Source organism: Neovison vison, chromosome 7 (genome assembly GCF_020171115.1).
Source record: "Neovison vison isolate M4711 chromosome 7, ASM_NN_V1, whole genome shotgun sequence".
Taxonomy (NCBI): domain Eukaryota; kingdom Metazoa; phylum Chordata; class Mammalia; order Carnivora; family Mustelidae; genus Neogale; species Neogale vison.
Genome location: NC_058097.1, coordinates 18358528 through 18500909, shown reverse-complemented (window position 1 = coordinate 18500909; position 142382 = coordinate 18358528). Strand labels below are relative to the sequence as shown.

The 142382-nt window shown below is 44.2% G+C and overlaps 4 protein-coding genes across 5 annotated transcripts in view; 3 read left to right on the top strand and 1 right to left on the bottom strand.

The window, feature by feature from the left end:
- The window catches only part of CES3 (carboxylesterase 3), a 12242-nt gene extending 1643 nt beyond the window's left edge, over positions 1–10599 (top strand). The window contains exons 3-13 of the mRNA XM_044255999.1: positions 76–214; positions 385–518; positions 953–1106; positions 1211–1315; positions 1944–2045; positions 2419–2556; positions 7556–7636; positions 8679–8826; positions 9466–9615; positions 9767–9845; positions 9950–10599. Coding sequence (XP_044111934.1) covers positions 76–214; positions 385–518; positions 953–1106; positions 1211–1315; positions 1944–2045; positions 2419–2556; positions 7556–7636; positions 8679–8826; positions 9466–9615; positions 9767–9845; positions 9950–10145 — 1426 coding nt within the window. The 3' untranslated portion in view covers positions 10146–10599. The remainder of the gene's footprint in view (positions 1–75; positions 215–384; positions 519–952; positions 1107–1210; positions 1316–1943; positions 2046–2418; positions 2557–7555; positions 7637–8678; positions 8827–9465; positions 9616–9766; positions 9846–9949) is intronic.
- Positions 10600–39050: 28451 nt separating this feature from the next.
- Positions 39051–102649, top strand: CBFB (core-binding factor subunit beta). Of its 2 annotated transcripts, none has more exons than XM_044255997.1 (6): positions 39051–39367; positions 39594–39680; positions 44724–44840; positions 72477–72593; positions 84983–85078; positions 100384–102649. In XM_044255997.1, exons 1-6 carry the CDS (start codon positions 39290–39292, stop codon positions 100450–100452), a joined length of 564 nt encoding a protein of 187 aa, XP_044111932.1. In that variant the 5' UTR covers positions 39051–39289; the 3' UTR covers positions 100453–102649. The 2 variants fall into 2 exon arrangements, with proteins under 2 accessions (XP_044111932.1, XP_044111933.1); XM_044255998.1 differs by having other exon boundaries at positions 84983–85109.
- A 6430-nt stretch (positions 102650–109079) lies between these two features.
- Positions 109080–138404, top strand: PHAF1 (phagosome assembly factor 1). Its single transcript, XM_044255995.1, has 16 exons — positions 109080–109365; positions 114985–115067; positions 119770–119853; positions 123626–123669; positions 127021–127100; positions 127372–127466; positions 128103–128200; positions 128287–128399; positions 132296–132429; positions 132868–132951; positions 134270–134352; positions 134733–134776; positions 135246–135289; positions 135440–135498; positions 136088–136160; positions 136900–138404. Exons 1-16 carry the CDS (start codon positions 109302–109304, stop codon positions 136984–136986), a joined length of 1269 nt encoding a protein of 422 aa, XP_044111930.1. The 5' UTR covers positions 109080–109301; the 3' UTR covers positions 136987–138404.
- Positions 138405–138499: 95 nt separating this feature from the next.
- On the bottom strand, positions 138500–140406 carry B3GNT9 (UDP-GlcNAc:betaGal beta-1,3-N-acetylglucosaminyltransferase 9). The gene has a single exon (XM_044255996.1). It carries the CDS (start codon positions 140404–140406, stop codon positions 139192–139194), a length of 1215 nt encoding a protein of 404 aa, XP_044111931.1. The 3' UTR covers positions 138500–139191.
- Between the last annotated feature and the right edge of the window lie 1976 nt (positions 140407–142382).

The following is a 142382-nucleotide window of genomic DNA, read 5'->3' as shown; positions in this document are numbered from 1 at the left end:
TGGTGGGTGGCAGGGGTCTAGATGTTGGGGCTGGTGGGCTGACGCCCTGGCCCTCGGGCTCATCCCTGGCTGCAGGTGCCTGCAAGATCTGGAGAGAGCAGAAAATGCCAGATTTGTGTTGAATGGAAAGCACCGGCTCTTCCCTGTTTCAGAGGACTGCCTCATCCTCAACATCTACAGCCCAGCTGAGGCCACCGCAGGGGCCGGCCGGCCGGTGTGCAGCCCTTAGGGCCCTGTCTGCACCTGCAGCTCCGCCTGGCCTGTCCTCTCCCCAGCCCTGTTCTCATACTGCCACAGGGGTCCCAAGAACACCCTGGGTTGATGGGAGGGCAGCTGCTGTCTGTCCTAGGAGCTGGGGGTCACTGCCCCATGGTCTCTCTGCAGGTCATGGTGTGGTTCCATGGAGGCTCTCTGGTAGCTGGCGCTGCCACCTCCCATGACGGGTCAGCCCTAGCTGCCTACGGAGATGTGGTAGTGGTCACTGTCCAGTACCGTCTGGGCTTCCTCGGCTTCCTCAGGTGAGGTGGCCAACCCCGGGGAGCGCCTTGCTGGCACTGGGCAGAGGCCAGCTTGGGAGGCCCGTCAGAGAACTGGGATGGGGTGCAGAACTTGAATGCAGATTTCTCATGCAAGTGGGGTGGCTGGAGACCAAGGGTTCCTCCCCCATGCCCAGAGTTATACAGAGAACTTGGTCCTTTGGACAGGAAGTGTGGACTCCTGACCTGGCACCAGGATCCCAGCAAGGGATGGGGGCAAGGAGGACTGAGCTCTGGCAGGCTGCCCAGTTGGGCACACCCACACCACAGGCAGGGCAGGGGGCTCCTGAGCCTGCCTCCTACCCAGGCCAGACTTGGGGCAAGGGGAGGGTCTGCCGTCCTGGGGGGTTGGTTAAAGGCTGACGACAAGCCAGCCAGCCTACCTTAATGACTGCTCCCAACCCCCGGCTCCCTAGCACTGGGGATGAGCATGCACCTGGCAACTGGGGCTTCCTAGATGTCGTGGCTGCTCTGCAGTGGGTGCGGGGGAACATCTCCCCCTTTGGAGGTGACCCCAACTCTGTCACCATCTCAGGCACCTCTGCTGGCTCCTGCATCGTCTCTGCCCTGGTGAGTCTCCACAGGGGGCCAGCAGCCATATCTCCCGTGGCCCCAGACCTCCCAGGGTCTCTGCCCACCCCTGACAGCCCCCATGTCCTCCACACGGCACCCAGGTCCTGTCCCCGCTGGCCGCAGGACTGTTCCACAGAGCCATCGCACAAAGTGGAGTCATCACCACCCCAAATTTACTGGATTCTAACCCAAGGGTCCTGGCTCAGGTCTGCATTTCTTTCATTCTCTCTCACCCAACATGGGCCAGCCCCAACCTGCCCTGTGCTTGTCCTGAAGTTCCAGAGGGTGTCACTGGTAGGGAGATCCCTACCTCTGTTGGCGGAGAGGGACCCACGGGGATGAACGAAGCACAATGTCCATGGAGGCTCAGAAAATCACCAGTGCCTCCCTTCCCGCTGACACCCCCCCCAGCCCGGCACCCCTGTTGTCCCCTCCCTGCCACACTAGCCCTGCTGGAATCCCTCCTCTCTGAACCCTGTCTCATTTCCTTACTCACTCTGCACAGCATGACTGAGCCCACTAGCTCTGAGAATAGAGTTAACTAGATAATGATACTGTTCTCAGAGGGGTAAGGGGACTCGGCTACCCACACAGATAATGACAGTGTGATGCAATGGGAGACACACGGTGTGCCTGGGGACCACCCAAGCTGGTGGGCAAGGAAGCCTTGGGTTCCTTGGGTTGGTGGCAGGTCTCTGGCCAGTCCCGAGGCCCCATCTCTGACATCACTGCCCGTCTTTCCTACTGATACACCCTTTGTGTACAGAGAGGCAGAGGTCTGGAAGGTGAGGGTTGATGGGGGAGGGAGAGGCAAAGCTCTTGTCTGTCCCCAAGGGCTTCGCAGACTCCCTGGGCTGCCGCTCCTCCTCCTCGGCTGAAATGTTGCAGTGCCTCCGGCAGATGCCAAAGGAAGAGCAGATCCTTAACATAAAGATGGTATGCCTACCTCTCAGGGGGCGGTGGCAAGCAATGGGACAGAGGGGTCTGTCCAGCTCTTGTGGGAGCCGAGAAACTGTCATCAGTCTGGGGTGAGGCTCAGGGCAGCTTCCCCTGATGGGAAGGCTCCCCTGGCTGTGGAGGGCCCAGCCAGGTCTGGGAGCATGAATGGAGGGCCACCTCTTCTAGAAAAGAGGTCTGCTTGGAAGCATCCTTTGCTTGGGCTCCCTATTCCTCCTGGTCCTCCAACCCTGGTGACCTCTATCTCCTCTAAGGCTCAGCCACCCAGGCATGCAGCCGGATGAGCCCCAGATGCCATCTTTTTAGGGCATGGGCCTGATTGGGAAGACCTGTGCCTTGCTTTCTCCTGCAGAACATGACAGCGTTCTACACCATTGATGGAACCTTCTTTCCCAAGAGGCCCATGGAACTCTTGAGGGAAAGACACTTCCACTCTGTGCCCTTCCTCGTGGGGTTCAACAATCATGAGTTTGGCTGGCTCATCCCCAGGGTGAGTGTCATTTGGCTCTTGTGCTTTCAAGTCCCTGCCCCAGCCAGTCCTCTGCTGCCCCAACACCATCACCGCAGCCTGTGAGCTGACACTCCCATTTGATAGGTGAGAAAGGAAAGCTCAGGGAGGTTTATGGTACTTGCTTAAGATTACCCAGATTAATTTTCCAAAAGCAAATGCTTGGGGACCAGGCTCTTGCACAAAGTAGCCTTCTGGGCAGCACTGATTCGCAGCATATTCTTGCCTTGGTGTCTGGTTTATATATCAAACTCTATGAGACTGGTTAGTATGTCTCTGTGCCTGGGAGTCTGATTACCTGAGACTTTCAGGTTCCAGATAACAATAAACAAGTGGGGGACATCATGGCCCAAGTGCCTTCCAGTCCCTTCCAGGTGAACAGAACTCCCCACACAAAGTGTTAACATGATGCTTTCCTTCTGTGCTTCTTTCCTATCATTCTCTTTCTTCTACCCATCTTTACATTGATGGACTTTAATGACTGCAAAACTTACAAAGGGAGGGTCTCATCGTAACATTCCTTAATTTCCAAACTTGGGCACTTTTTAGTTTTTATGACCAAAGCGAATAAAGCAGTGAACATCTGCATGTCCGTAGCTTTTGTCCTTTGATTTCTTCCTTTGGAATTCCTCTTCAGGAAGGACATTTGGGTGTTTGGTGGATGACAGGCTCATGCAATCTTGACACTCAAGGACAAAACTTATAGAAGTTTCCAGGTCAGGTGTGTGTGTGTGTAATGGCAGACGAGTGTTTGGGGGAAACAGTGCCCTGGACCCTGGCAGGCAGCCTTGGCCCCACACTGTCAACTTAGAGCCATGAATTGAATGGTGAGAAAGAGCCAAGCCCGCTGGCTCCCAAGGCTCCAGGCAAGCCTCCCTGGTACAGAACCCTGTGCCTGGGACTTTGCAGCCACAGATGCTTCTCAGGAATTGGGTGGCTCAGGGCACTGCTCACCTTCTCACTGGGGCAGGCATTCTCTTCACTCTCCTTGTTATCCCTCTGGGCACAACTGTATATTTCTCAGCCAACTGGATGTTTACTGGATGTCCATGGTGGAAACTTTAGCCATGGAAAGTAATCGAGACCCTTTATGGAGCCCTCACCATCTCTTAGGCATGGCTACTGGCACAGCACTTGGCGAAGTTGCTACACCAGTTTCAACTGCGGCCGGCAACTTGAGTCCCCAGGTTTTGTTGCAACTTTACCAGCATTTGCAGACTATAATTTTAAAAATATAAACTTTATTGTTTATTTCCATACCATAGAATTTACCCTTTTAAAAAGTATATAATTCAGTGGGCTTTGTATATCCACAAAATTGTGCCACCATCACCACTATCTTATTCCAGAACCTTTACATCACCCTAAAATGCAGCCCATACCTGCTGGCTGTCACTTCCCACCCCACCTCCCCCAGCCCCTGGCAACCACTAATGTACTTTTTGTCAAATCTGTGGATCTGCCTATTTTAGACATTTCCAGCAATCTCTACACAGGAAGTGGGGCTCAGACTCACAGACCCTAGATCAAGAGTCACGTGCTCCACCAACTGAGCCAGCCAGGTGCCCCCTAGACATTTCAAATAAATAGAATTCTACAATATGTGGGGTTTTTGGTCTGACCTTTTTCATCTAATAGGCTGTTTCCAAGTTCTTCCATGTCGTAGCATGTATCAGCACTTCCTCCTTTTTTACAACTGATCGGTGTCTAGTATGGATATAGTGCGATTTGTTTAGCCATTCATCAGTTCATAGGCATATGAACTGATGGTTTCATAGGTGGTTTCCACCCTTTTGGCTATTATGGGTAATCCTACCCTGAACATTAATGTACCTGTATATGTTTTAATTTCTCTTGGTTATTTACCTAGGAGGGGAACTTCTGGGTCCTAGAGGAACTCTGTTCAATTCTTTGAGGACCTGTCTGTTTTCCAAAGTGGCTGCTCCGTTTCCCATTCCAATACTCATTAGCTCTCATTATAGTCATCCTACTGGGGTGAAGTGGTATCTCATGGTGTTTTTGATTTGCATTTCCCAGATTACTTAGGATGTTGAGCATCTTTTTATGTGATAATTGGCCATTTTTATATCTTTTTTGGAGAAATGTCTTTTAAAATCTTTTGCCCATTTAAAAACTGCATGGCCTTTTTATTGTTGAGCCAAAGAGTTTTCCATGTATTCTAGATACAAGTCCCTTATCAGATATATGATTTGCAAATCTAGTTTTCCCATTCCATGGGTTGTCTTTTCACTTTGTTATGGTATCATTTACAACACAAAAAACTTTCATTTCGGTGACATCTGATTTATTTTCTTTTGTGCTTGTGCTTTTGGAGTAATATCTAGAAGTGATTGCTTAATCCAAAGTCATTGAGATTTACCTCTATGTTTTTCTCAAAGAATTTTATAGTCTTAGCTCTTATATTTAGGTCTGTGATTCATCTGAAGTTAATTCTGTATATGGTTTAAGTTAGGGATTCTTCTGCTTGAAGTTATCCAACTGTTCCTGAATCATTTGTTTAGAAAAACTTTTCTTTCCTTATTGAAATGTCTTGGTGCCCTTACTGAAAATCATTGATCATAAATGTAAAGGCTTACTTCTGGACTCTCAATTCTATTTCATTAATTTATATGTCTATCCTTATGCCAATACCACACTATCCTGATTACTACAGTTTTGTACTAAGTTTTGAAATGGGGAAGTGTGAGCCCTCCAACTTTCTTCTTCTTTTTCCAGATGCCTGCATTACTTTGCTAGAGTTACAACAGAGGACTACAATGTGGGGCAGGGTGGGGCACTTAAAGAACAGAAATTAATTGTCTCACAATTTGAGAGGCTAGAAGTCTGAAATCAAGGCGTTAGCAGGATTGGTTCCTCCAGAGTACTGTAAGAGAATCCATGCCTCTTCACTAGTTTCTGGTAGCTTCAGGCATCCCTAGCTCTTCGCTTATGGATGGCATTCTCCCTCTGTCTTCACATAGTCCTCCCTTTGTACCATCCATCTCTGTGTCTGAATTGCCCCTTTTTACGAGGACACTAGTCATATTGGACTAGGACCCAGCCTAACGATTACCTTTGTAATCATCTTGACTACCTCTCTAAAGTCCCCATCTCTAAATAAGGTGTGCAATACTGCACATATCTCTTTGTGGAGACCCAAATCAGTCCCTAACAATTGTTCTGGTTATTCTGGGTCGCTTGCATTTCCATATGAATTCTGACCAGCTTGTCGAGTTCTGCCCCCCCCCAAAAAAATGGCTGAGATTTTGATAGGGATCATGCTGAATCTATAGTTAAGTTTAGGAAGCATTGCCATCGTAACAAGATGATGTCTTCCAACCCATGAACATAGGCTGTCTTCCCATTTACATAGGTCCTCTTCAATTTCCCTCAATTATATTTTTGAGTTTTTAACATACAGGTCTTGCACTTTATTTTTTTTTAAAGATTTTTTATTTATTTATTTGACAGAGAGAGATCACAAGCAGGCAGAGAGGCAGGCAGAGAGAGAGGAAGGGAAGCAGGCTCCCTGCTGAGCAGAGAGCCTGATGCGGGGCTCGATCCCAGGACCCTGGGATCATGACCTGAGCCGAAGGCAGAAGCTTAACCCACTGAGCCACCCAGGCACCCTGGTCTTGCACTTTATTAATGAAGTGGATTTCCAAGTATTTTATTTTTGATGGTATCGTAAATGAAATAGTTTTCTATATATCATCTTCAGATTGTTCATTGCTGGTGTGTAGAAACACAACTGATTTGTCTGTTGTTTTTTTTTTTGTTTTTTAAAGATTTTATTTATTTATTTGACAGAGAGAGATCACAAGCAGGCAGAGAGGCAGGCAGAGAGAGAGGAGGAAGCAGGCTCCCTGCTGAGCAGAGAGCCCGATGCAGGCCTCAATCCCAGGACCCTGAGATCATGCCCTGAGCCGAAGGCAGCGGCTTAACCCACTGAGCCACCCAGGCGCCCTGTCTGTTGTTCTTGTAGACCATCATTTTTAAGACATTTGCACCTTTAGCTACTGTGGCCTTTAGTTTGGTCTTTTACTTTTTAGTGCAATTAATATCCCCTTTTGGGTATACAGTCTTTGTGTTTACTCATCTGTGGGTTTTCTGTTCCTATTTTCACAAAGATTAGCGAAGAGCCTTGTAGCCATGAAACTAACTTCAATAATTAATGTTTCCGTAGTGTTTACTGTATGTCAGTGTCCTTATATTTGCAACCTCGGTGTTCATAATCCTATGAGGCAGGTTATTGTCATTTCTTTTTCACAGATTAAGAAACCGAGACAGGGGCGCCTGGGTGGCTCAGTGGGTTAAAGCCTCTGCTTTCAGCTCATGTCATGATCCCAAGGTCCTGGGATCGAGCCCCACATCGGGCTCTCTGCTCAGCAGGGAGCCTGCTTCCTCCTCTGTCTCTGCCTGCCTCTCTGCCTACTTGTGATCTCTGTCTGTCAAATAAATAAATAAAATCTTTTTTTTTTTTAAGATTTTATTTATTTATTTCACAGAGAGAGATCACAAGTAGGCAGAGAGGCAGGCAGAGAGAGAGAGAGAGAGGGAAGCAGGCTCCCTGCTGAGCAGAGAGCCCGATGCGGGACTCGATCCAAGGACCCTGAGATCATGACCTGAGCCGAAGGCAGCGGCTTAACCCACTGAGCCACCCAGGTGCCCCAATAAATAAAATCTTTAAAAAAAAAAAAAAGAAACTGAGACAGAGAGCTTAAGTAATAGACCTAGGTCACGCACCTAGAAAGTAGCAGAGCTGGGATTTGAACCCAGAGACGATGCTTTTAAAACTGTAACATATAAAGACAACATTTCACTTTAAAGACAGCATTTTAACTTCCCCTGTGGGCCCTCATACGACACCTGGTCAGACTTGGCTCTGTTCACAGGGTCGTGAACACCTGTCTGCTCCTGGTTGTGAGTGGAGGGTGGGCAGTGGTAAGACTGTGATGAGAGGACCCTGATGTCCCCACAGGGCTGGGGTTTCCTGGATAAGATGGAACAGTTGAGCAAAGAAGAAATATTGGCCCTACTGAGACCCTACTTGGCCGATTTGGTGAGTCAAAAGGGAGAAAGAGGTATCCTATCCAGAATAGTTGGGCACCCTCCTCTTCCTCCTACCCTCCATCCCCTACAGCTACTCCCACACTGCCAAACCCTTTGGTTCAGCTGCTGAATTTTAGTTCCACCTAGAAATCCCCTTGGACATGAGTCAATGTGGTTCTCAAAGAAAGATGATCATCATCAACATCCTCATAGACTACCCCCTAATGAGCCCATACTGTGTGCCAGAGACTGTCCTGTGCTGAGCCCTAGGACACGCATTCATCTCCTTCGGTCCTCATTATAACCCTGTGAAATAGAAATTTTCATTATTCCCATTTTGCAGAAGAGGAAACTGAGGCTCCAGGTCTCAAAAAAAGTAAAGGGCAGAGTCAGAGCTTCTGCCAGCTCTGTCTGATCCCAGAGCTTCTGCTGTTAAGACCATTCTGTCAGATGTGGAGCCACTTGGACCTGAAGTCCAGTCACAACCCTGGCTACTTGTCCACAGTTAGCCTTTGAGCCCATTTCTTCATCTGTAAACGAGGATAAACTTCCCACCTAAGGAAACTGGATGCTGTATTTGAAAAGTCTGCCAGGAAACTAGTATTCAGAAGGTGCTCAATCTATGCATATTTCCCTCCCTTCTTCGGAACCCTCAGAGTCCTCCCCATTCATATCACCTCATCCCTGTTCTCTGGAGCTCTGGGGGAGCCCCCATGATTTGTTCTTTCACTAACTTCCTGGTTAAGTTCAGTCAGGCAGTCCCTGAACACCAGAACCCTTAGCCAGGAACTTCACATGAGCTGCCAGGCAGCTCTGCCAAGCAGGTTACGACTTTCAACCTATTGGAGATCACACAGCCAAGATGGCACTTTGGCTCCAGATCTGACCTGATTCTGCCTAGACACTATCTAGAACCCCCAAGGGAGGCAGGGGCGCCCAGCACATGAGTCCTGGGATATGAAAGAGGCCATGCTGGAGGGTTTGGAGCTTCTTGGGAGGGTCTGCTGGGGCCGTGGGACCAGAGCAAGCCTGAGCTTGGACTTCTGTCCTAGGGTGTGCCCCCTGAGGTGATACCCAACATTATAGACGAATACCTAGGCAACATTTCCGACGCAGAAGCCAAACGCAATGCTTTCCAGGAGTTTCTAGCTGACATGATCATCATCTTACCTGCCATGAATTTCTCTAGAAGCCTCCAAGGTGAGCCTATCCTGTTCACCTGCCACACCCTTCCCATTTTGGTCCAGGAGCTGGGTTATCACAGGCTACATGGCCCACACCCTGCTGCTGCCCCCATACCCCGCTTCCTCCCCAGGACACAGACATGATTCTGGCAGGTCACTCTGCAGGCCAGTAAACCAAGGCTCAGAGAGGTGCTGTGACTCGTCAAAGGTCACCCAGCAGGGCTCATCACCAACTCTCAGGGATTCACCTGATTCATGAGTGAATTTTCCCCACATTCAGCCCTTCTCCTGGGAGAGAAGTCTTGCTTCCTCCAAGCCTGGTGGCTAGTCCCTGACACAGCACTAGAACAGCTCCTAGCTCTTATCTTCGTGACCTTGAGCAAGACACCTGGCGCCTCTGTGCCTTAGCTTCCTCATCGGTAAAACGGCGACAGTAACAGTCTAATTGGTATGTTGCCAGGAGGGTGAAATGAATGACGACAACAGAAAGCGCATGGCGTGGTGAGTGACAACCAGCAAGTACTCAGCACGTGCTTAGTGAAGTTGTCACCATTAGAACCATTACCGGATTGGTGTTTCTACGAGCCAGGCCTGCCAAAGGCAGGACCCCATCGGGTTGAGGGTACCTAACCCTGAGGCAGCCCTCTCTCCACAGATTCTGGAGTCCCCATCTTTTTCTATGAGTTCCAGCATCGACCCAGTTCTTTCGCGAAGATCAAGCCAGAGTGGGTGAGGGCTGACCATGGGGCTGAGCTAGCCTTCATGTTCGGGGGTCCTTTCCTCATGGACGAGAGCTCCCTGCTGGGTGAGGACACAGAGACGGGAGATCCTTGGGCTACAGGCTCCAACGGGCTAGGCTGGGGCTTGTAGGCACACACGTCTCCAGTCCGCACTGGGGACCCTTGGGTCCTCTCCAGGACCCACCTGACCCTGATCCTGGTCTGTTCCTCCCATAGCCTTTCCAGAAGCTACAGAGGAGGAGCAGCAGCTGAGCCTCACCATGATGGCTCAGTGGACCCAGTTTGCCAGGACAGGGTGAGTGATGGGCAGGCACACCTGACTTTGGGCCTAGATGACTCGCATCTTCCCCCAGTGGATAGTGTGGGAGGCCTTAGCCTTCATTCATTCCTCTCTCCCAGGGACCCTAATGGTGAGGGGCTGCCTCTGTGGCCCTCCTACAACAAGCTGGGGCAATACCTGGAAATCAGCCCGACACCACGAGTTGGCCACAAGCTGAGAGAAGCCCGAATGCATTTCTGGACGGAGACACTTCCTGCCAAGATCCAGCAGTGGCAGCAGACACAGAAGGGCAGGAAGGCCCTGGGGGAGCTCTGAGGGGTGGCACAGTCCCAGCAACGCAGCTTCTTCCTCCTTCTACTAAGAAACTTTAGCTTAAACCAAGCTGATGTCCAGACATGTCCCTGAAAGAATCAGCCCCTCCACGACTAGCATTGTGCTCTGTTGAAATGTCACCTGCTGCCTTCTGCAAGGGCCTTTGTACAGACTCTTCCATCTTCCTGAAGTGCCTTTCCCCCTTACTTCATGGTTAGTCACAGCTTATTCTTCAAGCCGGGGATCCCCCTCCTCCAAGAAGCTTTCCCTGCCTTCTTTGGACCTAAGTCTGTGTCCATTACAGTATAGTCCACCCCAGATAGCACTGTCTGTGTCTCTTTCACTTCTATGGGGATGGCAGTCAGCCTGACCCTGCTCTGTGTCTCCCACACAAGGGACAGGCAGGACCTGGAATCAGGGATGTTTGATGAACGAGTAAAAGAGAGTATGAGAATGGCGGCTGCTGGATGTGAAACCAGGCTCTTCAGCCACCGAAGCTATGCTCAGGGGCGCCTGGGTGGCTCAGTGGGTTAAGCCTCTGCCTTCGGCTCAGGTCATGATCTCAGGGTCCTGGGATCGAGCCCCGCATTGGGCTCTCTGCTCAGCAGGGAGCCTGCTTCCTCTTCTCTCTCTGCCTCCCTCTCTGCCTACTTGTGATCTCTCTCTCTGTGTGTCAAATAAATAAATAAAATCTTAAAAAAAAAAAAAAAAAAGCTATGCTCAGTCCTGCACAGATATCCTCCTTGGCCAGGAGGGTGGATGGACAAGGCAGTCCTGGGGTATAGGGGAGTCCTGAGACCTCAGGGGATCCAGCCTAGAACAGATCTTACCCCCCTAAGCAGCAATCACCCCCAAAGCCTGACTCAGGTTGAGGGAAGTTACCTTCTCTGTGCTGTGCACAGCTGTCTCCTGCACAAGACAAAACAGAATCCAGCTAGGCCAGAGCCTGTCTCTCAGGATATGAGATGTGAGTTTCCCAGCCCTAGCACTTCGACCCTTAGCTGGGCTCCTCCCTCCCCTCCCAGATGGGGGAGACCAACTTCTAGCGGAGCTTAGCACAGTCCCCACAGCACCTACAAGGACACAGGAGAACAGGTTGGAGGAAGGTGTCTGGCCTAGTGCATCAGTCAGGCCATTGTCACAGAGAAAAGAAAAGACCTACCCACTCAGGCTATAACAGGTGAAAAGGAACCAGAGGTTTTTGAGTGAGGACAAACATATCTTTTTTTGAGGACCATTGCCCCATTCCCTTGAAACATCTGGATTTTAATACATACCACAAAAACTTTCCCTGTCCCCACTAGCTCATCCTGCGGGTTCAAGCCCACATATATGCTTCCTCAGTCAAAATTCCTGACTGCATGGGGCACCTGGGTGGCTCAGTGGGTTAAGCCTCTGCCTTCAGCTCAGGTCATGCTCTCAGGGCCCTGGGATCGAGCCCCGAGTCAGGGTCTCTGCTCAGCTGGGAGCCTGCTTCTTCCTCTCTCTCTCTCTGCCTGCCTCTCTGCCTACTTGTGATCTCTGTCTGTCAAATAAATAAATAAGAAAAAAAAAGTTCCTGACTGCTGAGAGTTACATGAAAAGCACTTGCAGTTGGGACCAATGCTGTTCAGAGAAGTCCATTTTGGGCAGGAAGGAAAGACACAAAGCCAGATGGGCCCTGAGTCATGCCACTCCCCTGCTCAAAAGCTTCCTGTGATTCCTTGCCACCCTTAGGGCAAGTCCAAGTTCTTCACCTGGCATCCAAGGCCTCCTGTTCCCATCCCCTTCTCATCCCCTGGGAAGTTTGTACCCACAAGCCAGTAGAGAGCCTGACAAATAAACAAGCCCCAGTCACCACATTGCCACTGGGGACACAGAGGACAGTAGCAGGAGCAAGGCATAGTCCAGCCCTGACTTGGGTGACCTGGGAAGGAAGAAGGACACCTAAGCCAAGATCTGGAGGACAAGCAGAGATTTCTCCAGGGTGCAGGCAGCAGCAAGGCCTCGAGGGATGAACAGCAGCGGGAAAGGGTGTTCCTGGCAGAGGGAACAGCAGGCACAAAGGCCTGGAGGCTGAAATGTACTAAGGAAACAGTTCTAAAGGCTGGAGAGGTCAGCAAAGACCAGTCTCTGAGGGGCCTTGTGGGCTACAGTGAGGGTGTGTGCTTGAGAGAAGTGAAGGACCTTGGAAAGGCTTTAAGCAGAAGGTGACGTGAACTGGTTGGGCGTGGTGGTGAAAGTGGGCATAGGGAGAACAACGAGGGGACCAGTGTAGGCTTCCAGCTAGGTGGAAAGGCCCTGCTGGCTCTAGATTTAGAGCAGACAGATAGATCTGCTGACTGATGGACACAGAGGTGAGGGGCTGCCTGGAGGCGAGCAGACCCAGGCTGGGAATCAAGGGTCCAGATTTGACCACGCTGAACAGGGAGTCTGTTTCTCCATTTCTTCTGTCCCTCCCCACTCCCAGTTGTGTTCTCTCCCTCTCTCTCAAATCAATCAATCAATTAATTAATTATTTTAAAAAGAGAAAAGAACTGGCCAAGTTGCTGTACAGCTGAGTGGAGTAGTGTATATGTGACAGGCGCCCATGCCTGGCAGATAGACACACACAGTCTTATCTGCCTTCTCTACCACCCTCTCCCTCTCCCTGTCCTCCGTTCTCCGGCTTGTCCCTTGCTTTGAGGGACACAAGTTTAGTGCATTAAGGTAAACCAACCTTGTCAGATCCTGGGTGAAAGAAACAAGCAGCTCTGTCACCTCCCTCAAATGGGGCTCCTTACTCCTATTGATGTGGCCACACACAACCTGCAGGGTAAGCTGGTAGAGGGAGGTTATGAGGAGGGGAATGTGGTCCAGAAAAAGGGTAATGAAACAGACCAGACGGAGCTATAGTAACCCCTCCTTCCTTGGTCCTGCCTTCCCTGTCCTCCCATCCCTAGTCTCTTGAACCCCATGCTGATGGTGAACTCTCCACTTACGTTTTTTGTTTGGTGGGTTGTTATTCTGCCATTTGCTTGTTTGTTTAAATAGTCTCCACACCCAGCATGGAGCCCAACATGGGGCTTGAACTCACAACCCTGAGATCAAGACTGGAGATGAGATTACGAGTTGGTCACCGAACCCAGGTACCCCCTCCATTACTGTTGTTAAAGAAAATATGGAAATACAGAAAAGTAAAAGAAAAAAAGCAAGATCACTAATAACTGCAACTCAGACACCATTTTGACATTAATATTTCCTGTTACTTTAGACATCTTTGGAGTGTTTTGGTGTGCACTCTCTATGGCCAATATGTAATTTCAAATTCTGCCCTTTTCAAGTTGTTAAACCACATCAGCCTTTTCCCAAGTACTAATGACAACAACTGACATAATGGGTTTTCCCTGTTTTTTTTTTTTAAAGATTTTATTTATTTATTTGACACAGAGAGATCACAAGTAGATGGAGAGGCAGGCAGAGAGAGAGAGAGGGAAGCAGGCTCCCTGCCGAGCAGAGAGCCCAATGCGGGACTCGATCCCAGGACTCTGAGACCATGACCTGAGCCGAAGGCAGCGGCTTAACCCACTGAGCCACCCAGGCGCCCGGTTTTCCCTGTTTTAAGTGCTTTCCCTACATTAGCCCATTTAACCCTCACTACAACTGTATGAGTTAAGTACTACTATTATGCTGCTTTTACAGATAGAGTAACCAAGGTTCAGAGAAGGCAAGCGATTTTCCCAAGGTCACACAGCTTAAGATTGGCAGTGCTGGAATTCAAACCCAGCAGCCTGGCTCAGAACCACCACATTAAGCCATCCACTGCTATCGAGTCTTTTACAGAACACACCATTACTGACCGTGTAACCAAAATTATATAATGTAGATATAACACCCCTTCCTCACCCATCCCTTCTGGTCATGTTGAGGGGAGACTGTTGCCAACAAGGCTACAGGATACTCATCACATATAGAATTTTTTTAAGATTTTATTTTTATTTATTTGAGAGAGAGACAGCATGAACATGTGGCAGGACAGAGGGGAAGTGAGAAGCAGACTCCCCACTGAGCAAGGAGCCCGACGAAGGGCTTGATCCCAGGACTCTGAGATCATGACCTGAGCCAAAGGCAGATGCTTAGCCCACCAAGCGACCCAGGTGCCCATAAACAATTTTTTACGTATTTTGGACTGTCTCCCGGACCAAATTTCTTGGTCAAAGGATGGGGGAGTTTTAAGGTTCTTGCTCCATGTTGCTTAATGATATTAGTAAAGTCTGTTATTAACATGCCTGCCATCAGAGTATGAAGACATCTACTTTGCCAACAGTAAGGGTGTAACCCTTGATGTGTTAACCAAGACCCCAGGATGCAGTAGATACAAAAGTCCCTAAGCCACATCAAAAATGAGAATTTTGTAGAAAATTGTCTGAGAACCATTTCCACACCCCTTAGGCCCCTTAGCCTTTCATGGCTTGAAAAAGAGAGTTCGGAGGCAGATTTAAGGGAGAGATTTTTTCTGGAAAGAGCTGTTACCTCACTGTGAGTCCTCATTCTACTTTCTTCCCCTCAAGCTGTGGAGCTCTTTTACCTGAGACCAGGCGGCTATTTGTCTGGTCCGACAATAATTGTTGCTTCCAGCACTCCCTATGGTACATATGACAGTGGTTCATAAAGACCCTTGTTTTAGGCGCGCCTGGGTGGCTCAGAAGGTTAGGCCTCTGCCTTTAGCTCAGGTGTGGTCCTAGGGTCCTGGGATTGAGCCCCGCATCAGGCTCTCGGCTCAGCAGGGAGCCTGCTTCTTCCTGCCTCTCTGCCTACTTGTGATCTCTCTCCCTGCCAAATAAATAAATAAATAAAATCTTAAAAAAAAAAAAAAAAAGACCCTTGTTTTGATGAGTTTCTGATTCTTTTTCCGAATCGAAGAACTAAAAGGGAAATCACTGAGTCAAAGCATGCGACTGCTGCACCTTGGGCCAGTGATTTCCCCGAGGCGTTGTGGCCATTTACCCTCCACCAACAAACAGTACCTGGGAATGTCCTTCTCACTGTATCTTTGCCAGAGCTGAGTGCCATCAATTTTTAATGTGTTGGGTGGAAGTTGTAACTTCTGGTTTTATTTATTTATTTTTTAAGATTTGATTTATTTCAGAGGGAGAGAGAACGCATGAGCAGGAAGGGGGCAGAGGGAGAAGGAGAGGCAGACTTCCCACTGAGCAGAGAGCCCAATGTAGGGCTCAATCCCAGGACCCAGCAATCACGACCTGAGCCGATGGCAGATGCTTAACCCACTGAGCCACCCTGGTACCCTTTAACTACTCGTTTTAATTAACACTTTATGTCTACTCAAAAGGTGGAATATTTTCATAAATGCTTACCCATTGTCTCTGGATAGCAAGGCTGCAATGAAGACCACTCCAAGTCATCTCCTGTTCAGGGGTGTAGAGTGCTCTGCTGTATGCTTAGGTATCCCCAGAGACTGGAGTGAGGACAACAAAACAATACCACTTAGAGCAGGAGAGCCTCACTGTGTGACCTCAAGGAAGTTTTAGAACCCCCTTGAACTTCACCTTTATATAGTGCAATAATAACAACATTTACCCTCTACATATTTTTTTAAAAGATTTTATTTATTTATTTGACAGACAGAGATCCCAAGTAGTCAGAGAGGCAGGCAGAGAGAGAAGGAAGCAGGCTCCTCGCTGAGCAGAGAGTCCGATGCAGGACTGGATCCCAGGACCCCGGGATCATGACCTGAGCTGAAGGCAGAGGCTTTAACCTACTGAGCCACCCAGGCGCCCCATCCCTCTACATATTTTAGGAGGATGAGGTGAGATAGTCCATGTAAAGTGTTTGGCACAGTGCAGAGCATCAGAAACTCATGGTTGTTGGCTAGTTAATCGTGAGTGGACCCAAGCTTTGGGGCAAATCCAGATTATGTGGCCGGCCTCCGCCTCCTTTTTCAGTTCTATGAGACCTCAGGCTGGTCATTGCCCCACACTGGGCTTCTGAGCTGCCCCCAGCTCTCCCCAGGGCCAATGAGAAGCTCACATGGCAGGACCACATGAAAAGGCTTTGTAAACTGCAAAGGACAGGACACATGGGAGGTTTGAGATGGCCCTTTGCCCCCACTGACCTGCCTATGTGCCTGCAGGCTCACTGTTAAACCACCCCGTTGTGCCCAGATATTGCTTCTGTCAGCCGTGCGGAGACCTGGAGACGGGCACAGAGAAGTACTTTTGGCCAGCTGCAGCTGGAGGGACTAGGGTGCACTCCATCTTGTCAACTCCAAAAGCTATTACCGAAGCCAGGTGTTTGTAAATCTACTTTCTGAACGCAACCCTGAGATTTTCACTCAGAGTGTGGGTTGGTTTTTGTTTTTTGTGTTTTTTTAGATTTTATTTATTTATTTGACAGAAAGAGACACAGCGTGAGAGGGAACACAAGCAGGGGGAGCAGGATCGGGAAAAGGCTTCCCACCAAGCAGGAAGCCTGATGCGGGGCTCAATCCCAGGACCCTGGGATCAGGACCTGAGCTGAAGGCAGACGCTTAACAACTGAGCCACCCAGGTGCCCCAGAAACCTGGGTTTTAACATGATTTCCCCCACATGATTCTGATACACAGCCAAGTTCAGTAATACTTGGATCATATTTGCTTTCTGTCATTTGCAGAGTGAGCCGCAGGGGATCAGAACATAGAATAATTCAGTCTTGATAAAGGAGAGGAAGAAAGGACAAGGGTGCTTCAGGAAAGGGCAACAGATGTGAGGCCCAAGTGATGTTTGGCAACAAAATGGGGGGTAGGATGAGAGCCCAGAAAGTGCCCATTGGCAGAGTTTAAATTCAACTTGGTCTAGTTCATATTTATTCCAAGAGCTGGTTAAGAAGTAGATCTACTTGTAGTGTGTCCATGTCCATGTGCCTGTGTGTAATATGTGAATGTATGCTACATACAGATACACTGGAACCTTTATATAACTGTTCTTACATGCATATGTATATATGCATATGCATATAGCTCTTGTATTTCCACATGTCTCATTGTAAATGAACTGAACTCGTAGGTACCTACCCACACATAGATTTGTATGTACATATGAGTATTAATGCGAATAGACATACAAACGAGATTGCTTATATGTGTGTGATTTCTTCCCAGAAGTATGTTATATTAGCAATAAGAAAGAGGTATGGTGGGGCGCCTGGGTGGCTCAGTGGGTTAAGCCGCTGCCTTCGGCTCAGGTCATGATCTCAGGGTCCTGGGATCAAGCCCCACATCAGACTCTCTGCTCAGCAGGGAGCATGCTTCCCTTCCTCTCTCTCTGCCTGCCTCTCTGCCTACTTGTGATCTCTCTCTCTCTCTCTGTCAAATAAATAAATAAATAAATCTTTTTTAAAAAAAAAAAAAAGAAAGAGGTATGGTAATATCAATATCAGGTAAGCAAAATCAAAATGATACAATGTTATTGACATTAAGTGATATATTAAATGACAAAAAATATTTTTAAAAAAATTTTTATTTATTTATTTGACAGACAGAGATTACAAGTAGGCAGAGAGGCGGAAGCAGGCTCCCTGCTGAGCAGAGAGCCCGATGTGGGGCTCGATCCCAGGACCCTGGGATCATGACCTGAGCCGAAGGCAGAGGCTTTAACCCACTGAGCCACCCAGGCGCCCTGACAATAAATAATTTTTTAAAATAATTTTTATAATAGATATGAACCTTTATGCATCTACCAACATAGTGTTGAATTCGTAAATCAAATAATAAGAGAGAAAAATACTGAGAGAAACACAGAAAAGGTACAAATACACAATTGTGAAAAGCTTCAGGCTGCAGCTGGGCCATGGGAGATGGGCCAGTGTCTTTTCAGGGACCAGAGTGACCCTTCTCCTCTCTTCCTAGGTACCCTGCACACCAAGGTAACCATGAAGTGGTTACCAAATATGGGACCCTCCAAGAAAAATAGATGCACATGGGAAGACACCCGTCAGTGTCTTAGAAGTCACCTTCTCCAGAGCTCCTGTGGGTGCCTGCAGGTTGGCTGCCCTAGGGCCCCCAGAATCCTGGGAAGAAATCAGAAATGCCACCACCTATGCCCCTAATAATAGGTGGTGGTGGTAATAGCCGAAGGACTACTGCCTGGGAGGTGGGCAAACCTTAAGGAGGCTGGTGGACCTATGTATGCCTCTGAGGCAGGTTTTGAACAACTCACTAAAAAGAGTACACTGTGCGGCCATAAGCAGGCCAGGGGCCCATTCTGGGCCTCAGTTTCCAAACCTGTATAATGAAGTCATTGGCCTAGCTGGTGTTTAAGGCACTGATAATTCTGTTCTTTTCTCTCTTATGGGAAAGCTCCAGGTGAGGAGGAGGTGCTTACTGATCTGCCCCCAGGACCTTCTGGGGTGCTGAGTTCCTGACAAGCAATTCGTTTGTTCTTGCTTTCTTTCCTTTTTCTTGTTTCCTTTTCTCTCTCTCTCTCTCTATTTCTCTTCTCTCTCTCTTTCTCTCTCTCTCACACACACACATGATACTCACTTGGGGCTTGAGCCCAAGGACAAGCCCACATGGCACATCCAGCCCTTCGCTGTGAGAGGACCTCCAGGATGGGGAGCTCACAGGCTTAGGTTCAGTTTTAATGTTCCAGAATCTTAATGCAGCCTCTGGCAAGGCTCAAACCCTGAGTCACATGAGCATGTTGAGAGAGAGAATGGCTGCCCTCTGAAGCCCTGGCTTGGAAATTTACCCAGAACAAAATGTATTTATTATTTACTCAGATCCTTGAGTAACCCACCATCCAGCATTTTTCATGGCAATCATTAACAGTTAGATAAAGCACTGGGTTTAGAAAAACGTTTATTGTAAGAACCTGTGTGTCAGTTGATATGAAAAAAACTAAAACAATTGGAGCGCCTGGATGGCTCAGTGGGTTGAATATCCCACTCTTGATTTTGTCTCAGGTCAAGATCTCGGGGTTGGGAGATCAAGCCCTGCACTAGACTCCATGCTGGGCTCTGTGCTGGCTGTGGAACCTGCTTGACATTTTCTCTCTCTGGCTACCTCTGCCCCTCCCCCATCCTGCATATGCACAGGTGCTCCCTCTCTCACTCTCTCTAGAAGAAAGGCAGGGTCCCTGGGTGGCTTAGTCAGTTAAGTGACCAACTCCTGGTTTCAGTTTCAGCTCAGGTCATGATCTCAGGATCGTGAGATCAGAGCCCCCAAGGGCTCTGTACTCAGTGTGGAGTCTGCCTTGAGATTCTCTCTCTCTCTCTCTCTCTCTCCCTCTGCCCTTTCCCCTGCTCATGTGCATACTCTCTCTCTCTAATAAATAAATCTTAAAAAAAAAGAAAAGAAAAGGGAGCCTGGGTGGCTCAGTGGGTTGGGCTTCTGCCTTCGGCTCAGGTTGTGATCTCAGGGTCCTGGGATCAAGGCCCACATCAGGCTCTCTGCTCAGCAGGGAGCCTGCTTCCCCCTCCGTCTCTGCCTACTTGTGATCTCTCTCTCTCTCTCTCTGTCAAATAAATTAATAAAAAAATCTTAAAAAAAAAAAAGAATTAAAAAAAAAAAAAGACAACCACCACCCTGGGTGTCTGATTGTTGAGAACAGGGCATCCACTGTTAGAACACAAACGGCTGTTACTAGAATGCTGGGGTGTTAGTCATTAGAACAATATCCACTACTGAGAGAAGCCCAGTCATTCTGAACACTCTGAGAATCCCATGGATCAGGTGACAGAACATGGGATAGCCTTTACGAGGGCCCTAAGGATCAGGGGTTTAGAGACTGGAGTATCCATTACACCAAAGTCCGGGTGTCAGTTGTTGGAACACTGGCCATGAGATGTCAGACAATAGATGTTTGAAACACAGAGTCTCAGGTATAAGACTTTGTGGATGGCTTAGAACAGACTACAGGGTAGTAGTTAAGAAGGGAAAAAGACGGGACGCCTGGGTGGCGCAGTTGGTTGGACGACTGCCTTCGGCTCAGGGCGTGATCCTGGAGTCCCGGGATCGAGTCCCACATCAGGCTCCCAGCTCCATGGGGAGTCTGCTTTGCTCTCTGACCTTCTCCTCGCTCATGCTCTCTCTCACTGTCTCTCTCTCTCAAATAAATAAATAAAAAAAATCTTTAAAAAAAAAAAAAAAGAAGGGAAAAAGACCAGTGACTAGTTTGGATAGTGACTAGTTCGGGGCCAGAACAACAAGGGAACCAGCAGAGAATGGAGCAGAATAAGCAGACAGGGTCTCTTGTAGCCAGTCAAATGGGCCCAGCCCCAACTTCTGAGAACAGCCATTCTCAGGGCTGGCCCAGCAGGGAGAAAAGGTGAGGTGGTCCAAGACCCAAGCTCTACAAATGTCCACATGGGTGCCATCCCTGCCCCTGGGGAGTGCATGATTGCCTGGGGAGAAAAACAACCAAATGAAACTCCAACCCAGTACTATAGACAACATGGATAGAGCTTTGGGGAAGCACAGAGGGGAAGTGCCTAGCAGAGGGGGCACCACTTGAGCAGAGCCTTAAGCATGAGTAGGATTTTGCAACGCACAGGACAAAACATTTGGCAGAGGGGACAGAAGCAAAGGGGCTTAGAGGTGAGAGGCAAGGGTCCATGTGTATCTGGAGGAAAGGGTGGCCAGAAGAAGACTAGAGGGTGAAGGTCTGGGACAGTACAGATGAATCTGGATCTTATCCTGAGCACAGCGGGGCCCAGGAAGGTTTTAAGGAGGGGAGGGAAATGGTCAGGTTTTTGTTTTCTCTCAATCCTGTGTAAAGGATGAGTTGGAAAGAATGTAAAGAGGCTAGGGCAGTGTCCTTGCCAGAGGTGGTAATGGCCTTTACAGGGCACCGGCTCTGGAAGAGAGGAGGAGGGCTATTTAAGAGCTGTTTGGGAGGCAGAGCAGAGACTGAGGGGAGGAAGGGGACATGAAAGACAGGGAGGTGCTCAGGGTACCCAGGTTTCTGGCTTGACAACACCAACAGGGTCTCCAATAGGAGCAGGGAGCCTCTCCCCGCACAGACTCATGGGGGTAGGCTCCAGGCAGAGGGTAGACCTTGGGGAGGCCAAGCCGCCTCCCACCCCTGGACCCTAACGCTAGTGAAAGCCACTCGAACACAGGCAGATACGCAGATACACACACACACACAGACCCTAAATTTTGCATTTGGCTCTATTTCCTTAACTGTTGAACCTGGATTTGCAATCATTCTCCCCTCTATGGCCATCCCATTGGGCCCAAACTCATACGGTGTCCGCAGGGATCTTCAGGAGGCCTGGGGCCGACCGCCTCCATGTATCTCAACACTCGAAAACAATACACGTGGCTGAGCTTCCGGGAGGACGGTCTGTACCTGAACTTGTACGCTCCAGTGCACGCGCGCGGGGACGCTCTGCTGCGGGCGAGGGTTCATCTCCATGCGCGCCGCCCCTCTCAGGCCTCGGCTCTCCCCGCCCAGGTTGATGGTCCGGTGCCCAGGTGATGGTCCAGTGCCCAGGAGGCGCCTTCCTCGTGGGCTCCGCTTCCGCATACTGTGCCTATGAACAGGGCGCCCGCGAGAAAGCGGTGCTGGTGCTGCTGCAGCCGAGGCTCGACCTCCTGGGCTTCCTGAGGCTCCTTCCTGGGGCCGGGGACCAGCACGAGGAACCAGGGACCCGGCCTCCTCCGAGCTCTGGCTCAGGGAGGAGGAGGTGCGGGCCGGATGGAAGGATAGGGGAGGGGCCCTGGGGGCGCGGCTGTGAAGCGTGCGTGCTGGGGCGGTGCCTAACTTCACAGGCTGCTCTGATGGAGAGGGACCTAACTCTCAGGAAAGAGGTATGGTCCCAAGACCCGGTGTCTCAGGGACGCGCCCAGGCTACTAGGCGAGGCGAGGCGGGGCCAGGCAGAACCAGGCAGGATCCCCTGAGCAACCAGACGGTCGGGGCTCCGGACCCTGATTATCCCAGAGGAGATGATGAGATGAAACAGAGGCAGGAAGAATGGAATGTGGAAGGTCGCTGCAGAGGGATGCAGGAGGCCAGATGGGCAGGATGGGGCAACTGGGTAGATGGGTGGGCAGAGCTGATAGGAAAGGCCCCTAGGGCTGGGTGGATAGTGTGGGTGGATAGGGCTGGGTGAGGGACACCACCGCTCCATTGACCAACAGTAAGGTAGTTCCTAATCTAGAATGTTCCCCGTTATGAAAGCCTTTTGGTATAGAAGCAATAGTGGAAGGAGCAGGGTGGGATGTTAGCATCCCACGTTCTCTTCCAAATGTCACATCCTATTCTGGCCCCCAGACATTCCACAGATGAGGAAAAGGTGCTGAGTTGCCAAATGATGAAATACTGGGCCAAGTTTGCCCATACAGTCTGAGTCTGGTCCCCTGACACGTCTGGGCAGTCCTCCTGCTCAGTGCTGGACCCACTGACCAGCTGCTTAGGTATTTGTCCCTGTGTGGCCCAAAGGAAATGCATGATCCCAGGTCTTAAATGTCCCTAGAATGTGTTTTTCTCTGACCACACTCTTCATTCACTCATGTATTCATAATGCTCTGGTTTTTGCCCAGCCCTATACTGGGAGCTGGAATTCAAGAATCTTGCAGACATGACACACATCCTCCAGCTGCTTGTTAATGTTATAACAAAAACAGTAAGTTGCTGTACTGGGGGGAGCAGAAGGTGCTTTGAGAGCATGGAGGAGGTGTGCTCCCCTTCCTATCCATCTCCCATATGACACTCAAGGGATCTTTCTGAAATATCATCAGACCAAGTCACTCACCTGCTTAAAACTCTTCATGGCTTCCCTCTGCCCACATACTAAAGTCCCAAACCATTAGCCTCTTGGCATGAAAATCTTCAAAATCTTTCCTATGACATCTCTCCACATCCATCCCCTTCACACACCCCCATGTTTTTCTATAATCTTATAATTGTGCTTTCTCCAAAAGCCCTGATCTTTCATACCTCCAACACTTTGCACATACTGTTGCCTTTGTCTGGAAGCCCTTTGCCACCACATACTCTTTTTTTTTTCCTTAAAGGTCTAAATATCATCTCTGTAAAGACTTCTTGGACCCTAACTTCCAAAGGGAAGGTGAATCAGGGAAGGGTAAGAGAAGGAGGCATGGTGAAGACAAGTGAGACTGCACCAGCATTGCAGACCTGAGAAACAGAGGCATTTCTGAGGGTGGTTATGCAGGGAGGGAGTCTGAGAGATTGTGCCACGACCCAAGCCTTGGGGAGACTGGCCATGGACTCATCTGAAACAAGCAACGTGTCTTCCCCAACGTAAGCCCTGCAGAGGCTCCCTCCTACCTCCAGGCCAGAGCTAGAGCCTTAGCCTGTTGTTTGGGGCCCTGTACTTCCCTCTTCAGTCTGACATCCCATGATGCCCCAGGTCTCACTGATGCCATCAGGTTAGGCCAGATCCTTTTACTGCTATGCTGTGCCCCGCTACCCAGCCTCAGGGCAAACCCTACTCTCCCTTCTCCAAATCCTCCCCACCCTTCGAGGTCGACTTGAAGCCACTTCCTTTGGGAAATCCACCCAGACTGCCACTTTCCCTAGCATTGAACTCAGCTTGTCATTTACCGTTCATCCTGCTCAGCCTTGTGCCTGTTCATATCACATTGGCCTGAGGCCTTGGGCAGGTTTCTTATTACGTGAAGTGAAGCTTTGACAGCTTAGGATCTTCTCTCCCTCCCCTACTCATCTCCCCTCCAAAACAACCCCCAAAGCCTGGACACAGGATTGGTCCTCAATAAAAACCTGTTGACTTGGGGCACCTGGGTGGCTCAGTGGGTTAAGCCTCTGCTTTCAGCTCAGGTCATGATTTCAGGGTTCTGGGATCGAGTCCCGTATTGGGCTCTCTGCTCAGCAGGGAGCCTGCTTCACCCTCTCTATCTGCCTGCCTCTCTGCCTACTTGTGATTGATCTCTCTCTCTGTGTGTCAAATAAATAAATAAAATCTTTAAAAAAAAAAAACTAAAAAAAAAAAAAACCCAGCCAAACAAAATACCTGTTGACTTGACCTGACCTTCTCCATCTGTAAAATGGTTGTGTGAAGCAGATGGCATCTTGATTTGAGTCCTCAGAGGAAGGGTACACTGCTGCCTGCTCCTCCTTGGGCTGAGTCTGCTTTGCTACAGTCAGTGACAGGGACTATGGCAATTTGCCTGGGTTGCAAAACATCCAGCTTTTTCATTGTCTCAAGTGTGCCCCTCAAGGACATCCATACTCCATGCTCACTTGTCCATGGATTTAGATTTTTGTGCTGCAGCCAGACTCCTCACTCTGGCCTCTGCTACAACTGGATCTGGGCATACCCCAACCTGTACCACAAGTTTTATTGGTTTAGTTTAGTTTTTTGTTGGTTTTTGTTGGCAAATATATATATCATAAAATTTGCCCTTTTGGGGCACCTGGGTGGCTCAGTGGGTTGAGCCGCTGCCTTTGGCTCAGGTCATGATCTCGGGGTCCTGGGATCAAGTCCCGCATCAGGCTCTCTGCTCAGCAGGGAGCCTGCTTCCTCCTCTCTCTCTCTCTGCCTGCCTCTCTGTCTACTTGTGATCTCTCTCTGTAAAATAAATAAATAAAATCTTTAAAAAAAATTTGCCCTTTTAGTCATATTTAAATGCCCAATTCAATGGTATTAAGTACATTCATGTCGTTAGGTAACCACTACCACCATCCATCTCCAGAATTTTTTCATCATCTCAAACTGAAACCCTACATCTATTAAACACTGACTCCCTATTTCCTCTCATTCCCAAATCTTGGTACCCACTATTTTACTTTCTATCCTGTGAATGTGACTATCCAGGTACCTCACAGAAGTGAAATCATACAATATCGGTCCTATTGTGTCTGGCTTATTTTGCTGAACATACTGTCTTCAGAATGCATCCAAGTTGTAGTGTGCATCAGAATTTCATACCTTTTTTTTTAAAGATTTTTATTTATTTATTGGATAGAGAGATCACAAGTAGGCAGAGAGGCAGCCAGAGAGAGAGGAGGAAGCAGGCTCCCCGCTGTGCAGAGAGCCTGATGCGGGGCTCGATCCCAGTACCCTGGGATCATGACCTGAGCCGAAGGCAGAGGCCCAACCCACTGAGCCACCCAGGCGCCCCAGAATTTCATACCTTTTTAAGACTGAATAATATTCCATGCTATGTACACACCATATTTTGTCTCTCCATTTATCTGTTGATGGACCTTTGGTTTGTCTCCACCTTTTGGCCCTTGTGAGTAATGCTGCTATGAACAATGCTGCTATGTAGTTTCCCACAGGTTTTATGCCCCAAACTACAGTGTTGCTTAGTCTCTATTCCTAGGGCCTCCGCAGATCCAGAGACAACTAGAAGCTGCAGAGAGTGGTGGGGGGCAGGGACCCCCAATCTTCCATGCCCCAGCATCTAAGCCCCGAAAGCAAAGGAATGGTTGGAAGAGGGAGACAACACCCCTTATTTATCTTCACAACAACCCTGTCTCAGATTTTATTACCCCTATTTTACAAGGGTAACATTTTATTACCCCTATTTTACAGATAAGGAAACTGAGACACAAGACATAAAAGGCCTCGATCAAGGTCATGACCTAGTAGTGGCAGAGTGGGAATTTGATACAGAGTGGGAATTTGTCTGACCCATCCTGTCGCTTCCATCCATACCTGGAGCAATCCCTGAGGGAGGATGGCCCCTAGAGGAGATGTGGCAGCCTACTCTCAGGAGACACATAGGCAGCAAGACATCCCCGCCCACCTCTAACCAGGGTACAGTCAACCAAACAGCCATTCAGTGGGACTCTGAGTGAGAGCTAGGAGCTCAGCCCCCTGGAAGGTGGTCCTGGGCCACCTGTGCACAACTCAGCAGGGACTAGCTGGGCTTGATTTACTTCTCAGCAGGGACTAGCTGGGCGTGATACCCTGACCTGGAGGTCCAAAGGTCTGACTGCAGGTTAGTCCAGGCCTGCTCCTGAGGGTCCCTCTGTTCCCTCCTTGGGCTCTCTTGCATGTCTGGGGAGAAATGTGCTCCAAAGAGCCACCTGCCCAGAGGCTGTTATCTCCCAAATCGGAGGGTGTGCCCCTGAGGAGGAACTAGGATTCAGTCAGGGCTCAGGCAGGCTGCAGCAGATGCCAGGCTCATAAAGGACTCCCAGGGATACCCTAGGACCTTCTCTCAGATTTGGAGCCTGGAGGAATTCCAGTGGGCAGCCAGGATGGTGAGCTGGCCCCCTGCCTCCCACAGTCCCTGCCCCACACCCACCCTGTCCTCTCAGGAAGACGCCCCTCTTCTTGTCTGCTCCTCCTGAGGTGGCACCACTGGATGAGGGAGGCGGGGAAGGCTGCCTCCCGGCCTGCGTCCACCTGGGCTCCCTGGCTGCACCCGAGTCTCCGACGGCCACCCAGAGTTGTTCCTAAAGTCTCTGCCAGGCCCCATCCCGCAGGGAACGGTGCACAGATCTCTGTGAAGGCCCCAGGACACTTGGGTGGCTTTTCCCTGGGTTTACCGTGGCGTGCCAGGGCCGCCGCGAGGACGAAGGCACAGCGGCGCAAAGCCCGCGTCGGAACAGCGCGCACACGCGGCTCCCGCCCGCCCCGCGGCTCAGCTCGGGCTGAGCCTCACGCCCCGCTCCGGAAGCGGCGCCCCTTCCTCCCCTCCGACACCCGCCTGCCACCTCCACCCGGCCAAGCAGCAATTACTCGCGAAGACGGCGGAGGGAGGGCCAATTAGTGCGGGAGACGCGGCGGATCCGCGGTGCCCTAGCTGACCGCAGCGCCCGCAGCGCCACCGCCCCCGCCTCCGCTCTCGGGGCCCGGCAGACAGCGCCGGCGGCCTGGGAGCCCGGTGGGACCCGCCGTCGCCTCCCGCCAGCGGCAGTGATAGATCCAGTCGCCTGGCTCCGGGCCAGAGCCCAAGCGGATGCGAGGGCGGCGTGAGGACTGGGTCGGGAGTCGGGGGCGGCAGCGGAGGGGGGTCTCCCTCCCCCGAAGGGCTCCTGAGCCTGTGACGGCCCGAGCTTAGGCGCCAGCCAGCAGTCTCCCGGCGGGCGGGCGGCGGGCGGCAGGCGGCGCGGTGGAGCGGAGCGGCCCCCGGTCTCTGGCAGCCGTGGACCGGGTGAGTTCTGCCCAAGCCCCTTGCGGTCTCGTGGTTCTCCTGGCTTCTGGCTCTCCAAGGCCCCGCTAGGGCTGCCCGCGCGCAGAGCAGGTCCCTCCTGGTGCCACCATGCTGGCTCGTGACCTCGCGGCCGGGAGGTGGGCAGGAATTTGAGTGGGCAGCGCAGGGCCACAAGCGTTGAATGAATCATGGACTTCCTTTCCTGGGTCCCGTGCCGTGACTGGCCACCTATGGGCTCTAGAAGACCCAAAAGGGATCAATCCTGCCTTCCAGGAGCCCACAAGCTGCCAGGGGAGGTGCTCCAAGGGCCTGGCCGGGATCCCAAGTTTATAGAAGCTCTGAGGTCCAGGGAGGCATCAGGTGAAGGAAAGACGGCCTGGAAGAGGAGCAGTACGGTCAGGTGCCACCACTTCAAGGCTTCGTCTTTCCCTACTGAGCCCTTTCCAGCCCAAGCTGGACTGGGGTCCTGCAGTGAGGGGCAAAGTAAGCTTATGCCCAAGATATACTAGATGAGGCTGAAGTTTCTAGGAGAGAAGATGCGGCAGGGAGGGTTCAGGAGAAAGGTTCACAATTCTTCTGTTTCCCCCATCAGTGCCACAGGGGGCTGTGTTAAAGGTGCTGAGGCTCCTGACCAGTGCTGGATGCAGTGGCATGGGGAGGGCAATGCAGAACCAAACAATGAGTCCTTCGTGGGAGACAGCAAGCAAGTTCGTAAAACAGTTGCACAGGACTAGGTGACAGTTGAGGGAAGGGGAGGTAGAAGTTGAGAGAGACTCCTAGATGTCCTGTTGTTTTAAGGAGTTTTAGACAAAAGTGGAGGCCAGGTCTGATGACTCCCTCTCCCCTATTCACTGGAGGGCCCCTAGGGCACTCTGGCTGAGAGGTCTCCCACCCAGCCCAGCCTGGGGCCGGCTTTCGCTCACCCCCAGGGCCTGGGGGACCTCAGCCCCTACCCACCAGATCCATGAAAACCCCAAGAGGATGTGCTGTCCATGGTGGGGACATAGGCAGGGCCCACTATTGCTGGGGAAACCTCTTCTCTCCCCAACTCCTCCATGGAAAGCTGATCAGGACAGGACTCAAGCCTCCTACTACTTACTCTCTAAAATCACACTGGTAACTCCATGGCCACAAGGAGATGGGTTTGGGCCCATTGGTCTGTGGGACAAATGGGGAGGGGAGGAAGACTCACTTGAAGCCTGAAAGAACTCAAGATCAGATGGTGTCACAGAGCAGAGTTCAACATGCCTCTTTTTCGACGAATTTGGAAACTGAATATTCCTGTTTTTGCCTATTCTTCTATGTGTGTCCCCAGGCAAGCCACTTGCCTCTCTGGGCCCAGTTCTCCTCATCCGTACATCTGGGAACAATCCCAGGAGGACCATATTCCAGCCTCAGTCCCCTCCAGCTGTAGCCCAGGACTCATCCCTTCCCAGCTTTTGGCCACAGATGCTGGTGGAAAAGCATGCCAGTGACCTCACCAAGGAGCCACTGCATTATGGACCTACTGCTAAGGAGCAAGAACCCTTTTGAGGGGGAGCCTGGAGGTGGAGGAAAAGCCTTTCAGGAAATTAGCAGCAGCACTGGCAGAAAAATTCATCAAAAGCTGATGGAGGCTCCTATGGCTAATTTATGTCTCTTGACTAAGGAACAACTCTTCTGGCCTGGAGGAAGGACTATAGCCTCCAGATCCTTCCAGAGACTCCAGACCCAAGACTCTGAACCTCTAGCTCTGTTGCTGGGCATCTCCACATCTGCCAGGAACACCACCATCAATTTGCTACTCCCGGAACATGGAACTCTGCTGTGCCAGGAAAGGCCACCGATGGGCAGGGATCTTGAGTTTTAATACAACTCTTCCTCTGCTGTGTGACCTCAGACATTCAAGTGGCCTTTCTAATCCTTCCTTCCAGGAGAAATCCTAACTACCTAGGCTTTAGGCAACCAATACATCTACAATACTCAGCATATATGGGAAAAGAATAATTTTTTTCAAAGAGAGAGGATGCAAACATACCCAAACAACTCTTGGTAGTGGGAGTCTAATGTGAGAAGACTGGAAACAGTCAGGAACCCCTTGTCAGGAGGAGGCACAGGCCTCCCTCCCTCTCACAGAGCCCAGGTAGGGCAAACAGAAGAGCTATTGCAATATGCACCTCCAGGGGGCACCACTTACCTGGTTTACCGCGTGAATGAGAGCCTGGCTGGAACCTCGGTTCCAGCTCTGCCTATTCTGGGCTTGCCACCCACACACCCTTACACCACACATGCCTTTCACTGGGACATTGCTTGCTTACCACCTAACCAAAGCATCCACACTGGGCAGTCTTTGCAGCCCAGTGGACTCCCCCAGCCCATCCTCGGCTGCCTTCAGCTCCCAGAGCTGGTGCCGCTAAGTCATTTGATGCTAAAAGAAGCAGGATCCTTTGAAAGATCTTTGCACATAGCAGCCCCAGAGCCTCAGGAAATCCCCTTCCAGGGCCACACCTTGATTCTGTCATTGCCCTTCCCCTGGCTCAGCTACAAAAGGAGGCAAGGCCCAGGCAGCTACCCTCTGCTATGGGAGAGCATGTGCTCCTTTTCTAGAGTTCCTTTTCTGGCCCCTTCTTAGCTCATTTTACGGTATTTTATTTTTTTAAATTTATTTATTATTTTTTTAAGATTTTATTTATTTATTTGACAGACAGAGATCACAAGTAGGCAGAGAGGCAGGCAGAGAGAGGAGGAAGCAGGCTCCCTGCTGAGCAGAGAGCCCGATGTGGGGCTGGATCCCAGGACCCTGGGATCACGACCTGAGCTGAAAGCAGAGGCTTTAACCCACTGAGCCACCCAGGCGCCCCTCATTTTATGGTATTTTAAATTGGCCTTGTATGAACTCAAATTGTTACCCTGAACTTTCCTTGACTGCCAACATTTATAGTTGGCTTTGTATCAAAGTATGGAGTTGGAAAATCTTAGAATTCCAAAACCAGAAGGGACCTTTAAGATTGCCATATCCACCGTTCTTTGAGAGCTTGTAACTTTGTGCCAGGCACTAACCCAGGTATCATCTAGTGTTTTTGCCTGCCTAGTACATCCGTTCATGCAATGTTACCCTCTCGACAGCAGCTCAATGTCCACAGGTCAGGGATGAACAGGTCACCCAAAGTATTAAAGTCTATTAAAATCAAACCAAGATTTTTGTGGGAATATCAGGAAAGAACAATTTTCACCATTGGAGGATAAGTCAGCATGTGAATAAAACTAAAACAGAGAAACAGAACCAAGAGACCAAGAGAGACAGAGACACAGGCAGACAGATTTCTGGAGCCAGTGCTTGAACACCTAGATCCAGCCATGTCTGAAGTCACTTATACACCCAGAGTTTTCAGCTAACTGAGCTAATACCTTCCCTTTTCTATGTAAGCCAGTTTTTAAAAAAAGATTTATTTGTTTATTTTAGTGGGGAGGAGCAGAGGGAGAGGGAAGAAAACCCCAAGCAGGCTCTGTGCTAAGTGCAGAGCCTCATGTGGGGACTCAGTCCCACAACCTTGAGATCACAACCTGAGCCGAAACCAAGAGTCGGACGCTTAACTGACTGTGCCACCAAGAAACCCCTGCGTAAGGCAACTCTAACTGAGTTTATGTCACTTAAAACCAAACAGTCCTGACAGACACAGGTAGATGCCTTTGTCCTTAATTTATAGATTAAAAAACTGAGTAGCCAGCTAGCTCTGGGATTTTAGACAAGCCATGAAAGGTCTCTGACATCAAGTTACTCTAACAAAGAATAAAGAGACTGAATTTCTTTAACTTCAGGACACCTTTGCTCTTCTGGGATCTCTCTCTGTGCGTCTATCTGGCCGTTTGCCTTTAAATAAGGTAGTCACTTGTCCTGAGTCCCAATTTTCTGAGTTGCAAAATAGGACAGTAATTCCTTTCCTCCTTACTGGGAAGGAATTTAGGAAAGTCCAATGACAGAGTGTTTGGAAATTTACTTTTACTAAAGCAAATGTTACACAGTGTCCATATTTTACAAGTGAGGAATCTCAACTCATACCAGACAACCACTGATGTCCACAAATGGTTCATGTCTCTTCCAAAACAGGTTTTTTTTTAAAGATTTTATTTATTCATTTGACAGACAGAGATCACAAGTATGCAGAGAGGCAGGCAGAGAGAGAGAGGAGGAAGCAGGCTCCCCGCTGAGCAGAGAGCCCGACGCGGGGCTCGATTTCAGGACCCTGAGATTATGACCTGAGCCGAAAGCCGAGGCTTTAACCCACTGAGCCACCCAGGCGCCCCTCCAAAACAGTTTTTAAAAGGTTTTTTAAACTAAAACTTAACAAGAGATCCTGCTTGGCTGGCTCAGTCAATGGAGTATGTGACTCTTGATCTCATGGTAATAAGTTTGAACCCCACACTGGGTGTAGAGATTACTTAAAGATAAAATCTTTAAGCATCTGGGTGACTCGGTCCATTAAGCATCTTCCTTCAGCTCAGATCATGATCCCAGAGTCCTGGGATCAAACCCCACATCGGACTTCCTGCTCAGTGGGGAGTCTGGTTCTCCCTCTACCCATCCCACCTGCTTGTGCTTTCTCCCTCTCACATAAATAAATAAAATCTTGGGCGCCTGGGTGGCTCAGTGGGTTAAGCCGCTGCCTTCGGCTCAGGTCATGATCTCAGGGTCCTGGGATCGAGTCCCGCATCGGGCTCTCTGCTCAGCAGGGAGCCTGCTTCCCCCTCTCTCTCTCTGCCTGCCTCTCCATCTACTTGTGATTTCTCTCTGTCAAATAAATAAATAAAATCTTTAAAAAAAAATAAAAATAAAAAAAAATAAAATCTTTAAAAACATAAAATAAAATCTTTAAATAACTAAATAAAACTTTGCAAGACCTTAAAACACATTTATAAAGTGACTTCCCCACAGCGCCTCATCGTCCAGACTCTAAGTCAGGTCGCACCCAGATATACTAAGGGAGATGGCACTGGGTGAAGCTCTGTTGGGAATAACTCTTTGTCACTGTCACAGGGTCAAATTCTCTAGGAAGTTTTGCTTGCAAGGTGTTTATTAAGGAGTGCCTTTGGGATCAAAACATGTTGATGAGAGAGGAAAAAGCAAAATTGGGTAGAGGAAGAAGTGAAGTTATACACCGCCCAACAACAGCTTCAGGTGACTCCCCAGGGAGCCTGAGAGTTCATATGGCCCATCAGCTTTGCTCTGCTGGGCCTTTATACACCCATCACTGGGGCGCCTGGGTGGCTCAGTGGGTTAAAGGCTCTGCCTTCGGCTCAGGTAGTGATCTCAGGGTCCTGGGATTGAGCCCTGCATCTGGCTCTCTGCTCAGCGGGGAAGCTGCTTCCTCCTCCCTCTCTTTCTCTCTGCCTGCCTCTCTGCCCATTTGTGATCTCTGTCTGTCAAATAAATAAACAAAAGCTTTAAAAAAATGTATACACCCATCAACAGTCATTGGATATAAGGTGCCTAGAAAGGAAGAATGACTTGCAGGTAGCTCTCTGTAGCTCAGGGAATCTCAGAAAGGGCTGAGAGCAATCCCAGCTGCTCAGGTAATAAGGTCCTCACTGAAGAGGGATCTAGGCGGCTCATCTCTGTGTCCATCTCAATCACTAACACTACCTAAGCTGCAAGGCTTAGGTACTTCTGGAAGTTCCCCTGGGGTAGGAGGAGCAAGCTTCCCTAACATCAGGTGGGCTAGGGAAGCTATCAGGTGCCTTTGAGGAGATTGGGTCCAGTCTCCATCAGGCATTGGTGTGTGGCAGTCATTCACCCAGTATAGTTCTCAGAGGCCTCTGACCCCATATTTTGTTGTTTTTTGTTTTTTAAGATTTTTTAATGTATTTATTTGAGGGAGAGAGAGTGAGCATGAGAGAGACAGAGAACACAAGCAGGGGTAGGGACAGAGGGAGGCCCAATGCGGGGCTCAAACCCAGGACCCTGGGATCATGTCCCGAGGGCAGACACTTAACACACTGACCCACCCAGGTACCCCTGACTCTACATTTAATGAAAGAGTATTAAAATTAAAAAAAGAGTATTAATTTGCCTGGCTGAGAAAGGGAGGAAAAAACAAGCTAAACAGAGGAAGCTAGCTAGGACTAGAACAGTCTGAAGCCAAACGAACACATTGCCCATTTACCCAGAAGTATCATCTAGAAGATGAGAATTATTGTCTGCTTTATTTGTCCCTCTTGTGTTCCTAGAGGGAAGGCAGGCTGGTGAGGAGGCTGTGGGCTAGTAATTCTGTCTATTTGCAAGACACTATTACAGCATGATGGAAAACCCTGCTTGCCAGGATGGTTTGGAGCTTGGGAAATTTGGGGAATAATCCAAGAACAGGACACGGTGTCGGTGTCGAGACATCATCAGCACGGAGACAAAAGGAGAGAAGGTAAAAGAGAATGTATTTGGATTCAAGAGTCGATAATGAGCCAGAAGTGAATGTTGAATTATTCAACCTCCTTTATTGATCCATTGATCTCTATCTGCAGGTCTTGGTTTATTCTTGGTTGGCATTTCCTGTGTCTGAGACACTGAGAAGAGAAATGGGGGGAGGAAGGATTTTTAAGATTCAAGAAGAAAGAAAATTCACTGCCAAAGAGAAATTTGGCAACAGATATCAGAAACCTTAAAATGTCCGTACTTTATGACACAATGGTTCTACTTCTGGAAATTAACCCTAAAAACACTATCCAAAACTTTTAAGAAAAATCCTTAAGCACCATGATGTTCACAGAAGCCAATTTTATACCAGCGAATAATAGAAAACAACGTGAATAAAGGCCCAACATAGGAGATCAGCCAGGATGTCATTGGGATTTTTATATGATTACATGGGAAGATATCTATGCCATAAGGTTAGATGATAACAGTATCCAAAACTGTTCTTTTTTTTTGCTTTTTAAGATTTTATTTATTTATTTGACAGAGAGAGAGAAAGAACGAGAGAGGAAACACAAGCAGGAGGAGTGGGAGAGGGAGGAGAAGGCTTCCCCCTAAGCAGAGGGCCCTATGTGGGCTCAATCCCAGGACCCTGGGATCATGACCTGAGCTGAAGGCAGATGCTTAACGACTGAGCCACCCGGGTGCCCCCAAAACTGTTCCTGTAGAACATCATAACTATGTAAAGAAATGTAGATGGAGAAAGGCCAAAGAACATATGCTTAAATGTAGCAATGCTTGTTCTGGGGTGGTGAGACTCTCTTTCTATATTTCCTAAGTTTTCTACAAAAATATGCACAAGTTTTAAATAATTTTTAAAAAATGGAAGAGTGGGGCAAGAGACACCCATATGAAGGCTGCACAGTAGTAAAATGAACACAAATTAGTGGGGAGCCAAATCTTGCCAGGGTGCTGCTATGTCCTGTGTGTGCTGACCATCTCCCTGATTCGTCTATGTGTTGTATGGACCCAAATGATAGAGTGAGGGACGCTGTGGGTAGTGAGTCTATGGAGGACAATCAAAGGTCCCTGAACTTGTATTTAAAGAAAAAGTGTGAGTTTTCACAGAAGAGAAAGGGGAGGAAGTCATGCTAGACAGAAGGTACAGTAAGAGCAAAGGCACCGAGGCATGTGGAAATGGAAACAGGTCAGAACAGCTGGACTATGTGGCCAATGATGGGAGATGGAATTGGAAAGGAAAGGAAGTTGTGAATGCTGGGCTAGAGGGCCCTAGCCTTCCTGCAGAGACAAATCAGAGGCTTGGGGGAGGGGCTTAGGGGGATGGGCAGTGCGGTTAGATCTCACCCCTGCCATTCTCTAGTCCTCTAGTCTCCTCTGTTTCCCATCACCAGCCAGAAACTCAGAGAGCAGGGGAGGAGAAGGGGAGAAGTCCCAAATAGCCCTCAAAGACTGGTCAGCCAGGCCTCCTGACCCCAGTCTGGCCCTCTTCCCAGTATGCGAGGCTCGGTCCCCATCCCCAGGCATCCAGACAAACCCCTCCGCCTCCCATGACAAAGAGGCTCGCTTGGAGCCTGGGCAAGATTTGCAAACGTCAAACTTGTAATTACAAGGATGAAATCATCTGGTTCCTTTTAAGCAAACGGGTTTATTGATCCCAACACTGAAGAAATGCTATTCTAGGGAAACTTGCTCCTCTCGGTTTTCCTCTCCCTCTGGGATGGCTGGGCTGGTGGGGGAGGGTAGCAGGGGAGCCAAGAAGGGGGAGAACCTCCTGGGAGGGGAAATTCTTAAGGGTTTAGGGGTAAATTTTATAGTGTAGATAAATTATATATCAAAAAAAGAATTCCTTAGGGCCCAGGAAACTGCCTGGCGGCTTGGGCAGATGAGTCCCTCATCCTGGACTTGGGCCCTTCTCCATCCCCAAACTAGAAGCTAGGTAGAGCTGGGGTGTTAGGAGCTGTGGCAGCCACTGATTTCCCTTCTTTCCCCTCCCACCGTCAAGTCTCATCTGTGGTTCCAGATCCTATTTCAGCTTCAAGATGGCACAATATTTCCTCAGTAAGTGAAAGGAAACTCTTTCCTTAGAAAAAATGTACTAGAGGCTCAGGGGCCTGGGAAGACCTCACTCTCTGTATGAGGCGAGGCAGATGTGGGGAGCTGCCAATACCACACCTGGATAAAGCCATCCTTTCTGCTCACTTAAGGAGGCAGGATGTCTAGTCTAGGCTTTGACCTTCCAAGCCAACAAAGGACAAACAGATGGGCTCAGAGGACAGGAATGCACAATCATCGAGGTCAAGAAACACATCCTGCCACAAGGTCCACAATAGGATCCCTTCATTCAGCCTGTCGGGGACCCTTTGGGAACATGGTAGGGTGCTCCAGGAGGAATGACCTCCAGTTGCCACTGTCCACCAGCTCGCAGTTCAGCCAGAGAGAGGAGCAGTACTTTCAGCAGCTCCACCAGCGGATATCTTAGGGCAGAACAGTTAAGAGCACAGCCCGGGGATGGCCAGCCCTTCTGAACATCAGTTCCTTCATCTGTAAAATAAGGTCAATCATACCAAACTTGCAGGGTTATGGTGAGGAGTGAATGAAGATGATATACCCCAATGCCATTTTGTTATCTCTACTGAGTCAAGGTCTTGTCACTGTCCTATGATCACTTATTTATTGTTTCAAAGCCTCCATTTCCTCATCTGTCCAATTAGGACAAGAAAACTTGTCTTAGAAAGTGGTTCTCTGAATTAACTGAGATAAGGGACATAAAAGCATCCAGCTCACAGCTTCACAGGTGAGCCGAACGATTGAGGGTTCCCATCCCCTGCTCAGTGTTACTGAGCATTCTCTGCCCATCCATTCAAGATGGGTCAGGGAGTCCCGTAGGAGCAGCTATCCACCCAGGAAGATAGGAAAAAGAGGCCCTGGGTACGCTGAATCCTTAGGAAAGGAAGGATCCAAATGGCAGGGCTTCAGAGACAATTCAGCCCGGTTTGGGGTGTTTCTAGGCAAAGAACAGACAGCCACAGGCTTCCATCTATGGACTTACCCTACTAGAGCTGGCTCTTAGCAAACCCCTCCATGGGGTCATGGCTGGACCAATCCATACCCACCTGGACAGAAACACAGAATTAAACATACCTGACTGGGGTGATATTTTCCATTATTAATTTACTCTCATCTAATTTTTAAAATAAGTGGAAAAAACTTGCACAACAACAAAAAATGGCATACAGAGGTCAGCCGAGGAGATGGCCTCCTCCAGCCTGCGGCTGGTTTCCCAGTCGTCCTGGCTGGTTGGACGCCAGACAATGCCGAGTGGGTTATCCTGTGGCCTGGAGTTGCCAAAGGCTGTCTGTGGTGCTGCTGTTCTGGATCTGCCTGGCAGGCTTTCTCAGCCCTTTCCCTCAGGACATCATTCCCCACCCCCATGAGGCTGATGGTTCATGTACTCTGCTCCGTTCTGTACTCCCACCCCTCCGCCAAGATCAGCTACAAGTTCATGGCCCTACCTGGACACACCGAGGAGTAAGAGTGCTGCCTTGTGGATCATTCTTTAGAGGCAGAAATGGAAAATTTTATACTAATGTCTACCTTAAAGGAATATGAGGGTGTTGAATGGTGTGACATGGGATATACTCTCTGAGGCTGCCCATCCCAGTTCCCCCAAGTGCTGATGGGAAAGCATGTGACATAAGCTGGCCCATGTCATCATATCACCCTGCACGTGGTGATTTGGTAGAGGCAAGAGTATGTGACACAGACTGGGCCAATCCAAGTCCTTCCCAGAAATTTTGTCTTGGAGAAGTGGCTGCTCCCGTCCTTTGCCAGGAAATGGGACACCATTGAAGGGTGCTTGAGAAAGGCAAGCAGGTGAGAAGAAATGGAAAAACGGGGGAAAAACCAGGAGACTATCCCTCCCTCTGTGTGATTTATTTACTTAAAATAAAATGAAATCCTTTCTACCTTTAAGTTTGTTTGAATTGGGTTTCTGTCACTTGCAATTGAAAGAGAACTGAGGGACTATTTAGAGATAGATGGAGGCCCAATGGTAGTATTTGGTGACATCCACATCTGTACCTTTTCTATTTGTGCACACTCATATAGTCACACAGGTTTGATGTGGGCCCGGCAAGAATGCCCTTGGAGAGAGGTGATTCTATGTTTGCTATTCAGAAAGAGTATTTGTTAAAACCACCAGCTTACGGGTTTGACTTTGCTGAAAACTCCCTCCCTGACCTTGGGCAATTGATCCATCTCTGGATCTCAGGGTGACCAACCACCCCAGTTTGCAAGGAGCTGAGTGGTTTCCTAGGACATGGGACTTCCACTGTAAAACCAGGACAGTCTCTGGAAAACCCAACACTTGGTCACCCTAGCTCAGTTCCGCATGTGCAAAACTGAGATTGAACTAGGCAGGGGTAGGAAATTCTGCCAAATCCTGTGTTCAGGCCGGCGTTGTATCCTCATAGTCCTTTGCAATATGGCCAGCTACTGTCAGTCAGAATTGGCACCTATTTGCCACCCTTGCACTGAGTTTTTTACACGCTGGAATTTTAAGGATCAGAATTTATTGAGGATCAACTTTTAGTCAACCTCTGCCATAAATCCCATATCAAACTCTCTCCAGCTTGGGCCAAATGACTCCCCTAAAACTTGTGGATCTTTTTTAGGGTTTCATTGCACATTTGGGGAAATAGATGGACTGGCATTAGGTTTACATACAATTCAGCTTTTCTTCTTTGGAGACTTGTTTATTGAGTGCTCATTATGTGTTGGACTCTCACGCTAACCCTGAGAGCTTGTGACTGCATTTTGCAAATAGGCAGACTGAGGCTTAGCGTCCAGGGCTCGTTTCAGGCTCATGTAAACAGTGGAGTGAGATCCCAGACATGTACCCTCTGACTCCCAACAGCTCCGACCTTTCCACCACGATGTGGATTCAGTTAGATTCTGTGGTCTGTTACCACCTTTAGTCTTTGCTAGGAGCAGCCTACATCCCTCCCCGTCGGTTTTGGGACACAAAGTCCCCAAGGACCTAAGTTTCCTCAGGTTCAGGTGACAATCTGGGGTCACTCCGAGCAGCTGAGGAACCCCAAAGTTCCATACAGTCGACGGAAAGGACCCGCGCGGGCCGCTCCTCGTCTCTAAGGTCCGGGCAGATGCCCGCAGAGCGATTCTACACAGAGCAGCCCGCGGGCGGCTAAGGGACCTAGAGGGCCGCGCAGCGGGAGGAGCTCTGGTTCGCCGCAGCCTAGCCGCCCCGCAAGCGGGCGGGCGGCGCATGCGCGGCGCGGGTCGCAGAGTTGTGAATGGTGCGTTTTGTTTGCCGGAGTTTGGGGCGGGCGGGCGCGCGAGGAGGAGGGGTGGGGCCGACCGGGGCGGGGCGGACGGGCGGGCTTGCGAGGTGGGCGGCGAGAGGAAGTGGCGGCGGCGGCGGCCGGGGGGCGGCGAGTGCTGGGTTCGCGCGGGCGGTAGGCAACGGCTAAGGCGGCGGTGGCGTGGGCTGGGCTCGAGCGGGCGGCGGCATCTCAGACTCCCGGGAGCGGGAGCCCACGCGGGCGGGCGCCTGAAACAAAGGAAAGCCAGAGTCTGGGCGCCGCGGGTGGGCGGTCAGTCGGTCAGCGTGAAGCCGGCCAGCGGGTGCCGCGCAAGCCCGGAGCCCGGTCGGCCGGCGCTGCCTCAGGGCGGGAAGATGCCGCGCGTCGTGCCCGACCAGAGAAGCAAGTTCGAGAACGAGGAGTTCTTCAGGAAGCTGAGCCGCGAATGCGAGGTGAGGCAGGCGGGCGGCTTGGAGGCCGCAGCGCGCCCCGAGTGGGCCCGGGCGGAGAAAAGTTTGGGCGGCGCAGCCCCGGGCAGCCCGGCGGAGGGGCAATCTCGCCCGGGCAGCCGCCAGCCCGCAGACTCTGCTTGCCCTTATCTGCGCCGCGCGGGGCGGGCGGGCGCGCAGGCGGCGTCGCGGATTTGGCTCCTGATTTCGGGCCGTCTCTGCCTTGCAGATTAAGTACACGGGCTTCAGGGACCGGCCCCACGAGGAGCGCCAGGCGCGCTTCCAGAACGCCTGCCGCGACGGCCGCTCGGAAATCGTAAGTCGGCGGGGTAGGGGCGCGGGGGGCCCGGGGCGCGGGGACCGAGGCGCGCGCGGGTCACTTGTTGCGCGGGGAGCCGCCGCGGCCCAGGCCGGTTCCGGACCGCGCCGCGGACGCCGCGACTCCCGGAACTGAGCGGGCGCCGTCTCACTTCCTACTCGGGATTCAAAATGCGAAACCAGACACTGGCGGGCCGCGTCCTCGCGGGGAGACGCTTCCCTGTGGCTCTCTGCGAGCGGGTTGTGTTTCCCAGACGCGGCTCGGCAAACAGTTTGCCGCGAGGAGAACTCACACCCGAGCCCAACTAAACAGGGAGAGGTCTTTGTAAGGGCTGTGTCACTCGTTAAGGGGTAGCGTATTTGTCAGGGAGAAAACACCCATGCGGAAAAAGAACGGGGCTTCATTCAAAGATCTGATTCCTGGGCGAGAGTCAGTTTCTCAGGACGCTAGGTTTGTTGTTAAATCTGTTTGTGAAGCTGTTTAACCGCCAGTATAGCTGAGAAGCTTTATACCAGTCATCTATTGACCTAATAGAGACAAACAAGCCCTGAAGACTGGGCCATCTTATTTTCTTAGAATGTTAAGGCTCAGGAGAATCAGAAACCATCATCATCTTTTTTCAAACCTCAGAAACGTATCCCGTTTAGTGCCGCAGTTCCTGAAGAATCGCATGGGTTTGTGAAACCCACAGTTGATCTTGAGGCCGTGTTTTAGGTAGTGAATTCAGTGCGCTTCACCTTCACCAAACCTTACCTTAGGGGAAAAAAAAAGCTCAAGTGTCTCATCGTCTTTTTGGTTTGTCTTATTGGAGGTGCTAACGGGGGAGGGGGGGATGAAAAAGCCAAAGATAAGTAGGAAGAAGCTAAAGAAAAGAGATCTTACTAATTAAAAGACAGAAGAAGTCGAAGTGCTGTCTAATGGAATGCAGTTATCTATTCTGAACTGGGCCCATGGCATTTGCAGAGACTTGAAGCAGTGGTGGAGTTTGAATTTGGGTTAACAATAGGAGGACATATTGGAACATTTGCTCCCCCCCCCACACACCTCTTATGGAGAATATATTTTATTGAAAAACAATTCACATACCATAAAATTCTCCCTCTTCATCACCTAAATCAAATTTATTTTTATTTTTTTTTAAGATTTTATTTATTTGTCAGAGAGAGGGAGAGAGAGCGAGCACAGGCAGACAGAGAGGCAGGCAGAGGCAGAGGGAGAAGCAGGCTCCCTGCCGAGCAAGGAGCCCGATGTGGGACTCGATCCCAGGACGCTGGGATCATGACCTGAGCCGAAGGCAGCTGCTCAACCAACTGAGCCACCCAGGCGTCCCAAAATCAAATTAAGAATATTTTTCTATTTAAAATGAAGACTTTTTAGAACTGTATTACAGATCATGTGAAGATACTGGCTAAATCTATTAGGAGCTCTAGAATATTTGGTCATTAGTGCCTGTTATGTAAGTAAAACACTTCCAAGTTTCTTGATCATAGTTCATGATTAAAATGCCTAAGACAGGGCGCCTGGGTGGCTCAGTGGGTTAAGCCGCTGCCTTCGGCTCAGGTCATGATCTCGGGGTCCTGGAATCGAGTCCCACATCAGGCTCTCTGCTCAGCAGGGAGCCTGCTTCCCTCTATCTCCCTCTCTGCCTGCCTCTCCATCTGCTTGTGATCTCTCTCTGTCAAATAAATAAATGAAATCTTTAAAAAAAAAAAAATGCCTAAGACATGCTTTCGGTTTTGGCCTGAGTGATAGAAGAATCATTCATTGGTTGATCCAGTGATATATTATTCGTTGTCTGGGCTTCCTTTTGCAAAAGGTGGATGGTATACCTAACCAGTGGATTTCCTGGAGGTAATTGATGTAAGTGTGAAGGATGAGGTACAAAGTACTTCCTGATATTTAGAGCTGAGGGGGTTTTTTGGGGAGGACCTATAAAGTATAGTTATTAGGTTGTTTTCTGTCACATCGGGAACTTTACTGAGTATAATTGTGAATTGGGAGTATAATTTAACCCACAGTAGATCCGAATTGCTATATTATAATATTATTGTAATATTATAGTAGTATTATAGGTTGCTTGTATTTATCATAAGTTTCTTTCCAGGGATAAATCAGACAGACTTTTTAGGCCTTTCTCTCTTCCAGATATCTGATCCTATGAATTTTAATAAGTTCTTAATATCTGACAAGTATTAAAAGTTAAAGGAGGGTAGGTTGAATTCTGTGTAATATTCTCACTTAATATAGCATACATGTCTTAATTTGTTGAATAATGTAATTATTTGTAATTTGGGAAGGAATTTCACATTTCCTCCTTTTTCTAGGCCCCCCCCTTTAATTCAGTATCTTCACATTTAAATTACAGGATCCCTAGCTCCTAGAGGGTACAGACCACATTAACTCTGGTGTATACATTAATATACTCCCCTCTAAACAGGTACTCTGCATAACGTCTTTTGTATCATAGCTACTTGATTAATTATAGTTAATTAATCTAGAGGTTACTTAATATAATGCCTAAAATTTGTCTTTTTTTTTTTTTTTTTAAATTTGTCTTTTTAGTTAGGAACAGGCTGTGGTTTTCACTTATTTGGTTGTGGAAAATAGGTGTGGAGAAGGTATTATTTTGACGGCAACTGTATACAGTAAAAATATGTTGTGTAATTACCAAAATTGTTATCAATCTCCCCCCCTTTTTACTCTTTTAATTTTGAACATCTCCTTAGTGTATCATTGAGACTAAGGAATTTATTTTGTATTTAGATAGTTGTGATCATAACTATAAAACTTACCCAGACTCCTTATCATAGCATGAATAAAAGTGATTATGGGTAAGGGGTGGAATCTATTTGGTCTGTTTTATTCCTCATGTAAGTTTTATTGTGGTAAGAGTGTTGGGAGAAGTCTTCAACACTAATGGTAAATTAAAGAATTCAGGTATGGTGATGACTGTGACAACAGTAAAAACTATATATTTTTAGTCCTGAAGATGGAAGGATAAAGGTATGTTGAATTGGCTTAAAGTGTGTTATTTTGCAATTTGTGAAACCTGTAGAATAATCATTGGGACAAACTGGAAATCTTACATAAAGACAGTGATAACCAGTGTAAGCATTTTTGTGTTTTTGAACAGAGTTTTCCCAATTGTTATGTGTGTGTAGATATTCCATTAGAAAAAGAGTTCTGTGGTCAAATTTGTGAAATGCTATTGTAGAATGATCTGTTTTTACCACTTCTCCTCTCTCAGAGAGAGGGATCTTGATGAGATAATGGGCATGAAGTGATGAAGCAGGAAATCTCTTCTGAGGTTGGTCTTCAGACAGGAGGTGAGGTAATAAGATCTGTAGATTGTTTTTACTTGCACAGAGCTGATTTGGGGTACACAGGGAGTGGAAGGATTTGTTACTAGGTGAATACTAAAGAAACATGCCTTGAGGATTTTGACACAAGGCATTCATTCATGGGCTGAATCTCTTATCTGCCACTACTCTACACTGGAATTTATTTTATTATCTGAGGCTGAAAAAGTCAGCTCTCTTATCCAGCTCAGAACTATTTCTCTTATTTAGCAAATACAAATGCCACGTAAATGGCATTTACGTGGTACTATTATAAGCACTTTACAAATACTAATTAGTAGGGAAACTGATGTACAGCTAAGTAAATTGCTTCATCCTATAGCCTAGGCACTGTGCCTTCTAGAGTCTGCTTTTCATTTTAACTATTGTTGGTTCATTTCACTATACTTGGTTGTTTTTTAAACTTGGTATTAATGGGGAAAGATTTTTTTTTAAAGGTTAATGTTGTAATATTGATGTTTATTCAGTCCCCGTTCAGTCCCCGTTCATGTAAAATACCACAAGAAAGAGTATCCCTGTTGATTAGGTAAATGGCATCAAAGATTTCTTTAGAGATTTAGCAGTTAGGTTGGCAGTTGTACCTGCAATACCAATAATAGAAATAGGAAGAATACATTTTTAACTCTAAGGAATCTAAGCTGTTAATCATTGGGGGTACTAGTGGATGGTTCAATCAGCTGATGGCTTTAAACAAATTGCCCAAAATGTGAACCCCTTGCTTTCAGATGAAGACTCTTTGATTGGAAACAAAGTATGTTGTGGAACTTTAATTAGTAAAATAAAACAAACCAAAACCTCTCATTTCAACAAAGAAAGTTTACATTCAGATGATGAAAATGTTTCAGGGTTTTTTTGTTTTGTTTTGTTTTGTTTCCAAAATGCTTTTTTTTTTTTTTACTTCTTTCTGAATTTCCCTTTGGAAGAGGTACAGTGCTAATTCCATTTTTTACTTGGAGGAAATGTAGTTAAATTGCTTAGGGGCTACACAGAACACTTTATCAAAATGGCTTTAGATTGTTCTGTCTGTTGAACCATGCATCCAAATCTTATTATAAATATTAGATGAATACTCTTATATAGTCAGATCCAGTTCTCCTAAAGTTAAATTTCAGAAAACGCATATTTTTTAAATCCCCTAAGGTTTTAGAGAGATAACTACTGTCACATCACATTGCTAATGTATCATTTATCAAAAGACACAGTCTTGTGCGTTTTTAACATGGGCTTGAGAACGCAGTATTTCATTAAGCAAGGGAAATCAAGAGAAATTAAAATGTCCCATTTATACAACTTGAAGTTGTGGTGTGCTTTAAAATTCAAAATGTATAGATCTTTAGTGATTTTCACATTTAAAAATAGAAGTTTTTAAATTCAGAGATGATGTCTTCTGGTTAGACATTAGCAATGCGAGATCCTAACGTCAGCAAAAAATGACCTGAAAGAAAGTATTGATTCCATGTCTGATTTTATATTTAAGCAGCCAATGGCGAAGGTCCTCAAAATGGAATCAGATGTTTGTAACTTAATACTTAAGAAAAATGATGAGTGCATGTTTTTTTACTTTTAAGTATTCTCAGTGCTGCCTCGCTTAAGACAGAAACTGATGTAAAAATAAATGACTGCCTGCATAATTTATGTAATGTCCTGCTCCTGATCCTGTTTGTATTGATTTTTCTAAAAGGCTTTTGTGGCCACAGGAACCAATCTGTCTCTCCAGTTTTTTCCGGCCAGCTGGCAGGGAGAACAACGACAGACACCTAGCCGGGAGTATGTCGACTTAGAAAGAGAAGCAGGCAAGGTAGGAAACATTTCTTTGCAATTTGAAATACTGTGGATTGTTTTATTAGAGATCATTGGAAGATTTACAGCTTAATGAAGAGATCATAGGTCTGATTATACACACATATGGTCAGGTGTGTTTTCATATTATAAGGATGTAATACGATTTTTTAAATAACTGTCAATTTTTTTATGTCATTCCATTACTAATTTCATGTATGTAATATTCATCATAGAAACTTCTAGCTCTTAAAGAGTAGTGTGCTTTCTTACATGTAACATTTAAAACTTAACTTCTTTTGAAAGTATTGACAGGGTATATTTTGTTTCACTAACCAAAGTGACTACAGTGCTTTAAAAAATAAAATTAAGAGAAAAATGGGAAAAGGCTCTGTAGGCATAATTTAATAATATTTAGAAATAGCTCATGGGTAACTTTCTACTTCTGTTAATACTGCAAATTTAATTTTCATTAAAAAATAGTGTGAAACTTGAACTTTGGAAATAATTTTTTTGTTTTGAGGAAAAGCTGGGAAAACAAATTGATGCCTTAAAATTTTTATGTTGGAAGTTTAGATTGAACATATGAAATGTTTAAACTGAGAGCTCTATTAAACTCTAACTTAAATGTATTACATAATTTTGGTGAAATTTTAGTGAATAATGGATTGGTTCATCTTTTAATGTAGAAGTTGACTCTTATGGAAATAAAATACTTAAAGAAAAATATTTTTTGGCCTCATTTTATGCTCAGTATTTCTCCTATTTCCTTTGTGTTTCTATGCCTGTTTTTATCAACTTGCTCATTTACTCTTCTTAGTGTTGTGATGAATACTATAACTTCTCACTTTATTTGCAAAACATAATAAATAATACAAAGGTTTTTGTATGAGCCTGTATTAGGAAAAATATGCCTGGTTTTATATATATACACAATGAAGTTTTTTGTTTAAACTTTAGGACATAAGATGGGTTGTTTGTTTTTTTTCCTTAAGATTTACTTATTTTAGGGGCGCCTGGGTGGCTCATTTGTTAAGAGTCTGCCTTTGGCTTAGGTCATGATCCCAGGGTTCTGGGATCTAGGCCCGCATTGGGCTCCCTGCTCAGTGGGAAGCCTGCTTCTCCCTCTCCCACTCCCTTTCTCCTGTTCCCTCTGTTGTGTTCCCTCTCTTGCTGTGTCTCTCTCTGTCAAATAAATAAATAAAATATTTTTAAAAAAAGATTTATTTCTTTGTTATAGAGAGAGAGGGAGGGGGGAAATAATCAAGCAGACTACCTGCTGAGCAAGAGCCCAACCCAGAGCTCAATCTCACAACCCTGAGATCATGACCTGAGTCAGATACAAGAGTCTGGTGCTTAACTGACTGAGCCACCCATGCACCCCAGGGTTTGATCTTTGGTGGGTGACAAACCAACTAATCTTTGGAGAGGAAGAGGGAAAATAGATTATAGAATTTTCAAAGTGAGTAATAAGGGATTTGCTTTTTTATGTATTAGCTTGCTTGCTTGGAAGATTAAAAGCAAATGTTCCAGGTTTTACTATTTTATAATTCTTATATATAAGGAAGAAGTTGGGAAGTCATTGTGGGATTATGCTTTTTTTGTCTCTTTTGTGCATGTATGTGTAAGTGAATGAAGAAATTATTTTTCTCCTTGTTCAAAACACTTTCTTAATGTTTATTTAACATGGTGGCTCAGATACTACAGACATAAACCAAAAAGTTATTTTCTCAATTTTAATGCTAAGCTACTTTAACACTTCAAAGTGCACATCTCAGTGTTACCCAGGTCTTCCAGTATTCATTAACTAATAAATGGGTGTTAACTCTACTAGAAAGTATGTTTGCTTAAATTAATGTAATGATAACTTTACCAGACCGAAGACCAGATTACTCTTGGACTTAAGCCATTGACATGTTTTTAGTTACATGACCACCAATAACAAAAACTTTGTATGACTTATTTTAGTGTTTAGAGGGTATGTTTCCAAATACACCTGGAAAATTGATAGAATGGATATAAGTGAGTTATCAGGAAACTTACATTTTATTAATATTTGTTTTAGAAGTTTTTTTCTGTAGAAAGCCATATATCAAATATTTTTAGTTTTGCAGGCATGTGGTCTGTGTGGCAGCTGCTCAAGTCTGCTGTGAGAGTGGAAAAGGAGCCATAGACAATATGTAAACAAATGAGTGTGGCTGTGTTCCAAGAATAGTAACAGTGGCAAACTCAGTATCTTTGCCTCAGATTTAAATCTGCAAATGTTTATATGTAGATCCTATACTTTTTAAATATACTTTTTCAACACCTGTACTATATCAGTAGGATCCAGAGGAAAGGAAAACATGTTAAGGCACAAAAACAAATAGGAAACTGCTAGTATATTGCTCTTTTCCAGTGGGATAAAGGATACCAGTGAATTTAGCCAAAAGGTACTGACCCATATTTTCTCAACCATGGAACTCCAAGCTATGGAGTCTCGTATTTTTCTTAACTCCTTTTTTATGGTTCTCTTTCTGATAGTTATTAGCTTGTATTTTTGTCCCTCCAGGACTAGAAGCAAAGAATAATCAAAGGGATTTCTCCAAATGTTAGTTGTTTGCTTCTGCTTCATATTTTGGATCTCAGATCTGCATATTTTCTTCCACATGTTCTCAGCCTAGTCACTTTCTGAAGCAGCTTAGTTCCCTTCTTCATTCACACCCAACTTTGAGGAAACTACTGCTAAGGCTTTGGAGTTAGGCTCAAGTAAGTCCTGGCATCATTCACTATTATATAACTTTGTGCAAGTCACTTGACCTTTATGGTCCTCAATCAGAACATGAGGTTAATGCTTACTTCCCAGGGTTTCCCTAGTCATTAAATGAAATGGTGGATATAAAGTGCTTAGCCCAGTACCTGACACAGTTGCTGAAAAATGCATTCATTTGGAAGGTTCTTGTTGGATAACTGTTGTGTATACTGAGCATTGTCCTAGGCATTTGAGATGCATCAGTGAACTAAACAAAGATCCTTCCCTAGAGATTGTTTTATGGAAGGAGTGGAGGTTAGACAGTACTCAAAATGAATAAGAATAAGGGTGGTCAAGCACCAGAAATGTTTGTAATTTTAAATAGGTTGGTCTGGGTAAAGAAGGTCATGTACGAGCAGAGACCTGAAGGAGGTTCGGGAATGATGAGCCATGTAGGTATCAGTGGAAAGAAAGAGGGTGCAGTCACTGTGAAGGTCCTAGAGTGCGAGCATATTCTGTGTGTTTGATAAGCAGCAAGCAGCCCAGTGTGCCTGGAGTAGACTGAGCAAGGAGGCGGGTAACAGGAGATGAGATCAGGGAGATAACAAGGAGCCAGTTTATGTGACCTCACAATCACATGGATTTTTATGGTGAGTGAGATGGGGAGTAGTTTCAGGGTTTAGAGCAGTTGAACAATATGATCTGCCTTGGGTTTTTGAAAGGATCACTCTAGCTGCTGGGTTAATAATAGGCTGTAGGAGGGCAAGAGTGAAGTAGGGAGACGAGTTTGGCTGTTGCTGTGATCTTGGCGAGAGGCTAGGGTAGTAGCAGTGGAGCTGGTGAGAAGTGATCATAGTCTGGTTATATTTTGAGATAGAGCCGACAGGATTTGCTTATGGACTGGATGTGGGGTGTGAGAGTCAAGAATGACTCCAGCGTTTTTGGCAGGAGCAACTGGCAGTATGGGATTGCTGTCATCTGAGATAGGAAAGACTGTGGGTGGAGCAGTTTTGAGGAGCAGTTTAGGACGTGTGTGTTTGTGGTGGTGGCTTGTTAATGCACTTCTGTTTTCTCACTGCCCAGCCTTTACTTCGTAAGTCAGGGCATGGCTTTCGCATAAGTGATCCTTGGTCTGCTTATCCCAAAGGTTCAGTGGCCTGTTAAAAAGAATCAACTTTATTGAAGTATACTTTACATACACTAGAATGCACCCATTTTCATTGTATAAATTTGAGTTTTAACAAATGTACGCACGCATGTAAACACTACCCACAATCAAGGCACGGCCAGGAATTCCCTTGTGCCCTTTTACAGGAGTGTGGGAGTGGTTTGACTGGATGATTCTGGCTTAGGGCTGGGACTCTGCAGACTCTGAAGACTTGACTGGAGCTGAAGAATCCACTTCAAAGCTCACTCACGTGACTGTTCGTAGGTGGCTTCACTTACTCGTCATGTGTGCCTCTCCACAGTGAGAGAAACAGAATGAAGTCACCATGCTTTTTATGACCTGTTCTCCAGTCACTTGTGTCTTACTCTTTTCATTAGGAGGGAGTCACTAAATCTAGCCCACATTTGACAGGGAAGGAGGAGTATTTATTCACATACATGGGTGTGAATACCAGAGGCTGGGATCATCGGGGGTATCTTTGAGGCTGGCTACTGCAATATTCACTTAAATTTAGTGAATTCTGGAAATATTGGAATGCTGATAGGAGACAGAACCTGCATACTCTCTTTGGTTTGAAATACGGCTTTATGATCTAAGAAAGTTGACTCCGCAAAATCAGTCCTTTTATTTCATTCATTCTTCCTTTGTGTTTATAGGAATATATTTTTTTAAGGCATCTAATTTAGAAAAAAAAAAAAGATTTTATTTATTAATCTGACACAGAGAGAGAGCCCAAGGAGGCAGAGCAGCAGGCAGAGGGAGGAGGAGAAGCAGGCTCCCCGCTGAGCAGGGAGCCTGGCGGGGCTCGATCCCAGAACCCTGGGATCACGACCTGAGCTGAAGGCAGTTGCTTAACCGACTGAGCCACCCAGGAGCCCCAAGGCATCTAATTTTTTTTTTAAGGTTTTATTTATTTATTTGAGAGAGAGAGCGCGCACAGAGGGAGAGGAGAAGCAGATGCCTGCTGAGCAAGGAGCCCGAGATCATGACCTGAGCTGAACGCAGCTGCTTAACTGACTGAGCCACCCAGGCGCCCCTGTAAGAATATTTTCAAACCAGAGGTCTTCAGTAAGGAAGGCCTGTTAATGGTAACTGATCATAAATAGGTATTTTATGTAAGATCAAATCAGAGCACACAAGTTTATACCATCTTTCAAATATATTTGAAGGGCACCTGGGTTGCTCAGTGGGTTAAGCCTCTGCCTTCAGCTCAGGTTATGATCTCAGGGTCCTGGGATTGAGCCCCGTATCGGGCTCTCTGCTCAGCGGGGAGCCTGCTTCTCTCTCTCTCTACTTGCCTGTTTGCCTGTTTGTGATCTCTCTCTCTCTGTCAAATAAATAAATGAAATAAAAAAAATCCAAATATATTTGAAACTTTTGTACCCAGGTTTCTAGTGAGCTGTCTGCATTGGCTCTAACCATCTTTTTTAGAAGAGGTTTAAAATAAGGGGTGCCTGCCTGGGTGGCTCAGTCGTTAAGCGTCTGCCTTCAGCTCAGGTCATGATCCCAGTGTCCTGGGATCAAGCCCCATATCTGGCTCCATGCTCAGTGGGAAGCCTGCTTCTCCCTCTCTCACTCCCCCTGCTTGTGTTCCCTCTCTTGCTGTGTCTCTCTCTGTCAAATAAATAAAATTTTTTTTAAAAAAAAGTTCAAAATAACACAACGTAGCAGAGAGAGTTGTCAAAAGGCAATCATAGCTATTTTTTTTTTTAATCTGGAAATGGGAATCAGAATGTCTGTCCTATTCATATACCTCATGGTGAGGATTAAATGAAGTACTAGAATATGTGAAAATGCCTTTTAAATTGTAATACCCTGTCCAAAATTGGGCTTTTTGATCGTTTTGTAGGGTGAAATTATAGGTAACTTAATTATGGAGTTTAGTGCTGTGCTGTGCCTTAGGTCAGCTTCACTTGTAGCTAGTGTTGGAACACCACATGTTTCCCAAGTGGTCCATCCTGGTGTATTTTAAACCCCGACAGCCAAAATGTTTGTAGTTCTTCCTGAATCTAAACTGCTTTTCTCTCATTTTGCTTTGAGAAGACAAGGAAAGCAACCAGTTGGAATTTAAGTCATTCTTAGTTAAATTTTTGTAGGCCAAGCAACTTCCAGTTCTTTGATCTTTCCTCTTAGGACCCATTTCCAATTACTTTTTATTTCAAACAAATGCAAATGATTATGGTTCACCAGAAGTTATTAGTCTTGAATGGTCAGATTAATGGTTTTTGCATGTATTCTGTGTTTTGTAAAGCCTGGGTTAGGGTTTCAAATTAATTGTATGTGATTATAACATGATCCTAGTTTTTGAGTATAAAGATAAAGGATATAAAAAATATTTTATAAACTGAAAAAATGAACTTTACAGTGCTGTTTGTCATTTTTTTCTATAGAAATTGAATATAATGTCTAGTGTTATTACGTTGACCCCAGAGGGAGGTTAAACTTTTTAACAGTTGCATTTCTATTTTTAACTTCTGATTTTAATTGATAGTCAAATAACATTACTAGCAGACATTGAGAAGTAGTTATGAAGTATATGTTATTAGAGCAGATACTTTTTTTTTTTTTTTAAAGATTTTGTTTATTTATTTGACAGAGATCACAAATAGGCAGAGAGGCAGGCAGACAGAGAGGAGAAAGCAGGCTCCCTGCTGAGCAGAGAGCCCAACGTGGGGCTGGATCCCAGGACTCTGAGATCTTGACCTGAGCTGAAGGCAGAAGCTTTAACCCACTGAGCCACCCAGGCGCCTCTAGAGCAGATACTTTTAAGAAATTTTGATGTTGGGGCGCCTGGGTGGCTCAGTGGGTTAAGCCGCTGCCTTCGGCTCAGGTCATGATCTCAGGGTCCTGGGATGAGACCTGCATCGGGCTCTCTGCTCAGCAGGGAGCCTGCTTCCCTCTCTCTCTCTCTGCCTGCCTCTCCATCTACTTGTGATTTCTCTCTGTCAAATAAATAAATAAAATCTTTAAAAAAAAAAAAAAGAAATTTTGATGTTTTATTTTCTTCTCTGAACTTTTGTACTTAAAACCAAAATCTTTTATCATTCATTTTCATGAGCATAAGTAAAGCAAAATTTAACAGCATTTGATTAAATGAATGAGGATGGACGCTTGCTTTAAATGGTTTTTCCAAAGGTCTGTGATTCTGGTGCTTCTGGAGCATTTTGCTTACTTGCCTGCAGGATCTTTGTCCCAAAATAAATATTGTGTCTGTTTATATACCATCCACAATTTGGCAGGGTTTAGAGGACTCCTTGATGTTAGCTTTGAGAAATCCCTATTCAGGCTCAACCAGTTCCTTCTCCTCAGACAGCCTAGTCACTCCAAATAAAAGATAGCTGTGGTAAAGTTTTGGAATGTGATTCTCCCCCCCCAAAAAATCGAGACTTTACAACTAGTTTGTCAGATCTAGATTTTAAATCTCTCTATTCAACTAAAATACGAAGTATATTTTCTAGCGTTTATTTACTGACATTTTAATGCAGTGGAATAAGTAACGTGTTTTTTGTTTGCTTCTTTTAAAGTAGCCTTATTTATTTATTTATATTGTTTTATTTTTTCCATTATGATATGTATACTCTTTAATCACTATTGTCTATTTCACCCAAGCCCTGCCCCTCGTCTTTTTTTTTATTTTTAAGATTTTATTTATTTATTTGACAGACAGAAATCACAAGTAGGCAGAGAGGCAGGCAGAGAGAGAGGAGGGGAAGCAGGCTCCCCGCTGAGCAGAGAGCCCGATGTGGGGCTCGATCCTAGGACCCTGAGATCATGACCTGAGCCGAAGGCAGAGGCTTAACCCACTGAGCCACCCAGGTGCCCCTGCCCCCCTCGTCTTTGATAGCCATCAGTTTTTTCTCTGTAGTTAAGAGTCTACTTTGGTTTGTCTGGCTTTCTAAAATATACTTTAAGTATACATAATATTTTACTTCTTTTTTTTTTTTTTAAAGATTTTATTTATTTATTTGACAGAGAGAGAGATCACAAGCAGGCGGAGAGTCAGGCAGAGAGAGAGAGAGAGAAGCAGGCTCCCGCCAAGCAAAGAGCCCGATGCGGGGCTCGATCCCAGGACACTGAGATCATGACCTGAGCCGAAGGCAGCGGCTTAATCCACTGAGCCACCCAGGCGCCCCATATTTTACTTCTTTTTTAAAAAGACTTTATTTGAGGGAGAGAGAGAGAGATCATGAGATGGGGGAGGGTAGAGGGAGAAGCAGACTCTGCTGAGCGTGGAGCCTGACATGGGACTCAGTCTCATGACCTCAGGATCATGACCCTTGCCAAAGGCAGATGCTTAACGAACTGTGCTACCCAGTTACCCCTTGTTATATATATATGTACCTCAAGACCAACTGAAAAAACATCAGTAATGAGGGAAAATGGGAAGCACTGAAATTAAGATTAGCAGTCCTACCCCAAAATTAAAGTTGATGTAATATTTCAGCAGTCTTTATCCTTGAAGTCTTTGAATTAATCATTAAAAAAATACTGTGGTAAGAAGCAGAAGGAAATCTCTGCTCAGCAGGGAGCCTGCTTCCTCTTCTCTCTCTGCCTGCCTCTCTGCTTACTTGTGATCTCTCTCTCTCTCTCTGTCAAATAAATAAAAAAAATTAAAAAAAAAAAAAAGGAAGCAGAAGGAAGGAGGGGAAGAATTAAGGATTTTCCTCAGACGTATTATTTCTGTCTTCTTTAACTTGGAGTCTATAGTTCAGATAAGGCCAAAACTAAAATTTTACCTTTATGCTAAAAGGTAAATCCAAGCAAATAGTATAATTCAAGAGAAGGGAACTCATGATCTTCAGATACCTTGGAGGTACATTTACGTATAAGCAAATCAGTGTAACTCTAACTGGAAGGTACTGACTTTTAAACTATCTTGTTTATGTGTGAAGTCAGTCAGCTCTCCCTCTTGGATTTAAAAATATTGAAATAAAACTTTTTCTTTAAAAATACAAGTGTAATGGGGCACCTGGGTGGCTCAGTGGGTTAAGCTTCTGCCTTCAGCTCAGGTCATGATCTCAGGGTCCTGGGATCAAGCCCTGCATCGGGCTCTTTGCTCAGCAGGGAGCCTGCTTCCCCCTCTCTCTCTGTCTGCCTCTCTGCCTACTTGTGATCTCTCTCTCTCTGTCAAATAAATAAATAAAATCTTAAAAAAATATATACAAGTGTAAGGCTGACAGTTCTAAACTTTATAATTCAGTTATTAAGATACTGTAGTAGGTGGCTCAGCCAGTTAAAGCATCTGTCTTTGGCTCCGGTCATGATCCCAGGACCATGGAATTTTGGGGAGTGCAAAAGGATGGTTTTATTAAAACATGGGGACAGGATCTATGGGAAGAAAGAGCTGCACCAGGGTCATGAGGAGTGGCCAATTATATACTTTTACCTTAGGAGGGGATTAGGGATAGTGTCTAAGTTTCTTAGGAATTTTTGGAAGCAAGCTTTCCAGGACTTTGAGGGGGCTAGCTACTGTTAGGAAAAGGTCATTTATATGATCTCACTGATACATGGAGTTTAAGAGACAAGGCAGAGGATTATAGGGGAAGAGAGGAAAAAAGTGAAACAAGATGAAACCAGAAAGGGAGACAAACCATAAAAGACTCTTAGGAAACAAACTGAGGGTTGCTGAAGGGTGGGGGAGTGGGGGTGGGCTTTGGGGAAGGGTATGTATTGTGATGAGCACTGAACTGAATCACAGATCAGACCTCTACCCCTGAAACAAATAATACATTATATGTTAATTCATTGAATTTAAATTTAAAAATAAATCTCTTTTATAAAAAAGGTCATTGGGGCGCCTGGGTGGCTTAGTGGGTTAAGCCTCTGCCTTCAGCTCGGGTCACGGTCCCAGGGTCCTGGGATCAGGCCCTGCATGGGGCTCTCTGCTCAGCGGAAGCCTGCTTCCCCCCTACCCCTTGCCTGCTTCTCTGCCTACTTGTGATCTCTCCCTCTCTATGTCAAATAAATAAAATCTTTTAAAATTAAAAAAACAAATAAAATAGGTCATTTATTACTGTCTAATAAAACCCTAGCCATGAGAGTCTTCAAAATGCATATCTGTGGGCCATATGCTTGGAGGGTGATTGCCAACATGTATCTGTGTGGGGGAGGGCAGTGAGATAAAGGAAATTCCCAATGGAATTTTTTTAGGTTAAGACATATTTTATATAGCATTTACTTTTTATTTTATTTTATTATTTTTTTTAAAGATTATTTATTTATTCATTTGATAGAGATCACCAGTAGGCAGAGAGGCAGGCAGAGAGAGTAGGGGAAGCAGGCTCTCTGCTGAGCAGAGAGCCCGATGCGGGGCTCCATCCCAGGACCCCGAGATCATGACCCGAGCCGAAGGCAGAGGCCCAACCCACTAAGCCACCCAGGGGCCTAACTTTTTATTTTATTTTTGAATTTTCTGCACATCTTGTTAGTAATTGTTGAATGCTTTTTTTTTTTTAACCTGACTTAAAGAAAAATGTGTTATCTTTATTTAAAAGTTTTATTTATTTAAATAATCTCTGTACCCCATGTGGGGCTCAAACTCAGGACCCCATGATCAAGAGTTGCATGCTCTTCCAAATGAGTCAGCCAGGTGCCCCTATTATCTTTCTGATCTTACTGTTATTGACTATGAAAGGATAGAGAAACTGGAAATAGATAGTGAGAGGCAACAAAATTAATTGTCAGTATAAATTTTTAGAATAAAAAGATAAGCAGTGTAGACATTGATGTACTTGATGAGTACACACACAATTTCCATCCATCTAGGAAATCTTTGCACAGTCATCTAGAAAACAGTAATCATACTGTACAGGTGGTGATCATGAAAACTCTTTTTCATTCTTACAGAACAATTTGAGTGTTCTATTGTAGTAAAGGCATTTTGGGAGGGCAGAAAGTTTATAACTATCTCAGAATGGATGGGACTCGCTTTGCTACTGTGTACCTTTATTTCCTCATTTAAGAATTAGAATAATAGCTGAGTAATATTCCATTGCATGTATATGCCATTATCATCTTTATCCATTCATCATTGATGGATATTTGGGCTGTTTCCATAATTTGGGTATTGTAGATAATGCTGCTGTAAACATCAGTGTGCATGTATCCTTTCACATTAGTACTTCTGTGTTCTTTGGGTAAATACCTAGTAGGGCAGTTGCTGGATTTTAGGGTAGTTCTATTTTTAACTTTTTTTTTTTTTAAGATTTTATTTATTCACTTGACAGAGATCATAAGTAGGCAGAGAGGCAGGCAGAGAGAGAGGAGGAAGCAGGTTCCCTGCTGAGCAGAGAGCCTGATGCAGGGCTTGATTCCAGGACCCTGAGATCAGGACCTGAGCTGAAGGCAGAGGCTTTAACTCACTGAGCTACCCAGGCGCCCTATTTTTATTTTTTGAGGAAACTTCATAGTGTTTCTAGAACGACTGCATGAGTTTGTATTCCCAAAAACAGCACAAGAGGGTTCCCCTTTCTCCATGTCCTTGCCAATACCTGTTGTTTCTTGTGTTGGCGATTTTAGCAGAGGGGAAGTGAATGGGGGGATGGGTTAAATTGGTGATGAGGATTAAGGAGTGCATTTGTTGTGATGAGAGCTGGGTGTTGTATGGAGGTGTTGAATCACTGTATTGTATACCTTAAAGTAATAGTATATTGTGTGCTAACTGGAATTTAAATTAAAACTTTAAAAAAAAGTATTAGAATAATAGCAAACACTTCTGTACACTGGCTATATGCCAGGTGCTGTTTTAATTGATGCATAGATAACATACACTGATACTCTTATAATTTCCATTTTACTGGTAGGAAAACATTTGTAAAATTTATTTATTTATGTTTAACACAGGTATATCTGTTGCCTTTTTGTTTTTGTTTTGTTTTTTAAGATTTTTATTTATTTATTTGACAGAGAGGTACACAGGAGACAGGGAACAGAAGCAGGGGGAGTGGGAGAGGGAGAAGAAGCCTCCCTGCTGAGCAGGGACCCTGGGATCTTGACCTGAGTTGAAGACAGATGCCTAATCAACCGTGCCACTTAGGTGCCCCAACATTTGTAAATTTTAATATTGTTTAGCTTGAGCAGGCTCAGAGACTTTATTTCTCTGATAACACTTCTTGGATACTTAGTTTTCTACGGAGGATTAAAAGCCCTGGCCTTGCTAACAAATTTTTCATGTTAGAGTATAGACTATGATAAGAGTTTAATTACTGTTACCTTCTTTTATGAAAATATACAGTGTACATATTTGAAAATTATTACAAGCTTTTCAGTTTAGGATCAGTCCTCACAAACTGATGTATATTTAGAAACCAAGAATTTAAAATAGTACTTAAAATGTGCCTTTTGGGGGCGCCTGGGTGGCTCAGTGGGTTAAAGCCTCTGCCTTCGGCTCAGGTCTTGATCTCAGGGTCCTGGGATCGAGCCCCACATCGGGCTCTGCTCAGCGGGGAGCCTGCTTCCTCCTCTCTCTCTGCCTTCCTCTCTGCCTACTTGTGATCTCTGCCTGTCAAATAAATTTAAAAAAATAAATTAAAAAAAATGTGCCTTTTGGTGCTTTAGTACTCTGGAGCTGTGCTGTACTGTGTAGCTGAAGAAGGAAAAGGACAGGTTAGGGAATGTTTGACGGGGTTTTTTTTGTGTGTGTGGATAAAAACCTTTTTTCCATGTATACAACTACTACTGAACTCTTGTGTTTTTATTTTATTTTATTTTTAAAAAAGATTTATTTATTTATTTGGCAGAGAGAGACACACAAAACACAAGCAGGGGGAGTGGGAGAAGGAGAAGCCGGCTTCCTGCTGAGCAGGGGGCCTGATCAGGGAGCCCATTGTGTTCCTCGATCCCAGGACCCTGGGGTCATGACTGGAGCCTAAGGTAGCTGCTTAATGTTAATGACTGAACCACCCAGGCGCCCACCTTGTGTGTTTTTAAAACTTCAAATATAAAGGCAGGTTAATCTTCAGATTAAAACAGAAGGATAGCTTGGAACATGTGAACAACATTTCCATTAGAAATAATTAGAAAAAATTAGAAAAAATAATTAGAAAAATTTAGATGTTTTTCAAGCAAACAAAATATTCCGCCTGTATTAAATGATAATTTTTAATAAGTATCTGACCTCACTTATAGAACTCTTTTGGAGAATCCTCCAAATTTTTAGGATATTGCTTATTCGTGATAGCAGCTTTTCAGTCCTAGCTTGCCATTCCTTTCCTATCCAGAACATGTCTGGGTCATTTTGAAAATTGAAATAAAATTCACTTAACATAATTTGCCATCTTTTCCAATTTAAAGTGTACAAATCAGTGGTATTTAATATATTCACCATGTGCATCCTTAACCACCATTTAATTCCAGAACATTTTCAGAACTTTAGACTGTTTTATTTTTATTCTTTTTAAAAAGATTTACTTATTTGGGGCAGGGGGTAAAGAGAGAGCATCTTCACGAATCCGCTGAACTCAAGAGTCCGACTCAGAGCTCATGGGGTTGGTGCGGCTTGATCTCACCACCCATGAGATCATGACCTGAGCTGAAACCAAGAGTCGGACACTTTATGAACTGAGAGCCACCCAGTCACCCAGAACTTTAGACCATTTTAAATACATTTTGAAAATCTGCAGACCAGTTTTTAAGGTGATCATCACCAGGCAATGTGGTAGATGATTTCCATTATCACTGATTCTCTTAACCCTGCACTATATAGTGAAATCTTTTATTTGATTTTGGAACATATTTGGTGATAGTTTGATTTTACAGCTCAGGAACCTGAGGCCCAAATAAATAAATCTTCAGAAGTCATGTAATCTGTTTCCTAGGTAGAGCCAGGATCCAGACCCAGGTCTTTTTTACCCCAGAATCTGTGTTGTTTGCAACATACCACACTGCTGCTAATAAATAAACATTAGGTAAGTTGCCTCCACATCCTTCCTTCTAAGGGCTTATATTATTTTAGCACACTAAGTTATTCTTTCCATTACTCTGAATAACCACTAATATTTTAATGTGGTCCCTTGAGAACTCATTTTGATGACTTCACAACAACCTTTAACCTTTTTCTTAACCTTTTGACTTGATTTGTTTTTCTATTAACAGTGCGAAAGATGTTCACTATGAACAATTGTGCTGCTAGACAATTACACATAGTTCTTCTGTATTAATAGTATAGTCACAGGACACCTGGGTGGCTCAGTTGGTTAAGCATCTGCCTTTGGCTCGGGTCTGTCCCAGAGTCCTGGGATTGAGCCCTGTATCAAGCTCCAAGCTCAGTGGGGAGTCTGCTTCTCCCTCTCCTGCTCCCCCTGCCTGTGCACTTGCTTGCTCTATCAAATAAACAAATAAAATCTTTGAAAAAGGAAATAGTATGTTCATAATTTAGTAAAAGTTCCAGTAATTCTTTCGGAGTTGACTCGAGAATGGATTATAATAAACAGCATGTGCCCCTTTTGTTTCATTACTGGGTTGGGTTTTGTTTTTGTTTTTGTTTTGTTTTGGTTTGTTTTTTTTGGTCTTAAGTAAAGAGTTTTGTTATTTAATAAGCTTTTAATTGAAATTGTACTACTTTGGTCAGAACATTCCAGAACTCTCTTAAACATGCATTGTTATGCATTGTTTATCTTAAATCACAGAAGGAAGATGGCAGAACTAGTAAATTATTTGGGGGGGTAGGGAGAAGTATTCATATATATACTATAATCATATAGTGTTCATCATATTTATTTTTCTGGGTGCTATAGATTTAAGAATTAAATTGAATATCCAGACTCTGTTTGTCCTTTAGGGGAATAGTCTATTAACACACTCCTTGAAATCATAGAAAATATTAATAATGCAGTTCGTTAATGCCACGGTTGTTTAAGTGAATATATAGTCCCAAGTTCTGGATGCTAACTTCTGCCACCTAAGTTTATGACCTACAAGTGAATTATTTAATATCTCCTACTTCATATTAATTTTTTAAATTTATGTAATCTCTGCACTTAGTGTGGGGCTTGAACTTAAGACCCCAAGATCAAGAGTCACACTCTACTGAGCAAGCCACACAGTGACCCCAATATCTGTCACTGTTAATTTCTTCAATTAAGAAATGGGTAAAGAGAGGGGCGCCTGGGTGGCTCAGTGGGTTAAGGCCTCTGCCTTTGGCTCAGGTCATGATCCCAGCGTCCTGGGATCGAGCCCTGCATCGGGCTCTCTGCTCTGCAGAGAGTCTGCTTTCTCCTCTCTCTGCCTGCCTCCCTGTCTGCTTGTGATCTATCTCTCTCTGTCAAATAAATAAATAAATCTTTAAAAAAAAAAAAAAAAGAAATGGGTAAAGAGAATACTGTTACGCTGAAAAGAAATATAAAAAAAAGAAAGAAAGAAAGAAATGGGTAAAGGACTCAGATAGACATTTCTCCAAAGAAGATATACAGATAGCCAATAAGCACATGAAAGATGCTCGACATCACCAATCCTTAAGGAAATACAACTGCAGTGAAAAATACTACCTTATACCCATTAACAGGGATTCTATAAAAAAAAAACAAAAGGTGTTGACAAGGATGAAAAACTGGAGCCCCTGAGCAGCGCTGGTGGGAGCACAGAAGAGTACAACGGCTGTGGAAAACAGTGTGGCAGTTCCTCAAAAAATTACAAAGAGAATTACCATGTGATCCAGCAATTTCGCTTTGGCGTACACACGCAAAAGAACTGAGAAGATCTCAAAGACATATGTATACCCATGTTCATTGCAGCATTATTCACAGTAGCTAATAAAACATAGAAACAGTCCAAGTGTCCATCAGCAGATGAATGGACAAGCAAAGTGTGGTATATAACATACAAAGGAGTATCACTGAGCCTTTTGAGGAAGGAAATTCTACAATATTCTACACAATGGATGAATCTTCAGAACATTATACAAAGTGAAATAAGCCAGTCATAAAAAGACAAGTACTATATGATTTCACTTATATGATGAGGTACTTAGAGTAGTCAAATCACAGAGTAGATTGGTGGACACCAGTGGCTGGGTGGAAAGGGAATGGGAAACTGTTGCTGAATGGGTTTAGAGTTTCAGTTTTATAAAATGAAAAGAGTTATAGAGAAACTCCTGTGAAAAGGCCATAGACTCATACAGTAGAATCAGAAAATACAGAGCAGCCCGCTTCCGACCACTATTTTTCCAGATCTCCAGTGAACTTTGAATACTGGCTCGCACTGTGCCACATGTCCCAAAACCAGTGTGAGCTTTAGGTTTTCTATAGCCTACTCAGGACTCCACTCACAAACTTCCCCAGAGGGGCCCTTCACATTTGCAGGGAATCTGAAAGTCCAGACTTGATTCTGAGACTCTGGTCAGCTTATCTCCTAGGAGCTTTCATGTTAAAAGTGACATTTACAGTCCTTTACTGACACTGCCATTGCTTCTTATGTTCAGAATTCAAAACTAAACAATGCATTATTTTAGAAATATATGCATAGGGGGACGCCTGTGGGGCTCAGTGGATTAAAGCCTCTGCCTTTGGCTCAGGTCATGATCTCAGGGTCCTGGGATCGAGTCCTGCATCAGGCTGTCTGCTCAGCGCGGAGCCTGCTTCCTCCTCTCTCTCTCTCTGCCTGCCTTTCTGCCTACTTGTGATCTCTGTCAAATAAATAAATACAATCTTAAAAAGAATTTTTTTTTAAGTTTTATAATTTCAGGTCTTACATTTGGGTTTTTGATCCATTTTGAGTTAATTTTCGTATGTAGTATTAGGTAAGGGTTCGGTTTCATTCTTTTGCATGTGGATATCCATTTTCCCAGCACCGTTTGTTGAAAAGACTGTTCTTTCTCCATTGAATGGTCTGTCAAAAATCATTTGGCCCGGGGCGCCTGGGTGGCTCAGTGGTTTAAGCCTCTGCCTTCAGCTCAGGTCATGATCTCAGCGTCCTGGGATCGAGCCCCGCATCAAGCTCTCTGCTCAGCAGGGAGCCTGCTTCCCCCTCTCTCTCTGCCTGCCTCTCTGCCTACTTGTGATCTCTCTCTGTCTATCAAATAAATAAATAAAAATCTTTAAAAAAAAATCTTTGACCATATGCAGGAGGGTTTATATGTAAAGAATTGGAGGCTTATTATCAAATTTAAATAATTTGTATCAGACATGTTGATGGAGCAGTATTTAAACACAGGTTTAATCTGATTCCAAAGCACATTTTTTCACTATCTTGGGACTAAGAATAGTAATATCCTTTACTTTAAAAAATAATTACAGTTGGCTTAGTCAGTAGAGCTTGTGACCCTTGATCTTGGGGTTGTGAGTTCAAGCCCCACATTGGGCATAGAGCCAATTTAAAAAATAAGTACATTATGGGGTGCCTAGAAGGCTCAGTCGTTGAGTGTCTGCCTTTAGCTTGGGTCATGAACCCAGGATCCTGGGATCGAGCCCTGTGCTGGGCTCCCTGCTTGGCGGAAGGCCTGCTTTTCCCTCTCCCACTCCCCCTGCTTGTGTTCCCTTTCTCGCTGTGTCTCTCTGTCAAATAAATAAATAAAATCTTTAAAAATAAATAAATACATTAATTAATTAATTTCAAAAAATAATTATAGTTGATTCTCATTATTTATGGTAGTTATCTTCTATAAAGTGGGTGCAGACACTGAATTAGTATTGAACAGTTTCTTCCAGAGATGTCAGAGTTAGGTTCCTGCAAGCCCCTGGTCATAACGTATTCCTCAGTCACCCAATATCTAATCTTGTTTTATGTGTGTTTCTGTTTAAGGACAACTTGTTTATATTTATTGTTGATTCGTTAATATTGAACACACTAAAATGTTGGACAGCTAGGTTATCTCTAATCTTTTGCCATAATTAAAAGATAAACCCTTGGGGCACCTGAGTGGCTCAGTCCTTAAGCATCTGCCTTTGGCTCAGGTCATGATCCCAGGGTCCTAGGATCAAGCCCTGCATTGGGCTTCCTGCTCAGTGGGAAGCCTGCTTCTTGCTCTCCCGCTCTCCCTGCTTATGTTCCCTCTCTCACTGTGTTTCTGTCAAATAAGATCTTTAAAAAAAAGTTGTATTAAAAAAAACCCTTATGGGTGAGCATCCTTGTACTTTGCTTACATTTGTGATTAAATTTTAGGATATATTCATAGGCATGAACTTGTTGAGTCAAAGGAAAATTCAGATACTGCTAAAAAAAAAATGCCTTCCCAGAATTGTTAACCAGTTTAAACTCTCTCTAACAATGTAGTAGAACCTTGGTTTCTTGCCTTATAGACTTTTTTTTTTAAATTTTTGTATTTGTTTAGATATAATTATCTTGTTTTAATTTGATAGATTTGATTGCTGTTAGTGGACATTTTTGACCATTTTATTTATCTTATTTTATTTTTAAGATTTTATTTTTGATAGAGAGAGATAGCGAGAGAGGGAACACAAGCACAGGGGAGATAGAGAAGGAGAAGCAGGCTCCCCTCCGAGTAGGAAGCCGTATATGGGGCTCAATCCCAGGATGCTGGGATCATGACCCCAGCCAAAGGCAGACACCCAACAACTGAGCCACCCAGGTGCCCCTTTATCTTGTTTAAAACTCAAATTTTTTTGTTTAAAAAATTTTTTTAAAAGATTTTATTTCTTTGAGAGAGAAAACGCACAGAAGTGGGGGCAGAAGGAGGAGACTCCCTGATGAGCAGGGAGCCCAACATGGGGCTCAGTCCTAGGACCCCAGGATCATGACATTTAAGCCACCCAGGCACCCCTAAACTCACTTTTTTCCAAATGATTAGCCAGTTTTCTCATTTCCACTGGCTAAATATTCTTTTGCCATTGATTCAAAATGTTGTCTTTGTCATTTATTAAGGACTTGTAGGGGTGCCTGGGTGGCTCAGTTATTAGGTGTCTGCCTTCGGCTCAGGTCATGATCCTAGGTCCTGGGATTGATCCCCACATTTGGCTCCCTGCTTAGTGGGAAGCCTGCTTCTCCCTCTGACACTCCCCCTGCTTGTGTTCCCTCTCTCACTGTGTCTGTCTCTATCAAATAAATAAATAAAATAAAATAAAATAAAATAAGACATATACTTGGTTTCATTTTTTATTTTTTGTTTATTTCAGCACGTTTTTCTGACTGCCATAGCACTAGTACATGGTACTGATTGCATTGTTAGATGTTTTAATATCTGAAAGGGCAGAAAAATAGTTTCTAATATTTTTCTTGGATAGTCTGGTTCTTTTGTACAAACTGCAGGCTTAAATCTGAAGTTCCAGAAAACATTATTTTGAGATTTCATTGGAATTTTATTAAAGTAAGTATTACTTTGGGGAAAATTGGCATTTGTAATCATAGCGTTAGAAAATATTACATCTCACTAGTTATTCAGATCATTTCATTTTTCAAAAATTAGGTATTTTGAACCATGAGAGACTATGGACTCTGAAAAACAATCTGAGGGGTTTGAAGTGGCGGGGGGGTAGGAGGTTGGGGTACCAGGTGGTGGGTATTATAGAGGGCACAGCTTGCATGGAGCACTGGGTGTGGTGAAAAAATAATGAATACTGTTTTTCTGAAAATAAATAAATTGGGAAAAAAATTAGGTATTTTATTCTTATAGAGTCTACATGTTTCTTTCAAAAGTCATTCTTAGGGGCGCCTGGGTGGCTCAGTGGGTTAAGCCGCTGCCTTCGGCTCAGGTTGTGATCTCAGGGTCCTGGGATTGAGTCCTGCATCGGGCTCTCTGCTCGACAGGGAGCCTGCTTCCTCCTCTCTCTCTTTCTGCTTGCCTCTCTGCCTACTTGTGATCTCTATCTGTCAAATAAATAAATAAAATCTTGAAAAAAAAAAGTCATTCTTAGGAGAGCCTGGGTGGCTCAGTCATTAAGCGTCTGCCTTCGGCTCAGGTCATGATCCCAGGGTCCTGGGATGGAGCCCTTTGTAGGGCTCCCTGCTTGACTAGAAGCTTGCTGCTTCTCCCTCTCCCACTCCCCCTGCTTGTGTTCCTCTCTCGTGGTCTCTGTCTCTGTCAAATAAATAAATAAAATCTTTTTTTTAAATCAAATCTTTTTAAAAACCCTAAAAAACAAAATTCATTCTTAGTTGATACTTCTATTGCTATTTTAAAATAGTTTTTTTTTCCATCTTACTTTCCAAAGAGTTGAGTTGCTATTGTAATATAAGAAAGTTGTTGGTTTTTGTATATTTTTATAACCAGTCACTTGGCTGAATTCATTTCATTTAGTTTTTCAGTTCAGTATTTCGGATTTTTCAGGTAGATAATCCTCAGTCATTTATATGCAAGTTTATTAGAACTGCAGTCTTTTTTTTTTTTTTTAAAGATTTTATTTATTTATTTGACAGAGAGAGATCACAAGTAGGCAGACAGGCAGGCAGAGAGAGAGGAGGAAGCAGGCTCCCCGCTGAGCAGAGAGCCCCATGCGGGACTCGATCCCAGGACCCCGAGATCATGACCTGAGCCGAAGGCAGCGTCCTAACCCACTGAACCACCCAGGCGCCCTTTTTTTTTTTTTTTTTTTAAGATTTTATTTATTTATTTGGCAGAGAGAGGTCACAAGTAGGCACAGAGGCAGGCAGAGTGGGGCAGGGGAAGCAGGTTCCACGCTGAGTGGAGAGCCAGATGCAGGGCTCCATCCGAGGACCCTGAGATCGTGACCGAGTTGAAGGCTTAACCTACTGAGCCACCCAGGCACCCCTGAACTGCAGTCTTTAAAAGGATGTTGGAAAGCTGATGGATTCAGATTTCTTAAAATTTTACTATCATTGATATATTCCATTAACTTCAAAGTTAAATGAATCCTACTTATATGTAAGCGGTGAATTTGATTTTAATTCTTAAAATTCTCTTTTTGTGTATTCAGCTCTTCCTTATTAAAGACTGTTAACTGATGTGGGAATCTTTTGGGTGGTAGGATGTACACCTCTTTAAAATTCCTGGTATAGTCCCACTGCCCTGGATGATAATAACTTATACAAAATGATAGGTAGTAAACGTTTGTTAAATAAGGTGAATCTTTTCAAATTGAGATTAGAGGGAAGCTACAAGAAACCATTTCTAAATCCCCCCCTCTTTCTCCTCTTCTATTAATCATTATTCAAATACTTACTGAGGACTTAAGAGGCTGGTTATTCCCTCAGATATTTTCTCTAATATCTCAATTTCTAGATAAGAGTCATAAGTGTTTAAACTCTAGCAATTTACTACAGAGAAGTGAAATATTCTTTCCAATCAAAATGGGTTTTTGAGGGTGAAGTATCTGTTTCAGTTTTTGTTAAGAGTTTTTTTTTGTTTTGTTTTTTGTTTTTTTAAAGATTTTATTTATTTATTTGAGAGAGAGAGACAGTGAGAGAGAGCACGAGCGAGGAGAAGGTCAGAGAGCGAAGCAGACTCCCCATGGAGCTGGGAGCCTGATGCGGGACTCGATCCTGGGACTCCAGGATCACGCCCTGAGCCGAAGGCAGTCGTCCAACCAACTGAGCCACCCAGGCGTCCCTTGTTAAGAGCTTTGATACTTAGTTTCTGTCTATTGATTTTATGGCCTAGCACTCCTGTGCATGGGAATGTTGTTTGCAAATCTGTTTTTCTATTTTAATTATCTTAAAATTATTTTCTTTATAGTCACCTAGAAAAGGTAGCTCTTTCTGCTGTTCCGTTGTAGCCTCAATTTCTGTTATCAGCACAGCTACGTAGGTGCTAGAAACACTAAACTTCTATAAATATATAGTATTGTAGAAGAAAGGGCAATCGAGGGTGCCACTTCCCTTTTTTTTTTTTTAAGATTTTAATTTATTTATTTATTTGACAGAGAGAAAAGGAACACAAGCAGAGGGAGTGGGAGAGGGAGAAGTATGCTTCCCGCTGAGCAGGGAGCCGGATGTGGGGCTCTATCCCGGGACCCTGAGATCATGACTTGAGCTGAAGGCAGAGGCTTAACTGAGTGAGCCACCCAGGCGCCCCTTGAGGATGCCACTCTTATTCCAAATTTAGATATTCTCAGAATAAGTATACTCCAGACTCTCAGAGATAGAACTCTTTAGTGCACGTCGATAAATGAGAAGGCTGGGTTCTCATACCCTTTCTCTGACATTCACATTTCAAAACACAGGTTAACAAATTTTTACCTATTTAGGAAATTTGGCCCATTTACTAAATGAAGGGAATTTATCATCTCACGGGCTCTGTGCTACAAAGATCTTGCTGCCTCTGAGGGAAGAAGAAGAATGAAATTTTTTTTTTTTTTAGAGAGGGAGAGAGAGCGAGCACAGGCAGACAGAATGACAGGCAGAGGCAGAGGGGGAAGCAGGCTCCCCGCTGAGCAAGGAGCCCGATGTGGGACTCGATCCCAGGACCCTGGGACCATGACCTGAGCTGAAGGCAGCCGCTTAACCAACTGAGCCACCCAGGCGTCCCAGAAGAATGAAATTTTTACTGTCACGATTGAATCGTTTTTGCTTTGTACCCCCTTTTGAGAATCTGATGAAAGTAGTGAACTTCTGTAGAAAAATGCACATGGCCTCAAACACATACATTTTTACATAGAATTTCAAGATGTTTCTAGTCTTTCTGGAACTTAGCCATAAACCCAAAATCTCATAGGTTCTTGGAACTCCAGTTAACTCCTACCTTAAATAAAAGCATTGCTATAAGTTAAGAGTGACGTAAGATCCTGTAACACAATACTTAGATATCTGATGAATCCAGTGCAAGGGAAAGTATTTTCTTGGGGGCCTATAACTTAACCTTTAACCACTAGGTTCCTTAATGTTTTTCTCTCTACTTACTGATTAATTCATAGCTGGCTGGCTTTCCTGGGTTCTTTTCTTCTACCCAGCATACAAAAGTAGGATTTCCTCACAGTTCTTCCTGGGCCCTGTTCCTTTCTCCTTCTACTTACTGCTCAGGGGGAATCTCTTCTCTCTTGGATTTAAATACCACTGTATTATTGGTGGCTGCCAGATTTGCATCACCCCCAAAAGAAATCCTGTACCATTAGCAATCACTCATTGCCCCCTTGCCCCCAGCCCTTGGCAGTCACTACTCTCTTTTCTTTTTCTCTCTGTATTTGCCTGTTCTGGACATTTCAAATAAATGATTTGCATCATCAGGCCATATCTTCTCAGAGTGCTAGAATCCCACATGCAACTGCCTACTCAAAAATTGATTTCTAGGGGCACCTGGGTGGCTCAGTGGGTTAAGCCTCTGCCTTTGGCTCAGGTCATGATCCCAGGGTCCTGGGATGGAGTCCTGCATCGGGCTTTCTGCTCAGCAGGGATCCTGCTTCCCCCTACCTCTTGCCTGACTCTCTGCCTACTTGTGATCTCTCTCTCTAATAAATAAATAAATAATCTTTTTAAAAAAATTGATTTCTTTATCTTACAGTTATCACCTATGTAACACCTATCACCTGTAATAAATTTATTGAGGTGAAATTCATATACCATAAAATTCACGTTTTTAGAGTGTACAATTCTGGGATTTTTAGTGTATTCAGAGTTGTGCAACCATTACCACTCCTGAATTCCAAAACATTTTCATCAACCCCAAAAGAAATCCTGTACCATTAGCAATCACTCATTGCCCCCTTGCCCCAGCCCTTGGCAGTCACTACTCTCCTTTCTTTTTCTCTCTGTATTTGCCTGTTCTGGACATTTCAAATAAATGGAATCCTGTAGTATGTGGCCTTTTTCTGGTTTCTTTTCAGTTAACATGATGTTTTCAAGATTCATCCATGTACCGTGTATCAGTATTTATTCCTTTTTCCTTTTTTAAGATTTTTATTCATTTATTTGGCAGAGAGAGACACACTGAGAGAGGGAGCACAAGCAGGGGGAGTGGGAGAGAGAGAAGCAGGCTTCCTGCCAAGCAGGGAGCCCGTTGTGGAGCTCGATTCCGGGACCCTGGGATCACGACCTGAGCTAAAGGCAGATGCCCAACGCCTGAGCCACCCAGGCGCTCCTATTTATTACTTTTTATATCTAAATCGTATCCCAGTGTGTAGATAATGCCCCAGTTGGCAGTGCATACGTGTTCTTGTTGAAGCTCTGCTGCCACAGTGATGAGGTACCTAGGGCTACAGAATGTGAGAATAAGGTGCTATTATGTATCATTTGGACAGAATAGAACCTCACACTTATTGATAATAAGAGCTTGATGTGATTAAAAATTATGTAATACTATTACCTTATTTCCCCAAGAAAACACAGAATGTGGTACTGTATTCACTTTTCACTTTGTGTGAAGTCTCACATTCTCTGACACTTTACTTTTGGAAAGATAAGCAGGCTATTGTGTTGTTTTTGTGTGTGATTAGCTGAATCTGTGTAATGCCTTTAAAGACTTTCTGGACTACATTTTGTATAAAATGTTTAATTATTCCAGGGCAGTGGGTTTAATCCTGAGGTCACATTCTAATAATATATTTTCTTTTCACTGTTGGAAATAAGTCATCATTATTTTCAGTGAAGGTACTTTAATGTTTAAATGGCATTATTAAATTACAAAATGGCAAACTGTTACGAGACAGAATTTTATTTTCTTCATACTTTGAGGTTAGGTATTCATGAATGTATGAAAGCGCCAAACATTTGAAGATCTACATATAAAACTATTTATTTGAAGGTGAACATCTAAATAAACCACCAGGATCATCTAAATAGTATTTTACATATGATTCCAGGCATAAGCCTTGACTAAGAATTGTAATCACTTTCTGAATCCATTTAGGAATTTCCCAAAACAGATAAGTGGTTGCAGTGCCTGCCTGGGTGCCTCAGTCAGTTAAGCACCTGCCTTCGGCTCAGGTCATGATCCCAGGGTCCTGAGACTGAGCCCCACATCAGGCTCCCTGCTTGGTAGGGATCCTGCTTCTTCCTCTCCCTCTGCCTGTCACTCCCCCTGCTTATGCACTTTCTCTCTCCCTCCCTCTCTCTTTCTCTGTCAAATAAATAAATAAAATCTTAAAAAAAAAAGCAGATTAGTGGCTTTCTTTGTCATGAGGTAACTTTTTTTTTTAAACATTTTTTTTAAGATTTTTTTTTTTTAATTTATTTGACAGAGAGAGAGATCACAAGTAGGCAGAGAGGCAGGCAGAGAGAGAGAGAGGGAAGCAGGCTCCCCGCTGAGCAGAGAGCCCGATACGGGACTTCATCCCAGGACCCTGAGATCATGACCTGAGCCGAAGGCAGCGGCTTAACCCACTGAGCCACCCAGGCGCCCCATGAGGGAACTTTTATAAAGAAGTAATAAATGGGCTTTAAAAAAATTCAGTAATTTCATAAGGAAAATATTTTTGACTATAGAATTAATATGAATAAACTGGATTATGGAATCATTGACCCTAAATGATATAAATCCCTGATAAAGAATATAGAATCTGATCATGAAGGTAAAATAGAAGAACTCTCTTCATGATTAGTGTGAAAATTTAAACTAATGAAGTACTTGGTAGGTGAAATGTTAAACCTTCACTGTATGGCACCGTATCCCTGCTAGAAAGAGTAGGTGGAGATCTTGATTACAAGGTGTGTTAAATGGACTTATATTGATAAATGGTGAGGAGGGATATTGTTTTTAGGTTTTGTGAGGTGTTGAAAATGAGATTGTCTTAGTCACTTGTTTGATGAGGTACGTATTAGTGGAGTTTTAAATTCACAATGTGGAAGAAAATGAGCACTTATCAGAACAGAAGGAAATGTGTGGTTAAACGGTTTCAGCTGTAACTGTAGACTGTTTCCCTTGGTCCAAATGGGAGGAGAAATGGAACCTTATGTTTTGGGCTTTTTTTCCCATTATAAATAGAAATTAGTTCAGCCTGGAGCCTTTAACCAAGAAAAAAAGCTGTGTTTAGTAGTAGAGGGGAACGACAAAAACGTGTACTAAGATGGCGTAAATCTTGTAGGTTTTATTTACAGGTGTCTCAGTTGTCGTTTTGAGCATATTTATAATTATGGACAGTCAGTTATTCTTATTAAACCTCTCGAAAAACAAGAATGCCCCAAGATTGTTGAAGAAACTGCTGAATTGAATAAAGAAAAAGGTGATGCTTCCAGCTTTTTCCTAAGAATGAAGACTGTCTTAACCAATTTTATATAATTACGGCAACGAATAATGCTAATTTTAGCTCACAGAAGCTCTTGGATTATCAAAATAAAATATATTTGATACAGACAAATGAAGAACTTTATTCATAAAGATACAGTTGATAACCTGAAGTTTTGAAAAATCATGGAAGTCCTGCTTTCTCTGCATTTAAAAAATCTTATTAAGGTATTAAAAGATAAGAATCTGTGCTAGTTTTTTTTTTAAGATTTTATTTATTTATTCGACAGACAGATCACAAGTAGGCAGAGAGGCAGGCAGAGAAAGAGGAGGAAGCAGGCTCCCCGCTGAGCAGAGAGCCCAGTGTGGGGCTCGATCCCAGGACCCTGGGATCATGACCTGAGCCAAAGGCAGAGGCTTAACCCATTGAACCACCCAGGCGCCCCTTTGTGTTGGTTTTTATCCTGAAGTCCATGTTAAATGAGGTCAAGAAGACCTTTTTTTCTAAAATTACTCTTAGGATAGTGTAGTATTAGGAAAGTGGGGACTGTAGGAATTGTAATAAATTTCTTATAATTCTTACTGTATCATAATAAAACTTTCATCCTGTGATAGCATTCGTACCTTTCCTTCCTTGATGGATCCTTAATGGCTCATGAGAACAGTTATATTTTCAGGCACTATGGGAATTTGGTGATTGGAAATGAAACTGGTCTGGAATTAGGAATTATACCTAAAGTGACTTTTGCTTTAGAATTATTTATATTTATTTGACAAATGTTGTATCACTTATGTTTCTTTGGTTAAAAGCAGTAGAAATCAACTCTGGGCAACTGAAGAAAAGAAAAAGAAGAAGAAAGCAGCATTACTTCATGGGAAGCTATGATGGAGCTTATAAAACTGAAGGCAACTATGAGGAACCTGACCCTGATCCAAAGTGGGGATCCAAAGTAGAGGGAAACTGTGTGTGCTCTCTTTAGGGGCTGGTGAATTCCAGTTTTCCATCTTTATAGCTTTTTACCCAAGGTTCAAAAATCAAGGCAAAGTACCTGATTGTCCTAGCTTCAGCTGGAAGAACCTACTTCAAGTATCATTTTACTACACTTTTTACAAAATCTTTTAACTTTTTTTTTTTTTTTTGAGCTAATTTGAGGGGCATCTAATTTTAGTATATGTACTGCCGAAGCGAGCACTTGAGGGGCATCTAGATGGCTTAGTTGGTTAAGTATCTACCTTCAGCTCAGGTCATGATCTTAGGGTCCTGGGATCAAGTTCCATGGCAGGCTCCCTGCCCACTGGGGAGTCTGCTTGTCCCTCTGCCTTCCCCCAGCTTATGCTCTGTCTCTCTCTTACTCTCTCAAATAAAGAAATAAATAAAATCTTAAAAAAAAAACAATTTGAAAGAATTGTGATATGAAATAAAGTCCTTTTTTTAAAATTTTAGAGAAAGAGAGCATGAGCAAATGAGAGGGAGGGGCACAGGGGGAGAGAGAGAATCCCAAGAAGATTCTCTGCTGAGCCTGGAGCCTGACGTACTGCTCAATCCCACAACTCTGAAATCATGACCTGAGCCAGAACCAAGAGTTGGACGCTCAACTGACTGAGCCACCCACGTGCCCCTACAATTCTTAACTTTATAATTGTATTCATTTTTTTCCCCTAAGAAAACCACAGGTTTCCTTAGTAAGCTTATACTTCATTTCTTATGTGTGTGATGGCTTATCATTGGTTTTCGTCCTTTTTTTCTGTGTCTTAGGTGTATTTGAAGGCTCCCATGATTCTGAATGGAGTCTGTGTTATCTGGAAAGGCTGGATTGACCTCCAGAGACTGGATGGTATGGGCTGCTTGGAGTTTGATGAGGAGCGAGCCCAGGTAGGGTGACGTCAGGCTCCACTGAGCATGGTCCCTTTCTGTACCACTAATCTTGCCTTCATCTGTGTATCTGTTTTACCCCATCTTTAACAGTAAGTATAAAAAGTCATGTTCAAGTGGTATTGAAGAATTCTGAAGATAGATGTTGAGAGCCATTTTGGTTCTGGTTTGGGGAAGTTTTCCTTCAGTGGTTCTAAATTTCATTGGATTATTCTATCTGCTCAGTGAGGCACCTCCAAGTCGAGTACATGGTTCTGTTTAATATTTGTTCTTGACCTTTAGAACATTATCGGGGTTAAAAACAATTCAAAATAAAATACAGAATTTCTGGAGTGGCTCAGGGAGGAGTTTGGCAAATCATCTCCCCAAAAAGCAGTGATTAAAGTGGACAAAATTGTTTAAGAAAAAAAAAATTAAGGTCTCTGGAAATTAACCAAAGGCCATACATTGAGAAATATTTATTCAAACAAAGCTATTGAATTTCAGTAAGGACCTGATAGTCTGTGATATTTTACTTTTAATTAATTTTTTAAAACGATTTTATTTATTTATTTATTTATTTGACAGAGAGAGAGATCACAAGTAGGCAGAGAGGCAGGTGGGTGCGGGGAGTGGGGAGAAGCAGGCTCCCTGTGGAGCAGAGAGTCTGATGCAGGGCTTGATCCCAGGACCCTGGGATCATGACCTGAGCTGAAGGCAGAGAGGCTTTAACCCACTGAGCCACCCAGGCACCACAGTCTGTGGTGTTTTAGTCAGTAGTGAGCGCTTCCATCCCTTTCCTCATCTCTGTGGTCTCTCAGGCAAGGCAGACAGGGCAAACCATGAAGACTGGCAGCTCTGCTGTCTTATCAGAAGGAGCTGACTTTATTTAGAGCAGCGTTTGAAAAAAATCCATGCCCAGGGATGGTATCAAAAACGATAGATGGGCACCTGGGTGGCTCAGTGGGTTGAGGCCTCTGACTTTGGCTCCGATCATGATCTTGGGGTCCTGAGATCGAGCCCCGCATTTGGGGGGGGTGTCTCTGCTCAGCAGGGAGCCTGCTTCCTCCTCTCTCTCTGCCTGCCTTTCTGCCTACTTGTGATCTCTGTCCGTCAAATAAATTAATTAAAAAAAAAAAATAGAGGTTTCTGGCAAACCTTCTAAGAAGGCAGATGTGGGAAGCAACCAAATGGCAGACTAGACAGAAATTTATCAGAGAGATCTAGGGAAACGGGCCACTAAAGTGGGCCCTAATAAAATCACACGTACTTCTCATGATTCAGAAGACTATGTGCATGTGTGAGGCAGCACCCATTCAGGAGAGAACAAAGTGGACCCTTGCAAGCTACTAGTATACATAGAGCATGTAGCGTGATGAACTCCCTGCACTTTGGAAGTATTGAAGCTGCACACAGATCCAGTGACAAAAGACAGAAGCCTGTTGGCTCAAGGTGTTTAAGCAAAACCCCTGAACAGTCATTGCCTGATCATTAAGTTAGGCTAACCCAGGGAAACCCCCTAGGAAGTTAGGCCTAAGAAGAAAACAAAACTAAGCAATGACACCAGAGGCTAAACATTACTGGGGAAACAAATTCTACAGAATTAGACCAGGTTTTAAAAAAAAAAAAGTCAGGTAACTCACTAAACAGATAAAAATAGCAACAACACAGTGGAGTCAGGAGTCAAAATTCAGAATTGCTATAGCATATTATCTAAAATGTTCCATTTTTAGGGCACCTGGGTGGCTCAGTTGGTTAAGTGGTTGCCTTCAGCTCAGGTCATGATCCTAGAGTCCTTTGAGCTCTTCGCTGGTCTCTCTGCTCAGCAGGGAGTCTGCTTCTCCCTCTCCCTGTGCCTGCTGCTCCCCCTGCTTATGCTCTCTCTGTCAGATAAATAAATAAACTTAAAAAAAAAAAAAGCCACCTTTGAGGGACCCCAGTTGTTTGTTCTTAGTGACAAAGCCCTAAAAGCAATTATTTATCAGTTCAAAGAATTACAGGAAAATTCTTCCTTTAAATAGTTAAAGGAGAATTATGATGGCAATGACTTAGCAAATGGAGAATATCAATAGAGAGATCACTCAACAGCAGATTTGAGCTGGCAGAAGAAAAAAGTAGTGAATTTGAACATAGATTAATGGAAATTATCTGGTGTCGGAAGAACAAAAAGAAAAGCAAAGAGTCTCAGATACTATGGAATAGCAGCGTGCCTACCAATATGTACATGTGACGTAAGTTCCAGAAGGAGAAGGAGGAGGCAGTTTAAGAAATAATAACTGGTGTGGGTTACCTGGGTGGCTCAGTTGGTTAAGCATCTGCCTTCAGCTCAGGTCATGATCCCAGGGTCCTGGGATTGAGTCCCACATCAGGCTCCTTGCTCAGCAGGGAGCCTGCTTCTCGTTCTCCCTGTTCTGCTTGCAGCTCTCTGTGCTCCTGCTCTCTCTCTCTCTCTCTGACAAATAAATAAATAAATAATTTTTTTTAAAAAAGAGAGAGAGAAAGAAATAATAACTGGTGAAAATGTCCAAATTGTTTGAAAATACTCATTTCTTTTTTTTTTTTAAGATTTTATTTATTTGACAGAGAGAGATCACAAGCAGGCAGAGAGAGAGGGGGAAGCAGGCTCCCTGCTGAGCAGAGAGCCCAATGCGGGGCTCGATCCCAGGACCCTAAGATCATGACCTGAGCTGAAGGCAGAGGCTTTAATTAACCCATTGAGCAACCCAGGCACCCCGAAAAATACTCATTTCCATATCCAAGAAGTTCAGTGAACTTCAAGTTGTATAAAAACAAAGAAATCCACACCTAGATGCATCACAGTCAAATTCTGAAAAAGAATTTTGAAAGCAGAATTAAAAAGGACTCAACACATGAAAGGGAGCCATAAGATTAACAACTGACTTGTCTTTTGAAATTGTGCCAGCCAGAAAGTAGTGGGATGACAGTGACATTCAAAATGCTAAAAGAACATGTAAAAATATCCAATTATTAGTAGATGTTGATTTCTTTGGGTTGTTTTATATTAATTCTTTCAATGAAGTTAAAATAATGACAAGAATAAAAAGGAGTTCTTTTTTTGTTGTTTCTTTCTGTTGTCTTTTCCTATGCTCTCCATATATAGAAACGTGAGAATTTTCTTACTGAGGATCAGAACCCAGAACCTTCCTAGTAAAAAATTAAAATTCAAAATTAAAATTCTTGGGTGCCTGGCTGGCTCAGTTGGTAGAACATGTGACTCTTGATCTTGGGGTTGTGAGTTCAAGCCCCATGTTAGGTATAGAGATTACTTTAAAAATAAGTAATAAATATGGAACAGAATTAAAATTCTTTTTTTTTTTAAAGATTTTATTTATTTATTTGACAGAAAGAAATCACAAGTAGATGGAGAGACAGGCAGAGAGAGAGGGAAGCAGGCTCCCTGCTGAGCAGAGAGCCCGAGGCGGGACTCTATCCCAGGATCCTGAGATCATGACCCGAGCCAAAGGCAGCGGCTTAACCAATTGAGCCACCCAGGAGCCCCAGAATTAAAATTCTTAAGAAAGAATCCCTGCTGGGGCACCTGGGTGGCTCAGAGGTAAAGAATCTGCCTTTGGTTCAGGTCCTGATCCCAGGATCCTTGGATCAAGCCCTGCATCGGGTTCCCTGCTCGGCGGGAAGCCTGGCTTCTCCCTCTCTCACTGTGTCTCCCTGTCAAATCTTTTTTTTTTTTTTTTAAAGATTTTATTTATTTATTTGACAGAGATCATAAGTAGGCAGAGAGGCAGGCAGAGAGAGAGGAGGAAGCAGGCTCCCTGCTGAGCAGAGAGCCTGATGTGGGGCTAGAGCCCGATGCGGAACTCGATCCCAGGACCCAGAGATCATGACCTGAGCCAAAGGCAGAGACCTTAACCCACTTGAGCCACCCAGGCCCCCAATATAAAAAAAAAATAAAGAAAGGAAGGAAGAATCTCTGCTATCTTGACTTCTACAGAGATAAGGAGTTACCAACTCTTTCAGAAAAATAGTAAATAATCCTCAATTTAGAAGGCTGTTTCTGTAAGAAGTGATACAGTAGATTACATTTATATAAGGTAAAATTTCAGACTTAATTAATTTCTAAAACTGGAGTATTTTGTGAAAATGATAAAGTTTTAAGTTTAATCCACCATAGCTTCCATACTTAGAATTTTCCTAGTCTTGTTTCCCCAGTCTATAACCTGTGCTTTGTCATTACAAAGTTAGTACCATCTGTTGTGATTATAAACTAATACAATTACAGGTCTTACACAATGTTAAAATGTTAAAGCAGGAGACTCCAAACATTGAATCAGCAGTGAGCACTTCTGTAATACCTTCCCTATCCCAAAATCATCTGTCAGATATGTACAAGTTAGGAATGGGGGCTTCGTTGTCATACAATTATGAATCCTAACCCCACTGCTTACATCTGTTATGGACTGAATATTTGTTTTCATATGTTAAAATTCATATGTTAAAGTCTCAACCCCCAATGTGACTGTATTTGGAGATAGGACCTTTATGGGGGGTAACTAAGGTTAAATGAGGGTCATAAGAGTAGGACCCGGATATGGTAGGATTAGTGTCCTGATAAGAAGAGATACACAAGAGAGCTTGTTCGTTTTCTCTGTCTGCTGTATGAGGACAGTATTCTTTAACAGATACTGAGGTATCTGGTACCTGGTAAGCTAAGAGATAAACAATATGGTCACAATTCCATTTTAATTAAAGTTCGTGAGTATTTCAGCTGAAGTATTTTCACCAGTATCGTCTTTTTGCCTTTTTTTTTTTTAAGATTTTATTTATTTATTTGACAGAGAGAGATCACAAGTAGGCAGAGAGTCAGGCAGAGAGAGAGGGGGAAGCAGGCTCCCCGCCAAGCAGAGAGCCTGATGTGGGGCTTGATCCCAGGATCCTGAGACCATGACCTGAGTTGAAGGCAGAGGCTTAAACCACTGAGCCACCCAGGCGCCCCGCTTTTTGCCTTTATTCAGAGTACTTTTGACTAATGTTGGCAAGGATATGGAACAATAGGTGGTGTGTTGGTTATGTCAAATTGACATAACAATTGGAAAACTGGCAATACATACTAAAACTGCAAATTACATATATCTGTGATCCAGCAGTTCTAGTCTAAGTCATGGTGTGCAAAGGAATTGAATACAAAATTCATTAAGAGATATGTATTGGACTTGTAGCAGCACTATTAATAGAAACTGCAAACTGCTCAAGTGCCAGTTAATAGTGGAATGAATAAATGGCTCATTTGCAAAGAAATGCAATGATAATGAAAAACTACAACTAGCACACCAATATGGGTGGATTTCACAAATATATTGAGTATATCCAAAAAGGACATGCTGCATGAATCCATTCATCTGAAAGTACAGAAATGGGCAAAACTAAAAAGTTTTTAGAAATAAGGATAATGGCTTATCCCTGAGAGAGGAGGCTACATAGTGGAATGGAGCAGAAGGAGACTTGTGAGATGCTATTACTGTTCTGTTTCTTCCTATGGATTCTAGTTACATGGAAAGTTCAGTTTGTGGAAATTCATCAGACTGTAATTTAGGACAGTGCTGCCCAGTAGAATTCAGATGTGAACCACATAATATAATTGAAGTTTTTCTAGAAGCCACATTAAAAAAATAAAAAGAAGCAATTGTATATAATTTTTATATTATATTTTGTTTAACCCAGTATATCCAAAATATCATACTTGAACATAAAATTAATATAAAAATTTACTGAGATGTTTCACATTTTTTTTTCTTTGTAACAAATACTTGAAATCCACTGTATTTTCCATGTACAGACTCAGGCTAGCTACGTTCCTTTTTTTTTTTTTTTTAAGATTTATTTATTTGAGAAAGAGAGAGAGTGCAAACAGGGGAAGAGGGTCAGAGGGAGAGAATCCTCAAGCAGACTCTCTGCTGAGTGAAGATGCCAATGTGGGGCTTGATCTCATGACCCTAGATCATGACCTGAGCCGAAACCAATAGTAGGATGTTCAACCAACTGAACCACGCAGGCGCCCACAAATTAGCTACATTTCAAGTGTGCGGTAGTCACATGTGGCCTGTTGCTACCATATTGGACAGGAAAGCCTTAATATAAGTATACTCTTTTGTAAATATAATGTATGACAATAATAAAATGTTTTAAAAGTTTACCACTAATGAATATAATTCTGAGTATAATTGTAGAAATAATTAAATCATGTTTACTGATTATATTTTCATCATTCAATTTATTTTCTCTAATTTGTAGGGATAAAATTCAGGGTTGTCTTTATGCTTTTGGTTTTCAATAATTGTAACTCTCTAAAAGCTTAAAAATCAAATTTTTGACACTTCACCACTGGATACTTTCATCAGAGATTTCCAGCAAATTTTGAACGAGGTGTAACTGAATACTCATTTACCATAAAAAGGTCAGTGCCAGTGAAGGACCTGTGTTGATTTCAGAGCCATTGCTCAAAGAAGGCTCAAATTTTCTAAAATCCAAGATGTGGTTTTACGGTTCTGATGAGTTTTTTATATTCAGCATCAGTTTTATCACATTCTACAGTTCTGTTACTTTGTAGATACACAAATTTCTAATTTATGCAACTATTACTTCTAAATGATTGGCAGACTGTCTTCTTTGGATATAGTTATGAATTACATATGCTACACCTTGCTCCTAGTAAATTTCTATTTCATAGTTTTTTAAAAAGATATTTATTTATTTATTTATTTGAGAGAGAGATTGCCCATGTGCATGAGGATGGGGAAGGGGGTAGAGGAAGAGAAAGAGAATCCCAGACTCCTTGCTGAGCGCAGAGCGCAAGGTGGGCTCAATTCAGATCCTACAACTGGGAGATCATGACCTTGAGCCAAAACCAAGAGCCAGATATTCAACCGACTGGCTACCCAGGAGCCCCTCTCTTTGTTTGTTTTTAAAAATTCACTGAGAATGTTAGTTTTTTTCTTTTCTTTTCTTTTCTTTTTTTTTTTTTAAGAGAGAGGAGAAGGGCAGAGGGAGAGAGAATTGTAAGCAGGCTCCATGCCTACCTCTGGACTGGACTTAGGGCTGGATCTCACAACCCTGAGATCATGACCTGAGCTGAAATCGAGAGTCAGACACGGGCTCCTGGGTGGCTCAGTGGGTTAAGCCTCTGCCTTCAGCTCAGGTCATGATCCCAGGGTCCTGGGATTGAGTCCTGCATTGGAGCCTGCTTCTCTCTTTCTCTGCCTCCCTCTCTGCCTATTTGTGATCTCTGTTGGTCAAATAAATAAATAAAATCTTAAAAAAAAAAAAAAAGAGTCAGACAGTAAACTGAGCCATCCAGGCATCCTAGGAATGTTACTCTTTATACAGTGTGTGCTCCACCAGCAATTGTATTATCAATATAAGAGCGAATAATTTTATCTTCCCTGTTGTACTTTTTAAATTAATTTGCTTTGGCATTCAGAAAAAAAGATGTTTCAGGGGCCTGGCTGGCTCTGTCAGTGTAGCACCAACTGTTGATTTGGGGATTGTGAGTTCAGACCCCATGTTTGGTGTAGAGAGTACTTAAAAATAAAACCCTAAAAAAATAAAAAGATATTACACCTTTAATGTAATGAACTTTACAAAGCTTAATGGGGGGGTGGCGCCTGGGTGGCTCAGTGGGTTAAGCTTCTGCCTTCGGCTCAGGTCATGATCTCTGGGATCTGAGCCCCGCATTGGGGTCTCTGCTTGGCAGGGAGCCTGCTTCCCCTTCTCTCTTTCTGCCTGCCTCTCTGCCTACTTGTGATCTCTTTCTCAAATAAATATAAATACATACATATATACATACACACACCAAAATTTAATTTTGGTTCTATGATCAAGTTAGAAAAATGGAACCATTATTTGAATTAACAGACTTCCTATTTAACATACCTGATGACACTGATGTAAAACTGATATCCTTTTGCTCTTGGCAAGGTTTTTGTTAATTAAATCAGCACATAAACAGCTTTGCTTTTTGTATGTGCATGATAATGTGATTTGAATCATTTGTCATTTGTCAGTGAATTAAATCACTTGATTTAAATGAAGTTGTGTTTTGCAGAGTGATGTTAAATGTACCGGTTGCAGCTGCTCGTGTTAAATTGTCGCCTTTGAAGTATATGTTGATGCTTCTTCAGCAGTTTTATTCCTTTTGGTTTTCATGTGATCAGTGATACCATTCTGGTCTTCACAGAGAATAGTAAATGTCGTTATTTTTTGCAAATTACGTGTTCATCATCAGCTTTCTTGGAATGAATTTGATTCTTAATTTTTTTTTTGATTCTTAATTTTTCATTAAACCTGTACTTCGTTTTTAAATTCACTGCTGCAGAAAGATATTACTAAACTGTAAAATGAATATAGTTAGAGATTTAGGCAATACAATAAAGACAAAATCACTGTAGCAAGAATGTTGAGAATATTCTGTATATGCTGTGTGACAGGACTGCAAAGCCTTTATTTGCCATGTGGGTTTCACTGTACCCACCTTTTATGATGACTCCACCTGACTCCTTTGGACAGATCATGGTTAAGACCATAGTGTAACAAGTAGCTAATGGGGACGAGAGTGTCAACAGCTGCTCCCACTGCCATCTGAGATCAGACAGAATGAGTTGTCCCTAGCCATTTTGAGCAAACTTTATGGGTGAGTATGTCATTTTATCAGGAGTTTCCCTGTATAATGCCCTTGAAGGGGGTAGGTGTTAGTTAAGAATAACACTGGTCATTGCCAATCATCTTTAAAATTAAAGTGCAGGGGCACCTGGGTGGCTCAGTGGATTAAGCCTCTGCCTTCCGCTCAGGTCATGATCTCAGGGTCCTGGGATTGAGCCCCACATCCAGCTCTCTGTTCAGCAGGGAGCCTGCTTCCCCCTTCCCCTCTGCCTGTCTCTCTGCCTAGTTGTGATCTCTCTCTCTGTCAAATAAATAAAATTTTTAAATAAGTAAACAAGTAAATAAATAAATAAAATTAAAGTGCATACTGTTCACTGCACATACATTTCACCTCTTGCTAGAAAGGACTCAGACAGAAGCTGGAGTTAGAAACCAGAGAGCTACCAAATCTCTCTTGGCTTATTTTACTACAACTATTAGTAATAATACTTCCTTTCTTGTAATTAAATAAAAATCTATGACCATTGCTAGAATATATATTAGCGGCTAATAACTTCCTTAGGGAATTAGATCACATTTCATGTTATATGCTCTCATTTCATCATGTAACATTCCTCTACTGTACTTATACTTTACATTTATATATTGATTTTTGTAATTATTTGTTCATCATCTCCTGCCCCACTAGACCAGAGACTGTGAGAAAAAGCACAACTGTTCCCTCACATTGTATCCATGGCACCTTAGCACAGTGACTTGGACATAATAAAGACTCAAACATTTGTAGAATGAATGAAAAAGTGATTGAATGCACAGGACAGGAGTACCCTGTTATCAGTAGATGTGTCCCAGTTGATAACTAAACAGTGGAAAGCCCTTGGGAGTTGGGGACAGTGTTCTTTTGCAGGTACCTCAAGCTCATATGGTATATTCTGAGAATACAGTAGGAATGTGTAATGATATTTAGTCAGAGGTGTAAATTTGACATACCTGTAAATGCTTGTAAAATAATCGATAGCACTTACTTATGCTGTCCATTAGTATGCTTAAGCATGTTTTATATGTTATTTAATCTTTACAGCGTCTTACAAAATAGGTATTACTACTATGCCCATTTTACATGTGAGTTTACTGAGGCATAGAGAAATGAAATGCCTTCCCCTGTGTCATAAAGCTGGTAAATGCATCAAAGAATAGAAATTTGATTACACGTTTCAGGTGTTTTTTTTTTTTTTTTACACCTTTCAGTTTTGTTTAAGTTACAGTATCTTGTCATTGACAATTTTAAGTATTAAACAGCCATACTAATAGTGACAAAACATGCATCACACAGAACACAATACCAAGCAGTACAGGTATGTTCCAGATAGGTGCAGCACACACTTAGAGGACAGTGGTTGTGGGTCTTATCTTCCTGCTATGCTGTGCTCAATGTGTGATTACATCTCCCTTGTGTTTGCACAATGGCTGCTGTATCTCTGGGCATAGCATCAGCTCATAGGAAGGAGAAAAGATGTGAAATGTCTCTTAAATGACTTTTTTTTTTTTTTAAGATTATTTATTTATTTATTTGACAGAGAGAGATCACAAGTAGGCATAGAGGCAGGCAGAGAGAGAGAGAGAGAGAGGAGGAAGCAGGCTCCCTGCTGAGCAGAGAGCCCGATGCGGGACTCGATCCCAGGAACCTGAGATCATGACCTGAGCCGAAGGCAGCGGCTTAACCCACTGAGCCACCCAGGCGCCCCTCTTAAATGACTTTCTTAGAAGCCCCATTAGGTGACTTATGCTTCCGTCTGATTGGTTAGAACTGAGTTACTGGTCACCCCTTGCTGCAGTGAATCTAGGAAGGTGAATATTGATGACTTTGGGGTATTTTTATCTTTTAGTTTCTTCCAATGTACCATAAAAAAATCCTAGTATTAAGTGTGTGACTGCAAAGGTTGAGCATCCTGTGCTATAGACAATGAGAGAGCTTTTTTTAAGTTGGGGGTGTTGTGGTCAGATTGTGCCTCAGGCATGCTCTGACAGCTGTGTGGTAGATTGGGGATGACGGAAGGGAAGCAGGAAGAGACTGGTTAAGAGACCTTTGCAGTAATTTTAATAAGTGATCTTAGAAGCCTGAACTAGGAAAATGTAGAAAATAAAGGACACGTTAAGTTTCCAAAAGTATTTAGGAGCTCTTATGGGTAGGACTTGGTGGTTGATGAGCTCTATGGAGACAGGAGAGTGAAGAGCCAAAGATGTCTCAGATTGCTGGCAGAAATGAACGGATGGTGCTGCGAATGGAAACTAAAGGGGAGTAAAAGAGAAAATTCAAATCGGTTGTCCCTTAGATGCAGTGAGTTTCAGGTATCTGGATTTTCTTCATGTGTAGATCTTTATTTATTGGGAAAGGGTTAGGATAGACTTGTTATATCTTTTTTGTTTTATAAGATTTTATTTATTTATTTGACAGACAGAGATCACAAGTAGGCAGAGAGGCAGGCAGAGACAGGAAGGGAAGCAGGCTCCTGCCTAAGCAGAGAGCCCCATGCAGTGCGATGCGGGGTTGGGGACTCCATCCCAGGACCCTGTGATCATGACCTGAGCTGAAGGCAGAGGCTTTAACCCACTGAGCCACCCAGGAGGCCCTATTTTTTTTTTTTAAAGATCTTTTTTTTTTTTTTTTTAAGATTTTATTTATTTATTTGACAGACAGAGATTACAAGTAGGCAGAGAGAGAGAGAGAGGGAAGCAGGCTTCCCGCTGAGCAGAGAGCCTGATGCGGGGCTCGATCCTAGGATCCTGGGATCATGACCTGAGCGGAAAGCAGAGGCTTTAACCCACTGAGCCATCCAGGTGCCCTAGTCTTGTTATATTTTTTTCTTGATAATATCCTTTGGACTTTTATTTACTTTCTATTGTTCAGTTTCTAATATTTGTATAATAAATTCTGTTAATGTTCTCTTTTTTATATTTCTGGCTTTTGTGTCCTAATTAGAGGGCTTGGCCTGTCTTAAACCCAAATTATAGAAGTGTATACCTCTGTGGTTTAAATACTGACTTGTACACGATTTTATTTTGGTGAATAGGATGAGGTAAAGGAAAGGAAGAGCATGTGCAGCTGTTAGAATATGATTGAACACAGTTACTATTACCAAAATGTGATGTAAAACATTGATTTGGGGGGTTGCAAAAAGGTAATTTTATTAAAGCATGGGGACAGGACCTGTGGGCAGAAAGAGCTGCCCAAGTTTTCTTTCAAAAGTAGCTCGAGGGGTGCCTGGGTGGCTCAGTGGGTTAAGCCTCTGCCTTTGGCTCAGGTCATGATCTCAGGGTCCTGGAATTGAGCCCCATGTCAGGCTCTCTGCTTGGGCAGGGGTGGGAGAGGTGGGGGGGTGGGTGAGGGAGATGGAGGGAGCCTGCTTCCCCCTTTCTCTCTGCCTGTCTCTCTGCCCACTTGTAATCTCTGTCAAATAAATAAATAAAATCTTTTTTTATTTTTTATTTTATTTTATTTTTTAAAAGATTTTATTTATTTATTTGACAGACAGAGATCACAAGTAGGCAGAGAGGCAGGCAGAGAGAGAGAGGAGGAAGCAGGCTCCCCGCTGAGCAGAGAGCCTGACAGTGGGGCTCTATCCCAGGACTCTGGGATCATGACCTGAGCTGAAGGCAGTGGGTTAAAGCCTGTTCATTTCTCCAAGAACTGTTCATTTCCTCCAAGAAGCAAACACTGTCAGATTGTAAGTTTTTATTCTAAATCAAAATTAAAATACCTTTTCCATGTATCCCCACAGCAGGAGGATGCATTAGCACAACAGGCCTTTGAAGAGGCTCGGAGAAGGACACGTGAATTTGAAGACAGAGACAGGTCTCATCGGGAGGAAATGGAGGTGAGAGGTTCACAGCTGCTGGCAGTAACTGGTTAGTACTTTACCCCAACCTCTCAGGCTCTCTTTGTCGTGTTTGTGCATAATGTTTTTTATAAATAATTTAATTTTGTCTTTCATTTGTCAAAAGTTATACTGTGTTTTTGTGTTCATTAAATGTAATTGCTATAAAGAGACTTAGTTTTAATTTTAAGATTGTACATGAATTCATCATTTATTGGTCCTTATAAAAACGATTTACTGTCATGTATATATTCTCTTAATTGATCCAAATATCTTTCCTCATTTTTGTCTTATTTGTAAAAATTACTTTATCATAGATATTTTTAGAACATTATTAAAACTCTTTGGAAATAATATTACTTTACTTTTTTATGAATATCTTGATTTTATAAGTGTAATGTTTGACCATTTGTGTATTCTCTTTACTAGAGCAATTTTTAATATTTTCAAACTACTCAAAGAAGGGAATTAACCTAAACCTTTTTTTTTTTTTAAGATTATATTTATTATTTGACAGAGAGAGACACAGCAAGAGAGGGAACACAAGCAGGGGAAGGGGGAGAGGGAGAAGCAGGGTTCCTGCAGAGCAGAGAGCCTGATGTGGGGCTGGATCCCAGGACTCTGGGATCATGACCTGAGCCAAAGGCAGACGCTTAACGACTAAGCCACCCAGGTGCCCCAACCTAAATCATTTTTCTTTTAACTTTCTTATGGTACAGAGATAGAAATACTCACAAAAGAAATATGTAGCTTAATTATTGTAAGGCTAACATCCTGAAAACACCATGCAGGTTAAAAAAAAGTCAAACTTTGACAGCAACCCCAGCAGCCTCCTCCATGTGGGCATCGAATTATGACCTTCTCCCTCCCCTCGAAAGTACTCATTACCTCAGTTTTTATACTGATCGTTTCCTTGTGTCTTTTTTTTTTTTTTAAGATTTTTTATTTATTTATTTGACAGAGAGAGATCACAAGCAGGCAGAGAGGCAGGCAGAGAGAGAGGAGGAAGCAGGCTCCCTGCTGAGCAGAGCCCGATGCGGGCCTCGATCCCAGGACCCTGAGATCATGACCTGAGCCGAAGGCAGCGGCTCAACCCACTGAGCCACCCAGGCGCCCTCCTTGTGTCTTTTTAGTTTTATTACCCATGCTTCCCTCAGTCTTCAACACTGAAGTTTAGTCTTACCCAATGTTTAAATTTGATAAGACTTTTAATTCACATGGATTTTTTTCTATATAAAATTATACCCTGGGGTGCCTGGGTGGCTCAATTGGTTAAAGCCTCTGCCTTTGGCTCAGGTCATGATCCCGGGGTCCTGGGATTGAGCCCACATCGGGCTCTCTGCTCAGCAGGAAGCCTGCTTCCTCCTCTCTCTGCCTGCCTCTCTGCCTACTTGTGATCTCTCTCTGTCAAATAAATAAATAAAAATCTTTAAAAAAAAATTATACCCTGCTTTAAGCAGAGTTTAAATTTATAGTAAGAAAGATTTAGGGGCACCTGGGTGGCTCAGTGGGTTGAGCCTCTGCCTTCGGCTAGGGTCGTGATCTCAGAGTCCTGGGATCCAGCCCTGCATCGGGCTCTCTGCTAAGGGGGGAGCCTGCTTCCCTTCCTCTCTCTCTGCCTGCCTCTCTGCCTACTTGTGATCTCTTTCTCTCTTTCAAATAAATAAATAAAATCTTTTAAAAATATATATATATAGTAAGATTTATATTTAAAGTATCTATATATTGTTCAGAACTCCAATTTGTATAAAAAGTATACTCTGACAAAACAAAAATAACCAAGATGAGAACTAATGTTTGAAAAGGATATTGTTAAATGTTAATATATTCTTCAAGTTTATAAGCTTAATTATCAATTTCATATAAGAATAGGAAAAAGCACACATTCATCTTTGATAATCAGAAGAAATGGAATTAAAATATAATTATAGGGCGCCTGGGTGGCTTAGTGGGTTAAGCTGCTGCCTTCGGCTCAGGTCATGATCTCAGGGTCCTGGGATCGAGTCCCGCATCGGGCTCTCTGCTCAGCGGGGAGCCTGCTTCCTCCTCTCTCTCTCTCTCTCTCTGCCTGCCTCTGCCTACTTGTGATCTCTCTCTGTCAAATAAATAAATAAAATCTTAAAAAATATATATATAATTATAGTACATGAACTAAATAAAATGATTTCCAGGCATTAAAGAGTGTTCTACAAATTGGTTGCACAACATTGTAAATGTACTTAACACTACTGAACTCTGCACTTAAAAATAGTTAAGATGGTAATTTTTTTATGTTAAATGTATTTTAACACATTAAAACATTTTTTTAATCGGTGTTACAGAAAATTTGTGGGCTTTTCCATTCACAAAATTATATGTACACTATTATTTAAATTAACACAAAAGTAAGAGTGTGTGTGTACGGAGATAGTGGTGAAGAGCCCAGACACTAGAGCCAGCCTGCAAGATCTGAATCTGGTTTTGCCACTTACTTTGTCACCTTGAACAACGTATTTCGTCTTTCTGTGGCTGAGTTTCCTCATTGATAAAATGAGACTAATAATTGTGCCTATCTCATAAGATCATTGTAAGGATTAAATAAGCAAATACATATGAAAGCACTCCTTGAGTATGTGGCTCTGAGTAGGTGTCATCTGCTATTATTAGTGTTATTTTGTGTGTGTGAGTGTGTGTGTGTGTGTATGTGTATCCCTCTATGTGACAATATATTTTTTAGAATAAATGAAAAAAATCAAGCTACTTAGTGGTCAGTGTAGAAAATAGAATTATCTTTTAATGATTGAGATTTCCCTTTGTCAGTGAATGAATTAATCTAATAGGGTGATAGCAACTAATGGTACCCCCAAGAATATAGTACTTTTTAGCTAGGAGAAGAGACAGGAGGATATTATGCAATGCATTTATTTTCTTTGAAGCTTTTTGATTTTTGTGATCAGACTTCCCATGACATTTTCTTGGGAAAATGACATTTCATTATATAAGCAGATAGCTTATATCTGTTTTTTAGACATAAAATATGCATTTATCTTATACTTCTGAACCTTTTTGCTCAGTGCTGTTTGTTCCCTGACTGATAATGTACCTTTCCACCCATTTGTTAAAATCCAGCTTAAACGTTCTGTCAGTCCCGTCTCCAGCCTCCTTCACTGTTATTAGCCTTCCACTTTGTAGTTTCCAGAGCACTTATTTTTGCTATTGTTCTTACAGAACAGTATGTTGAAACAATTAAAAACATGTCTGTCCTCTATTGTAGATTCCCACTGAGATGGGGGCCCCTGATTTTTTAACCCTCACATTACCCACCACAGTGTTTTGTTTGTTTTATTTTTTAAAGATTTTATTTGTTTATTTGACGGAGAGAGAAATCATAAGCAGGCAGAGAGGCAGGCAGAGAGGGGGAAGCAGGCTCCCCCCTGAGCAGAGAGCCTGATGCGGAGCTCCATCCCAGGACCCTGAAATCATGACCTGAGCTGAAGGCAGAGGCTTAACCAACTGAGCCACCCAGGCACCCCGACCACAGTGTTTTGTGCATTGTGTTTAGTTGTCTAATGGAGATCTTCAAAAGATAGTTCTTATTCTGGCTTTTTGAAAACTAGAGTTTCAGGGTAGACTAGAAGTTAGTCAAAGGAGAATAATACATGTTACTGGTCTCTGAAAAAGTTTTAAATGTTTATAATTTGCTAGTTTCTATTAGGTAGGTTTTAAGTAACAAACCCCAACTATGTTGTCCTACATTCTGCAGTAGGGACTGGTAAATACATAGATGAAAATGCACAGGGGCACCTGTGGTGGCTCAGTCTGTTAAACTTCCAACTCTTGATTTCAGCCCAGGTCATGACCCTCGGGGTCATAGGATCGAGCCCTGAGTCGGGCTCCATGCTGGATGTGGAGCTTGCTTAAGAGTCTCTCTTCTCCCTCTGCCTCGCACCCCCTCACACCCTGCTTGCTCTCACACTCTCTGTTTCTCTCTCTCTCTAAAAATTGGAAGGAAGGAAGGAAAGATGGTTTCTGTCCTTGTGCAACTTGTCAGTCTTGAGGGAAGATAGATACATAATCATTGTAGACTACTTTAGCAGCAGCTGTACATAATGGAGGTTCAGAAGGGGAACAGTGAGGGACGCCTGGGTGGCGCAGTTGGTTGAACGACTGCCTCCGGCTCAGGGCGTGATCCTGGAGTCCCGGGATCGAGTCCCACATCAGGCTCCCAGCTCCATGGGGAGTCTGCTTCGCTCTCTGACCTTCTCCTCGCTCATTCTCTCTCTCACTGTCTCTCTCTCTCAAATAAATAAAATAAAATCTTTAAAAAAAAAAAAGAAGGGGAACAGTGAACAGTGTAGACGAGGAATGAGTGCTTATGTCTGCCTCTGCCTGGGGAGTTCACAGGAGAATACCCTTGCAGGAATTTGAAGGAAGAGTGGGAGTTTGCCTACTGGACAAGCGAGGGAGAGCATTATGGGCAGAAAGAACAGTGTTTGCAAAGGCTTGAAGCAGTAAGAGGTCTTGTCATGTCTGAGAACAGGATTGGTCAGCCTTTCTGGAACAAGCCAATGTGGCTTTAAATGAATATAAGAATTGTTTTATAAAAACTGCTCTTTGGCTACATTATATTTGAAAAATAACTTGGATAATTAATGGAGTAATTAAGTGTTTGCATATATTTTGCTTTAAATAAAATTGTAGATTAGTGACACTAAGAGTTGTCATAAATGCTAGCTTGATTATTCTCATAAATAATGCTACTTGGGGGCGCCTGGGTGGCTCAGTTCCTAGGTGTCTGCCTTCGGCTCAGGTTATGATCCCAGCCTCCTGGGATCGAGCCCCTGCATTGGGCTCCCTGCTGGGCCAGGAGCCTGCTTCTCCCTCTCCAGCTCCCCCGTGCTTGTGTTCGCTCTCTCGCTATTTCTCTCTGTCATAAATTAAAAAATATATGTATTTTTTAAAATCATGCTACTTGAAGAAAAACATTCTGGTATGTGAATGTATATGTATGTATGTTTATATTTGTGTATGAACAAAAGCATAGTCTATTGACAGAGGTGTTAAATAATTTGTTGCTTAGATAGATTGTTTCCAGTGAGTTTTATGTCAGTGATTTGAGATCATGGGCTTTGGAGTCAGACCTAGTGAAGATTCCTGCTCTATCACTTGCCAATCTCTCTTAAGCTTATTTTCTCATAGAAATTGTTGTGAGAATTAGATAGGAAAATGCTTGTAAAAGCACTTAGTGTGGTGGTTGGCTATTATATGCCTACAGTAAATAGTAGCTCTAAAATACTTCTTTAGCACTAAAAGCTCTGCCACAGTGCTGTTTCCAGTTAATTGAATTACCTGGCTAAGAACAACCTTTTAGTTCTCTAAAGTGTATCAGGGCACGTTCCCTGCATTATGACCTGGAGCATAGAAAAAATGGTTAGATTGTCATCAATAATTTAAGATGCCATAGTCCCTTGAGGCAATAATTTAACATCAGTTCTTATAGAGAACTGCCATCTATAAAATTGGGCTGGAATCTGACTCCAGAGCTACACCGGCAGTCATTTAGGGGAGTTTTAGGTATGCATGCCTTTTGGTATTTTGTGCATGTGTATTTTGCTTCCTTTTTAAAAAAAATCCATAATGGGGCGCCTGGGTGGCGCAGTCAGTTAAGTGACCAACTGTTGATTTCAATTCAGGTTGTGATCTCAGAGGGTTGTGAGGTCAAGCCCCACTTCAGCCTCCCCGCCCAGTCTTTTGGGGACTCTCCTTCCCTCTGCCCCTCCCTACTGTGCTTTCTCTCTCTCAAAATAAATAAATGAATAAACCTTAAAAAAAAAAATCCACAGGAAATTTTTAATCTTATTTTCTTACAGTTTACCTTCTTTTTCCTAAAAGGGGACGACATTAGGAAAAATTATTGTCCATAAATTGTCCCTCCCCCCATAACTGAAACATATACAGGGGGACATGATGCCATGTACTCTAATGGTCTTAATATACTTGAGGAATCTGAAATCCAAGGAAAATTAATTGACTTGCTCTCTTTCAAGTAGCTGATGAATGGGAAAAAAAGTGAAGACTTAAACCAGTTTCCTAATCAAAAGGCCTCTACAAATACACCCTAGCAGTGGGAAATGAATTTCCACATCACCCATAAAGATGATTAAGTTGAAAAATAAAACCTGCCAGGAGAGGTTAGAAACCATTTGCCTGGAAAAGGAAAAGCTGAGGCAAAAAGAATAATATTGATTCCAGTGGGTGGTCCTGATGTCTGACTGGAGGTGAAGTCTGAGGAGCACTGGTAACTCGTGGGTGGCAGTAACCCAGTAAACGGTCCTTGGAAGTGTGAGATGCTGGCAGGTCAGTGGCTTAGGGATGTCCCCCCCCGTTTGGATAACCTCTGAGGCCTCTGGCCCCATGGTGCTAACCTTGCAGTGGTGGTGCTCGAGCATTTAATACATGCGTAAGGTTAACGTTACTAAAGGCTTTAATTTGTGCCAGTGTCTTTGAAACTGAAATCAGTTCTAAAACTCCCTGAGCATGTGTCTATTTTACCATATGTGAAATTTAGAAAGCTTTTAATCCATCATTTAGGGATGGCTTTCCATACCTAATCCATCATTAGGGATTTAGCATTTTCTTTCTCTGATTTTCTGGAAAAAGGTATTTTAGTAGTATGATATTTTTCTTTACCTTTCAGAGGTGATAGCAGCTTATCATTTTGTCAAGTGAAAAACTATAGTGAGATGAAGAAACATTGTGTATTTTTTTTTAATTTTATTTATTTGACAGAAATCACAAGTAGACGGAGAGGCAGGCAGAGAGAGAGGGAAACAGGCTCCCTCTGAGCAGAGAGCCTGATGCGGGACTCGATCACAGGACCCTGAGATCATGACCCGAGCCGAAGGCAGCGGCTTAACCCACTGAGCCACCCAGGCGCCCCAACATTGTGTATTTTAGTAACCTTGTTGAAATACTGTTAAATCTTTGGTGTACAGCAAAATGGTAACACTCTGTATAATATCTTTACCCTCTGGGTGGTTTTTAAAAAGGAGTACGTGCACATACTTGTCTCTCTTTAGTAGGAAATGTAGGAAACGAACTGAAAACTGTGGAGGTGAATCAGGTATCTAGGTGCCACATGAGAGGGTGATTACTTTTCACTGTTTATGTTTTAGACCTTTTGAATTGTTTTTTAAAGATTTTATTTATTTATTTGACCGAGAGAAAGATTACAAGTAGGCAGAGAGGCAGGAAGAGAGAGTAGGGGGAAGCAGGCTCCCTGCTGAGCAGAGAGCCTGATGTGGGGCTCCATCCCAGGACCCTGAGATCATGACCTGAGCCGAAGGCAGAGGTTCAACCCACTAAGCCACCTAGGTGCCCCTGAATTTTGTGTCCTGTACATCTTTTACATATTTAGAAAAGAAAGAAAATTTGTTTTCAGTGTTAACACAGAATGATGGAACTAGAAGATGCTAGAATTTGCTTATGTGTATCTTCTGGCATATGGGTTTTTTCTTAAAATTTGAAATCTTCCCTTCATTTGAAATTTTATAGAGAACCCCAATGTATATAGTGGATAAAAGGGGTACTTCTCTGAGTGAAGCAGGGGTGGGATTTACTCTAATTTCCTTCTGTAGTCCCTGGGGTGTTTTCATGGAGTCCAGTAACTGGCAGAATGTAACTTAAGAACCTTTGATATAGTAAAATGACCATGAGGTTTGTAATAGATTGCTCTGATTTTAAATCCTGGCTTTCCTATTTGTTGTCTTGTGGCATTAGGAAAGTTACTTATCCTTGTGAGCCTCGTCTATAAAACCAGGGCTAAGGTCCTACCCAGGTTGCTGCCAGCATAGTATCTGACTCTTAAAATGGGCTCACTTCCTCTTTCTATTCACTTTGGCTCACGGTGTATCCGGAGTGGCAGTAAAAGCAGGCATATCTAACTTTAGACTGTGAAAGTCAGAGATATTTTGCCAAGGTATTTTGTATTCTGGTGTTGGTTGTTTTCTTTGTTGGTTTGGTTTTGGTTCAGTTTTTAACAACAGTAAAGGGTTTTGAATTTTTCTGGGTTCTGTTAGAAATGGAGATAGCAGTTACCCAGGGGGTGAGTAGTGACTAGGGAGAGGGGAGAGCACAAGGGGAGCCTCCAAAGTTTGGGTAGTATATTTCTTTTTTTTGGGGGGGGTAGTATATTTCTTGATCTGGGTGCTAGTTACATGGGTGTGTTCATATAATGGGAAATTCATCAAGTTATATATTTATGATCTCTGCACTATTATTTTAATAAAAATTAGACATTAAAAAAAAATCATAGACATTTCTTCTGTGAAGTGCCTGCCCATTGCTGTCTCTTGCCACATAGTAGTGCCTCTTTCCGTGATTTGAAAATGTGGACACATTATTGATGGCAGTTCTCTTCAGGTCACACATCTGTATAACTGTAATTCAAATGCCTTACTTTGGGATTTTGTAAGAGATTGAGGTTAGTAAAGGACAGAATGAATGCCTGGTCATAAATATATTGGAAAGTTGCTTGTGTTACTGATAGCAGCTCATGTACACTCCCTATGTCTAAAGACTGCCTTCAACTTGATTGGCCTCTTAACTTTCTAAAACTGTAATATCGTACTGTTGACTCTTAATTCGTCTGGATGGTGACAGCGTGCTGAAAGAGATTTTCTCTGTCATTATGGAGAAAATGCTTTCATCTGGTTAGCTTATAAAGTGTTAGCAAATAAATTCTTGTCTTTAATGTCAGAGAATGGGTAAATAATTATTGCTTATTTTACTATAGGCAGGTTTTTTTTTTGCATTTTTTCCCCATTTATTTATTTTCAGAAAAACAGTATTCATTATTTTTTCACCACACCCAGTGCTCCATGCAAGCTGTGCCCTCTATAATACCCACCACCTGGTACCCCAACCTCCCACCCCCCCGCCACTTCAAACCCCTCAGATTGTTTTTCAGAGTCCATAGTACTATAGGCAGTTTTAATGCAATTCAGCAAATCATAGGAGAATTTTAGGTGGAAACTGTTTAGAAATAAAAACAGGCAGAAGGCTTTATGTGGTTTTTGTATTTGTGTTTTGTATGTTTTTGGAGCCTTCGATTCTGTGTGGTCCGAGAAAAAAATGAATCTCAGCCACTATTTTAAATTCCCACAGACTTCAGTTTTTAAATCACTTCAACTGTACCAACACTCATTTTTGTGTAAGGACAAATTAACATAAAAATCTGTCAGGGGCACCTGGGTGGCTCAGTGGGTTAAGTTTCTGCCTTCAGCTCAGGTCATGATCTTGGGGTCCTGGAATTGAGCCCCTCATTGGGCTCTCTGCTCAGCAGGGAGCCTGCTTCCCCCTCTCTCTGCCTGCTGCTCTGCCTACTTGTGATCTCTCTCTCTCTCTGTCAAATAAATAAATAATATATATATATTTTTTAATCTGTCTATACTAGGCCTTCCTGACATGTCTTTTGGGTAAAGGCAGTAGATGAGAGTGAAGCAGAGGAATATGAACTCAGGCTAAGAATGAGGACCGGAAGAGGATTGTTGAGGGAGGAGGAGGATACTAGATCTGCATTCTCCCATACTAAGAGAAAAGGAGAGTGTGTGGTGCCTGTGTGGCTCAGTTGGTCAAACATCTGCCTTTAGCTCAGGTCATGATCCCAGGGTTCTGGGATCAAGTCCCATGTCAGGCTCCCTGCTCAGCAGGAAAGTCTGTTTCTCCCTTTTCTGTCCATCTGCTTATGTGCTCCATCTACTCACTCACTCTCAAATAAATAAATAAAATCTTTTTAAAAAAAATCTTTGCTCTCTATCATAGATGAAGCTTCATTAAAATTTGTTTTGTTCTAACTTTGTTTTAGTTTGTAAAAATTAGTCTTATTGGGAGGATGTGGGTTTTTTTTTTTTCTTGACATTTCAAATGTTCATATACATAAATTGGGAAGTGATGAGCAGCAGCTTTGTTGTAATAATGACAGTGTGAGTACTTTCTAGATACCAGGCAATATATACCACAGTGTTTGTTTTACATTTGATTCTTAAGACACTGAGGCTGAAAGAGAATAAGAAACTTGTCTAAGATTACATAGCTAAAGTGGTAGAGCCATCCCAGTCTCCAGCTGGAAATGTAGATTATTTCCACTGTCTCTTTTATTTTGAAATAACACTTTATATGTCAAGTTTTCCTGAAGTTGTGTGCTTTACTACACAAGCAGGGGGACCAGCAAGCAGAGCAGGCAGAACAGGGAGAGAGGGAAGCATGTTCCCCGCTGAGCAAGAGCCTGATGTGGGGCTTGATCCCAGAACCCTGGGATCATGACCTGAGCCGAAGGCAGCTACTTAACCGACTGAGCCACCCAGGCATCCCAAATTCTTTATAAATATATTTTTTTAAGATTTTATTTATTTATTTGACAGACAGAGATCACAAGTAGGCAGAGAAGCAGGCAGAGAGAGAGAGGAGGAAGCAGGCTCCCTACTGAGCAGAGAGCCCGATGCGGGGCTCAATCCCAGGACCCTGGGATCATGACCTGAGCCGAAGGCAGAGGCTTTAACCCACTGAGCCACCCAGGCGCCCCTCTTTATAAATATTAAAAACATTTTTATTCTGAACAGGCTTGTTGGTGTCTGCTTTATATTAAACCCCTATTCTGAAATAGCTGTTAATAAGTTAGAATCAAGAGCCCTTGTGGACTGACAGAGGAAAATAAACTTGAAATCATGGACTTTATGCTTTTAAAATAATTGACTTCAGAGAGTTTCTTAGCCACCATCTAGTCTAGCCAGTTACTTGTAGAATTCCTTATAAAACATCTTGCTTTCATTAGAAATCTCATCCAATTGTTGAATACCAGTCCTGTGGAAGCTTTTTCACTGAACCTAAGTCTGTTTCTGTGTTTGTTTTTCTCACGTGACAGCCTCTATATCTTCCCTCCAAACAATAAATTTCCTCCCCATCTCCCAGCTCTCTAACTCTCCTCCTGCTCACACAGTCTGAAGTCCTTCGCCAGCTCTCTCGTTTGTCCTATTTTTTATTTTCCTTGACAGTGTCTTCCCTTACATCCTCCTAATTCCTTCTTCACAGTGTAAATAAACTGCAAACACAAGTACATAACAAGGCAACTTCACCTTTTCCATGCCTTTACCAAAGTACATTTTATTTATTTTTTTTTCCAAAGTACATTTTAAACAAAGAAACCCATAGCAACTTCTGTACAGCCAAGAGCAGAAGGGAGACACCTTCAGCTGCTGATCACTGCTGATGAAGGCCATCACTCATATGAAGTCATCCCATTATTATTAAAATAATTTGAAAATTATACCTATCCCAAGACAAAAGCTGAACTATCCTTGTGACAAAATATTATTGGTAGGTTAGTAGTGACCCGTAAATACATAATTAGGATTGATTTTTCTGAGTGCTTCTTCATAGCTCAGCCCCTTTCTAACCTTCATTGACTGAACCCAGATGATTATATCTGATTTTGCAGAATTGAGCTGTCCTTCTGCTACAATTGGCATTGATTCTGTATGGAACTTAAATTGTTTTGTTTTTTGGTTGTTTGGGGGGTGGTGTTTTTTTGTTTTGTTTTGTTTTAAGATTTTATTTATTTGACAGAGAGAGATCACAACTAGGCAGAGAGGCAGTCAGAAAGAGAGAGAGAGGAGGAGGAGGAAGCAGGCTCCCTGCCGAGCAGAGAGAGTGATGCGGGACTCGATCCCAGGACCCTGAGATCATGATTTGAGCTGAAGGCAGAGGCTTAACCCACTGAGCCACTCAGGCGCCCCTTGTTTTTGTTTTTTGATAAATATGCATTCCATAGCTTTTTCAGTCTGTACCATGCAGCATAACTTTAACATGACTGGTTAATTTTTAAAAATAAGGTAAAATTTAGTTAGAGAGCAGTATGCTGATAAAAACAGTTAAATCTGCTAGAGACATGTGTCAAAATTTATAAGACTACAGAAGTTAGTGTTGGGTTTTACCTGATTTGTTTCAAAGTGAACAAGGTGCAGTGTCGTTTCTATCTAAACTTAATGCTCTTGAGAAATGACAACATTGCTGGAGTTTCTGACCAAACTTGATCATTCAGTACAAGTGTGACTTGTTGAGATGTTTCTTTGAAGGTCAAGGATGCTTTTTCTGTAACAACTGTGTTAGATTTTAAGAAGTGCGCCTGGGTGGCTCAGTGGGTTGAGCCGCTGCCTTCGGCTTGGGTCATGATCTCGGAGCCTTGGGATCGAGTCCCGCGTCGGGCTCTCTGCTCAGCGGGGAGCCTGCTTCCCCCGCCCCCCGCCTGCCTCTCTGCCTACTTGTGATCTCTCTGTCAAATAAATAAATAAAATCTTTAAAAAAAAAAAAAAGAAGAAGTGCAACCAGAATGTTTCAGTCTTTGGTTAGATTTGTTTCCGAAAACTGACAATTGACATAGACAATGAAGAATCAGTTGGCGATTATAATACATTATTCCATTTAGCTAAAGACTGCACAAGTGATTTCAGGATGGTATCAGTTACTGGCGTGATTTCAGGATGGTATCAGTTACTGGCATGCATATATATATATATATATATTTATATACACCAGAGGTGACTACACACAAGATCCAGATGAAGGACAGTCGTGGCATGGACTAGGGTAATAGGTGGAGGCAGTCAAAAGTGCTCAGATTCAGGACATGGTTAATGTAGACCTGTAGGAGCCCACCATTGAGTATGAAAGAAAGAGATCTTAGGGTGACTTCAAGCTTTTTTGCCTGAACTACTGATAAAATGGACTAGCCATTGTCTAACATGAGAAAACCCTTGCTAAGAGAAGCAGGGTCTTTTATATGATCAGTTGCTTGTACTTGACTCCCATTTATAGTCACTAAAGAAAGCTTATGGAAGAAACACTCGTTGGAATTTGAAAGAGACTGAGAATTAATGTTGTATGTGGACCAAAGGGGCACTAGTTTACATTAAAACTTCATAGTAGCAGAGAGTGCTACACAGGACCTGTTGTTAGATGTTCCCTATTAAGAAATTTGCCAGAAGTAGTTTAACTGGAAGTGTTTATTCTAAAGTGAAACTTGATGGGACGCCTGGGTGGCGCAGTTGGTTAAACGACTGCCTCCGGCTCAGGGCGTGATCCTGGAGTCCCGGGATCGAGTCCCACATCAGGCTCCCAGCTCCATGGGGAGTCTGCTTCTCCCTCTGACCTTCTCCTCGCTCGTGCTCTCTCTCACTGTCTCTCTCTCTCAAATAAATAAAATAAAATCTTAAAAAAAAAAATAAAGTGAAACTTGAAAACTTTAGTATCAGGGCACTTCCCTCCCACCTCTTTGCCTGCTTGTGATCTCTGTCTGTCAAATAAATAAATAAAAAAGAAAAAAAAAAAAAGAAAACCTCAGTGTCTATAATTGTCAAACCTCTTACTCATTAATTTTGTTGTAAAAATAATTCTGGGTGTGTAAATGAATCAAGGACTGCGATTTTTTTCCAGTTTTGCTTTTTTTTTTTTTTTTTTTAAGTTTTATCTAAATTTATTAAGAATTTCTGTTGGTTTTTTGGGAGGGTTTTGTTTGTCTTATAAGAATTGCACTTGTTGGGGGAGCCTGGGTGGCTCAGTGGGTTAAGCCGCTGCCTTCGGCTCAGGTCATGATCTCAGGGTCCTGGGATCGAGTCCCGCATCGGGCTCTCTGCTCAGCAGGGAGCCTGCTTCCCTCTCTCTCTCTCTCTCTCTCTCTCTCTGCCTGCCTCTCTGTCTACTTGTAATCTCTCTCTGTCAAATAAATAAATAAAATCTTAAAAAAAAAAGTTTAAAAAAAAAAAAGAATTGTACTTGTTTAGTAACAAATTTTCATGTTGTAGTCCAGGTCTTTCTTCCCTCCATAATTATATAAAAGTATCTGTAAAGTATAGTCATGTCCATTATTTCTCCTTTGGAGAAATAGAACCTGGACTCTCACTTTTATGTATATAACCAAAAGCAGTTAAAATTCTGTTTATTCTTGTTCTTAGATGGTGTCCTCCCTGAAGTGGCTTTTCTTTTCTTTTTTTTTTTTTTAAGATTTATTTATTTATTTATTTGGCAGAGAGAGATCACAAGCAGGCAGAGAGGCAGGCAGAGAGAGAGAGAAGGAAGCAGGCTCCCGGCCGAGCAGAGAGCCCGATGCGGGGCCCGATCCCAGGATCCTGGGATCATGACCCAAGCCGAAGGCAGTGGCTTAACCCACTGAGCCACCCAGGCGCCCTATGAAGTGGCTTTTCTTAACAGAAGCTCTAAGAGCATCCATTTTTGCTTTTTTGAGATAATACTTTATCATCCATAGTAATGATTTTATTACATGAGGTAGAAGTTTTTAGTTAAAACTTGTTTGGTAGAGACGCTCTTCTGTAAAATGAAAGTCACTACTGCATTTTTCAGTCCTACCATTAGTAGACTGTGTTCTTTTGTGTGACTGCAAAATAAACAGTAGCACCTATGTTACAGGTTGCTGACCTGGTTTTAAGATTTTTTTTTTTTAATTTATTTGTCAGAGAGAGACCAAGCACACAAGTACAGGGAGGGGCAGGCGGAGGGTGAAAGCAGGATCCCCACTGATCGAGAAGCCCAATGTGGGACCGATCCCAGGACCCTGGGACCATGACCTGAGCTGAAGGCAGCTTCTTAACCCACTGAGCCACCCAGGAGTCCTGCTGACAGGGTTTTAATTAGTTCATCCATGGAAAGTACTTAGAACAGTGACCAGTATATAGTTGGTGCTCAGTATTAAAAGGGAAATTTGGGGGCACCTGGGTGGCTCAGTGGTTTGGGCCTCTGCCTTCAGCTCAGGTCGTGATCCCGGGGTCCTGGGGTCGAGCCTTGCATCGGGCTCTCTGCTGAGCCTACTTCCTCCTTTCCCTGATGCCTGCTTCTCTGCCTACTTGTGATATCTCTCTCTCTCTGTGTCAAATAAATAAATAAAATATCTTTTAAAAAGTAAAAAAAATAATAATGAATAAAAGGGAAATTTTGATTCTAAGATGAATGAATGATATGTTTAACCCTGTCATCCAAGAAATATAAATGTAGATTTGTTGTTCTTTTATGCATAGCACCTATTTTGATAATGCTCTTAGGAATATAATGAGATTTTTATTTTTGGTTTTTATGGAAACTTCAGCAAAATATGTAATACATCATTTAAATTGTTTTTCTTCCTACATCTCGAGATACTGGCTGAAAATTTTTTAGTTGTAAACTTTTTTTTAAATGCTACTGTGTCTTATACTTTATTTATCTAGCACTTGGATTTTCAAAACATGTTTTGACCCCCAATTATGATTTTGTCATTGCAGGCAAGAAGACAACAAGACCCTAGTCCTGGTTCCAGTTTAGGTGGTGGTGATGACCTCAAACTTCGTTAATTAGCAGCACAGCAGATGTGCCCCCCCATCTTTACATATACATTGTGTCTAGTTGGCAGAAATAATCATTATTAAAAGACCAGAAACTGTGATAACTGGAGGTACTGCAGTCTATTTCTCAACCTTCGGCAGTAACAAGACATCACAAACTGCCATGGTTTTGCACTATGATTATAGAATACCTGCATTTCTAATTTTGTATGCATGTAGCCAGTAATTTGAATTTTTTCCTATGCAAGCTTACTTTGTTGGCATTATTTTAGTGAGTTGAAACTATCCACTTGTAAAACTCTTTTTTTCCTCCATTTTAATTTAAAAGATTCTGTCATTTAAAAACAAGTTAAATTTAAATTTTTATCAGAGGGTTTCCCCCAATCAGTTGTTCTAATTATTTTTGGAATTTTAGATGTGTTGGTTACACAACTTCATTTTAAATACACTCTTGGTCGTTTGTTTTGTTTCTGTGTTTTTATAGTTTGTGGCATTTTAAAACTGCTGATGTGTTTGCATTATTTTAAACAAGCTAAAAACCTAGTAGCATAGAGCTGTCTGCCACAGCCTTTTAACACAAAGTTTACAGTTGTTAAAGTTGCGGTATCCTTTTAAATGTTGATAATCAGCTCCTTTTTCTTTTCTCCTTAAACATAAAAATTTTTAATTGGTATTAACTCTAATCTGCCCCAGATCTGTTTTACATTTTGTTGTGTAATGTGTTTGTGTGGATATATTCTCCACAGATGGTAATAATATTCCACTGAAATGCCTAAAGAAGTCGCAGGCTGGCTTCTGTTTTATTCAGGGACTTTTTTTTTTTTTTTAAGTCAATCAGAAAAGGGATACTGGAGCTTCTTCATGTATGTAACAACATATTAAACTGGAGACAGTGATGAATCAGCTACCAAGGTAATATTGTATTAAAATCATGTTTAAGATAGCTGCTTTTATGTGTATTTCATAATGCATGCTTTTGTAAAAACAATGCTGGGTGATGAAAAATTAGTCTTAGAGAGAAAATGTTCATCTGTTCAGAGGATACATTTTCTTCATTTATTATGGAAAAAAACTCACAGGTTATATATATGGTATTTTCCAAAAGGACTATAATAGAACCTTTTGAGATGAATTAGTATAAGAATAATTTTTTAAATAGGCTCACTGTCAAATTGGATGCAACTTTGTTTTTAATACAAGACTGGAAAAAAGTGCTAAGTCATTCGGTACCTCCTTACAAATATTTTTCATGTCCCATTCATTAAATGTTACTGCATTTCTAAATTTTTGCAAAAATGTATTTTATCATCATAGAGTGGCATTATTTTAAAGAGTTTGAAAAACTGACGTGGTCATTTCAGGAAAGAAACTGAAGTCTGATTAAGGTCATCGCATTTAAAACACACACACACACACACACATACACATACTTGACTTGATGAGGGAGGTGTGACTTTCATTGTATATAGGTCTTATAATTCATAAACATATCCTGTATCTCAGAATAAAAATAATTGTTATATATTTGAAGTCATGCATGGTAAGGAGTGTGTTTAAATTGTTATAAACAATAATGCATCATAAAAGACCATGCTGATCTTGTGTAACGAAATACTATGAATGAATTTGGTTGGTATTTAGTGTTGTGCAGCTCACATGTTTACACACTCAGTGCCCTAACTTCCCCTGAGGGAATTGCCTTTTAAGTGGCCCTTAAAGTGGTGTTTTAAGGTTCCTTTATCACAGAGCTCCTTGGTTTTTGACTTCTGCACTTAATTTTTTTAATAACATGATGATGATGGTACATTTTTCTCTATAGCTTCTAGCTAAGGGCTTTCATTCCACCAGTAACTAAGATCAAATGTTATTAAATGTTCATATTCCCATCCTTCTGTAAATACTTGATTTTTCCTGTCATTCAGCTCGGCACTGTGCTTCTGTCTTGTCTTAATGCTGGCATTAAGATCATGAGTCTTTTTTCTCCAATAGTGCAGGCTTTGAAAACTTTTATTAAGTTATTGATGCAATTTGATATTTTTCCATAATCTGTATTTAAACAAAATTACATCATTGCATCATCTTTTCTAAATTCATCTCCATTAAAACTTGCCTTAAGCTACCAGATCGCTTTTGCCACCGTTAGCCATACTGTATGTTTGTATGTTTCATTTACTTTCACAATAAACTTCTGTGTAGTGAAAAAAAAGGTCTTGGTTCTTCATTGACATAAGCCAACAATTTCTGTTCTGGTGCTCATTATGATATGAAAATTGACTTTGTTGTTTCCAAAATGTTCTTTCGTCTTTTTTTAAACTTTAAACAACAACAGTGGCATCTAGTGGTCATTTCTGCTCATTCCAAAGAAAACTTCAATGTAAAGATCACAGTATCAAACATACTTGGGACTTGCGCTCCTTGGTGGCAGAGTAGGCTGAGTGTTTCAGCTCAGGTGGTGAACCCTGCGCCTGACCCTGTGCTTAGCATGGACTGAGCTTGGGATTCTCTTTCCCTCTCCTTCTGCCCCTCCTGCTCATGCTTTCTCTCTCAAATAAGTAAATAAATCTTAGAAAACATACTTGGGCATTTTTCCTATACCAGCCTTTTACTTTAGAAACATGCCTTAAGGGGCACCTGGGTGGCTCAGTGGGTTAAGCCGCTGCCTTCGACTCAGGTCATGATCTCGGGGTCCTGGGATGGAGTCCCGCATCAGGCTCTCTGCTCAGCGGGGAGCCTGCTTCCTCCTCTCTCTCTGCCTGCCTCCTCCTCTCTCTCTGCCTGCCTCTCTGCCTACTTGTGATCTCTCTCTGTCAAATAAATAAATAAAATCTTTAAAAAAAAAAAGAAATAAATAAAAAAGAAACATGCCTTAAGCCTTATTTATAATGGAAAAAAGCTTATTTATTCACCACCATATTTACTGCAAATAATAAAAATGGTCAATTGGCACCATTAAGCAAAATCCCAAAGAATAAGATTCATACTCTGAGGGTTAATTTCAAAAGTTGTTTCGGCATCATGGTTTTAGTTAAGTGTATCATCTCTAGAAACAGGTATTTGGATATGCTAGTTTGGGGCTGCTTGGGAAAACATCTTAATTAGTTTATGCCTCATTGGCAATGGGGAGCTTTTTCAAGCTTTGTATTAAGCTTGTATGAATTATGCATTATGTATACCTTAAGCTTTGTATGAACCTTGTATGAATTACGCATTACTGTATAACACATTGCTCCAAAGCCAAGAAGCTAAGTTCAGTGGTCTGGTCCAAGGTCTCTGCTGAGGTTAGAGTCAGGTTGTTAGCACAGCCAGGTTACCTTCATCTCAAGGCTTGAGTGTGGCTGAAAGACCCCCCTTCTGAACCCGTTCCATTGGTCATTGACTGGCCAGTTTTTCGGAGACCATTGGGTGAAAGTCCTTGATTTCTTGCTAGGTTTTAGAAAAGAGACCTTCAGCTTCTTGCCATGTGGATGTCTCCATAGGGCAGCTCATAGCTTGGCAGCTGGCTTTCCCTAGAGCTTAGTGATTCAAGATGCAAGCCACAGTCTTATTTAAAAATCTAGCCTTGGGGGTGCCTGGGTGGCTCAGTCGGTTAAGCGTCTGCCTTTGGCTCAGGTCCTTGGATTGAGCCCCACATCAGGCTCCCTGCTCAGTGAGGAGCCTGTTACTCCCACTTCCCTGCTTGTGCTTGTTCTCTCTCTCTCAAATAAAATCCTTAAAGAATAAAAAAAAATAACCTAACCTTGGGTGGGGGCGCCTGGGTAGCTCAGTCAGATAAGTGTCTGACTTAGGTTCAGGTCATGCTCTCAGGGTCCTGGGATGGAGCGCCACCCCCATCCCCCTTGGACTCCATGCTCAGCGGGGATACTTCCTTTTCCTCTCCCTCTGCCCCTCCCCCTATTCATGCTGTCTCTCTCGGGAATAAATCTTTAAAAAAAAAAAAATAACCTAATCTTGGGGTGCTATAGTCTATGTGAGAGGTGACTCTCTCTCAGGCCCACACTCAAATGGAGGTGAATTAAGCTTCATCTCTTCAAGGGATAGTGTGTCAAAGGGTTTGTGGAAATATTTTTTTAAAATCACCACAGCACACTGGCACATCTGTGTGTGTGTGTATTTACAAGACAACATTGGTATTTTCATCTCCCAAATAACTGTCTTTTGCAGGCATTTTCCAAGGCATGATTACCCATAGATAGCATCCATTTTTTTCTTACAGCACCACCACACGTACATATACGGCATTTTTAAAAAGATTTTATTTACTTGCGAGAGTGCAAGCTACTGCGAGCAGTGGAGGGGTACTGGGCAGAGGGAGAGGAAGAAGAAGACTCCACCGAGCAGGGAGCCTTACAAGGGACTCCATCCCCTCTCCCTGGCATCCAGACCCCAGCCGAGGAGCCCAGCCAAGTGGAAGGCAGATGCTTAACCAACCAAACCACCCAGGTGCCATATATGGCATTTCAAAAATGTGTCAAGACCAGAAAATTAAAATTGTAGGGTGGGATCGTGGATAAAAATGGTAGTTTGGTTTTTTCAATATAGGATACTTTTAAAACAGTTGCTATCTTAAGTTAAATCTCAACTTTTCGGTTAGAATATAAATCTCAGGGCACCTGGGTGGCTCAGTGGGTTAAGCCTCTGCCTTTGGCTTAGGTCATGGTCTCAGAGTCCTCGAATCGAGGCCCACATGGGGCTCTCTGCTTGACAGGAAGCCTGTTTACCCCCTTTCTCTCTGCCTGCCTCTCTCCCTACTTGTGATCTCTGTCAAATAAATAAATAAAATCTTAAAGAAAAAAGAATATAAATCTCAACTTTTGGTTAGAAAAATTTAACCAACTTTGGGGCACCTGGGTGGTTCAGTCAGTTGAGCATCCGACTCTTGATTTTGGCTCAGGTCACAATCTCGTTCCTGGGATTGAGCCTCACGTTGCTTTCCCCACTGAATACGGAACCTGTTTGGCATTCTGTCCCTCTCCCTCTTTCCCAATCCTTCCCCAACCCTCTGTGCCACTTGTTCTCACTCTCTCTCTCAAATAAATAACTTAAGCAACTTTGCGTCATTATTGGCCTTATTCAGGTTTCAGAAACATTAGGAAATGTAAATAGATAAGATACAGAAGGGAATTTTTGATTACAGGAAATAATCTATATCCACAATATGTCCAGTATGGTAGATACTAGCCATATGTGACTATCAAACCCTTAAAATGTGGGAAGTACAACCATGAGACTGATTTTTAAATTTTTTAAATTTTTATTTTTTTATTTGACAAGTACTTACTGTAAAGCCAACTATGTGCCAGGCACTTTTCTAGAGATGAATAAAATGGGCAAAGTTCCTCACCTAGTGACGTTTACATCTCCTGGGAATATGAACAATAAGTAATTAAGTGGTGAAGTGATAGACAGCTGTGAATTAACTAAAATAGCATCATGGGATAAATGGTGATGAGGTCAAATAAAGGAAGAATTAGGGAAGATGTGGCAGGAAGTAACGTTTTTGCTGGGACCTAAATTAACAAGTGAACAGGAAACACTTCCATTCAGAAAAGGGGAGAATAAAGTCAATATACTAACAATTATGTCACTGGGGAGAGAGACTGAGGGCTTTCTACCCTGAGAGAGGGGAGTGTCCTTTATAAGACTGACTGGGAGGGACTCCCCAATCCATTGTTTTCCACAATTCTTGGGCCTGCCCATTCCTGATTTGCAGGATGCAGTTATCCTTCATTTCTGCTTTCAAACTGGCTGTTGGTTCTTCTCTTGACAAATATAACCAATAGTAACCATGGTAATAAGATTCTGTTTTCTAAGCTTTTCACCTAGGCTTCAAACATGTACACTTCCCGCCTAAGCTATTACATGTGACCATTTGAATAGGATTGGTATCCTTCCAGCCCTCCAATGTCAGTTCCCCCAGCCGTTGTCCTGAGGAACACCATCATCCATTCAGCTATCCAAAGCTAGAAACATGTTTTTATTCTTTAATCCTTTTCTCCCTTATATCCCGCATTCATAGATCCTGCCAAAGGAGTCCATCAATTCTGTCACCATCAGATTTTTAAAAAAATTTTAGTCACACACAAACCATTTACTATGAGTCAGACACTCTTGTAAGAGCTAACCAATCTGTGAAGTATGATCATTTTACAAATGAGGAAACAAAGGCACAGAGAAGCTAAGTAACTCGCCCACGGCACAAAATCATTATATGGAAGAATTAGGATTCAAACTTCCAGTAAATGTGTTTGACCAATGTTAGCCTTCAAAATAAGTCTGCCAGTTATTTTACTAAAAAGGGGCTTGTTTAGGAATAGAGAATTTCAAGCCAGGACAAACAAGATACAGGAAAGCCGTAAGTAAACTCTCAGAATAAAGGAGAGGACAGCTCTTATATAAGAAAGGGGTAAGTTGGGAAGGCTATTATAAACAAAAGTCAAATCAGGGTAAAATGGGAGTTCAAAGTATGGTGGCTTTTCATTGGCTGAGTTGTGACATTGTTTCATTGGCTGGGCTGTTCCCTAGAAAGGAGGAAACCTTGCATCCACCTGGCCCGTCAGTAAAATGTTAGTTTGGTAATATGGATCCTATTGCATATGCAATCAATCGCCAGGAGTAGGATGTCAGAGCTCCCCCTGCTGACCTCCAGCTTCCATTCTAAAGTTTCCGCCCCGCCCCGCTTTTTAAAAAGATCTTATTTATTTATTTAATTTACAGAGGGAGATGAGAGCACTTGGAGGGACAGAGGGAGAGAATCTCAAGCAGAGATTGGTGAGGCCTAATTTCATGACCCCAAGATCATGACCTGATCCAAAATCAAGAGTCGCCTGCTCAACCAACTGAACCACCCAGGCACCGCCCCCACAACCAAAAGGGAATTTCTTACAGGCTTACCGACCCTTGTTCTTCCTGTTACTTGGATTTTCCAGACTAAAAATTATTTTCAGGATGTTATCCAGTGTGGCTTTCTTTGTTCTTTGTCTTTCCTCTCCCACACCCCCACATGACCTAACCCCAGCCTCTTTGTTCACCAGCAATAAGTCCCTCTAAGTGTTTGTTTGTTTGTTTGTTTGTTTTTTATATAAGAACCAGTCCTAGTCTGGTTGGATTTGAGTTCAATTCAAACATTTTTAGATCGACTAAGATTACTCCTCATCAATGCTAGATTTCTTTCTAGGTCTACTCCTCTGCTATTTAGGCCAGCTGCCCAGCTAACCTATCCTAAACCTATCCCATCCACATATAAACATCTTTAATGCTTGCCATGCATAGTGAGAAGTAAATATCCACCTTATCCCTGCCCCCTGCCCCACTCCCTGTATTAGGTATCACTGGTATTTTTTTTTTTAATCTTTCCAGAAAGGTTCTTTTGGTATGGACAATGTTTCTTTTATTTCTGTTTTTGTATACTATACAGTTTACACCTAACTTTTTTCTGTTAGCACTCCTTCCGCATTAGCATACAGGGATATACTTTTATTTTTAAACGTGTTCTGTTACACATATCACACTTTGGTCAGCCACTTCCCTACTGATGGACATCTCAGTGACTCAGTTCTATTGTTTTGGCATATGATGTGGCAATGGACATCCTTCTCTGTGTTGTTTTACTGCCAGTAGCAGTGACTTCAAGTTTTGATGAGCTCCCAAGTTACATTCCTACCAAACCAGTTTGAGAAATTAGCATGTCATTCTCTCCCCGGCTAAAATCCTTCCTCCAAGGGCAATGTAATGGAAAGAACTTGGGTTCCACCACTGAGGACCACAAGGCCATTTACATCTCTGGGCCTCATTTTCTTCACTTGTAAAGTGAGGTATAATCTGACATCTCAGGATCGTTTTGAGAATCCAGAGTCGGCTTCCATGAAGGCTTGGCTCTAAAAGAAGTCTGATTGCCTTTTAGTTTTTCAGTGCCCCAGGTCATGGCCCAAAAGCTCAGGCTAAACAGGCTAGAGGAGCCCCCTTTCCGACCTGTAGATGAGGAGAATGAGCCACAAAGGGCACCAGAGGTTTGGTCAAGACCACACACCATTGGCGGCAAAGCAAACTCTGACTGGAGGCTGAACTGCTGCCAACGATCTCTGGATACCGGCCCCCGGGGGCTGTACACATCTGGACTTGGTCACCGGAGGTCTGGCCTAGCTGCTCCCCATTCTACCTATTACTCTTCCCCAGCTCCCCGCGTTCCTACGCAAACACTCGAGTACATTCCGCACTCACTTGGAAGTCGGTGTCTTCCCTCCCCGCTGGGCCTCAGACGCACCTTGGACCTTTTGCACCCAGTGAATGTGAGTGGGACGTACGTACGTGCAGAGGGCAGAAGGATTTACATAACACGTCACATTTGTGTGTTACGTGGTATGCACATCCTTGTGTAGACATGTGAAATGTGTGCAGTGTGGTGTGCAAATGTGAGGTTTCACGGAGTATGGAAGCCCCTTCCCACCAGCGCCCACCCTTCTGGACGGTACTGGTTTCCCTCAGCCTTCGATCGGACTTTCACAGCAATTCGCGCGTGCCTGACTCCGCCTTGAGCTCCTCCCTCCCCACCCCTCCGTGATTGAAATCCCGCCTTAGCCCCGCCCCCACCACGCTTTACGACGCCGCACGCCAGTTTTGCGGCAGACGCTTCGGCTGCGGCCGCTGTCCCTGCTGCCGAGGCTGCTACCGGTGAGGTGAGCTGAGCTGAGCTGAGCTCTGCTTACCTGAGGTGTGGTTTTGGGCTGGTGCCGCTGGTGGTCAAGGAGTAGGCGGACAACCAGGCCAACGGGGACGGCAGATCAGTCGCTGCTTTGTCTCCCCAGCTTCGGTCTCGTCTGCGTTGCTGCAGGGAGGCCGCCCCGGCCCGGCGAGCTGAACCAATGCTGGATCTGGAGGTGGTGCCCGAACGCTCTCTGGGGAACGAGCAATGGGAATTCACGCTGGGTGAGTCTGGGGTCCTACTTCAGGACCTTGCTCTGCCTTTTACTTCCCTCCAGGCCTTTCCTGTTTCTGGTCTCTGCCCCTTATTTCCCTGCGCCCGCTGCTTCTCGCCTCTTCGGGCTCCGGGCACTAAGTTACCCATTCCTACCGGCCAGACCCGCCAGTCTGTCGCTCATCCTGGCCTTGACGCCCTCGCTTCAGGCTTCAGAAGAGCTCCTTCTGGGGCAGTGGTACAGTAGAAATAATAACAACAATGGCCGACACTCCCCAGACACTTATCAGGGCCAGACCCTGCTTCTGTGCGTAATTATCTCGAGTATGCCTCCTTGGGGTCTGAGCGTCCGTCCTGTTGTTTTTCCTAATTCCATTTAACAGATTTAATAGCTAAGAAGTGACTGACACCCTTAAACGCTGCAGTAGTCGGTCGCGTTTTGCTTTTCTGGGCTGTGGGTTCCCTCGTCCCTAGGGGAAAGCTAGGGTCAGATCCTTAATCACATGTTAGGGATCTAGTCAAGGGAGGTGAGAAGAGTTTGTGTATTCAAGGAACTTGTGACTTGTTTCCTTCTCGTTTTTAATGTGGTCGATGTGTGGTGTAATCCTAAACCCAGACCTCAGCAGAGAGAGTTGAAGGTTTAATGAAATAAGAATTCAAGGAGTGTAACATTTAGTTTGTGTAAAACGCAGTTTGGCCCAGTATTAACTATTCCCAACTTCACTACCTTTATATTTACAAGTACATGCATCCGCTGACTCTAGTGTAGCACCTAGGCAAAGGAGGTATGGAGCAGGTGTTGGTGTTATTTTTTTGTGCACACTTCACCTTCTGTCCCACTAATTTGGGCTGCTGGACTGAGTGACCTGCTTGTTTGGGCTATAGCTCATCCTTGAATCTGAAGACTCTTTTCAGTGGAGAAAGGCTAGATGAGAAACTGCACAATAGATGCTGGTAGGACCGTGCTGGTGCTCCGTGTCTCCATGAACGAACTGAACTACAAGCCTCTAGGTTATAGGAGCCAGTTTTATGGAGAGGTCTTAGGCAGTTTCTCTCATAAATTACACCACTCACTCCTGCAGAGTTCGTCTCAAAGTTTTAGCTGGTATAAAACAGTTTGGCCTCTTGTGAAGCACCAAGAGCTTGATTGGGAGGCCAGTGATATATTTGCCTCCAGACTCGTTCATATGCTGATGCTGTTTGCCTTCTATTTAAGAACCTCCCCTACTAACAGCTTCTCATACCAGTACTTCACAGGGAAGAGAACCACAAGCATAGCTTCAAACTGTGCTTGATGATACATCTAGTTTGTGGATCTCAGTGGTAGAGTCTCTTGGCAGAAAGGCGTGATTAGAATGTCATTTGAGGGATGGCTGGCTGGCTTGGTCAGTAGAGAATGCAACTCTTGATCTCAGGAGTTGGGAGTTGCAGACCCACATTGGTGGGTAGAGTTTACTTAAAATAAAAATAAAAAGAATGTCACTTGAGACCAGGATTTTAATTAAAAAAAAAAAAAAGCTGGGTGGAAGAGCAAGTGTTCTTCTGTCACCTGTTATTTAGATACCTGAACCCCTACTTCTAACTTTGCCAGTTTCTAGAAGTCAAGGTTTTGGGTACTTCCTTCAAACTGTCTGAATATCTAAATGACAACAACAGTGAAAAGAATATTTCTGTAGAGTGACCCAGAATTGAACTTTGAGGGAAACCTCATAGAGGTGGCTTGGTTTTAATGATTTTCTTGTGGATCTTAAAAATCTGCATTTCTAGGGGCCTATGGCTGGCTTACTTGGTAAAGCATGTGACTCTTGATCTCAAGTAGGTTCAAGCTCCACCTTGGGTATAGAGATTACTTAAAAGTAAAAGCTTTAAAAAAAAAATCTACAGTTTTAAAGCATGTCTCCCTGAAATATTATGATTATTAAAAAAGAAAAAAAAAAGGAAGAAAAAGATTTTTCCCTCTGTCAGTCTTCTCCCCAACCCTCAACATATCTAAACTGCACTTGGAGCTGATAGGTACAAATAGGTCTAAGAAGTGTATCTGTGCTTTAGAATTACCTTCCTAGGCCAGAGAACCAGGCAGTACTTAACTAAAGTCACCACAACCCAACAATGTAATCTCCATTAGCCAGATGAGGAGCAGGCTCAGAAAGGTAGAGATGATGAAAAGTCGGTACCTGAACAGGGAAATCCTGCTTCCCACCACTCTGCCCTTCTGACAGTTGGCTCAGCTTTGTCTCTGTTCTTTTTGGAATCTCTGCAAATGCAGATGCATCTAGCCCTTGCCATCTTCTGCTTGGCATCGCAGTGGGGAGCTGCATCCAGCTTCTTGGCTGCCCTCCTGGCCTTTGTGTGATTTGGGGAGATTGGGGAAATGGCAGCAACACAGGGACAGGAAAACCTAGGCAAAGAGGAATCGCTGAAAATGCCACTGATGGCTTGACTAGTGAGTGAATAAAGGTAGTACAAACTTGGAATGTTTTCAGTAAGACTTGGAGAATGTATTGGTGTGGGTGCATGTGTCTGAATTGTTCTAGAGAAGCTGAAGGCTCACTCCATTGAAGGTAGCATATATACCTCTGTGGACTCTACTTACCAACATCAAAAAGTGAATAAGAAATGGTCATGTGCCCTGAAGAGTTTCGTGTGAGGGAAGGGTTACAGCAATAGTACATTTTATTAAAATGAGGTAGAGGTTGTATAGGATGCTTTGGAAGGGGAGAAAAGACTTGACCTGACCTGGAGATTCAGGGAGGGCTTTTTTTCTACTTACAGTAGTCAGTACCATTCCTGGAGCCAGTGAGCACCAGGAAAGCCCAATCAGAAATCTGCCAGGTTTCTCTCTACAATGTCTCTATAGATAAGAATTTTCCAGTCAAATCCAAAACAAAATGAAACAGTGGGAAAGACTGTATGTGTAGGGAACTATAACCAGTTTGGTATTATAATTAGAGCGTGATATACTAATGGAAGAAAAAATGGGTTTTCCAAATTCCCAGTGCTCTATAGTGGTAGCTGCCTGGGATACTACCAAGGACTTTGGGGTCCAAGGGAAAAGAAGGTGAAGTGAAGGTTAGAGAAGTGTGTTGTGGATATGGGTTTAGGAAGAAAGAGACTAGATTTGGGGAGGTAGAAAAGGAATCTAGAGGCTTCTGGCTTGAGTGACTGGGTAGATATTAGAGGTATTAAGAACCAGAATACAGTGGAGAACTGAGATTGAAAAGATGATGAAGAGTTACTGTTAATCTGTCTAATTTTTATTTGCCTTTAGTGCTCGCTTCGGCAGCACATATACTTTTTATTTGCCTTTAGATTTATATAGAAAACAGATTGAGATAGGGATAGGCAGAAGGAAACATTGCCCATCATAGAGACCTGGGAAAGTTAGGGGAACAGCAAGAAAGACTGTGTGTGTGTGTAGAGACAGGATGAGAGTGCTTGGAGTGAGAGAGTGGTCACTAGGGTCTATGGTACAGGATTTACATGTCCCCTAATTGCTTTGTTTCACTCAGTCAAGGTTCAACAAACACATGGGACCACCTACTTTGTGCCAGGCACAGTGACTGGGTGCTGGGGATATAGTAGTGAGTAAGATAGATAATGGTTCTGTCCTCAGGGTATGGAGGAGACTAACAGATAAATAAACTGAATGGGAGGCTTTATTAGATAACGCAGCTGGGGAAGTGAGATGGGAGTCAAGAGCTGAAGAATGAGAAGAAACCAACTATGGGAAGAACATTCCAGCAGAGTCTGAGCTAGCACAGAGACATAAGGTAGGAAAGAGTTTGACATGTGCCGGGAACAAAGGGAGGCACGATGAGCAGTGGAAAGAAAGATGGAGGTGGACAAGATCCAGAATATTCAAGAACTTCAGGTGATGGCATGTTGTTTGAGTTTTATTGCCCTGTAGTGGGAAACTCTTGAAGGGTTGTAAGGTAAATGATGAGATCTATAAAACATAGGATGTATACAGTTTAGAAGGTTTACATACCCTTTCTTGGGCTAGGGAGCTCTGTTAGAAGTAGGACAGTACTCTAGTTTCTTTGCTGTACATATGTTTGGTTCCCTTTAGAGGACTTCTTTAGCCTTCCTTTATCAGTAGCTGTGTGACAACTGGCCATTGTAGCTGCTTTGTCTCTTCCAGATGAGTTCCTCCCTCAAGTGACTCAGGACCTGAGGACCCAAGGATTCCAAGGCTATGGATTTGATGTGGTTAATTGGAAAAGAATCCTCCCTTGAGAAACTGATTTATGCCATATGGGCCAGAGAAGCCATGTGGCCTTCTATTCCTCAGCACCTAACACATGGATGTTTTCCCAGTGCTTTTGGGAGAGACAGCGTAGATGCTCCTCCATTTGAGGAACGGCAGAGCTGAGTGATGTGTGCAGTTTGTTCATATTGTCAACAAACATTTATTAAGCCTTTACTTTGTACCGGGCTCTATGTTATAGAAGGCTGGAAAGTGCCTTATGTTAAGGTCTGGTTTCTCTAACTTTATTCAAACTGTAGAATGGACCATCAAATGAAGGCAAGGTTAGATCATTGTTTAAATATAGATAGACCATGTGATTTTATAACCGTCTGTTACTTGTGTGTAAGGTCTTTTCTGCACATCTCTCCTAGAATCAGAGGAAACTGATCTTGAATGTGAGCCACTGTGTTTACCTGAGGTCATATGGTGGTCCCTCCTTCTCCCTTTCTCTTACTACCTACTCCATTGTACATCAGCGTGGCTGAATAAACATTTATCCAACAGCCACCAGGTGGTCAACCCTGTGCTGGGTGTTGGGGATCAAGAGAATGGTGAATAACACACACTGTCCTTGGATTCATAAAACTGTGAGTCTTGATTTTGGATTTTGTCTGGGACTTGTTTTGGATTGTCTCTCTGTAAGTTTCTTCTTGTTTGAAATATAATGGACTCTGAAAACATACTTTTTGGTAGTCCCTGGGATCTTGGAGATATTGTTGGGATTTGGATTTCTTAAATTGGCATATATAAATTTGTTTATAATGGGCCATGAGTTCAAAAATCAAGTATTAAGACTTAGAGGATTTGTGGGTTGATAAGTAAGGATCCAGTGAAATCCTTAGTAAAATAAGTTGATTCTGATAGATGTGTGATTTTTAACTTTTTAAATGAGCCCTTATAAGTCATGTGCTTCTGCAGACTCTTCATTTGAGAGATGAGGAAACATGCCAGAAAGAAAGAGATGAGGGAACCTGCCCTAGGTTATATGTAATTCATGGTAGAATGATAACCAGAACCTTGGTCTCCAAAGCAAGTCATGTAGACTGTACTTTTCTCATTGTTCTTTAGTTCATGCTGACATTGCCTTCTCTGAGTCCTTTTCCTGCTTGGGATCAGTGCAGTACTTCTCATTTCCAAGAATCTCTTTTGTATATTCACATATTTGTATATTCACAACCCAGTTGTTCCCTTAGTGCTTGCTGCTGACTTTATTCTAGCCCTTGCTGCTTACTGAACTTTTATTTACTCATACGTTTATAGACCTTGGTGGCCCCTACCTCCAGTCCCAGGCTTTACTGCAGGGACTGATGCCTATTATGAAGATAGATGTCAGTAAATGGATAGCCCAAGTAACCACACAGGTGTCCTTGCTTTATTTCAGGAATGCCTCTGGCTCAGGCAGTAGCCATTCTTCAGAAGCACTGTCGCATCATCAAAAATGTCCAGGTTCTCTACAGTGAACAGGTGAGTGGTAGCTGCTTTGTTTACTGAAATAGCATTCCTCATCGTGAGTCACCTCCAGAGGCTGATGCTCTGGGAGAGGCAGACTGGCAGAGATTGCTTGGTCATTGTGTTTGAATGGAAGAATCTCTAGCACTAGTCAGTTACCAAGTACATTTTCTTCAATTCTGAAACTTTTCATCCTGATAATCTAGTGCTGCCAGGTTTGGAAGAGCAATAATAACTGCTATTCTTTTTTATGTGTTTTGACTTACCAGCTGGTCCTTAGACAGGGACATTTCAGTGGGAGGTCACCTCTGGGACTGTCTTGTCTTCTAGGATGCTTGTCTTCCACTTTTTAATTAATTAATTAATTAAAGATTTTATTTATTTATTTGACAGAGAGAGATCACAAGTAAGCAGAGAGGCAGGTAGAGAGAGGAAGAAGCAGGCTCCTGAGCAGAGCAGAGAGCCTGATGCAGGGCTCGATCCCAGGACCCTGGGATCATCACCTGAGCCGAAGGCAGAGGCATTAACCCACTGAGCCACCCAGGCGCCCCCACTTTTTTATTTAAAATAATCTTTTCTGCTCTGTTAATTGGTTTGTGTTCAAAGTTGTTGAATACAAATTTCTAGCCAGCAGAGCACTCCAGACTTGAAAAGAAGCAGGTGTAGCTCACTACTTTAGTGAGAATGATCTGATACATGAGATCATATATCAAAATGTTGGCTCCAAATTAAGGACATAGTTCATATTTTGCTTTTTTTTGGTCTGATTTATGGTGGACTCTATTAAATGTTGGCCAGTTGTGCCAGGAATTAACCCCTATTATAAAATGTTACATGTATCTACAAAGACCTTTTCCATCTCTAGAAAGGATGTATATGTTACACCAGAGTACCTTCTGATCATCAGGACTTTTTGTATTGGTTTTATACGTAAAGTTAGAGACTATTTTTTATGGGCTTTTAGAAATAAGATTATTTATCGCTCTAAAAATACAATCTACCTTCTACTGAACTCTCTGAAACCTGTGATTCTTCTGTGACACAGACCATGTATTGCGGTGTGGAGCAACATTTATGGTACCCAATATATCACAAATTTCAAGGAATAAAGATGTTTTGTATTGTTTTGGTTTTTTAAGTATTTTATTTGTTTGACAGAGAGAGCACAAGCAGGGGGAGTGGCAGAGGGCGAAGCAGCCTCCTTGCTGAGCAGGGAGCCTGACGCAGGACTTGATCCCAGGACCCTAGGATCATGACCTGAGCTGAAGGCAGATGCTTAATGGACTGAGCCACCCAGGCACCCCAGGGAATAAATAGTTTTGAGCCTATACATGCCACAGGGTGTCCTCACTCACTTTTCTGAGACCTTTGGAGTACCATTTTGATCATTTTAGTTCCCTTTGTTCTAATTAGTTTCAGATACTAAAGCACATGACTGTTTATTTTTGACGTGAAGAATGTTGTGGATTAGAGATGAATGAGATTCTGTGAGGCTGTCCGCTTTGGCCTAGTGTCAAGGTTGAGCCTCTCATCAATGTCTAGTCATTACACTCTGCAGTGCAGTACTCCTCTTGCAGCCTAGTGAGAGAGACTCTGTAGAAAGGGTCTTCCTGAGAAAGGGAATGCATAATCTCCAAGCAAGAGCTTAGATATTCTTGTGGTGCCTAATATGGAGCAAGAGACTTCTAAGAGTGGGCCAAGGGGTTCCTTGAGCCACAGTGTCAGTGTTTTCTCATTTATAAAGTGAAGGATGGTGACTTTTCCTCTTTATCGCTCTCAGATGATCGCTAACCTACTCTTTCAGTGCTAGACCATGAGGGAATTACTCATGACAATTAGCAACCATCCAAACAGGGATAATAAGCTGGCTTCTTGAGCATATAGCTCCTGCATATTCAGTGAAATCAGATTTGAGCACCCCCAAATTAGATGCATTTGAAAATAGGTTTAATTCATTTTTTAAAAGATTTTTATTTATTTATTTGACAGAGATCACAAGTAGGCAGAGAGGCAGGCATAGAGAGAGGAAGGGAAGCAGGCTCCCTGCTGAGCAGAGAGCCCAATGTGGGGCTCGATCCCAGGACCTTGAGATCATGACCTGAGACGAAAGCAGAGACTTTAACCCACTGAGCCACCCAGGTGCCTCGGTTTAATTAATTTTAATTAATTAATTTAATTAATTAATTTTTAAGAATGAAATTTATTTCTTATTTCACTACCTTTGTTGTCTGTTGTTCCAATCTTTAGGTACACATAGTAGTTTTAGCTTTGAGCTCATTTCCCCTGATATCTTCTAAGCAACTGGCATCAGTTAGAAAACATGGGTTTTTGAGTCCATGGTTCAGATCCTTGCTCTTCCTATTTCTTAGCCATGCAACTTTGGCAAGTTACTAACCAGTCTGGTTCTCCTTCTGTAATGTGGATATAGTTTTCTTGTAATAGAGTAATCTTTTTTTTTAATTTTATTTATTTATTTTAAGTAATCTCTGCACTCATTGTGGGGCTCAAACTCATGACCCCAAGATCAACAGCCTCATACTCCTCTGACTGAGCCAGCCAGGCACCCTAGAATAGAATAACCTTTTGATGAGGATCAAGAAGAGGTGGTGTCTCAGAGCTCTGATGTAGTGCTTCTTAAATCGGGTCCCGTCCTCCTCTGCACCTCCTTCCCTTCCTTTCCCATCTGTCTCCTTGCTCCCATCAAGTGTGAAGAATAGTTTGGCCCCAATAGTTGTTTCAGAAATATCTTCTTATCCCTAGCATATCACACCTTGGAAGTTAAATGTATATATCAAGTAGGTCCTATCTTTCTTAGGGGGAAAAGCGTTAACGAAGAGTTAACAGCTTTATAAAACTGTTTCACGTGGAGGACTGTATAGTTCTGGGTCACTGGAAGGGACTGCTTAAACATAATATCATAAAGGTATACTTTGGTTCTGGAGATATAAAATACTAATAAAATAATGGTTGTGAGGATAAATTGCTTGCTTTTGAAAATTATCTAGTTATGTCCTGAATTGTCACAATGTTGGGAGAAAAATGATCAGCTCTTGGGAGAGTGTAAGAAAATTGAGATCCTCCCATCATTCCTCCTCCAAGCAAGGATCTTGAAGGATGCTATAATACTGCTTCATCCTGCTTACTGCCGGGGAGTAGCCCTCTCAGAAATGTGTTCTGGGTTGAGAATAAGTGACCTAAAGTCAGGGTTCATTTTTGTATTATCTTGATTGACACCTGATGGTCTTAGACATTCATACGTGCCTCCTGGAAAATTACAACATTCTTTCTTCTAGTTTGCCAGGCATGGTGGTACCATGTAGCAGGTAGCAAGCCTGCTGCCTTGTGAAGATCATTGGGGTAGAAGGAAACAAACAGTCTGAGCTAATCACAGAAGGCTCTTTGGAGAGATTTTTTTTTTCTTTTATTTTCTTTGCTTTGCTTTACAAGATTTGTTTTAAAGAGTGGCAGAGGAAGAGGGAGAAGTAGGCTCTCCACTGAACAGGGAGCCCAAGGTGGGGCTCGATCCCAGGACCCTAGGATCACAACCTGAGCCAAAGGCAGACGCTTAACCAACTGAGCCACCCAGGCGTCCCTGGAGAGAATTTTCACAGTGAGGCCGACGCCAGTGACACCTGGCCTTGCAGCCTACATATCTGTCTCTGACAGCCACACTTCCGTCATTCATTATGCTTACCTTGGGAGGCTCAATTAAAAAAACTTCTACTCTTTTGAGGGCTGTGTGCCAGTTTAAAGGAGGGGCAAGGTTTTGGATGTTGGGGTTTTTTTTTTTTTTCCTGCTGGCCAGCTTGTTTCAGGGCTGTGAAATGGCTTCAGATGTCAAGACCTTGAATTGACTGCATTGGGGCAGAAGCAGGGTGGCGATGCAGATTGATGAAAGAGTGCTGTATGCTAAGTGCTGTGCTTGGGGCCCTGTCTCCTGCTGTCTAGACCTGCTGTCTCTGTTCCCACAGCAACCCTGGGGGGAAGGGATGATGGTATTCCCATGAAGAAACTAGAGCTCAGAGAAGTGTTGAGAGTCACTTAAGGTCACCAGCTAACCCGTACTCAAGGCCGGCTCTGTCCACTGCTTTGTGCTGCTGCTCCTCTCCCCCCAAGACTCAGAAGGGGCAAATGTAGAAATACAACTCCTTAGATCTTAGATTTGGGCTTTTCAGAAGGAAGCACATGTGATATGGGATGGTGGGGTGAGGGAAAGAAAGAGTAAGGTGTCATTTCATATATAAACAGTACAAGGTATTTCTTTGTCTTGGAATATGGCTTAAAGCAGTCAAAGTATAGAACATATTTCCTGTGGATGGCACAAACAGCCTGGAAGTGAATGGACATAGGTTCAGCTGACATGCACTGAACATCACCTGACAGGTGTGTTCCTCACTAATTGCTCTGTGGGTTTGATAGATAAACCCAGGCTGTATAGATGTGGACCCCAGACCTTCAAAAAAAAAGAAATGGCCTGTATATTCACATAAAATCTTGGCCCTTTCCTTTAGGTATTATTGCTCAAAGCCTAGAAGAAAGAGGCTCTTTTCATCCAGTATTAGGAAGCAGAGGACACTGCATTTACACAACAGTTTTTTGGGCGAGGGAGGGGCTCTCTGCACTTCCATAATCCCTGTGCATTGCATTTAGATTTGCAAGGTTTTCAGTAGTTGCTGTTGAGTAAATTGTTCAGTGTGCTTTATTTTTTGTTTTTCAGTCTCCTCTAAGCCATGACCTCATCCTTAACCTGACTCAGGACGGGATCAAACTGCTGTTTGATGCTTTCAATCAGAGACTTAAGGTAACTATGAATGACAACTGAAGTTGCCTGTCAGGCTGATTAATAGGTACTATTGTGGGATGTTTCTGAAACTAATGAGTCAGAGTAGACTCCTGTGATTCAGTCTACCACAGTCTAGGGGACTGAAGCTGTGCCTGTTCCCCTAAAAAGAGGGAAGCTGGGGGGTGGGCTGGGGTGGTTGGAAAGAGGCTGGGAAGGTCTCCAGTCCCAGGCTCCAGAGGTGAAAGGGGAAAAGTGTTGAAGATTTGGGGAATGTGCTATGGGGACAGGACTCAAGTTATTCACCTTAAGGAAAGCAAGAGAAGAGCTAACTATCTGGCACACGTTATTCCAAATCTTAAAAGGGATACTAAAAATGGGACCTAACTGCAGAATAGGACCTAAAGACTTGTTTTTGTATCTTGCTTTACTTTATTTTTGGATCAGACAGTATGATTTAGAAGATGAAAAATGGAACTCTTCTTCCTGAAATGCTGGGGCTTAGGGCTTGGCACCACCAGCAATGAGTTGATTCTTTAACCCCTTCAGGATATGTAAACAAACAACTCAGTGGTATGTAGGGTTTGTCTTAATTGCTGTTCAAGGGCAGTTTACTAACACCTGTTTTCAGTCCAGGATGTTTTTAATACACTATTTACAAATGCTTGAGCTTCATGGATTAGTCATGTGGCACCAGACTCATGCCTCAGAGTCACAAGGTTGAATGTGGCTCTGGGCAGTGGCATACCAGAGCGGTTATCCTGGTTAGGTTGTGCCTTTCCAAAAGACTTGGGTACTTCCTAGTTCTCATCATCCTAACACAAGTGAGCTGCTAAGGAGACAAGACAGAACGTGGAAAAGGAATCTGTACATTAAATGAGAATGCCTCGTTTATGATGGTTTTATCAGAAAGTAAATGTGAATATTCTTAGCCCCACAAATACCTTGCCTCTCCTTGTGGACTCAGTCTTCCTGTCTTCACTGACCAGAAGTTTCACAGTGGGAAAGGAAAGAGGATGGTCATTAGTGTGGCTTCGTTACAAATTGGGGGGAAAATAATCTAGAAACATCTTTACAAAGAATTATTTGTCTCAGCTTGGTAAGTCCACTTTAGGAAACATAACCCAAAAAGATCATGGGGAAGTAATGTTACCTTTACATATGTTTCCTTCGTAGCAGGACTTTCGTAGTAATAAAAGGCCAGAAATAACCTAAATGGACAAAAGAGGGGGATTGCTGGGCAGCCCATCATAGAATCACAGCCTGGTGAGGATGGTGTCATGTATTTAGTGAATACTTCGTACATGTTAGGCATGTGGCTAAGTGCTTCCCATACATTTCTAACTTAACAAGCTTGTGAGGAATACTGTTTACCAGTGAGATAATAGAGGGACAGAGGATGCGTGTTCAGCTAAGCTTTTGACTCTAAATTACCAGTGTGTGGTGGCATAGAAATTGGGAATAGAAATGACTTAGCTTTTGTGGAGGGGTATAGGAAATAAATGTGATAAAAGCTGAAGAAAACTGTGTGAGCACACTACGGAGAGCTGTGAGGAATGGGAAGTACATTTGAATGGGAAAGGCAATAAGTAGAACCTTCTCTTCTGCTTTCTGTGGAGTCCCTGTGAAATGAGGGAGGGGGCTGGGGTCCTGTCAGAGCCTCTGGAAACTGGGGAAGCAATTCTCAGGTGCCCTTGGTCAGCATCAGGTTTGACTACCCCTTCTGCCTGCCCTTCCAACTGAGCACTTAAGAATCCACCTCTCCCTGATGCCTTGACTGTGAGAAAGCCCTGTGGGATGAGGCTTCCCAAATCTCAACCTTTACAGCTACCTCTCTTTGCTTTTCCTGCTTGGCTGCTGTCATGGCTTCTCTGGGGAAATCAGGGCCTTTTCCAGCCCAGACGGTGGTAAATCATGGACTTCAGACTTCCCCAGTTGCTTGTTCCCATGGCCCGGCAGGCTCCATGGGCCACATCTGCTTGTTGATTCTCCTGGTGACATGAAGGACTCGAAGATGGGTCTCGTGCCCAAGTGCTATCCTACATGGGCCCTGTAATTAATTCTGGTTCACTGCTCTCCCAGTAGGCGGGCAGGGTTGAAGCACCCAAAATGTTGGTTTGGATTATTGGTAGGTGGGTGACAGTGACACAGAAGGAATATCCTCGAGACCTACCCCCTCAGCGTGAGTTTTGGGTCATTGGCCAGCTTCAGGGATGGCAATCAGGGAGGCAGGGTGCCTGCTTCTGCTAGATAAGCATGGCTTCTGGCTAAAGGTTGAGGCTTTCTGCCAGCATGGGGCCCTGGCCTTGGTGAAATGGCATACCAGTTTGGCACCATACAGGCTTTCTGAAGGGAACACTAGGTATCTTATGAATCACAGCTGTTCCCCTGTCCTTCCTTGCATGACCTCTGAGGGAACCTCTTTTCATGTTTTCTAGCTTCATATTGCCCGTAGCTAGCTTCCTGACAGGGCTTGTCTGACATTTTAAGTACCTTTCCTGTTTGAGCTAATAAGGCAAGCCTAACGGGTTTAATTTTTGTGGGACTGGTGAACAGTATATGCAAGTAATGTAGGAAAGAGTTGGTTGAAGTGCTGTGACAGCCCAGCAGAGGGAGTTACTCTTAGCTGCAAGTAGGATCCAAATAGCTGCATTATAATGAAGAGGTGCCCAGCTTGTGGTTCGGGGTTAGGATCATTAAACAAAGTTGGGGATAAGTTAGGGATAAGGTCTGGCCAAGAGTAAACTGCCTGTTATGTCTCATTTTCTGTGGCAATGCCAGATGCTTCTACACACAGGGCCCCACAACCCCTTCTAGTTAGAGGCCCTCAGGGCAGGCGGACATTGAACCAGCTGTGCTTGTTCCCCACAGGGAAGGCCAGGACTCCGAACTGGAGGATAGTAGCTGGTTCTCCAGGCCCCAGCCAGCCATGCTTCTGGCTCCCAAGCCCCTGACACCAATGGCATAGAATTCATAGTGCTCATTACTTGGCTCCACTAGTGACTGAGCATTCAGTACTTTTGTCTCTGCCCTGAGTTCTTGGCATTTAATCCAAGGCTGAACCCCTTGACATGACACAAGGGTCCTGAGGTTCTTCAGGTGCCCTTCAGTAGAGAGAGATTTATGTGTGAGTATTGTCATACATGTCCTAACCTAATGTAATATGACTTCTTTCTCAGCAGGATAGACCTCCCCCAACTTTTTGTTTTGTAAACTAAGTGTTTTAAAGCTTTTAAAGGGATTTGATTTGGGGTCTTACTCATGCAGCAAAATGTGGGATAGAAGGCAGAGGGCTCAGTATCCAAAGGTACAGCTTTAACCTTTAAGCTACATTTTTTGTTTCTGTGGAGGGTTTCATGGTTTTGTTTGTGCAGTCCTCTGTATGACCCAGTAGTAGATTAGATAGAGGAACCTTGACCCACAGCATCCGTGGACATCTGTTGAATGATCACTGGAAGAAGGAAAAGGAGAGGTTATGCTGTGTGTTTGGTATGGGTTTTTCCTCCAGATTTAAAAATAAGAACAAAACATAATATGTGGTACTTCAGGAGAAATGTAGCTAGTGATAGATTTTTTTTTTTCTCTTCACTATGCTGTAAATGTCTTTTTTTTTTTAAAGATTTTTAAGTGATCTCTACACACAACGAGGGGCTCACACTATACCCGAAGATCAAGAGTCACATGTCCTACCAACTGAGCCAGCCAGGCATCCCTCTATAAATGTCTTTTTAGTCAATCTTTTTCAATTGCAGAGCATTACCAATGCTTAAATATTTGATTTTTTTTTTTTTAGGTGATTGAAGTATATGACTTGACTAAAGTAAAGTTAAAATATTGGTAAGTTTACTTCCCTGCTGGTATCTGTCACAGGATTGGTACAAATGGAGTTTATCAATTACCCTCATTAAGTTAGTAAAGGATTCCCATCCATAGTGGTTCTAGAATTACAGCCTAGTGCCATGATTTCCTCAGGCAGCCTCCAAACCTACTCAGCTTTCCAGGGAAGAGAAGGAAACCTTGTTAAGGACATGCTGTGTTTAAAACATTTCTCATATATGTCAGCTCATTTAATCCTCACAACAAAGCAGGACCTCAGCTCAGAGGTGATGTGACTGTCTTATGGGTCACAGCTGCCAACCCCCCATCCCCCATAGGTCTGACTCCAAAGCCTGTGAGTGCTAAAGAGAATGCCAAAGGGACTGCTGTTTGGGGGCCAAAAATCTACCTCTTTTTTTTTTTTTTTTTTTTTTTTTTAAAGATTTTATTTATTTATTTGAGAGAGATAGACAGTGAGAGAGAGCATGAGCGAGGAGAAGGTCAGAGAGCGAAGCAGACTTCCCATGGAGCTGGGAGCCTGATGTGGGACTCGATCCCGGGACTCCAGGATCACGCCCTGAGCCGGAGGCAGTCGTCCAACCAACTGCGCCACCCAGGCATCCCCTCTTTTTTTTTTTTTTTAAAAGATTTGTTGAGGTGCCTGTGTGGCTCAGGTGGGAAGCCTGCCTCTCCCTCTACCCCTCTCCCTGCTTGTACTTGCTCTCTTTCTCTCTGTCAGATGGATAATTAAAATCTTTAAAAAAATAAATAAAAGGATTTACTTTTTTTTTTTAAGATTTTATTTATTTATTTGACAGACAGAGATCACAAGTAAGCAGAGAGGCCCGCAGAGAGAGAAGGGGAAACAGGCTTCCCACCGAACAGAGACCCTGACGTGGGACTCAATCCCAGGACCTTGAGATTATGACTTGAGCCTAAGGCAGAGGCTTTAATCCACTGAGCCACAGGTGCCCCAAGATTTACTTATTTTAGAGAGAGAGAGTGCATGCCGTGGGGAGGGGCAGAAGAGAGAGAGACAGAGAGACCTAAGCAGACCCTGTACTGAGAGTTGAGCCCGACCCAGGGCTCAGTCTCACAGGCCTGAGATCATGACCTGAGCCAAAACCAAGAATCAGATGCTTAACCAACTGTGCTACCCAGGCATTCCCTTTTTCCCATTCCTCCTTTCCTCCCTCCCTTCTGTCCTTCCTTCCTTCCTCTCTCTCTCTCTCTTTCTTTCAGATTATATTTATTTGAGAGAGCAAGCACATGTGGTGGGAGAGGGGCAGAGGGAAAGAGAGAAGCAGACTCTACACAGAGCATGGAACCCGCTGTGAGGCTCAAGATCACGACCCGAACCAAAACCAAGAGAGTTGGACGCTCAGCCAACTGAGCCACCAAGGGCCCCCAAAATCTGCTTTTTAGAAGGAAAATGGGAATAGCCTATATCCTAAAACAAATATTTGAGCTCCCATATGGCAAGACACTGCTAGTATCCAGAATACTCATGTAGTAAGCTTCTTTAACAGTCTTCTCTCTCCTTTGTGGGAGCATGAAAGGGCCCACTTCCTGGGGCTGGCTCAAGCAGCATTTACCAATAGAGAAGTAGATAAAGCAAATGTGTAACAGCACTGGCCCCTGCAGATTCTTTTTGTCTTTCAGTTCTGTTGGACCCTTTGTACCTCAAGGTCTAGCTTCTCTTTTCTCTCTAAAGAGTTAGTGGTGAGGAAAAGCATGGGGTCCAGGGTCAGCCTGCCCTGCGTTCATCATTCTGTTACCTCTTTGACCTTGGAGAGTCATTTAACCTCTTGTGCTTGTTTTCCCATCAGAGAAACGAAGCCAGTAATGTGGCTGCTAGGTTAAGAAGATGACATGAGACACTGCTGGCAAAGCTTATAGCACCATGCCTGGTTAAAAAAGAGGTGTTCTAGAGTGCCTGGGTGCCGCAGTTGCTTGAGCATCCAGCTCTTTGTTTCAGCTCAGGTCGTGGTGTCATAGTTACGGGATTAAGCCATGGTGTGGAGTCTGCTTTAGCAGAGACTCTCTCTTCCTCTCCCTCTGCCCCCTGCCAAATGAGTAAATAAATCTTAAAGAAAATTAGAGTTATTCCACAAGTTACGCTGATTTTAAAAATATGTTCTTTTTTTTTTTTTTAAAGATTTTATTTATTTATTTGACAGACAGAGATCACAAGCAGGCAGAGAAGCAGGCAGAGAGAGAGGAGGAAGCAGGCTCCCCGCTGAGCAGAGAGCCCGATGCGGGCCTCAATCCCAGGACCCTGAGATCATGACCCGAGCCGAAGGCAGCGGCCTAACCCACTGAGCCACCCAGGCGCCCAAAAATACGTTCTTTTTTAAAAATACTTTATTTATTTATTTGACAAAGAGACAGAACACAAGCAGGGGGAGCAGCAGGCAGAGGGAGAGGGAGAAGAAGGCTCCCCACTGAGCAAAGGGCCCAATGCAGGGCTCGGTCCCAGGACCCCGGGATCATGACATGAGCTAAAGGCAGACACTCAACTGACTGAGCCATGCAGGTGCCCTTAAAAAATATTCTTAACCTTTAAACATTGTTCTTAAAGTTGTACATGCCATATCTTCATGCTCATCATCGGAAATCACGTGCTCCTCTTCATTCCCAAGCCCCCCTCCCCCTCAGGTGTTTCCCCTTTGCATGGGTTCCATGTACCCCCTGCCCCACCATTCACCCAGTCCTTGAGTGCTGGCTCTTAAGAAAACAAGCTGCTTGGGGCGCCTGGGTGGCTCAGTCAGTTAAGCGCTGGACTCTTGGTTTCAGCTCAGGTCATGATCTCAGGGTCCCATTTGGGGCTCTGTATTCAGAATGGATTCTGCTTCACATTCTTTCTCTCTCTGCCCCTCCCTGCTTGCTCTGTCTCTCTCTCTCTCTCAAATAAGTAAATCTTGAAAGAAAGAAAGAGAGAGAGAGAAAGAAAGAAAGAAAGAAGGAAAAAAAATAAATAAGCTGCCTTACTTGGCTGTACTGTTCTTTTAAGATGTTTATCCCCTTTTAAGAAAGTTCCTTTTCAAGCCAAACTATTAGTAGGCATCCTAGGAAAGCACATTAACACTTTCTTTTCCTGTGGCCACTCTTCATCCAAGTGCAAATGCCATGGGGCTAAGACTGAATTTCCTTCTAAACTGCCTGAGGACCACACATGTCTTGGGGGCGCCCTAAGGATCAATTCTGTCTGTCAGCCTCAGGAGACTTGACTTGTTCTGACTTCATTAATTATCCCTCACTTAAAAGTTCTTTAATTAAACTTGCGTTTTGGCGTACTTGCCTGCCTGTGTTTTAAGAATAACTATTCCAGCCACCATTTTTAGGGATTTGAGAAGCATCTTTGTTTTTCAGCGGAGTGCACTTCAACTCTCAGGCCATAGCTCCCACCATTGAGCAGATTGACCAGTCTTTCGGTGCGACCCATCCTGGAGGTAAGCCAAGTCTGTCTGATTCCTCTCATCCTCTGTCGCAGCTCATAATAATAAGCCTGGCCAGTGGCACCATCCCCAGTGCCCCCTGAAGCCAGGTTCCTGTAGAATTTAAGGGTTGATAGTTGGGTGTAAAGGAAAGCTCCTCCCCCTTGTTTTCAGCCTAGTAGGTCAGTTTGGGAATCAAACACAAGGAAGGTGTTACCGAGCTTGTTTGTGTTCACATCTCCTGATGCCATTCAACCATGTCATTTTCTCCTCCCCATTCCCACAGTGTACAACTCCGCTGAGCAGCTCTTCCACCTCAACTTCAGAGGACTGTCTTTCTCTTTTCAGTTAGACTCTTGGACCGAGGCTCCCAAGTACGAGGTTAGCCCTTCCCTTCCTCTGGTATTTGTCACCCAGTATCCAGGCAATACAGCAGATGATGCTACTGGGGAAGCTGGATAGGTAGCCTTTCTTTAGTTTCCTCATCTCTGAGGTCTTCAGAGGCCAAGATGGGTACAGTGGGTGGGATTGATAGCAAGAACAAAGCCCAAACTGGCATTCCCAGTTACTGGGCCCTCCCCACTGCAGAGTGAGGTCAGGCTCACTTTTCAGAGAGAAATTCAGTTGTGTCTTGCTTTAAGCTCCAAATCACTGTTCTTTTTTTTCAGTGGCCTAGAGATTGAGAGTCCCTTCTAGATTTTCAGTTACCTATTGCTTTTAGCAAAATGTTTCATTCATCTTTAGGTAACAACATCCTTAGGGTCATGAAATGATAGATGTTTGTAAAGCTTACATTTTTTGTAAAGAAAGAAAGCATTCCTGTAATTTTTTCTTGATGAAGGAAAGAGAAATTAAGTAAAACTAAAGATGAACCTGTATGCATGGGGTGAGTTGATTGACCTGGAACCAGGTTTGACTGTGTGCTTTGACCTGGCCCATGAGGGCTGGGGAAATGGCAGCGCCTGGCTCCCATGGGCTGCACTGTGCTCTTAGTAAAACTTTGTCCTGTGTTTGCAGCCCAATTTTGCCCATGGCCTAGCTTCTCTCCAGATACCCCATGGGGCAACTGTGAAACGAATGTACATCTACAGTGGAAACAGCCTACAGGATACAAAGTATGCGTGGGGAGCACAAACTTCTTGGGCCATGGGCTCCCTGGGAGGGAGGGCAAAGCCTCTGCTCATTCTGTGCCTGCCTCCAGGGCTCCCGTGATGCCCCTGAGCTGTTTCCTTGGCAATGTGTATGCTGAAAGTGTGGATGTTCTTCGAGATGGAACTGGACCCTCAGGTTTACGACTTCGGCTACTTGCTGCAGGTCAGTTACTGGCTTTGTGGTGTTGGATTCTCCGTTATATCCATGTTGAGACAGTCTAAAATCCCACATGCTTAGAGATAATTTTACAAGACAACAGAGATATTTATGGTTAAAGCTATCCTTTAGATTTGTGAAGGGACAAGACACAGTTTTATCATTAGCAAATCTTAATAAATGACAGTAGCCTTGCTTCCCCCTCGCATATGCATAAGCCTTCTGTGTGCTTATGTGGTTTTGCAGTGCTTCCCAGGCTATTTATTGGAGATGTGTCTTATGGGCTGTGATACTGGTCTGCTCTTCCCTTTCCTCCTCCTTTTCTTAAGATTTATTTACCCATTTTAGAGTGTGCAGCAGGGAGGGGCAGAGAGAGTCTCAAGCAGACTCCGTGCTGAGCATGGAGTGGGACACAGGGCTCACTCCCACAATACTGAGATCACAACCTCTGCTGAAACCAAGAGTCCGATGCTCAAGTGACTGAGCCACCCAGGTGCCCCATCCCCTTTACCACCCTTTATGCCCAGTAGTCAGTAGGCTGGCAGTAGTGACTTGCTGAATTGTGGTTTGGCCAGACCCTGCTATGAGTTTTGCTGACTGTGAACAAAAACCTGCTGCCTTCAGTGGCTGGTCTCTCCAGGATCCATTCCTCATTTGTGATTTACTTGTATGTGACTACTTTCAGCAACTGTGGACCTTGGGCCATGTTTAGTAGTACAGGCCATATCTTTGGCCTGGGAGCCAGCACAGAAGCTGTGTCTTCATGGAGCTCATAGTCTAGCCAGTGTTTGTTCATAAATTGGGGTTTTATATCAGTTTCTAGGGCACTGGCTCTTAACTATGACGAATCTGGTATATAAACTGTGAGCTCACTCTCCTGAACAATTGGATGGTTTACAATTTCTAGGTTAGAAATTTCTTAAAATGTGGTTTTCTAGCCAAGGCAGAAAATTCTATTTAAAAGAATGTTGCACTTGAGCAACATTGAGTGTTTAAGAGACTTGAGATTGAGAATTGAGATGTAGACGGTCAAGTGATTTGGGAGGATCACACCTCGAAACAGCAGGGTAGTCAAGGATGATACAGTTATCCCAAGTGACAGCAGGAGGAGTCTGTCAGGGCTGGGGGATCTCCAGTTCTGACTGCCACCCTGTACAGCACACTCTGAGCAATCACATCTCAGAGGGTCAGTAGGGGAATCATTTGAAGTCAGGGTCTCAAATTACTGTCCAATCCAGTACTCATTGAGAGCTTCCTTTGGCAAGCAGAAAGGTAGTTTGTCTTATCCAACCCATGTCTCACATATTTCCTTATGGAGTATAAGTACTGGGATGGTTTTTTTTTTTTAATTTTTAAATTTTTTTATAAACATATAATGTATTTTTAGCCCCAGGGGTACAGGTCTGTGAATCGCCAGTTTACACACTTCACAGTACTCACCATAGCACATAACCTCCCCAATGTCCATAGCACATACCCTCCCCAACCACCCTCTCCCCACCGCCCCCAGCAACCCTCAGTTTGTTTTGTGAGATTAAGAGTCTCTGATGGTTTGTCTCCCTCCTGATCCCATCTTGTTTCATTTATTCTTTTCCTACTCCCCAAACCCCCCACTTTGCATCTCCACTTCCTCATATTAGGGAGATCATATGATAGTTGTCTTTCTTCAATTGACTTATTTCGCTAAGCATAATACCCTCTAGTTCCATCCACGTCATCACAAATGGCAAGATTTCATTTCTTTTGATGGCTGCATAGTATTCCATTGTATATATATACCACATCTTCTTTATCCATTCATCTGTTGATGGACATCTAGGCTCTTTCCATAGTTTGGCTATTTGTGGACATTGCTGCTATAAACATTCGGGTGCATGTGCCCCTTCGGATCACTACGTTTGTATCTTTAGAGTAAATACCAAGTAGTGCAATTGCTGGGTCATAAGGTAGCTCTATTTTCAACTTTTTGATGAACCTCCATGCTGTTTTCCAGAGTGGTTGCACCAGCTTGCATTCCCACCAACAGTGTAGGAGCGTTCCCCTTTCTCCGCATCCTTGCCAGCATCTATCATTTCCTGACTTGTTAATTTCAGCCATTCTGACTGGTGTGAGGTGGTATCTCATTGTGGTTTTGATTTGTATTTCCCTGATGCCGAGTGATGTGGAGCATTTTTTCATGTGTCTGTTGGCCGTCTGGGTGTCTTTGCAGAAATGTCTGTTCATGTCCTCTGCCCATTTCTTGATTGGATTACTGGGATGTTTTTAAGATAGGAAGTCAGTTCAACTCTCTCAGTCCCCACAATAATTTATAGGAAGATTCACTCCAGAGAATCAGAAACTAAAATGGTCTCTTAAAACTAAGATATTTTTCCCCTGGGTAGGCTTCAGGTAGGGTGAGACAAGAGAGAAGACTCACACATGACGAGTGCTTTCCCTATGGCCCCATTTGGACATTTGCAGGTGTCCGGTACTTGCAGACTTTGGGCATACAGTCTAGCTTGACAGGGCTTTTGGTGGGTTCTGTAGATCAGCCAGGCTTGCCTGAGCAGCAGGATTTATAGACAGAGGTTAACGTGGGCGACGCTTTCCCTACGACCTAATTAAACACAACCTTTATTTGCCACTCGGTGTAGATGTGCTGTGGCTAAAGACTCTTGGGTTAGTTGAAGAATTCAGTACCAGCTTATTTCAGATGTTGGATCCCTGAAGTCTTCCCTGTATAACAAATGGATTGTTACACATGAAAGAGCTTTGTCAACTATAAAGCTCTGAGCAGAGTTAGGGGAAGGTGATTATGTACCAGGAAATGCAGTCTTCCTCTGGTTCTTGGCTGTATGTGGGGTGAGGAGGAAGTAAAACACTTTTTCTTCCCATCCACAGAGTTGGTGTGTCTGTTGTTGTTCCACAGCTACTGCTATGTGTACGTGTTTAACTAGAACTGTTTCCAAAATGTATTAGACAGAGCCAGGGTTTAAAGATTCTTCCCAAAGAAGAAACTTTTAGCAAATAGGATTTTCTTACCCTCCCACTTTTCTGGTTTGTCATTTTTTAGTATTAATGGGTCTGTCGGTGTTTGTAGCATCAGGGAGTGGGTTAATAGATGTTTCACTCTTGAGGTCCAGTCTCTGGTTGGGGGTAACCATTGAGAAGCCCCTCTTAACATAAATTCTTATATCTTGTCAGGACCTGGAAAGTGGCAAGAGATAATAGCACCTCATTATATAATTCCATAGCGTCCATGCTGCTGTGTATTGTACGTGGCTGTGTGGTGCCGATTTGGGATCTTCACACCATAAGCTCCATTGTGGGCAGGGACTGCACTTGTTTTGCTCAGCGTGTTTCTTCAGTGTCTAACAGTCTAACCCTTGGTAGCCAATAAGTGAATATTTGGTGAGGGAAACGAATACAGTTTTCGGAGCTCCACGTCAGTTTTGTAGGATTGAATGAGTCTTGGGATTATTTCTTTTCTTTTCTTTCTTCCTTTTTTTTTTAGGTTTGTTTGGTTGGGTGTTTTTTTTTTTTTTTTTTAGGTTTTTTTAGAGAGGGACAAAGGAATAGGAAAAAAGGGAATCTCAAGCAGGCTCTATGCCCCACATGAGCCTGACTTAGGGCTCAATCTCATGACCCTGAGATCATGACTTAAGCCGAAATCAATAGTTGGATGCTTAACCAACTGAGCCACCTAGGTGCCTTTCTCTGGGATTATTGCAAGTAGATTGTGATCGCTTGTAGCATTGTAAGCACTTGTGACTTGGTATTTCTGCTTGCATGCAGGCTTGCCCTCAGCCAGAACTAATAAAGCAACATTCAGCCATTGGCCTCTTTGGGACCCCCTTGGCCCTAGATTGTAGGATCTCAGACTCTGGGTGGGAACCTGACCACCTTTCCCTTATTCTCTGTAGGTTGTGGACCTGGTCTATTAGCAGATGCCAAGATGCGGGTATTTGAACGTTCAGTGTATTTTGGTGATTCCTGCCAAGATGTTCTTAGCATGCTTGGTTCTCCACACAAGGTCTTCTATAAGTCAGAAGACAAGGTAGGGGAAATGTGTTCATAAAGTCAAATAGGCAGTCTCCTTTTAAGTAAACTGTACACCCAAGGTGGGACTCAAACTCACAACCCTGAGATCCAGAGTCACATGTTCTACTGATAGAGCCAGTCAGGCGTCCTTCTTTTTAAATCAATATTAACTTAATATCAAATAAATATAAATTGTTTGTTATTTTTCCTAGAACCTGTTCTGTTAAAACTGATAAAGAATTAAATTGAAAGCTCTTTCCTGATGCTATTGGTCAGATTGTCCTGCGTTTTCTTGGGAGACCAGGGCCCCTCTGTGGTCAACCAAAGCTGGCTACATTGTTCAGCACCAGTAGCAGGGACTTCGACACTCTTGCTTAGTTTGTAGACTTTTAGTTAATCTGAGAACCACATTAAGCAGTTGGGATTTAATTTATTGTTATTTTTCTCCCAACAGATGAAAATTCATTCTCCTTCCCCTCATAAACAAGTTCCATCCAAGTGCAATGACTACTTTTTTAACTACTTCACTCTTGGAGTGGTAAGTTGTGATTCCTTTGAGAAATATTTCATTTCTGTGGTGGTGGACCATGCACACCTTTGTGTCCACGTGGAGCTGTAACCATGCCTGGCAGCGGGGAAACTAGCCCCAGCTGACTTTGCTCAGTGGTCTTGGCAGTGGTACCCAAAAGTGGGCCTTCCCTGCCACTGAGATTGCTCAGAAACACTGGTTCCCTGGTATGTCTTGGCTTCTTTATTGAGGGTAACATGCTGCTCAGATGGAGGCTGTGGGATTCATTCAGGTTAATAGTTTGGGATCTGCACATTTGTAGAACATAGGAGCCTCTTATGGAGTCACAAACAGGGAAGCTAAAAAAGGGTCAAAAAAAGTGGGAATGGGGGCACCTGGGTGGCTCAGTCAGTTAAGCATCTCCCTCCTGCTTAGGCCATGATCCCAGGGTCCTGGGATCAAGCCCTACATTAAGGTCCTTACTTGGTGGGGACCGTGCTTCTCCCTCTGCCTGCTCTGCCTGCTGCTCCCCCCCCTCTGTCAAATAAAAAAAAAAAAAAGTGGAAGCAGGAGTAGTGAGGGAACAGCAGTGAGATCATAAATTCAAGAGTAGGACAGTGGCAGGAGGGGATGGTACTTTGTAAGCTGAACCTCTCGAGTTCAAGGAGCAATGATTGTAAGGGACAAAGAAGATGGAACAAATGGACCAATCCTAATAAGACTTAACGTAGCTAATGTAGGAGTGGAGTCAGAGGTCTGGGGTCACAGGCCTGAACAGCTGTCAAGATACAAAACTGAGGAGGTTGTGGGGGATAGGAAGAAGCGTTCGGTGGCAGCATCATATCCAAGTCTGAACCCTGGTGAGAGGCTGGACCTTCAGTTGCAGGGGTTGCTGACTCCCACAGAGAGGGCCTAATGGCCAGTCATGACATTTGGAATAGTTAGGTGCTTTGAGCTCCTGGAAATTCAGGTAGTCTCTGAATCTTCTTGGTAGCCTGTAAGCAAAAATCTGTGCTCAGTTAGAGTTTTTAATCAGGTGTTTGTTAAGAAAGGTCTCCATGATGTGTTTGAGTTCCCAAGCAGTGGGAGTTGTAGCCCATGGGTCTGCTGGGCCTGCTGCTACAAAGTTTGGAATGGGGGTCTTGCAGATGATTGGGTGCCCCCTTCACTGAAAATGTCTGGTTAAGGCTACTTGGCCTCAGCTGTCTCCTTGACTGTTGTTTGGGAGAAAGCTTTTGCCCAGATGCATCCCCCTTATGGAGTGGCTATTTTTGAACATGCCTTTGGAAAGGCCCTTGCCCAGCCTCAGTAACTCTCCCTGCTTGGACATCCTTGTTTTCTGTCCCAGGATATCCTCTTTGATGCAAATACACACAAAGTGAAGAAGTTTGTCCTACACACGAATTACCCTGGGCATTATAATTTTAACATGTGAGTATACCTATACCTGTCCCTCCCAAGAACTGAGCTTTGGGTTGAAAATTCCCAAGAAAAGAGAGCTTGTGGCTTTGAGTGTTCACTGATTTGTACCTGAATTCTTACAGTTTCATGGGAAATGAACATTTCCTTAGTGTTTGCTCTGTTCCTGGTACAGTGTTAATTCCTTACGTCTCTCCATTTATACCCATTTTACTGATAGAGAAGTAGATTCAAAGAGTTTGGTATCTTATCCAAGATGACAGGGTCTTCACACCCCAGAGCCAGGGCTTCAGGGGTGGGCTCATTCTATGTTTCCTGGGGTACGGGGTTGAGACGCGCCGGTAGTCAGGCCTCTGTGGGCCTAGCCTTTATCCATCTGCTTCTCTCTCTAGTTATCACCGCTGTGAGTTCAAGATCCCACTAGCCATAAAGAAAGGTGAGTAGTGAATATCCTCAGAGTAAGAAAAGGGTTTTGAAGTTAGTCTTTCATAATGTAGAGACACAGTGATCCAAATAGAAATGGTAGCAGGAGCCTTTGCCCACCTGCTTTGCCCATAGCCTCAGCTCCTCTGGCTTGGGCTCTGTGTTCTGGGGGCTGCATTTTGCTTGGCCTATGGTTTCGTGGAGGCTCTCGTGGTTTTTTCCCTATAATCATGGGATTGCCGATCCCTAATGGGGAGAATTTCGTACACATGATTATCCAGGTACTCCCAGATCAGCCTTATGACTGCTGGCCCCTGCTGGTTCTCTACCCTCTTTCATTCAGGAACTCTGAAATAGCCCATCTGTCCTCCTTCTGTACTCCCAACCCCAATGCACAGGGTGGCCAGGTCTGGATTCTGCCTAGAGCTGGGGTCATAGGTAGGCTAGGCCAGATACCATCCCACCCGGTGTTCTCTTTTCAGAAAATGCAGACGGTCAGACAGAAACATGCACAACCTACAGCAAGGTGAGCTCCTATTTTCCCACCTCGTGTAGCCCCAAACTGAGGTGGGTGTGAGCCTGCCAGCAGTCTGCGCCCCATGTCTTCGGGGCCAGCCATTGGTCAGGGTCATGACTAGGTCCCTGCTAATCCCTTCTTGACCTCATCCCTTTGTAGTGGGACAACATCCAGGAGCTCCTGGGCCACCCTGTGGAGAAACCTGTTGTCCTGCACAGGTGAGTGGGAGGTTGCTAGCTCTGACCATCCCATCCTGCTCCTCACAGCCCAGAAGACTTAGGGAAGCCTAGCAGTGCCTGGGGCTTAGAAATGACAGAAGTTTTTGTTGTTGCCACAAATATATTTCCTGCCCCCCATCCTGCACATTACCACTGGGCCAGCTATTCTGCATGTTCACCTGCACCAGAGAGGTTTCCCCCTTGGAGATAGCTCGCCTCTCCAGGTAGGGGGGCCTTTCACCCCTGGTTATTCAGAAAAGGAAGTTTTCACTGGCTGTCCTGGGCTCTTTTTTTCCCATTAAAGTTGCCAAATTCTGTAGTCTACCCAGTTGCCATACTACCTGAGGCTCCTCCCTTCTAACTTGCCACTCCAATCTCACTGTGTAATAACTTCCTGTGCTTCATTGGACTGTGTAGGATTCAGAGCTTGAATGATACCTATCACTACCCCTGGTACCTCAAGGGCCGTGTGGGAAACAGACAGTCATGAGAGACTGCTGGCCAGTATCCCCCATCCCAAAAGGGACTAGATGCCCTGCCTGGCCTCACCTTCTGTCTGCACCTCTAATTCTGGCTTCTCTGGCCTCAGGTCTTCCTCCCCAAACAACACCAACCCATTTGGCTCTACATTCTGCTTTGGTCTTCAGCGGATGATCTTTGAGGTAAGCCCTCTGGGTTGAGGGGCTTGGTGGCCATGGCAGGGACAGGCAAGTGATGGAGAAAGGTTGGGGAGGGCCTAACAGCCCTGCTGGGTGAGTTAATCCTTCCCCAGTAACCCTGTCTGCTAAGATCTGACCTACCCATAATGAACAGTAAGAGTACGGAAACTATTTTGGGGAAACTCTAGGTCATGGAGGCTAAAGCAGTAGTCTGTATCCAACACGAGGAGAGGTAACAGGGATCCCACATATGTGAGAATGTAAATATGGTAGGAAAGGGAACTCCAGGGAGCAAATGGAGCTAACATGGGAGTGTTGGGAATCTGTGAATGCCATGTGAAAGAGTGTGCTATGGGTGAGTAGCCTTAGAGGCCCCACTGGCTTGGCAGAATGGGCTGTCCCTCTTCCCTCTTTTGGATGCTACACCTTCACTAGGCCCCCAGCAGCTCCAGAAGGACTGGATCAGTAGGTATGGTGAAGTTTATGTATCCCAGGAAGAGCAGGCAGTTGCTGGACCAGAGGTGATTCCTGGCATGAGTTGGGGGATGTTGAGGGATCAGCCCAGCCCTGTGCGCAGGTGTGTGGCACACACAACATCCATCCTTTAAGCACAGGAGCTGTCCCAAATCCCTTCTCTGCAGTCACAGCCCTAGTACTGGTGGTTTTTGTGGATCTGATTGCCTACCATGCCTACATCCCTTCTACTCCTCCCCTTTGACTCATTGTCTGCTTCCCACACCAGGTTATGCAGAATAACCATATTGCCTCGGTGACCCTGTATGGCCCCCCCAGGCCTGGTGCCCACCTGAGAACAGCGGAGCTCCCCTAAGGACATCACCACCCATGCCCCTCCGCCCCATGGAGCTGTGCTTCGCATCCTATTCAGTGGGCCTCCATGCGCCACCCTGTGGGTTTTCTTGGACACCTTGCCAGTGTTGAAAGGCTCTTGTGATGTTCTGAGGTGGGGCTCAGACTGGGTGCTCTGCCGTGGGGTGAGAAGCCCAAATATTCCTCTGTCCGTCCTCAGCCTGCTGGTGCCAACAGAGGACAGAGACTGCAAAGAGAAGCACAAACTCTGAGCCTTGATACCTGGACCCAGATGACCTCAACTAACACGTATGGAGGCAGAATTCTGTCTCTCCTGTTCCACACATATTGGGAAAAGTTTGGACTCTTTCTGTGGCTAAAGACACAGGCACCCGGGACGAGGACGAGGTCCCGCCTTTGGCCCATCATTGCCACGTGACCCTTAAGGCAAGCAGGTAGCATGTCCATAGTACTTGGTTGCGACTTTTGCACTACATCCACTTTAGTTACTTGATGAGCTGGCTGTGGCCAAGGTGGCCCACCTGCCCTTCCCTGTTCCTTCCTTGCACGAGCTCCCTACCAGGCCCAGTAGGCACGCCCAGCTCATTGAAACACACCTTTTTTACCATCCGGATAGGTGTCCAGCCCTGGGTTCCTACCCCTCTTGGAGCCAGCCTTCAAGGTCACCTGTGCCCCTGCTCTGCCCCAACCTGGCTGGCAGGCTGCATGTTTCCATCCTGTTTGCCTCTTTTATTTAATGCCAAAGTTTTAGCCAAAGACATCTTCCTCCTTTTATTGTTTCAGCATTCTGTTCTGCACTGTGGGCTGGCTCTCTTGCCCCAACCCTGGGCAGTGTCCCCTGGCCAGGCCCATTCATGGGTCAAGGCCTCTGGGGGCTCAAGGAAGGCTGAGCTGCTCGGTCTTTTCATGGGTCTTGCTAAGGAAAGTAGCATATGTGCTTTAAAAATAATCCTTTTGAAAAGAATTGAGAAGAGAAATGTATAATTTTATCTCATTTTTAATATTTTGGTCTAGCAACTTGTGATACATAGATGACAATTTTGTGAGTTTTTCAAATGTGTGTACAGATTTTTGTAAATATGACTCTTTTGTAATTAACTCATGTACAGCCTCATCCTGTAGAGTTTAACAATGAATGTGCAGGGGACCTGCCCCAGGCTTCTAGGTGGTTCCTGGACTTAACAGCCAGGCTTATGTGGCGCTCCCATAATTTTGTGACTGACTGGTGTCTTCCCATTTGGACTGTGGCCTGGCCAGAGACCCCCCCAACACACATCCCACTGTAGGGCCAGCCAGGACTATCCCCATCTTCCTAGAATAGGGGAACCTTCCTCATGCCCTGCCCATACCCCTCCAATAAAGACCTATGCCCTCAGCAGCGGCTCGCCATGTGCTGTTGCTGGGATATTTGTACTAAAATAAGCATGGAGGTGTTGATTTTTAAGAAAGTGGGTGAAGAATATGGGAAATTTTATGCTGGAGTCATCTTAGGTTCCTTGTTTCTTCTGAGTGGGGCAGCACAGCCCCTGGTAGGAGACTAGCATTGTTGTGTGTGTAAATCCTTAGGTGGCAGAGAAAGACTTCAGGTAGGACTGTGCACTTGGTTGTCCCTATGTTCCTCCATCGCTGGTGTTCCAGTCAGACCAGGGCCCAGGAGGGGTTGGCTTAGGGAAAGGAGACCTCTAGAAGAAGATCTAAAGATCAGTACAGGGCTGAAAATCCAGTTTGGAGGGGCAGGTGGGAAGCACAGTGCCTACCTTCAGAGTAAGTTGTAACAAAATGCCTGCCAGTTCCAGGCCCCCACACCTCCTCCAGCCTTGAGAGAGACCCGCATTTGGATCACTCTAAGACTTCCAAATCAAGCAGTATGGTTAGATTCTATGAGCCTCTGCAACCACCCATCCCCAACCCCCCAAAACCTACTTGGTACTAGGAGGATCAAACATGTCTGATTGGCAGAGCCTGGTGCCCTAAGGCCTCAACCCTAGATGTCTCAAAGGGCTACCATTCGGTTGGTTCTACATCAGATCCCAGTAAGGTAGGTCAGCAAGAGCCAAGCTCAATCTTAACTCCCTGGGGACTTATGGAGGCAGACTTCCGGGGATATGGGCTAGATTTTGAAATCTTCCACCTCTGGGAAAGAACTACATACACGGCAATAGTCGTCCTGGGTCTGAGTGAGGGGAGCTTGGGGCCATGAAGGTGGCTAAGGGCCCCACTGGAAAGAGCCATCAGCGACAGGCCACGGACGGGCACAGGCTGGCCCTTGGGGCCCATTCAGTAGGCGCCACATAAGCCAGATGTCCGCGGCTGAGAGCCCGTGCACTACAACCAGCTCCCGGTAAAAGCAGGGGTCAAAGGTGCGCAAGTGCGGAGCTGCTGAAGGACGGGGAATGCCAAAGGTGCGGAAAGCAGGGTGGGGCTCTGGTGTGAGCCGAAGGCGCTGTAGACACATGCCCAGAAAGACGTCGTCAATGGGGAAAAGCTCAACTTGTGCGCAGGCGCCGGCTAGGCGACGCAGCGTGGCCCCTGAAAGCACAAAGCCCCCACCACCAGCATAGGCCGGGTAGGCGGGCAGGCCATACACCGCCTCGGGGATGTAGTATTTACTGGCCCGCACACGGATTGGCCGCGCCTGCACGATCACATCACCCGCGAGCAGGTCCTTCGCCGGGTCTCGCGGCGCTAGGAACTCTAGCAGGTTCCCCACGTGCACGAACACGTCTGCGTCGCCCTTAAAAACAAAGCGCACGTCGGGGCAGTAGGCCGAGGCCCAGGCCAGAAAGTGGATCTCCTTGAGCGTTAGGTTGAAGAAAGTGTCGTCGAAAGCCCAGAGCAGGATGTCCGCGTACGCCCGGCTCTCAGCACGCAGCAGGGCAGGCCAGTGGGTTCGCGTGCCCTCCCCCTCCGCTTCTGCCCCGTCTGTGCCCGCGGCCCTGGGCACGCCCATCAAGAACACGCGGCGCACGAGCGCCCCCTGCACGCGGCCCTCAGCACCCCACGTCTGGCGCACGGCTTGGCGCCGCTCGAAGTCCGCCGCCACTGACTTGACCGCGATGAGCAAGTCGGGTCCACCTTCAGGTGAGCCATCTCCTCGGCACTTGCGCGGCTGATTAATGAGAAGGGGGAAGCGCCGCTGGTCCTTGGCGCGCAGATAGCGGCCAAAGTCAAAGGGTCCCGTGGGTGTGGGCGGCTCCGGTGTGTCCCCTTCGTAGGCCGGCGGGGCTGGGGCTGCGCCTGCGTCCGATGCTTGGAAGACCCGGAGTCCGGGGCTGGGCTCCGGCGCTGCCTTCCTGTGGGTTCGCGGGGCGCTAGTCGTCGGGGCCGCGCCTTCGCGCTGTGAGTAGAGAAGGAGACCGAGGGCGGCGCCGAGGAGCAGCGTGAGCGACGCGTCCCCACGGAGGCGCAGCCTCCGCCTCATGTCCGCGTGGCAGGCGCCCGCGCCCCCTGCGGAAAGACTCAGTCAGGGGCTCGCGACGCGGAAGCCATTGGCCGGGAGGGTCTCCCGGCCTCCCTCTCCCCGAGGGGAAGGGTAGGGGCCAAACGCCGAGGGTCTCCGCTACTGGCCGTTCATCCCCCTCCAGCGTTCTCCTGCTCTGGGCCGTGGCACACCCCCACACACTGGGTTGGGTACCCTGAAGGGGCTGGAAGTTTCTCCTAGTAGCCAATCCCCACCCCCTCAGCGCTGGCCCAGGACGGTTCCCTCAGGCCGGGAGACGCGGAGCTCGGCCCTGTTCCCCACCCGCCCTTCCCGCGCTGAAGCCGAATCCCTTCTACCCCTCCCTACCCACCACGTTGGTCCTTGGGATCCTGACACTCACGCTTGTCCCTTGGGAGCGGCGCAGCCCCGGACGCCAGGGCCTCCGGGGCTCAGCGCAGGGTCCCAAGGGCAGCCATGGACGGGGCCTGGGCCAAATGCAGCGTTGGCAGGAAAGGGGGGCCGGGGCTGCTACCACGTGACCCTCCAGCTGTGCGCGCCTGGACATCTGGAGCTCAGCTCCGCCCTGGCGCCGCGGGGAGCGCTGTCTCCAAGTAGAGACTAATCGCTGAGAGGAATCCCCATGGGCAGCTCTCTGTGGGAAGGCCTGAGGGGGAGGTGGCTTCTGGTCTCGGTGTGGACTCAAACTCCCCAAACCTGCCTTTTGTTGGGGCAGGAAGAAACATTAGCCTCTCTGTTAATCTCCGCATCCCCTCCTCTCCAGAATGAGGCAGTGCCTGGGCTAGCTGGAGTCCAGGGCTGGCTGGTCCCAAATCCCGGAGGCTGAGCCTCTTAGGCATCTACTTGGCCACGATCCCAAGCTATCCTTGGAAGCACCTATCCTCACCTCACCAGCCGCCCAGGTTCAACCAGGCAGGACCTATAATCATAAATGGCCCCGAATATATGGCTGCCTCCTTACTCCTGGTTCTGTCATGTCCCCCTCCCACCCCAGCAAAACACACACACACACACACACACACACACACACGCCAACAAGATGGCGATTCAATTCTCACAACTCTGGTACCAGCTCTCATTGCTCATGTACATGGGGACACTGCCCCTCAGGGAGTTAAGTGACTTGCCCAGCAACATAAAGGCAGAAATTCAGAGCATTGCCCTAGGTCTTCTGGAATTCAGTCTGGGACTCTTTGCTCTGTCCTCCCTTGCCACTCTCCCCATCTGTCCACTAGGACACAGGACAGGGGCCAACCCTCTCTGCTCTAACCTCACAGGGGAGCACTTCAGCCTGTCTCCCCAGAGGTACCTCTGGCCCCCTAGTCCCTTGTGCTCCAAACCAGCATAGCCTCCTACAGGCAGAAAAAAACAAGCCTGGGTCACTGCAGGCCAGACTAGACTGGCAGGGATGGTGCCACTGGAGGGATTCTGAAGTAGCCTCTGAGTAAAGGGTCTGATTTGGGACCCCAGTGGACAGAAAGTTGTTCTGGAGATTGAGGGCCCCCTTACCTGAGCAGGCAGCCCCATCCTCCATCAGACTGAAAAAGGCAGAAACTCTGAGGTCCTCCTGCACTCTCACTGCTCATCCAGTGTCACTATGCCTGTTATCTTTCATTCTAAACAGCTCACAGTGAGTGTTCATCCCTTCCCTCCATCTCTGCAGCCACTGCCCTTGCCTGGGCCTCCTCCCTTACCCTCCCTCCCTCCACCTCTCCCTCTCCCTCCTCACCAGCCTCCCAACCTTAACACTCCAGACCCTCTAAATGCTTCTCACTGGCCTCAGTATAAAATCCAAAATCTGTCAAATGGCTTACCAGATCCTGAGCTATCTGCATCCCATACTCACAAACTCTGCAAGCCCACCCACCACCCCTAGATCTAGTCACTCCAAACTTTGTTCTTCTAACATCCTCTGTCCTTCTAACTTTCCTCAAGACCTCACCAGAGGCTGGCTATGC

Excerpts from the sequence above, each read along its gene's own strand:
- PHAF1 (XM_044255995.1), top strand. The coding sequence starts at position 109,302 with ATGCTGGATCTGGAGGTGGTGCCCGAACGCTCTCTGGGGAACGAGCAA. Across the intron at positions 127,101-127,371 it reads CGGTGCGACCCATCCTGGAG|TGTACAACTCCGCTGAGCAG; the intron begins GTAAGCCAAGTC and ends CCATTCCCACAG. Across the intron at positions 128,400-132,295 it reads ACTTCGGCTACTTGCTGCAG|GTTGTGGACCTGGTCTATTA; the intron begins GTCAGTTACTGG and ends TATTCTCTGTAG.
- CBFB (XM_044255997.1), top strand. The coding sequence starts at position 39,290 with ATGCCGCGCGTCGTGCCCGACCAGAGAAGCAAGTTCGAGAACGAGGAG. Across the intron at positions 44,841-72,476 it reads TAGAAAGAGAAGCAGGCAAG|GTGTATTTGAAGGCTCCCAT; the intron begins GTAGGAAACATT and ends TCTGTGTCTTAG. Across the intron at positions 72,594-84,982 it reads TTGATGAGGAGCGAGCCCAG|CAGGAGGATGCATTAGCACA; the intron begins GTAGGGTGACGT and ends GTATCCCCACAG.
- B3GNT9 (XM_044255996.1), bottom strand. The coding sequence starts at position 140,406 with ATGAGGCGGAGGCTGCGCCTCCGTGGGGACGCGTCGCTCACGCTGCTC.